General features: G+C 45.2%; 4 protein-coding genes across 8 annotated transcripts in view; 3 read left to right on the top strand and 1 right to left on the bottom strand.

Annotated features, from left to right (window-relative positions):
* Positions 1-17569: 17569 nt before the first annotated feature.
* Positions 17570-58490, top strand: Gna13 (G protein subunit alpha 13). The gene is made up of 4 exons (XM_038328049.1): positions 17570-18000; positions 20349-20575; positions 49550-49600; positions 53387-58490. Exons 1-4 carry the CDS (start codon positions 17718-17720, stop codon positions 53957-53959), a joined length of 1134 nt encoding a protein of 377 aa, XP_038183977.1. The 5' UTR covers positions 17570-17717; the 3' UTR covers positions 53960-58490.
* A 33431-nt stretch (positions 58491-91921) lies between these two features.
* On the top strand, positions 91922-102953 carry Amz2 (archaelysin family metallopeptidase 2). Of its 4 annotated transcripts, none has more exons than XM_038328898.1 (9): positions 91922-91987; positions 92365-92457; positions 92742-92824; positions 93477-93759; positions 94448-94621; positions 94706-94834; positions 98828-98991; positions 99953-100129; positions 102548-102953. In XM_038328898.1, exons 4-9 carry the CDS (start codon positions 93477-93479, stop codon positions 102698-102700), a joined length of 1080 nt encoding a protein of 359 aa, XP_038184826.1. In that variant the 5' UTR covers positions 91922-91987; positions 92365-92457; positions 92742-92824; the 3' UTR covers positions 102701-102953. The 4 variants fall into 4 exon arrangements, with proteins under 4 accessions (XP_038184826.1, XP_038184828.1, XP_041910962.1 ...); XM_038328900.1 differs by having other exon boundaries at positions 93460-93759; XM_042055028.1 differs by lacking the exon at positions 91922-91987 and having other exon boundaries at positions 92099-92457.
* A 3980-nt stretch (positions 102954-106933) lies between these two features.
* Arsg (arylsulfatase G) overlaps positions 106934-132503 on the top strand; it is a 141545-nt gene continuing 115975 nt past the window's right edge. The window contains exon 1 of the mRNA XM_038328704.1: positions 106934-107059. The gene's annotated coding sequence lies outside the window, so the exon portion shown is untranslated. The remainder of the gene's footprint in view (positions 107060-132503) is intronic.
* The window catches only part of Slc16a6 (solute carrier family 16 member 6), a 20210-nt gene continuing 7945 nt past the window's right edge, over positions 120239-132503 (bottom strand). The window contains exons 2-6 of one of the 2 annotated variants that reach the window (XM_038328703.1): positions 131123-131361; positions 127765-127908; positions 126453-126581; positions 122747-123559; positions 120239-121461 (exon numbers count right to left, since the gene is read on the bottom strand). In XM_038328703.1, coding sequence (XP_038184631.1) covers positions 121211-121461; positions 122747-123559; positions 126453-126581; positions 127765-127908; positions 131123-131354 — 1569 coding nt within the window. In that variant the 5' untranslated portion in view covers positions 131355-131361 and the 3' untranslated portion in view covers positions 120239-121210. Of the gene's footprint in view, positions 121462-122746; positions 123560-126452; positions 126582-127764; positions 127909-131122; positions 131902-132503 lie in introns of those variants that run through there. The other variant, XM_038328702.1, reaches the window with a different exon arrangement.

The following is a 132503-nucleotide window of genomic DNA, read 5'->3' as shown; positions in this document are numbered from 1 at the left end:
TACTAACTGGAAATTTGTAGAAATAATAAATTCAGCAGTGTCTTCATTGACTAGAGTATATGATTATAATTGTTCTATTTATTACGAGCTATTGTTAATGCCTAATTTATGAATCTAACCTTACAGTTATGGTGTCCATATTGGGAAATAAGCATTGTACAGCTGAGAATCAGAACTGGCTACAATTTCAGGCATCCTTGGAGCATCCTGGCACATGTCTCTCTGGATAAGGGAGGGTCACTGCACATAAAATGGAAATGATGGCAGTCTCCGCCCCTGTGTCATGGGACATGATACCTAACTGTGTGCTGGGAACTGAACTCAAGTCTTCTGCAAGTGTTGTATGCAGTCTTAACCACTGGGCCATCTCTCCAGCTGGAGAATGTATGTTGCTTCGTTTGGTTTTCTTTTGAGAGAGGGTCTCATGCCCCTATCTCCCAGGCTGGCTCTGTATAGCCGAGATGACCTTGTACTTCTGATCCTCTTGCCTCCCCTGTCCCAAGTGCTGAGATCATAGGCATGCGCCACCACACTCCAGTTTATGTGGTGCTGGGAATGGAACCCAGGGCTTCCTGCAAGTGAGGCAAGCCTGGTACCAACTGAACTACGCGTCTAGTCCTCAAACTGGATCTCTATCATATTCTAGACTTCTCAGAAAGTGGTTTTAACATAACAATAAACATCACTTTACATAGTTCTAGCAGCTCCAGAATTTGGAAGCAATTCAGCTTCATGGTTCCACCCAGGATCTCTTATGGGGTTACAGACGCTGTTACCTGCTTAGGAATTGTCTGCAGTGGTTCTCAACCTTCCTGATGCTGCAACCCTTTCATTCAGTTCCTCATGTTGTGGTGACCCCCAATTATAAAATTATTTTGTTGCTACTCATAACTGTAATTTTGTTACTATTGTGAATTGCAATGTAAATATCTGATATTCAAGATATTTAATATGCGACCCCAAATGGATCACATCCCACAGGTTGGGACTAGAGTCTGTTTCTGAGGCAGGTCACTCATGTGGCCTAGCTGTGGGACAATGATCTTGTACCCTGGAAAGATTTATCAGTTGTGTTGCTTTAATAAAATGCTGATTGGCCGGTAGCCAGGCAGGAAGTATTTGGTGGGGCGACAAGAACAGGAGAATTCTGGGAAGAGGAAAGGCTGAGTCTGCAGTCGTCACAGAGGAAGCAAGATGAGAACGCCTCACTGATAAGAGGTACCAAACCACTTGGCTAACACAGGCAAGAATTATGGGTTAAGATGCAGAAATCAGTTAACAAGAAGCCTGAGCTAATAGGCCAACCAGTTCGTAATTAATGTAGACCTCTGTGTGTTTCTTTGGGACTGAACAGCTGCGGGATTGGGTGGGACAGAAACTTCTGCCAACATGGCCTCTATATCAGTGTTGGCTGTAAGCAAGAGGCCTCAACTCTTCACCACATGGTCTCCTTCAGAGGGCCACTTGGGTATCCTCACAATACGGCGGCCATATTCTCCACTGCCAGGTGACCCTGTCATGTTTACCCAGGACAGTCCTGCCCGTTTGGGGAGGGGGCTATAGAAGGACAGGCTTTACCAGTTACTTTCCTTGTTGCTGACCAAATACCTGACAAGGAATAATTTAAGGACTTGGAGTGTATCATGGTAGAGCATGGGGTTCAGTTGCTAGTACTACATAAAAGGAGAGTGGTGGTGTGTAGCTGAAACCTCAACACTTACGGCGATTAGGCGTGTATGGTCTTCCTCGGGTACAGAGCAAGTCTGAGGACAGCCTGGGACACAGGAGATCCTGTCTCAACACGTAAAAGAAAAGGAGGAGGGGGGCGTAAGAGAAGGGGTTATTCTGGCTTGTCCTTTGAGGGTGTTCAGTCCTTCCTGGAGGAGAAGATGCAGGGGCAAGAATGTGAGAGACTCAGTGTTACATTGAGCCTGTAGTCAGGAAGCTGAGAACAGACAGGAAGCAGGGATACCAGGCTACAAAACCTCAAGGTCAGGCCCCCCAGTGACTGTCTTCCTCCAGTGAGGCTCCACCTCCTAAAGGTCCCAGATCTTCCCAAACAGTGCCACCAGCTGGGGCCCAAGCATTTGAATGGGGGACATTTCACATGCAAACTGCATCACAAAAGGGGTGGCCAGGCTGGAATGCTAGCCTGTGTCAGATGGCAGGGGGAGCAAAGAAAGAGAGCTGAGGAGCACCAGGATCCCTTTCAGCTCCAGCTTAGTGATATCCTTTGCCTTGCCTTTCCCCCACATTCTTTCCTTCTATCCGATGTGAGGACCGGGACTGTCATCATGGGAAGGGCATGCGGAAAGGCAGGGAAGAGTGAAATGTTTACACAGGCAAGCAGAACCTTCATGAGGTTGGGGGATGAGCGAGTTCGAGTTAAATGCTCGTTGAGTTTGGATTGCCAGAATCCACTCCATGCTGAACAGGGTAGCATGCCTACAGCCCCTATACTCCTAAGGCAAGATGTGGGGCAGAGACAGAAGAATCCATGGAGGCTGAAAGGCCGGTTAGCCTGGTGTTCACTGCAATGAACAAAAGACCTTATCTCAAACATGGAAGAAGGTTAGGTAAGGACAGACACCTGGAATGGTCCTCTGACCTCCACGTGCTCACCACAGCGTTCGTGCCTGCACTCTTACCCATTAATACAAACACACACACATGCACACACACGTGCACATGCACACATGTGCACACATGCACGCACATGCACACACACTTGCACACGCATGCATGCACGCACACACACATACACACACGCACACACACACACACACACGATTTTTATTTTAAAACAACTACGTGAGGGATTGAGAAGAGCTCAGCAGACACTGAGAAGGGAAAAATGTTTATAAACATGGGTGGAAGAGGCAGAGGGACCATTTAAAGAGTCAAGCAAACACATTTAAGCCAGCCGGAGTAAGACAGTGAACATCAGGGCATAGGGTTTGGCTAAAACATGTTCAAAGTTCCTGCAGACTTGTTTGATGTGGGGATTTGAGGAGTGTGAAGAAAAAAAAATTCCCCTCCAAGGGAAATTTCAGGAGCTTGTCCCGGTAGGGTCAAGGCAATACCAGGAAACGGACTTTAATAGCTTCCTTATATCAGGGTAGGAAACTGAAGTTGATAAGGAGTTGGAATAGAGTCTCCCAGTTGAAGGAGCTTCCCCAGAAGGAAACTTTGGAGAGGGAGATAGTCTGTGTTTACACAGCATGCCTTCGAGGTCTGCAGTTTACACAAGCTGTATCCTAGGGTCAGGCCGAAGATAGAACCGCCTGACCTAGAAAAGCCTAAGTCTGGGCACCGTGCCCAGCCAGCACTGGGAGGGACCTTCTGCCCAGCCCCGCCCAGCCCAGGGGCTCAGCGTGGGGGTGGGGATTCCCTGTGCACTGTAGACCCTAAACTGGATGCATTCAGGACCTAAGCAAAGCCGTGACAATTCAAGGCTTCTTATTCAGGCTGGGGATGGAGTAGCTCAGTGGTAGCATCATGCTTGCACAGCACACTAGAAGTCCTAGGTTCAAGGCCCAGCACCACTAAGAAAGTAAACAGGGAGGGAAGACTCTTCTAGGTCATTCCTGTTAGCAACAGGGAAAGTAACCACAAGCCCCTGGTGTCTGACACCTGTCTACCATCCAATAATAAAATTAACGAAGATTAGCGTAGTTTCCCTAACTGCTCCCAGTGGTATGTTTGGAGCATTCCCAAAAGGACCATCCATGGTCTGGAGGTCGGTGGGTTTGTTTAGAGAGATGAGTGAGGAGTTTCATGATTTGAACCCACACCACCCCTTGAAGCTGACCTTGGACAGCTGCACTGTAGGGCTGGGAGCCTCTGCGCTCATGCAGGACATGAGAAGACATATCAGACGCTTGGACAGTGCCTAGCACACAGCAAGAGATCAGGAAAACAGGACCCACCAGAGCTGGCATGACGGCATATGCCTGTAATGCCACATTCGGGAGTCTGAGAAGAAGAATCGTTCACAACCCGACTGGGCTCGATAGTGAGTCCCAGGCCAGTGTGGGCTATATAAACAGTCATAGCCTATCTCCGAAATCAAGCCAGGCTTCCTGGCTTCAGATGCCATGTGACCAGCTGCCTCCTACTCCTGCCTTTACACCTTCCCCTCCACGATGGACTCTATCCTTGAACTGAAAACTGACATGAAATTTTAATGGAGTTCTAAATTAAGAAAATACCATGAGAAATGACCTCATGATAGAGAAAACTCAACAGCTTTGAAAGAGACACACTTTTCAAGTAGTTTATTACATGACCCACAGTGGACTCCCTGGGAGACTGGGGGTCAGGGGTAGGGAGAGTTGGCTGTTGCAGAAGGTGACCACAAAAGGAATAAAACATATGTGAAATAAACTACCACAAGGAAGACTGAGCAGCTGCAATAACAAGAGAATTAATGTCTTAGGGACAGAATTAGAACAAAACAATCTAAAAGGAATCCGAACATTTTTTCATGAAATAAAAAAAAAAAGATTTTTAGAAGTTTGCCAATGGGTCATGCGGTGGTGGCACACACTTTAATCCCAGCACTCGGGAGGCAGAAGCAAGCAGATCTCTGTGAATTTGAGGCCAGCCTGGTCTACAGAGTGAGTTCCAGGACAGCCAGGACTGTTTCACAGTCTCAAAAAAACAAAACAAGAGAACAAAACAAAAATTTGTTAATGGATTTTAAAAGGGGTGCTGGAGAGATGCTTAATGGGTAAGAGCCCTTGCTATGCAAGCATAAGGACCTGAGACTGAATCCCCAGCGCTCAATAAAAAGGAAAGTGACTACATGTGCCTATACCCCCAGCGCTGTAGGGGATGAAGACAGGAGAATCGTGGGCTCTTATTTTGCATACACAGAGAAAGAGAGATTTAAAAACTTTTGAAATAAAGAAAAATGAAACCCCAAAAGACAAACAAAAAGGGGGGCCTCATGGACTAAAACAATCAGTCCATTATCATTCCATGCCTTCACCCACTGCGGCTCCACAGCCCAGGAGACTTAGACCCACCTCCTAGAAGGTTCAGATTTTCTAACTCTCACTGCCGAGGCAGTTGTCCCTGCTGCCACTATGGCATGGGACACTGAGCACAGTAACGGCAGGTTGGTCTGTCTACCATGCACACTTTAAACTCCTCATACTCTCCTCCCCACTGGTACAACATCTCACTCAGGGCAGGCACGCCTCACACTTCTGGACATTGGCACCTTGGAGTTTGCACTTAGGTGGGGTAGCAGGAAGCACAGTCTGTGGGTTGGTCCCCCCGACTGTGCCAGCAGCCCCAGCTGCTTGCCTCTGATTTGGACCACACGTATAGGAAGATGGGATTGCAGGAACTCAGGGCAGAAGCGGGAACAGGGAGGTTAGGGGAACCCCGGAAGGGTTCCTTCCCTTTCATTGTAACAAAACTTGAACTCATCTGAGGAGCGAAGCTTCTCCCGGGGAGGAAGGGAAGAGGGTCAGCTAGGCAGGAAGCAGGGGGCTTTCCGCTGCCCTGGCTTCTGAGAACAAAGGGCCCTTACTTCTGTTCCAGGCTGGACCCAGCACTCCAAGTTCCAAGGACTAAGGAGTGTCTCTCACAATCTCAGATGCAGGGTAAAGTCCAGGGTCACCCTTGTGATTCAGAGGGTGGGGCTGGAGCAAGAAATTGCACCTTTGTTTTAAATTAAAAAAAAAAAAAAAAAAAAAAAAAAAAAAAAAAAAAACAACCCAGACTCCAGTGAAGGCTGTAGTTCAGCAGCTGTCTGTACTAGGGTTAAATATTCAGTCAAGCCATCTCCCGGGCAAAGTCCCCCAAACCATGCCCACCCCTTTCCTCACCCACCCTAAAAAGTCAAGCTGGCTTCTAAGTGCTGTTGACACTGACTTGGTAAAGACCTCAAAGGGTTCTGGTCTCTCATCCACAGCGAGGCACCGGATCAGCACCCCCTGCACCTCTGACTGGCGTCTCCCTGTTCTCCACCATCTCTTGGCACCGACCATATGATTTCACCTGGTGTACGTGTGATTCTTGTAACAAAGCAATAACAAAGAAGGATCTTGAGGTCATGCTTCGGGATCCAAACTTGTCCCACCGGAACAAACTCAGACCTCTCCAGCCTCAGTTACTCGGTTTTGAGCAAACCGCTCTGCTTGGCACACGCTGGTTCTCAGGCTCTTGCACCTGCCTAAAATGCCCTGCCTTCTATCCAGTCACTTTGCAGCACCTGTTGTCCACTTTCTAATCACTGGCCTGGGAAATGGCCACCAGCTGCACGCAGCTAGTGACGTGAAATGGGACTGAGAGTAACTGAGCTTTCAATCTTATTTAACGTGACAACATTGTAACATAAAGATGCTACCCGCAGCCGGGCGGTGGTGGCGCACGCCTTTAATCCCAGCACTCGGGAGGCAGAGGCAGGCGGATCTCTGTGAGTTCGAGACCAGCCTGGTCTACAAGAGCTAGTTCCAGGATAGGCTTCAAAGCTACAGAGAAACCCTGTCTCGAAAAACAAAAAAACAAAACATAACAAAAAAAAGATGCTACCCGCAGTTAGTAGAAAACATTTAAATACATTTGTTTGAAACTTGGTTTCTGGGATCCAATTTGCCAACTATAAGTTTTACAGTGTCTAAACAAGGCATGATGCTGCTGTAGCTCAACCGTCCAATCCCATCACAAAATGCATGTATGTACTTTTTCATTACCTGAGTACCCACAATGTGGCCATCCTAAACGGGTATAGCATATAGCAAGAGTGGGACCCTGGGTTTGACAAATGAGTCTGAGCCAAACGCTATGCCCCACCCTAAATCATTTCCTGGGACTCAATATTCCTGGTGTCAGGTCACAGAGAAACCGAGGACTATGCTCACCTGTGGCTCCTCCCAGCACTTCTCACCCCGCCCCCTACCCTAAACATCTCCAGCCCAGCTTCTCACTCCTATGAAAACCTGCCATTTTGGTCATGCTTTCCTTGATCCTCCGCTCTTGGCTCCTGGTCCCCGTTTTTGCCCCTCTCTCTTCTCTTCCTCCCCTACCCCTTGTCTCATGCCCCAGTTCAGTCTGGACTCAGATGTTCTCTGGACTCAGGCTGTTCTCTCCCTGTATCTACAATAAAATCCTTCTTCTCAACCATACCCGGAAGCAGTCATGTCCTCTTTTTCACTGCCCTGGTGCTCCCCAAACCCACCTAATACCCTCAGAAGGGCTAGCAAAGGGCAGACTGTGGCCAATGACATAGCCAAATTGGATACTTGCTCACCTACTGAGACTTAATCATACGCCAGAACCTCAGAAGCCAGGCACCTTGTTCTTCCTGGGGTAGGATGGAAACCAAAGCGGGGAGAACTTTGTTTATTTTCCAATGCTAATAGCCATACTAGTGGAATGGCCAAGGCAGGTTTGATGATACACTCCTATAATCCCAGGTGGTTGGGGGCAGAAGGAGTTGTTAAGGCAAGAGGATTCTTAGCCAGTTGAAAACCCTGTCTCATAAACAAAACCAGCTGGGCGATGGTGGTGTGCGTCTTTAATCCCAGCACTCAGAGGCAAGCAGATCTCTGTGAATTCCAGGACAGCCTGGTCTACAGTGAGTTCCAGGACAGCCAAGACTGTTACACAGAGAAACTCGGAAAAAAACAAAAAACAAAAAACAAGGGCTGGAGGGATTGCTCAGTGGTTAGGGGAGCTTGCTGCTCTTGCAGAGGACCTGGGTTCAGTTCCCCGCATCCTCATCAGGAGGCTCACAATTACCTACATGTGAGATAGCTTGAGTCAGTATGACCCGAGCTAGAGTCATCTAAAAGGAGGGACCCTCGATTGAGAAAATGCCCCCGTAAGATCCTGCCATAGGGCGTTTTCTTAATTAGTGGTTGAAGGAGGAGGGTCCAGCCCATTGTGGGTGGTACCGTCTCTGCACTAGTGGTCCTGGGTTCTATAAGAAAGCAAGCTGAGCAAGCCATGAAAAGCAAGCCAGTAAGCAGCACCCACCCATGACCTCTGCATCAGCTCCTGCCTCCATTTAAGTTCCTGTCCTGACTTCCTTCGATGATGAATAGCGATATGGAAGTGTGAGCCAAATGAACCTTATCCTCCCCAGCTAGCCTTTTGGTCATGGTGTTTCATCACAGCAATAGAAACTGCACTAAGATAACTTGGAACTCCAGCTCCAGGGTATCCTATGCTCTCTGATCTCTATAGGTATTTACAGGCTTGTGGGCACATAAAGTCAGGCTTTTAAAACAATATATTTAAATATATATTATAACAACACATATAACATATGCTACATATATTAAAGCAAACAATATGTATATATATTAAATATATTATAACATCATATATAACATATACTATGTATATTAAAGCAACACACACACAAATGGCTGGAATTGCTGAAAAGGGAAAAAGATTAACCAAGAGAGTAATTTACTACAGAAATGTCTCCCTAAGGACATGTTGCTACTCTCCCAGAAGACTCACTAGGCTCTGGCAGGATAGCTTTGCAGAAACACCACATGGATCCTAGTTATTAACAAAGTTCCCCATTTATTGGGATTTCATCATTCTCTATAGGCATGGAGGAGCAAATCTTTCTGGAAACAGGTCTAAGTTGAAGGCACATGGTTTTAGCCTTGCCTTTGGAATTTGCTGTGTTTCCCCTGGCAAATTTATCCTGACATCTGTCTGTCCCAAGAGGGGTTAAATGGCATCCCCACTCCCAGTCCCTTAACTGTTCAAACAAATGAGTCAGGAGTCCCCATGACCCATTCATTTCTTAGAAAGAAAACCAGGACAGTATCTTTTTTTTTTAATTCCTTTTTAACTTTAAGTACTTTGTTCTTTTTATCCCCACCTCTTGACCTGTCCCTTCCCTGGAGATCAAGCCCAGGCTCTGCCACATGCCGGGCAAGTGCTCTACCACTGAGTACATCCCCAGTACCTCCCCCCTTCATTCCACAGGTCGCTCAGCAGAGGAGGACAAGTTTTATGGGTGTTACGCCCTGCCTCTGGCTGTGCCCCTGAGAAGAAGCAAAGCTACCTCTTCTTGAAGTGTGTTTAACTCTTGGATTTTTATCCTGAGCAGAGACCCAGGGTGATCAGATAACTGAAGGTTAGTTAAAAAATAATTTATATTATGCTCCTGCTTCTTCCATAAATTGTTTCTTTGGCTTGCTGCCCGGGGTGACCTTGGGAAGGGCAGGACTAACCAGAGTCTCTCCAGGCTCACGTGGGAAGGGCACTCAGCCCCTAGTTGAGGATCAGCTCGTGAATGACTGTGATGGAGGGACTGGGCTGAGATCCACTTCCAGAGCCTGGGAACTCGGAAGCTGCTGAAGTCTAGTCTGGCCTCTGGGAGAGGGGCATCTTTCCAGCCAGCGGCACCTTTCATTCCAGGCAAGAGAGGCCTCCAGTTGACCTTGACTCCTCAGGTCCACTCTAGTGGTTTCCTGTGCTGTCCCTACAAATGGGCCAAGGTGAAGAAGCCCATCAGGACCTTCCACACCAAGCTGCTGATACCAAGACCCCAGACTTCTTTATTCAATCAGGCCCTGTCTGCTTCCCTGAATATGAGTCTGCTAGAGTTGGCACCCAACGCACTCCACTCTAGGCTGAGGGCAGTGTAGTGCTGGCTGCTGAACTCGTGAATGTAGGATGAAGAAACGTGTGTCCTTATTACCCATGACCTTGATGACGATGCCAGTTTATCAGTCGGACAGTACCAACAGACCCAAGTGTCTGCCCTGCCATCTTGTGAACTGCTACAGAAGTTTTGTGAGGTTACTGACCAGGCAGAATGGATGGGAACACTCCCTCCCTACCTACTTCTTCCCTCTCTTCCTTTCTTTGGAGACAGAGTTTCACTAGCTAAGTAAACCAGGCTGGCCTCAAACTTTCGGTGACCCTCCTTCTTCATAGACGTGTGCTACCATGCTGGCAAAAGTCCAAGCCCTTAATGTACCTTCCAAAAACTCCACTTACTTCTGTTCTGGTTGATGAGACAATTCCTTAGGCTTCTGGTGGATATTTGGGAGGACAACCTTCATTGCCTGTTTTTCATTTGCTTGTTTTTTTTTTTTTTCTTGTACCAGGCCCTTGCAACCAGAAATGGATCCTACTGGGAACTCATCAGCAGCTGTGGGTAAACCTGAGCATGGGAAAGAGGAAATAAACAACAACCTTGTTTAAAACACCCATAGGAAGGAGGCTTAGGAAGGATCCAAGAACATTCTTGTTCTTTTAATTTTTTTTTTATTACATGTATGTCTTTTGTGTTCCTATGTGGGCGTGCCTGTGGGTCACAGTGTAACTATGAAGGCCAAAGGACAACTTGGTGAGAATTAGTTCTCACCTTCCACTGTGTGGTTCCTGAGACCAAACTCAGCTCATCCGGTTTGGTGGTAGGCGTCTTTACCCACTGAGCCGTCTCTCTGTCCCCCACGAAGAACAGTCTGGCAGTGACAATACTGCCAAGTTTTCTAAGGCTTTCAAAACCATTGCCTTGCTTCTCTTCTGATAGTCCAAAATCACACCTCCCACTTACAGAACAGATGCTGAGCACGCATGTTTATTATTTAATCTTCACCACTCTTTACATGTGATGACTCCTGTTTTACAGAGAAGAAGGGAACCATCAACGAAGTTCTTACCAAGTTCCCCCACTGTAGTCCGAGCCTTCTCTGAATTAGAAGATGAATAGCCAGTGATCTACTACTATGAGTCACACTGGTTCAGATAGCAGCAGTGGCTGAGCTCTCTACCTAAAGGAGCTCCTACATCAACTCAAGCAGTCACAAGCACAAAATTCCTGGTCACATCTTGAGCCACTTCCCCTGGCTTCTGCTGCCTCCTGTCCTCTCCCTGTTGGATCCTGGCAGGGCCGCGGAAGGCTGACACTGCAGCAGAGGAACCTGGCTTGACGGCATCTCTCCTAAGCTTTCTAACACCACCATTCTGACTCAGCAGCTGCTGCCTTCCCCTGAATCCTTCCTTCCTCACTGTTTCCCTGAGCAGCTGACGCCGGAGTCTGAAGGGTGAGCTGATGAGATTATTTGCTCCAGGAGCCTTGTTACAGGCAAACAAAAGCCACGTGAACCATTTCTCGGCACCCCTGGATGAGCCTTTATGGCTGTGTGACAAACAGCCAGCTGACGTATTCCTTCTCGGCATTTTTCAGTGAGGCAAAGGCCAGATTAGCAAGCTGTGACATGTGACAATACCTGAAAACTGAGCCTGCCAGCCAGCCACAGGAGAGTGGCTGCCAGAAGTGGCAGGTCCCAGCCTGCTAACCCAGGGTTCCATGGGAAAGCTGCTGCCACCCAATGGGGAGCAGATTCAAAGTTCCCTCGGGAAGCAGAACTGATGTTTAAATGATTTTTGTTTCTGTCCAGAAAACAAGAACCTCTCATCTTTCAAAGTGACAGGAGAAGGAGATATGAAGGCATATACCTATAATCCTAGTGCACACTCAGGTGGCAGAGGTGGAAGAATTTATTGCAAGTATGGGCTCCAGAGTGAGACCCTACTTCAAGATGGGGAAAGTGGGAGACGGTTGGGGAGATGGCTCAGTGAGCAGGAGTGTTTGCTCTGCAAGAATGAGTTTAAGTCTATAGCACCCATGTCAAAAAAGCTGGGCATCACTGAGTTGCCGATAACCCTCAGGGGACAATGAGAGTGGCTGTCTGGGTCTCAGTCTAGATGAAATGGGGAACTTCTGCTTCAGTGGGAACTTGTCTTGACATCCTTCTCTGGCCTCTGTTTGCTTATCCAGGGGTGTGTGTGCCTACACCCCTCCATACGCACACAAAGTGGTGAGGGAACATAAATGAGACAGAGTGAGTGGCGTGTTTGGGGGACTCGTATCAGAGGTGTGTGCGGGGCTGTGTGTCATGTTGTATGAACCTGTTGCCTGTACATGGCTGTGTCTATGGACCCTGATGCAGGCCTTTGAATAGTACCAGCCCCTAATGGAGGATGAGCTGAGGTTTTAGCTGGTCATCAGCAGCTTGTGGATTTTTTTTTTTTTGGAGGCTGAGAAAAATACACCCAAGCATTAAAGTCATGTTTTCCATTATTAACAACAACAAACAAAATCACCCACCATTCAATTCCACATGTCTAGTTTCATATGAGTCTTTCCACATGAGAGGCTTATTCTGGGAAGGGCCACATCAAATTACATTACCGAAACAGAAACATTGCCTTTTTAGATCTAGCTCACGCTGAGTGAATAACATATGGGGTTTACATCCCAGGTAAATATTGCCATAAGCTCTGCTTCTCTTCCTCCCCCCCCCCCACCTCCACCCCCACCAGCCACCTGGAACATTTTACAACCAGAGCCTGAGCTCAAAGTAGGGAACGTTTTAGTAGAATCAGTCTAACAGCTGGAGAACTTCAAGATGGCAGCCAGCCTGGAAGGGGCTGGAAAAACAGTCAGACCGACCCACAAACAAAACTAGAGAACACCACAGTGCCTCAAAGCTAAACACAGTTGACTTCTTGTCTTTAGGTTTGAGCTTCACACAGCCAGGGATTCCAAGCGTTAGGGTTGTGTGGTTGTACCGGAGAGCACTGTGATAAGACTCAAAATAGGACCTACACATAGGGGCTCATATCTGTGGCCCCAGCTTTTGGGGGTAAAGAGTTCAAGACCAGAGGCCGGGGAGATGGCTCAGTGTGGGGGGGGGAAGCCCTCGCTGTACAAGCATGAGGACCAGAGTTTGAGTCCCCAGCACCCACGTTAAAACGTAGGGGTTTACTGGCTGCTAGCCTAGCTCCAGGCTCAGTGAGAGACCCTGTCTCAAGGGATCAAGGGAATAAGATGGAGAGCCATGGAACAAAAGAGCCAAAGCCCTCCTCTGGCCTTTACATACGCAAGCACAGCTGTGCACACCTGTGTGCATGCAATACAGACAATGGAAGAAATTAAAAATCATCCTCGGCTACATACAGGGTTCAAGACCAGCCTGTGCTACATCACATGAAACCCTGTCTCAGGATACATATATAAGGAGGTGGAGATGGTGCAGTAGTTAAGAGCCCCTCTTTCTCTTAGAGAGGACCCAGGTTCAGTTCCCAGCACCCACATGGTGGTTCACGAGCACATATGACTAACTCCAGTTCCAGAGGATCCAATGACCTTTCTGACTTCCTCAGGCACCAGGCATGCACGTACAGCACGAACACACACGCAGGCAAAGCACTCATACATATGCAAAAGTTTATTTTAATCAATTAGTCAAAACAATAAGAACAACAACAACCAAAAAAAAAAACCTCAAGATCAGCTTGTGCTGCAAAGAGACCCTGTCTCACGCCCTCCCTTCCCCCTCCAATCAAAATAGGTTGCTTCCAGTTCTGGCAGGCTCTGCCATTGGCTGCAGAAGTTTGAGGGAGTCCTTTAAGTTTTTCCTCCTGGCAGCTCGGCGCAGTGGCCAAAGAGCGTGAGGCTGGGCCCGGGTGTTCCTAGTCAGGCCTTTGTGGGGAGTGAATGAGATAAAGTAGGTCAGAGTGCTTGCAGGCATTTTAAACACTGCACACTGCAAGGCTTGTGTTATTGGGCCGGTGGGGGGTGGGGGGAAGCACAATTAGGAATTCCCTATTCCTCTCCCTTCCTGGAAGGGAGAAGGATACAGAAGAGAATTCACGCCTGCTTTATCTGCAAGGAAAGATTATAATCCATCTATTTTAGACGGAGGGTGAAATGGTAGAGCCAAGAAAGTTGAGTGCTGGATGTGTCATTGTCCCCATTAGAAAATTAACTCAAGGTCTAACTACCCAGTGATGTGACTGATTTTTAAATAAACACTTCTAAATGGGTGTTGCCCCACTTTGACTAGTAAGTAGTCACCTTGGCAAGCAACGCATTTATTTAAATTATATTTCCCATCATTCAAATGAAAGACCTTTCTTTTTTTTTTTTAACTGCTCTTTGGAACTGGTCCTGGAGCCTCTGGCACATTCTTTTGAGTATGTCTGAGGGTGACACATTTTTTTGTCCTTTGAGGATAATCCTGATTTTTGTAAACAGGCCAAAGTTATTTGGCACAAAGACTGGTAAATAAGCTAAGTAATACGGGTTTTTAAAAAATTAAAAATAAACCAGGACTACAAAATAGGAGTCTTTCAGCTCCCAGAGAAAGATTACGTGTCGATTCGAGGAAGACAGCAGGTAGGGAAGGGCTCCTTCATCTTGCCTCTAAACTTTGACCTTCCAGAAAGAACACCCCAAATGCTCAAGTGTTCCTATCACCACAACCCAGCTTGGGGGGCAGGGCTGGCCTAAACCATAAACCACTCTTTTTGCATATGGATTAACTGGCTAGCCACGATAGCAACCTTTCCAGCAAATTAACATTTGGACCTGTTAGAGACAGCATCCTGCGGGTTCAGTTCACAGAGGGAGACTCGGCCCTCCCTTAGAAGCTAGGCTATTTTATTTTTCTCTGAGGAAAACATAACTGAAAATACCACCAATGCCATGTCAGCGTAAGTGGAGGCAGCCGCTTCTGCTGTCAATCTCTTAAACTGTATTAAACACAATGGCACCTCCACTCATGACAGGTTGCACCCCGGAGCATTTTCATCCACTAGAGGTTACACAATGGCCCTTCCATTCATTAATGTTACACACGATGGCACTTTCATAACTTCAGTGTCAAATGATGCCAAATAACATTTACGTAAAGTGGCTCTTTCTTAGTTTGCTTTTTCTTCTCCTTCTGTAGTTAGCAAGACTCGCCTAACATATAGAACGGCCTTCACGTCTGCAGTTCAGCCCTGGGTTCATCCACGGTGTCCTGTCACTAACAGAATTGTCTGGTTTCCAAACACTTTCATCACCCTCAAAGGAAACAATCTACTAAGCACTCCCTCCCTTTCTTCCCTGCCTTGCAACCCCGGGCAGCTACTGCTATGCTGTTTCTGGAGGTTTGCCTCGTCTGGACCTTTCACAGACACCAGGCGATACAGTATGGGCCTCCCATGCTAAGGTTAATGTTTTCAAAGTCATTCTTGTAACATATGTCAGTGTCGTTGTATCCCCCTTACCCCCCCACACCGTGTGTGCATGAGCACGTATGTGTGTGTGTGTGTGTGTGTGTGTGTACTTCCTCGAGGCAGGTTCTCTCACCTGGCCCCAGAGCGTGCTGATTTGACACATCTAGTAGCCAGCGTGCTCTGGAATCCTGTCTCTGGCTTCCAAGCCACCATGCCCACCTGGCATTTTCATGGGCTCTGGGGGATTGGAACTAGAGGCCTCGTGATTGGACAACGGGCACTTTAAATCCCGGGCCACCTCCCAGGCCCTCTATCAATACTGTCACCCTGCTTATCACTGCACAGTCTATTGCTTGACTGGATCCCATGTTGTTTGTCCATTCATTCACCAAGGGGCATTTGGGTCATTTAAATTTCATTCATTAATTTTGTTGTTATTCTTAACAGTGCTGCTATGAACATGGCTGCCCAAATTTTTGCCTGAGCAGCGTTCATGCATACCTAGGATACACACATACCTAGGATACATACCTAGGCGTGGAACTACTGGGTCACGTGGCAATTCTATGTTTAACTTTTGAAGAACCACTAAACGGACTCACTTTCATGTTTATGATTTACAAAGTATCTTGATCACCAGTTACAAGCGGTAGCCAAACCCCAAGCTGGGCTTTAAGGGTTTCTTTTCAGAAAACGCTGGTTAGAGCAGCCAGGCTCAACACAAGCCAAATTTGTTCCAAGGCGTAGGTTCCACTTGGGACTTTGAATAGCTTTTCTGCTGTACTTACTACATGTCCCAACAAGAACTGGCCGGGCCGGAATCCCTTCCTGCCTCCTAGGCATCCTTGCTTTTCCATTATGTGGTGCACACACCTCAGGAGAATGAAGATGGTTAATCTAGCAGACGCATTTCCCTTCTCGGTTTTTGCAAAAGACTTCATATTAGAAGCTGGAGGCTTCACACTACCTGCCTGTCCCTGGGTGGAAGCTACTTCCCACCCCCCCCCCCCCTTGGCTCTAGAACAGGGCATCCCCAATGGTGGTGAAGGCTTTATAGCCATCATTCATTAATGACAGGCTTTTGTCTCACATCGTGGATGGTAGACGTGAGCTCAGGCCCCTTTGCAGAGGCTCAACTCCGTAGGTTCAGGGCCACTCTCTAGTTTGGGTGGGTGTAGCCGGAGATAAGTCCACTCCAGGTATTGTTTACTGCAGCCAGTGTTCTGAGTCATGAGCTTCTCCGTCACCAACCCAAATGACAGTAACTGATTGACTTTGTGATGGTTTTTAAATTTAAACTTGCGCTCAGGCCTCTCACTGTGCTGACCTCTTACCCCTGGCTCCCTAACACACAGGAAGTTCTCCAGCTGCACGAGGCCAAAACCAGGAGCAAAAAACATCGAGACAAAACCAGACAGGCACCCACCGCCTTTCCCCTTTGAAACTGACAGAGAAAGAAGAAGCTGGCTTCCAAGGGCCTTGCTAAACAGTCTCTCAGGCAACGCAGCTGTCATTTGTCACGTGTGTCTTCAGGAGTCTTTTCAGGTGTCTTGGCCCGATCTGCTGTTACGACAGAAAAAGAGCGTCTCTTGCCAGTCATATCCTCTGTAATCGGGCAGGAAACCTAAAATGTGCCTGCTGCAGTCCGAGGCCGCTTGCTTATCTGCTTCCTTGGGAAGAACGTGCATCACAGTGTCCGGTTTAGGGGGATTTTTCAACATGACCTCACCCTTTCCACCCATCCACTGACCTCAGCCAGCATAACCCAAGTCATAAATGCAGCTCTAGTGGGATCGGCATTAGTGAGCCAGCCACCAACGAACTTCCTAACGCATCTGTCACATGAACATTAGCCCCATCTCTCCTCAGACCAGGACAGGAATCAATAGCGCCCTGAATCACTAGAGAGGGGTGTTGATCAGTAAGACATCTGACATCTAGTTAGCCTTCTAGACTCGGGATGGTAGAATGACAAGGGAGTCACTACCAATTAAATGCGTCAGCTTGGATTAAAGTGCTTGCCTGAAATCCCAGCAGTGGAGAGGGAGGCTGAAGCAGGAGGATTGCCACAAGTTTAAGCCAGTCTTTGCTCTAGGATGAGATCCTGTCTCAAGAGTTTAAAAAAAGGGGTGGGGTGGGGCAAAATATAAGAAGCACTGAGGAACCTTCCAGGCTTGAGCTGGTCGGTGCGGCAATGTCCCAGCCAATGGTCTCAGAACGGGGCGCCTAGAGGTGACAGCACCGGCTTTACTCGCCTCGAGGGGCGCGGGAAGCGACTGCACTAAAGGGAAACAGAAACTCGGGATCCGCAGGCGCGCGCCCAACCCGGCCCACGTGACCCCGGGCTCCACTGCTCTCCGCGCGCGCCCCCGGCCGCAGCCTCCTCCGCCAGCGCGTGACGCGCGCCGGCCTCCCCAGCGCTGCGTGCCCGGCGTGCGCGTGCCCGGCCGGCAGCGGGCGCGCGCACGCCCGGGAGGGCCGCCGCCCCTCCCTGGGCCCGCCTTCCCACCCTCCCACCTTCCCACCCTCCTACCCACCCCCGGCCGGCGCGGCCCGCCCTGGCGAGTCAGTCCTCGGGTTCCCTCCCTCCCCGGGCGCGCTCGGGCCGCCGCTGCGCTCCCCGCCCTCCAGCCGCCTTGCCGGAGCCACCCGCTGCCGGAGGAGGAGGTGGAGGAGCCGCAGGGGCCCGCCGAGGCGGCGGCGGCGGCGGCAAGATGGCGGACTTCCTGCCGTCGCGCTCCGTGCTGTCCGTGTGCTTCCCGGGCTGCGTGTTGACGAACGGCGAGGCCGAGCAGCAGCGCAAGTCCAAGGAGATCGACAAATGCCTGTCGCGGGAGAAGACCTACGTGAAGCGGCTGGTGAAGATCCTGCTACTGGGTGCGGGCGAGAGCGGCAAGTCCACCTTCCTGAAGCAGATGCGGATCATCCACGGCCAGGACTTCGACCAGCGCGCGCGCGAGGAGTTCCGCCCCACCATCTACAGCAACGTGATCAAAGGTGCGGGGACGCGGCGGGGCTCGGGGACCCGGGGACGCCTGGGGAGCGGGGCCGGGCACCGCCCTCACCCGCCAGTCGCGAGTCTGTGGAGACTGGACCGGACCAGATCGGTCGGGCGAGCGAGCGGGTGGGCGCGCCTCGGGCACCGTCCTGTGCGCCGCTGTGCCCTGGTTTTTCCTATCCGGGACGCCCCGCTGTCCCCCCCCCCGTGCTACCCCAGTGTGGGTCACGGTCGGCCCCGCACCCCGCCGCTGGCCTCGCCCCCTCCGAGAGGGAAGTGCGGCGAGCAGGGTGACTCCGGGTAGTAGGGCGACTTGTGTCCTCCCTGCACACCGGACTCCCTGCACACCATCCATCAGCAGTCCCAGGTCCTACACTCCCATTCTCCCTCACCCTCACCTTCCGTCCCTGGTAGGTGACCCTAGTAAACCGGTCGGATACCCTTCCAGCTCTAGGCTTCCTAGGCCACCTCTTGAGTTAAGCAAGTTCTGGAACGGTCGCGGTGAGGAAACTTTTTTTTTTTTTTTTTTTTGCCCTGAGACTCTTGTCAAGGGCATAGAGTGACAGCCTCTGGGGCCTTTTGGGGCAAGAGTATGAAACTCAAGGGTGTCGCGTTTACTGAACTGGCATCAGGAAAGCCTATTTAACAAAAAAAAAAAAAAATTATCAGCGCGAGTGGTTTTATTCCCCCCCCCCCCCAGTGCTACAGGATGTTTGTAATCACAGTTCAACATGTTGCACACTTTCTTTTTTTCTATCTTTTTTTTTTGCTTAATAACTTGGGACAGGAGGAAAAAACGGCATCATTTCTAATACTTAAATGAATGTGTGTTTAACTGCAAAGACTCTGGCTTAAAAGTCGTAGGAGACCATACAGGAGGTAGTGAATATGGGTAGTGTTGAATCATGGACTTTACAAATTCTATTTGACAGTATTTTAAAATTAAGATATTGTTCCTCTTTGAAAAACACACAAAGTCTTTTTTATCATTTAACGAAGCCATGGAGTTGGCTTTTATTTTGTCATTTAAAATGTCACCTTTCGTATATTTTCTTTAGTGTCAAGTATCTTCTACATAAAAGACATCGGCAAAGTTGAGGTACAGTGCCTGATGTTTTCTGTGATTAAGGAGTCACCCTGTTTTATCTGGGACTTGGAAACAAACTTTAAGATTGTAGATCTTTTCAGGTTGTTATGTGGCTGCTTTTTTTTAAGTGGGTTTTTGTTGTTCAGGAAGTACATAAAGCAAGCCCCTTCATGTCCTAACTCCTTCAGGATTTCAATTGGGGAAAAAACTAGAGAGGGGGGCATTGTAGGGCAATGAGGGGAGAAGGCTGGACCAAGAGCTCACAGTCCATGGCTCTTAGCCATGTATCTCTGCAGTTAAACTGTAAAGGATGGTTGGGTTGTATTTAGTCTGCCTTAATGTTTAGCACAAAACTAATTAAGGTCTCTTCTAAGGCTGTAAACTGTACCTTGCTAGTCCATAATTGAAGGTACCTTTGTATCCTGCTGCAGTTGAACTTAAAGAATTATGTTAATGAATGGACTCAGGTATTCACTGTGAGTAAGGTAAACACCTGGTTTTTGATAGACACTGGGCCTAAGAACTACTTTGAGCATTATTGTGTGATCAAGTTTAAGTCTAGCTAGGCGTCTTATTTTCTTGAGTTGGTTTTGGTCAGAAAACTGAAAGCAAAACAGTTTGGGTTTTTTTTTCTTCAGTATCCAAAGAAACGACTTCCTAATAGACTAAGATAGAAGTAACAGTTTAGTGATAGTATTGAGTTCGAACTGACCTGAGTAAGTGGAAACCCCTGTTTGTGTATCATCCTGCGATTGCTTTTCCTAGTAGACTGCTGTAAAGCCAGCAGATGGCTGTACTGATTTGAGGCATGGTCTTGGGAGGCTCTAAGTGTGTCATAGAGGATGGTGTGGGTAGGAGCTGCAGGACCCTGTCTGCACAGCGAATGGTTCTTCGCCTGTGCCAGGCTGTCTTGAGCCTGGATTTGGAGCTAGGCCGCATTATTTACTTTTCCGTCTCTGATTTTGACCGTCTTCTGCTCCAGAAGTGGTTTTATGATTGCAGTGTATTAAAATCCTTTCGAAAGAGTGATTTTTGTTAGTGATATTACTTTCCAAGGCTTCTAATTTTAAGACAGCGAACAAACTTTTTTAAACCTCTGAGAAGATAAAGGTTCTGTTTCTGGACTCCATTTTGGAAATGGGGTTCTGTAATAGCTAAAAAAAATTTAAGGAACCAATACTGAATAATGCAGGGAGTCAAAGATCCTGATGGTATCTTAATGACTCTTCCTCATTTGTCTTTTTCTCTTTTTAAACAAAGGTATGAGGGTGTTGGTAGATGCCCGAGAGAAGCTTCATATTCCCTGGGGAGATAACAAAAACCAGCTCCATGGCGACAAGTTGATGGCATTCGATACCCGTGCCCCCTTGGCTGCCCAGGGGATGGTGGAAACTCGAGTTTTCCTGCAGTACCTTCCAGCTATAAAAGCCCTGTGGGAAGACAGCGGCATACAGAATGCCTACGACCGGCGTCGGGAGTTCCAGCTGGTAAGACATGCACTTCCTAAAATGTATCTGTTTACTTCTGTATATTTGTGTGTGTGTGTGTGTGTGTGTGTGTGTGTGTGTGTTTTTATTTATGTGGGGGAGGGCATCTGCATGCCATAGTACACATGTACATGTCAGAGGACAACCTGTGGGAGTTAGTTCTCATCTAGCATGTAGGTTATGGGCATAAAACTTAGGTCCTCGGGCTTGGTGACAGATGCCTCTACCTGCTGAGCCACCCTAGCTCTGAAGCGTACTTTTATTAAATGACTTTTAGTAATGTCTGGTTTAGCACCTCTTACAGACTTCCACAGTGTAATCTATTAGGTAAACGATGTAGCCTCAAATGTTGGTTTGCTGTGTGTGCTTTTTACTAAGCAAGATTAAAAGCTATGGTCCACTCTATAGATTTAATGAAGCTATTATACTGGCTAGGACGTAAATTCATAATGACTTTCTGATGACCTTTCTTTTTAGAATAAGCCCTGTGAGTGAGTCTAGTTGTTCATATGTGCCATTTAGCCTCTAAGGTTCTTATTTTATAACAGAGATGAGTTTGATATAAAGAGATGAGAACCTTTTTTCCTCTTTGCTTTGTAGACCGGGCTGGCCTTAAACTTATAGTGACTCTCATTTCTCTGGCTCCTAAGTGCTAGGATTACGGGCATGAGTCCCCATGCCCAGCTGAGAGACTAAACTTTTAACAGTAAATACGCTATAAACTATTTTATAAGAAACGTGGTACTATTTCTGTGCTCTTGTTTCACACGGGAAATAATTTCCATTTGCTTTTCCTCCTTTATCTTAAAACAGATTATAAAATACTTCATAGATGCAAGCATTTTGAACTGGGAGGTGATAAGAAGAGAAAGGGCCGAGTGATCCAGTTCTAAGCTGATCTTGTTATGAAGACAATAAAATCATGAGCTTTCACTCAAAAAAAAATACTTCATAGCTTTTATGCACTATTGAAGGGTAGGAAAGAAGGATCTAAGTCAGTGTTAAAGATACAGCATGTTTAGGGGTGGCTCATGCCTATGTTCTTAGCTCTTTGTAAACGAGAAGCAGAAGAATCATAAGCTCCAGGCCAGCCTGGGTGACACAGCAAGGTCCTGACTTCAAAAACACAAAACCAAGAATTGAGACAAAATTTTTAACCAAATGTTTTATAATTTAATTGTGAGCACTTTGATCACATTTGGTTCTGTTTGCCAAATTCCATCGGCAGTAGCAATGTAGCCAGTGCACAGTTTAGAGATAGTTCAGATCTGAAGTGCTTTCCTGTAATATAATTAAAGTGACAGTTAAAAGTAAAACTGCCTAGGAAATTGTTTGAGCATGTATGTCGCTGACGTTCAAGTGACTCCCAAGGGTGTGGCTAGGCAAGGATGCACAGCACCAGTCTTCCTTTGTGCAGTCCAGGCTGGTCTAGAAAAGTTACAAGAAATGTTTATGATACCTTTTTTACCCATGTCTTACATCCTTAGTGTAGCATACGCTATATGCTGACTAGGGCAGTTCATTCCTGTATACATCATTTCTAATTCATGTATTGAGCATCTGGCAGCATTATACATCAAAAAGGATGAATTCATCAAGTCACCAGATTTCTGGTTATTTTTGACCTTTGGTCCCTGTTGTCATTGTATTTTCTGTAGACTTGCTTGCTCTCCACATATTCTTTCTCATTGCTCCCTTCTACCACCCTCCTGTTTAAGGGCAGCTTATTATCCTTCTTGGTTTATTTTCTCAATAGACACACTTTCCACTGTTTTCTCAGATGTTTATCTTCCCAAGGCCAGGGAAGAATCAGCCAGCTCCACAGTAAGCAGTCAGTACACCCTGAATGAATAAACGAGCAACAGTGTGTCTGTCCTTTCCCTCTGGATTGTCCGAGGCCTATCTAATGGAAGGAAGTTGGGATGTCACAGTTTCGAGTCTATGCTCTCACATCTTATTATCATATCAGGGTCTATGTCATTGTTGAGAAAGGCACATGTGTATGTTTTATTTATTGAAGAGCAAACAGAACCACTCAGAATGAAGACCTCTGTATTCTTGACTTGACACAGCTAATGTTTCAGTAGAAGAATGCTATCAACGACAGGGAAAGGCGGGTTCCAAAAATACTTTTCTTTCTGATAAAGAGTAGAGGCACAAGAAATGAGACTAAAGTGAGATCTGCTGGTAAGCTGCAGCAAGGATTTCTCCACCTGAGTGTATTTCAGCACTGTCAGTAGTATCTGGCCCGTGGTAGGGACTTGATTATTGTATTTTTTTTAATGGGCTGTGGTGTCTGGCACTAAGAAAGCATGCTGCTAATTTAAACTTTCCCCAGAGGCACCATCAGCGCCTTACCCCATCCTGCCGACCCCTGGGTGCTATCTTTTGTCGTCTGTAACTTCTGATGTACTCGCCCCCTTCTTTCTTCCTGCGCTGTCCGTTATTCCTCTCAGACTCCAGAAGTTATCTTGTTGAAACTCAGAGGGCTCTGATAGTTTCCTCTGCTGTTAGAACATGCCTCTTGTGGGTAAAGGCTCCAGCTAGCTTAACTGTGATTTCAACAATATAATTGATAGGCAGCAGGACATACCCTATAACCTCTTAATTCCCATGTGTCCTGATTTTCCACTTCCCTAGCTCTCTTTATATTGTTCTTCTGCCAGGATTTTTCTGGGTCATGTGTGTTCATTAGCTGTTCCTTCATTTGGAGCAATGGTATAATCAGATTTTAAAATATTTTTAATTGAAACTTTTTAGTTTTTATTATTATTATTATTATTATTATTATTATTATTATTATATGTGTGTTTTTCCTGCATATATGCTTAGTGCCTATGGCAGTCAGAAGAGGATATTTGACTTCCTAGAACCAGAGTTATGGATGATAGTGAGCCTCCATACTTGAACTGTGACTCCCCTCCTCAACAAATAATTAAATAAACTAAGATCTTTTAAAGGTTTTTAATTTTAGCCATTGGTTGATTGTATTAAACTTCTTACTACAAATTGAAATGAGAAAAATTACTGACATTTTTAGAGATCCTTTCGTATCTTACATTTTGCTTAAACTGAGTGAGTACCTCTTAGTTTTTAGACAAGGAAGATGGTAGCAATGCTGCAGCAGACCGCTCATTTATTAGTTGTAATTTTGGGTGCTAATAGGATTTTTTTTTTTTTTTCAAAATTCTCACGTCAAGCACTTCCTTTTCTGGTTAGTTTCCATTGTGGGTAAATTAAATAGCTTATGTGGAAAAGAAACATCCCAGAACAATCACATTGTTGTCCAGATGTCAGGTGCTAACACATCGAGGGTAGTGTGTTGGAAGAAGTGGTCTCTTAGCTACTTACACTGAACCTTGGCTGTCAATTCATGGTTGCCTATCGCTCTGCTTGTGGCATATCTTGTCCTTTGAAACACTTCTAAGATGACAGTGGCTAGGGCACTTGGTAATGTGGGTGACAGCCTAGGTGAGCTGGCTGGGTGGAGGACTGGCTGGGTATGATACGGCTGGCAACATAGTCAGACTGACAGAATGCCTGGAGTCACCACCCTGGTCTCTTAGTTCAGCTTGCAGTTACAGTTAAGCAGTGGAAGCAGCACTGGCCACAGAGGACAGGACCGGGTGTGTGACAGTGGGAGGAGTAGGGGACAGCTTCCTAGTTTCTGTAAACAGTTTAGCTTTGTCAGCATTAGTACAGTTTCCTGTAATGGCCAGTCTGCCCTTGCCGCTCTTGAAATCAAAACTGTTCTTGTTAATCATTCATTGTCCCTTCAGTGGGCTTGAGTTTTCTTGCTCAGATGGTACAGTTTGTCATTTCTCTAAGCTGATGCGGTTATTGATGGAGACAGATTGTCCTGCAGTCTATGTAGCAAAGTATTTTGCTACATATGAGTGGTCTGTAAAAAGGAGCTGAATGTCACTTAGTCAACTAAGTAAAGCTTAGAAACTTCTTTTTTGGTTGGTAAAATATTTTTGCTTGCACTGCAGCACTTATTGAAACAGAATACCATCTGAGTCTTTTTGTTTATTGTTTATTCTTTAACACAAATTTGGATTTGCTTTAAACGGTGATTGAGGCCAGGCTGAAGCAGGAGGATCTGGATTTGGAAACCAGTTTAGGCTGTATAGAGAGTTCAAGGGTTCTATTGGAGACAGGGCTAGGGATGGGGGGGGGGGAGAACCAGAGACCCAGGGTATGCCTGGGCCCTTGACACTTCAAAGGGTTGTACTGTGCCTTCACTATCACTCTGACAGAAAACAAAGTCACTGCTAAGTAGCTGGTGCTGCTGCTAATGTGTTTATTAAATGGGAAAGTAATGGAGCAACGAAGTAGTCTCACTATGACTAGTTTAGTTATAATTGGGCTTTAGTTTCAGAATTGTGCTTCGTGGTGGACCTAATCCAGGACAAAAGTTTATGAGCTCACTTTAAAGAAAACACAGTTCAGCCGGGCGGCGGTGGTGCATGCCTTTAATCCCAGCACTCGGGAGGCAAAGGCAGGCGGATCTCTGAGTTTGAGGCCAGCCTGGTCTACAAGAGCTAGTTCCAGGACAGGCTCTAGAAACTACAGGGAAACCCTGTCTCGAAAAACAAAAACAAAAAAAAAGAAAACACAGTTCAGGCACTTCCTGGGTGGACTGTTCCCGTTCTTCTTTACAAATAGGCTGCAGCTTAAACAAGCTGTGGTGGCTATTATTTTTCTAGAGAGTTAATTGTTTAGTACCTTAATGTTTGGGACAATCGGTTGGTAGTTTTCAAATCACTGTTGCATAATTATCCCCTGATTCCTCAATAGCAGACAGTGATGAGATACTTGCCATTGTTCTCAGCTCATAGATGGAAGAAGTCTGAGGCCTGGGCACAGAGTCCTTGATCCTTTGGTTCCCAGACCTAGTAATTGATAGTAGACTGCGAAGTGGGAGTCCTGTCTGCTCATCCCTGCTCCATCACTCCTTGCCCTGCCACTGAACCCTTCTGAAGACTCAAGCATTATGTCCCTGGAACAGTTAGTTGTCTTTCCTCTCATTTCCAGCCTTTTTTGGATTCCCTTTGCCCCAAATGACCAGCATGCTTCTGTTGAGTTCTAGTGCATTGCTTTGAGTATGTGGAAGGTTTGTTTATGTTTGGCATTGCAGTGATATCCACATGTCCTTTTTTACACTCTGAGTGTTCATAATGTTCCTATTTATTCCCTTGTCTTTGTTAACTAACTTAGAGTTAGGACAGATGTACTTTTACCTGACATTGATAGTAAGCTTGCCTACTTGGAGTGGTTCATTGACTGTATAAATGATCTTGGGGCAGTTTGAGGTTTCCCTTCCTTAAAGCTCACTGTGGTAAGAATCCTCATCCAAGGTGGTGTCTTTTCTGGAGATGCCACTGAAGACTGCCTGACTCGTGTCTGTTTCCTGGATTTGCTTTTGCTTTGGGGAGGAGAATATCAGGGCAGGCTCTTATTGACATGCTTCTCATGTAGAGATGTCATGTGACCATATTGTGTGTGTATGAGCATCCCAGATTGCTGCTTGTCACAGATCTGTGTTTTGGTCAGAAATGACCTAATTTTAAAAATTGTATTTCTGGATTTATAGTCACTTTCATTTCCTCGCTTGAACATACTTCATTCTTAGTTCTAGCCTCATGATACCGCTTATCTCTGTCTGTATTATAGGCCTGCATTTTTTACAAGATGCTTTTCAAAAGAATTTACAGCCACAGGAGCAAAGCTGTATTAGAGTGGGTTAAGAGAGATCAAGGAAATAGTTTTGAGGACTGGACCTTAGTAGACTTGGCTAAAGTTGGTGATATATCGTAGTGATGGTAGTTAATCTTTCACATTTAATTGGTCTTCATTTGGAAAACTGCATCCAAGTTTTTGTTTATTTATTTGGGGTACCCTGTGATCCTCTTGCCCAAACTCCTGAGTGCAGAGAATACAGGCTTATTGCACCATGCCCAATTTAAGATTTTTAAACCAGTGCAGTGGATGAACTTTCTCATCCTTATTGTTTCTATAATGGGCATAGATCCCTTGGGCAGAATTTTTCTGTTGTTTTATTTTTCTTTGTGGTCCAAGCACTCCGGCCCATGTACTTCGTTATGCTTTTCTTTCCCATACTCGTTAAAAAGTTAACCACTTTCAAAGAATGAAACCTTTTTACATAGGCTTGAATGTGATCCCTTACTTTTTGAGGTGGCTTCTGACTGGTGGGCTAAACGTAGAGCAAGATAGCTTGTCAACAAGAATCTTCCCTGACTGTCAGTCTAGGTGTGAGCTAGGGCAAGTTCCTCAGCCTCTCAATTGGTTTCATGACTATAGAATACAGATGACTATGGGATGTATTATCTGTTGTGAGGATTACATGGGGGATGAGCCTTGTAAGATGATAGCATGATGCCTTGGTGAATATAAATGGCAATATTAGTAATATTAGCCATTAATATTCCTAATATGCCATGTGCACATAAATAGCTGTCAAAAGAAGTACTGTAAGCTTTGATTGGTCTTACTATTCTGAACTGGATTGCTAACATAAATCTGAATAAAGTAGAATGTATGACTTACATTCTTGGTACATCATGTTATTTATTTTCACGAGGACCACATATCCATCCAAAGGAAGTGAGGTGCTCTTTGGCACATTGGTTCTTGCTGCCTTTTAATAGAACTTTGCTTGGTTTTCAGATAAAATATTTATGTGTGGGTTTATATATAAATTGTATATACTGTGTCCATGTAGGTGCCCACAGACATCAGAAGAGGTCATTGGATCCCCTGAAACTCAAGTTATAGGCAGTTCTGAACTGTCATTGGGTGCATATTTGTAAATGGTTTTAAAAATAAATTCTTTAATCCTAAAGAACCAAATGTAATTCAGGTCTAATATCCCTTGTCTGAAATTGTTGAGATCAGACACGTTTGTGGTTTTAGATTTTCCCTCTTTTTATTTGCATACATATAGTAAGGGTGAAAGCCAAGCCTACATGTGAAACATCACCTGTACTTCCTACACACTTTGCCTGCATAGCTGAAGGTAACTATATAGTTTTTTAGAAGTGTGCCTGTGTTTTGACTGGAACTTGTCATATGATGCCAGGCATGGAAATTTCCACTTCTGGCATCATGTCACTGCTTTAAAAGTTTGTATTTTGGAGGGTTTCAGATTTTAGGTAATCAGCCATTAATGAAAATAAAAATGACTTTCTTAGCATTGTATAGACTTTTGATGGAACGGAGTCACCATGATCTCATTTTCACAATGGAATTTCTAGCCAGAGTTAAGTAGTTTGGAAACCATGTTCCTGAGAGCTTTAGCTGTGTAGGGAGAAGGGCTCAAATCCCTGTTCCTGCTGGGAGTGTGCTGACAGGTGCCAGTGCCCTGCTTGCCATCCCACTGAATGCTTTCTCTCTCATCCCTTCCCCTTTGTCTCTGTCCCCTCTCTATGACTGTCCACACAGAGTTTACCCTTTCCTGCTCTGTCATTTCCTCTGCTTGGCAGAGGTCCCATGAGTTCCCAGGTTACAGTAGAGGGTAATTAACCTTCATTTCCAAGGTTAAAAAATATTCCTACATTCTTATTTTTTTAATACTCTGTTAAAAATGGTTTTAAGTGTTATGGATTTTTGTGAAATAAACTTAGCATTTTATACAAAAATAATTATAAAAAACCCAATTAGTTTAATTGAGAATTTCTACTTTGTCTTGATAAAGAAAAACAGATTTCACATTTGTTCTCCCTAAAGAAAAAGAAAATAGCTATTGATGATGGTATTTAAAGACAGTATTGATAGCTGGGTGGTGGTGGTGGTGCACACCTTTAATCCCAGCACTCAGGAGGCAGAGCCAAGCAGATCTCTTGAGTTCGAGGCCAGCCTGGTCTACAGAGCTAGTTCCAGGATAGCCAGGTCTATGCAGACAATCTGTGTCTCAAAACAAAACAGTATTAATAAACAAAACTTCCTTATTAATAAAGTATCCTGTCTTTACATCCTCAAAGGTTTTGGGTTCTTTGAACCAGAAAAATTATATTTATTAAGACCATTTTTTTTGAGACAGGGTTTCTCTGTAGCTTTGGGGCCTGCCCTGGAACTAGCTCTTGTAGACCAGGTTGGCCTCGAACTCACAGAGATCTGCCTGCCTCTACCTCCTGAGTGCTGGGATTAAAGAGGTGCAGCACCACCACCTGACTAGAACATTTCTTTTTTAAGAAGAAAAAGAGTCAAAATGAATAAATAAGAGTATGGGACTTTCGTTTTTAAACACCCTGGGGTACTATTTTCTAATCTTTGAGTAACTTTTAAAAATGTGAGTGTTTTGCCTGCATGTATGTTTGTGCCCATTTACATGCAGTGTACACGAAGGCCAAAATAGGGTGTCAGATCTCCTGGGATAGGAGCTCTGGATGGTTATTAATCGCCATGTGGGTGCTGGAGATTGAACCTGAGAGAGCTGCCAGTGCTTTTAATTGCGGAGCCATCTTTCCAGCCCCAAGTAACTAAAATTTTTCTTCGGAATTTCTTCTATCTTCCTGCTGTTTGTTTTCAGGCAGGGGCTAGTATAACTCAGTCTGACCGTGAACTGTGTAGCCAGGGATGTTCTTGAACTAATCCTCCTGACTCCGCATCTCAAGTGATGGGAATATAGATATGTACCACCACACCTGCTATTTATCTTCTCATTCATATGGAGGGTTTGCCTGCATGTATGTCTTTGTAGCACATGCTTGCCTGATGCCCTTGGAGGCCAGAAAAGGTTATAGGAATGGAGTTACAGATGGTTGTGAGCCAATTTGTGTTCCTGGGAATCAAACCCGGGTCTTCAGGAAGAGCAGCCAATGCTCCTGATTGCTGAACCATCTCTCCAACCCTTTTCTATCTCTATCTGTCTGTTGTCTGTCTGTCTGTCTATCTATCTATCTATCTATCTATCTATCTATCTATCTATCGTCTGTCTGCCTGCCAGCCTGCCTCTGTCTGTCTGTCTGTCTGTCTGTCTGTCTGTCTGTCTGTCTATCATCTGTTATGGTGCTAGGGCTTGAGCCTAAGCATTGAGCACAGTGGACAAAGTGCTCTACCCCCGAACTACATGCTCAGTGTCTGTCTGTCTTTTGGAGAGAGGCTCTCACTGGCTCGCCTGGCCTAGAACTTGTAAATCTCCTTTCTCAGCTACTGTGCCTGACTCCCAAGTGCTTTTTATTCTACTTTGAGACAGAATCTCACTACATTTCTTTTTGAGACAGGGTCTGACTCGACTGGAGCTCACTGGGTAGCCCAGGTTGGCCTCTGTCCTCCTACCTCAGTCTCCCCAGTGTTGGATTCCAGGTGCAAGTCATCCCTCACTGGTGCTTAGATTGTTTCTAAGTTCAAACAGCCTTGACCTTAGAATCCTTCTGCTTCAGTCTCCAGGAATTGGGACTGTAGGTGTGCTCTCCCAACTTAAAAATGTTTTTGTGTGTTAAGTAGGGTAGAAATTACAGGGAGAATTTGTCACCTGTTATTGTGTGATTTTTGCTTAGCCTTCAGCCTGAAGGGTGTGTAGTTTGTTATCCATTCGCTGTTGAGAAAGAGAGTTGTGGCTGTTACTAGTAAAGAGCAGCTGCCCACGGTTCCCACGTCGATGGGGCGGCTTGCTTGTGATTGCCCAGCTAACTGCTGCAGCAGACCTGACAAGTGAGGCAGTGGGCATTCATCATGATGCTTTCCAGTTCCATGTTTATTCCAAATAATTAAATACTGTATGTTCGCAAAGGTACAAAGTATTAACTGCCCTAATCAAAAATGTTGAACAATGGGCTGGAGATATCATACATTTGCCTGGTATGAGTAAGATCCTGAGTTCAAAGCCACATACTTAAATCTAAGATGAATGATGGGATTTAGCCAATTCAGTTAGAAATCTTGCTACACAAATGATTGGCTACTTTTAACTATTGCTAATTTGCCATGTTTGCAAGTAAAACTTACTTCCTTCAGCTTTAACCTTAATATATGATCTCTTAATATGATTTAAAAGTTTTATTTCATAGCAATTAAATTTTTATAGGAATGTGTTTATGTCTGATGTTTTTATGCAGTATGTATGTGTGCGCACATGTTCGCTCAGGTATTAAGGTATGGAGTTATTACTTTAATTTGTCTAGTTTCATTATAGCCTGATTTCTTTCCTCTCCTCAAATGTGGAGCATAAAAAGCAAATGTAAAAAAGATGATGAGGGTAGGAAAGCCCTGGGTAACAGAAAAGCAGGCTGTAGGGCTCCTAACAGTTCTGTGAGCACACCTGGCAGGCTCACAGTCACATGCCGTTGCACAGTCATTGATGGGGCAGGTACCAGTCACACACCATTGCACACCCGTTGATGAGGCAGGTATCTTTTTGCAGGCTATTTGTGAGGGGACCAAGTAAAAATAATCTCTTTGTTGGTCACAGATGTTAATTGGAGTTAACTATGGCAAATAGGCAAACATATGTATTTATACATACGATCAGTACCCCAAATGAAACCATTAGGAAGGAAGAAGACACCAAGAATTTGGTTCAAAGAGGTGCTTTCTTTTTTCTTTTCTTTTTTAAAAATATTTATTTATTTATTATGTATACAATATTCTGTCTGTGTGTATGCCTGCAGGCCAGAAGAGGGTACCAGACCTCATTACAGATGGTTGTGAGCCACCATGTGGTTGCTGGGAATTGAACTCAGGACCTTTGGAAGAACAGGCAATGCTCTTAACCTCTGAGCCATCTCTCCAGCCCTCCCCCCTTTTTTTTTGAGACAGGGTTTCTCTGTAGCTTTAGAGCCTGCCTGTCCTGGAACTAGTAGACCAGGCTGACCTCAGACTCACAGAGATCCACCTGCCTCTGCCTCCTGAGTGCTGGAATTAAAGGTGTGTGCCACCACTGCTGGTTCAAGGAGGTGACATTTATTTAAGATTTCATGGATGAGAGGCGTGTCAGCCAGGCATGGGGGAAGCTGGAAGAGTTCCTCAGGCAGAAGGAGGAGTCCATGTGTGAAGCTGGAAAACCTAGTTGCTCATCAGAAAACTTGTTCACCGTTGTGGAGGGCAGAGCATGCAGGGGGCCTGAGCAGATGCAAGAAGGTGGTGGCTGCTGGTTACTGTCCAGCTGTAGTCCGAACTTGGGGGTTTCTGAATACAGTGGGAAGCCTCTAGAGGACTTTGGCAAGACAGGGAGGCTGTTGTGTGGAGAGCCCTGCTGGAGCAGTCTGCCTGGGAGAGCTACAGGAGGAGCAGAGCCTCTAGGTGGGTGAGACACTTCGGAGTTTGACACACAAGTCTGGAGTCCAGGGTAGAGTTTGGGACTGGAGAAGTTTGTGAACTTTTTGTTTGCATTGTGCGTGATTTATCAGAATATAAGGTGAACAAGCAGAGGGCTACCTGTAAGAGAGTCTTAAGGATCTTGGCGTCTTTTGAGAATGTTCAGAGGCAGAAGTCATATGAAAAGGAGAAGTGTCCTGAAGTGTAGTAGCACAGCACTTGGGAGGTCGAGGCAGGAGGATTGCCTGTTTGAAGTCACCTAGTTCATAGTAAGACTAAACAAACTAAACACATTTTTTTAAAGAGAAGAAATGCTGTAGGGATTGGGAAGTGTTTTGCAACAGAACAGCGGGGAGCTGGTAGCAGGAAGGCTCTGGCTGGCAGGTGACATGGGGAGGGGAGGGGAGGGAAGGCCAGACTGGACGCGCCTGGGGAGGGAAGGGAGGTGAGGAAGTGGAGAAGACTCGCTGGAAGCCAGGCTGACTGTTCTCGTTTCCCTTTTGCAGCACTTTCAGCCACCTGGTTTAGCAAGTTGTGGTTTTTCAGACCTTTTTAAAGTTCAGGCACATTGTGCTTGTATTAACCAATATCTTTGATTGCACTCAAAGAGAGTTAAAAATGAGTTAATAGGCCAGATAAGGGCTCTGGGTATAGCTTAGTTGGTAGAGAACTTACTGAGTATGTCCAAAGCCTAGGCTTTGATTCCCAGCACCACATAAACTGGGCAAGGTAGTCCCGTACCCATAATCCTGCCATTTACACATGAGAGAACATGATCTCAAAGTAATTATTATGCTAAGTAAATACAGAAGAGTTTCTCATTTTTTTACAGCTGTTCCTTCATGTCCTCAGGGCTGGTAACCGCCTCAGATAGGAAAATCTTAATGTGCAGTCTCTGGTATAAAATGGTGTAATATTTGCATATAACCTAAGTACAACCTGCCATGTGCTTTAAATTGCCTCTGGCATAATAATGCCACATACAGTATAATGCTGTGGAAGCAGCTATTGTGCGTTATTTTAGGAATAATGACAAGAAGAAAAGAGTGTGTGCTCAGTGCACATGGAATTCTTGCTTTGCCATGTAGTCTAGGCTGGCCTCTTAATTTGCAGTCCTGTGTACCACCATGTGTGGCTCCAAATGGAAACCTTTTTCCTGGCATTTTAGACTTAGGTTGGTTGGATCTGTGGATATGGAACCTGTGAATGAAACGTGAACTGGAGTGTTTTACATGTGATCCTTCCCATGTAGAGAAGTGAGGGCAGAAATGTGATTAGTGTGTACCTGATGCCCTCCAGTTCTTCATCAAGCATGCTTTGAGTATTTGCTGTAGGTAGTGTGTTACGGGCCCAGAGGAGACCCTAGGAGCTCAGGTGGATTGCTCGTTTGCTGTACTGGAGTTCTCAACTAGTGAAGAGGAAGGAGTACAAGTTAGCAGGATTTGTGCTGTTATTCACTGCTCTGTTTGTAGCTGGGTTTAGCTTAGAAAGGACCTCAGAGAAAGCAGTTTTGTTCATGATTCAAACCCAAGGCTGTGGGGCTCCATAGCCCATTTGTGATTGGTACTCAGTTCCATGCTTTTCTGCTTCTCATGCTAACAGAATTAGCCAGATCGTGATTTAGAGACAGGAACTGATGTGATCAGATACATTTTGAGTTAATTTGCACATTCGGCAGTATTTGAAATATTTTCAATCGCCTTGCTTTGCTGTCTGATAGTATTCAGGGATGAGACAAATAGACTAGGTGGAACTTCACTGTTGCCAAGAAAGCTTAGGAATATGGAGCTCACCTAGGAGTGAAGCCATCTGGGTTTTACTGTCACCTGCTTCTCATTTATTAGTTAATGTTAATTATTCTGCAGTGTTCAAGTTTGGGGTTTTGTAGCATATCCTTGATGAGCCAAACTTCCCATAGGGTCTGTGGGGTATCAGGAAGCCTCTGGCTACAGTCCCCGTGGAGACCACAGAAGATTGAACCAGGGGAGGGTATGTTGGAAAGTTGCATGTTTCCCCTTTTCTCCCCTTTCTTCCTGCTTGCTTGCCCGTGGTGGATGGCATTGATTTTTGGAAAATGGCAAAAAGAAAAAAAATGTAGTACCAAAGACTTCTATTTGTGGCAAAGCATTTTTTTTCCTGTGTGTATATACGTATGTGTGTGCACGTGTTAGAGAGCATTTACACAAGCATGTGTTTGTCAGAAAGAGGTCTGTGAGCATTTGTGTGGGGGAGCACTTGTCTGGAGGTCAGAGGAGAACTTGTGAGCTGATTCTGCCCTGCTGTGTGGGTGTGGGCTATGCTATGGTCAGCAGGCTTTGCACACAATAGTGCCTTTACCCACTGTCCTTTGCTTCTGTATTGCTGTGATAGGACCCTTGGGGGACGAAAATGCAGGGTATAGTCTATCCCTGAGGGAAGGAACCTGGAGACCGGAGCAGAATGAAGCGGGCCATGGTTTGCTCAGTTTGGTCTCCTATACTGCCCAGGACACATTTGTCTACAGGTTATCTGGTGACAGTAATTCCTCAGTAAGGGGCCTCTTCCCAGATGATTCTAGCTTGTGCCAAGTCGACAAAACAGAACACTAACCAACACACGCACTGAGCTGTCTGTTCTTTATATGGTTTTCAGATTGTGTATGATTGGCTCTTTTCAAAAGTTTAACATTGAAGCATTTTTCAAGGCTCAGAACTAACCTTTATTGTATTAAATGTATTATGTGAAAACTGGAGAGTAGGAAAGTTGTTCACTTCTTGGAGAAGATGACTTAAATTTTATTCTAAGGTTTATTATTTTTTTCCTTGTGTGTGTCTGAATGTACACATGATGCATCGTGTGCACAGGTACCCAGGGAGGCCAGAACAGGGTGTGAGACCCCTGAAAATGTCACAGGCAGTGGTGGCATTCTAAGCTATTCATGCTCTCCTGGGGTTAAAAAAAAAATCACACAGGGATGCTCTATACCATCTGAGACATCTTTGTTGACATTTGGTTTTCTTCCGCTGGTATTTGAATACATACTGGGTACTGAGATAAACTCTTTGGTACTCTGTCCAGCTTCATATCCTGCCCTTTATGGTTGCAGCATTAGCATCTCCTGGAGGAGATTCTTTAGATATGGTGTGAACTTTTTACTTCAGTGGGAGATTCTTAGGAAGCCAAAGTAGTGATTCTAAACAGTACCATATAGGATAAATCTTACCATACTGCTATCCTGTTGGTCAGAGCTATCTCACGTCTGCAGTGTGAATGTCCTTCCCATGTAAACTGGGGTTTTTCTTTCATGAGATACTGGCAGAATTGAGCACCTTTGTAGGACACACATTTATAAACGCAAGTAGGGATGGTTGGATCTCTGTTCTTCCAGAGTAAATAAAGCATTTTAATAAAGTAAGGTATTTTCTTTTTATGACTTCTGTAGCAGGGGAATTACTTTTAAAACATAAGTTACATTATTAAGATTACTAGCTGCATCTGAGCAGTGGTGGTGCACACCTTTAATCCCAGCACTGGGGAGGCAGAGGCAGGCAGACCTCTGTGAGTTCAAGGACAGCCTGGTGGTCTACAAGATCTAGTTCCAGGACAGGCATCAAAGCTACAGAGAAACCTTGTCTTGAAAAACAAAACAAAACAAAACAAATAATAAAAAAAAGATTACTATCCACAAATGATTTTGGTGGTAAATCTAAAACACTTGACATAAAGCACTTACTGACTGAGAGTCGTGGCAAGTTAACAGCCTGCATAATAAAGTTGATGGCGTGGCTCTTTCCACGGTGTCTCTCACACACTGCTTTTCACTACAGTCTGCGGTAGAAGAAGTAGACTAAACTTGGGTTTAAGTAAGTCATAGATAGTATTCTTTAGGAAAGTTTTACTTTGTTATAAACTATCTTAGATTGGTTTAGGAAGATTTATTTTGAAAAGCAATTCGAATACTGAGAGTTAATATTAAACTGACTAATTTTGACTCTTAGAATTGTTAAATGTGATATGCAAAATGCTAGAAAGAAAGGGTAGTTGGTTTTGGTATACTGACAGAGCAAAGGGGAAAATGCAGTTTCTTTTGCTATCAGTAAATATTGTTGTGTTCCTGTGAACCAAACAAACTGATGGGAGGTGCTTTACATACACTTACAGAGGTGATGGTAGTGGACTGTATGTATAACATCAAATATTTTTCCCCAGAGAAAAGCAAGATGAAAATTTTTAAAAAAACTTCAAAGATATGGATCAGTAAAAGAAGTTCCTTGAAACCAGGCAAGAGGAGCTGTTAGAAGGGCAGAAATGAAACAGACCGGGATTAACAGGCATGCTGTCCTCCCTCCAGTCTCTTGAGTTAGGATCTTGCTCTGTAGCCCAGGCTATACTCGTTCTGTAGCCCAGGCTATACTCGTTCTGTAGCCCAGGCTATACTCGCTCTGTAGCCCAGGCTATACTCGTTCTGTAGCCCAGGCTATACTCATTCTGTAGCCCAGCCTAGCCTTCATCCTAGAACCCTCCTGCCTCAACTCCCAGGCTTCTAAGAAGCTGCAATTACAGGCTTATGCCAGTAGGCCCTGCAAAGTGAATAATGATTGATTAATGATTGATTAATTGATTGATTACAGACCTATACTACCATACCCCACAAAGTGAATATTGATGAATGGATAGATTTTTCTTTTGAATTTTGATATTTTTTAATGATTTTGACAGAAGAGTTTATTAGATGATGGCAGGAACAACTGAAAGAGGCTCAGAAAATAAAAAAATGTTACCCTTTAAAATCTTTTTAACGCTTTTCAAAGAAAACTTTTTCTCATTTAAAAGCATACCTAATTGCCTTTCTTTTAAGTTTTTCACGTTTTATGAGATTAAGCAATGATGGTTTGTCTGAGTAGATGTTTTATTCCCCCAGTGCTGGGGATCAGGTTTGCTGACTAAATACTGAAGCACAGAGCTAATTTTCAGTGTACAAACAAACAATCAGATTTTAGTTTGCCTTCTGACTATCCTCATGAAGATAATCTGGTACAGTGAAGACACACAATACATGCTACCTACAGTTCTTCAGGAATTTGACATCTGTCCAGTGTCCTTGTGTGTGTATTTAGAATGTCTGCTTGTGGCAAGAACCTTCCACATTCCATATGATCTGTGGCTCCCCCTAATCTCTGCAGATGGAGACCTGAGCTAGGTCCTACCCTGCCTGGCTATTGGTTAGAAGACAATTATTCAGAAACCTAAATATCTGTACAAGTTTCACCATCATCCAGTCCCTTTAGTCCTGTGGAGGCCAGTGAACCGACGCAGTGGGTAAAGGAAGTGCTTGCTGCCGAGTCTGATAGCTTAGCTTTAGTCCCAGTACCCATGTTGTAGAAAGAGTTGTTCTCTGACCTCCACACATGTGCCACAGCTTGTGTATGTGCACACGCATGCACGCACACACATGAATAAATGTGATTTTAAAATTCTACTTGTATATTCTCTTTTGTAGTCCTCATCACTTTTCTTGTGTGCCCCTTTTTGTTTGGCAGTAACATTTAATGATTGCCCTCACACTGAAGATCTTTGAGTTTTGTCTTTATATCATCTTGATACTGTAACTTCCCGTAGTGTTTTTCATGAAATCAAAACATACTAAAAATAAATAAATAAATAAATGGACTTTTGCTTTGGAAGAACTTAGCCATATACACTTAAGTTCATCTCTTGTTTTTCTGTTTTCTGTGCTTAATCTTTATAAGCAGATAAAACTTAGTAATCATTACTCTAAAAACCATCATTCCATATATTACAGTCTCGGTGACTGGCATTTGTGGAAAAACAAGATAGAAACAGGATGTCAGAAAGGGGAAGTTGCAATACAAAGCATCCAGCAGATGTTCATCTAGCTGTTACTATGTACAAGATAATAGCCCCATTCTGGAATACAGAGAGCAAAAGTTTAAGTCTAGGTGTTTCCATAGGAGACCATTTATCAAAGGAAGGTGCTCTGAGATGCACAAACTCTCGGTGCAAACAACAGAAGGGTATGATTCCTGAGGGTGGGCAGGGCAGCTGGGAGAAACCATAGTCAGTGGAAAGAAAGAGTAAAATGAGTGTATCTTAAATTCATGTTTCTTCAAGAACTGATTCTTACTGGGGAAAAACCAAGAATTTGAATCTTGCCTCTAAAATAGTTTTCTTTCAATCTCTGCTTCTTAAGTTAGTCTTGGATAAACCATACATAGCTTCTGTCCTTCAGATTTTTCAGTTCTATAAAACGGGCAGGTCTAGCTGCTCTGCAGACTCTTCAGCTTGGATTCTTTCCGTCTCTCCCAAGAAGAGTAAGGTCCTTGGGTAGAGACTGGAAGGGTTTGTGTCTGACACTGGTGTAGGTACAGAAGGAAGGAAGGGACACAGCTCTTGCAGAAGCACAGGTTGAACCTCAAGCTTTTCTTTTTCCTGGGTTGGCCTGATAGTCGTGTAGTCCAGGCTGTCCTTGAACTCATGGCATCTTTCCTGTCTCAGCCTCAAGTGCTGGGATTTATAGGCATTTGCCACCAAGCCTAGCTTTGGAGCTCATTTTTAAAATAGAAACAGGAGATAGTATAATCCCTTGGGATTAGCTAAGTGTTCAAACTAGTAATTCTGGCTTACTAAGTCAGTATTTATCACTGAGAACGATGTCTTCCTCTTGTTCTAGGCGATTCCTAATACATAGGGATTTGGTTAGGTTTGGGTTTTTTGTTGTTGACAAGGTCTTGCCAGCTGGCTTTAAACTCACAGACCCTCCTGTTTTAGGTTTGGAGCTTACAGGTGTGGCTCACCACAGTTGCCTGGTAGATTTTAACCAAGCAACATAAGTAGATTGGATCTTTGATCCTGCTCTATTCCCAGAGTTTTCTCCAAAATCATTCCCTTACCAATCCCAGTCAGATGAGCTTCTCGATAGTAAACCTGTGTCTAGCCCTGTCCTCTAGCCCTCCATTTATTTTTCATTCATTCTTTCTTTCATTTTAGACCAGGCTGTCCCTAAACTCAAATGGAGCCTTGATTTTTGTGTGAGTGTGCGTACATGTGTGACTTAATTGAATTATGAAGAATATGCAGTGTTGCTTAAAACCTACTCTTGTAATAAAATGAAAGAAAATTAAATTTCTAACCTAGTTTCTTAGTGGCTTTTCATTTTTAATCACGCTTTATTATTATTTAATTTTATGTGTGTGTGTATTTTGCTGCATGTATGCCTGAATATCACATGAGTGCCTAGTGTACTTGGAGACTAAAGGCTTCACATCCCTTGAACTAGGTTACAGATGGTTGTTGGCTGCCGCATGGATGCTGGGAATTGAACCTGGCTCTTCTGGAACATAGTAAGCCCTTTTTATCAGGCTTTCAAAGATTTATTTTTTTATAGTTTTTAATTTAATTAAATTTAATGAATGTGTACACGCATGTGACTTGTGCAAGTGCCTACGGAGACTAGAAGCATTGGGTCTTCAGGAGATGGAGTTACAGGCATTTGTAAGTTGCCTGATATAGATGCTAGGAACTAAACTTAGGTCCTCTGGAAGTACAGCAAGTGCTTTTAACCCCCGAGCCATCTCTCTAACCCTTGCCAGGCTTTTTAAAAGTTCATTTTGTATAATCACAAAAGATGAAGTTATTTTTAAAATGTATGTTGAGATAGGAAGTGATGTCAAGGAGACTGCATCAGAATCTCTTCTCTTGCAGCTTCTAAGATTTTGGCATGACAAGTTTTTAGTAGACCTGAGAACCTGTGTTATTTTAATAAGCACGTCAAACAGTTCTGGTCTGTACTAGTAAGAAGAACCATTTACCTAAGCTGGGTGTGGTTGCGCGAACTATGTAGTCTTTAGGCTGAAGCAGAAGGATCACTTAAGCTCAGACGTTTGTGCTTCTGGGCAACACAGCATGCTTCACCTCAAAACAAAGTAGGTGTTTGACATGCTACCACACACCTTTAATCCCAGCACTTCAGAGGCAGAGGCAAGCAGGTCTCTGAGTTTGAAGCCAGCCTGGTTTACATAGTGAGTTCTAGGACCGTTAGGTTTACATACTTACACACCATGTCTCAAAATAAGCAAAATAAATTTCTAGAACACATTTACTAAAGGGCCAAATAATGTAGTTGAAACTTCTCATGCCAAGATATAAGATGAAAAGCATTGCTCTACTAGTCATACCTAAGTATTATAAGAAAATACAAGTTTCTACAAACTTCCGTAGCAATACAATTCAAAATGCAATAAAATTATGTATAGCTTTTTGTAAGAGTGGCTTTACTGACCAGATGACTCAAGTTATTTTTGCCTATTCAGGCTCAATGCTTACTGTTACCTTCAAAATCCATTGTAAATATTTACCCATTAATGATGATGTGTAATAATATTTTACACATCTGATCCTTGAAAATGTCTTTGGTTAGGGATGTAGCTCAGTGATCAAGTATTTACCTAGCATGTGTGAGGACCTACTCTCCATCCTCAGAGCAGCAAAGTGCAGATAGGCATTGCCACACGAGCATGCAATCTCATTGAGTGCAGTTAATTCTTAAAAAAAAAATTTGTAGGGGGAGGAGGAGCGGAGGGAGGGGGGAGGAGGAGGGAAGGAGATGGAAATTTTTAAATATAAAAAAAATAAAAAATAAACCATGAGAAAAAAAAATTTGTAGGTTTTTCCCACTGTGCTTCCTAGCGTACTGTCATTGCACGCTAACCTCTTCTGCTAAAAGGCTGGGAGAAGCTGTAGTTTGCGGTTAAGTGGATTTTGTGCCTGTATTAGGATCTGAAGGATGCTTCAGGAATTGAAGTTGGAGTTTGGAACTGGACGTGCGTTGTAAATTTATGTGGAAATGGGGATTCACTTCCTTTTTACCACAGCGAGTGTATAAAAACAGTTTGACGTTGCTAGAGATTCAGTCATAATGCCAGTTGTTGAGATGGATTTACCAGAATATAAGCATCTCCAAAATAGACTGTTTTGCCTTATAATTTTAGGTTGAACTCCTTCAAGAATAGAATCTACTCTTCCCAAAGCTAATTTCAAAAACCAGTGTTCAGCAGCAGTGGTTAAGGGTAGTGTTTGTCTAGAAGAAGAAAGTCCATTTCATCCCCATGCTCAGAAAATTTAGTAAAATGTCTCCACTCTTGGACCACTGAACTTGTAGTTTGGTTGTGAGCCTCGCCTTTAGTGGCTGAGCCATCTCTCAGCCCATGGCACTGAACTGCCAAGGGCACATCAGAATACTCATTTCACCTTCCCTTCATCTTTTCTCTGTTGACACTGGGTTGCATTTTGTTCATTTTGGCCTCAAACTTGCTATCAAGCAGAGGATGATCTCTTGAACTTTGATTCTCCTATCTCCTTTCAAGTGCTGAGGTTACCTTGGTGCTGAGGGTCAGACCCAGGGTTTCATGCATGCTAGGCAAAGTGTTCTACCAACTGAGCTATGTTTCCAGAATACTGACTGTATTTCTGACAAAATTCCTGGATGTAGTGATGGCCAAGTTTGCAAGAATAAATTAAATTCCTCATTGGCACTGTTTGACTTAATGTGTTTCCCACAAGGTACCTGTTCACGGGGAATTCGGTACCTAACTGTTTCATGGCTTTGTGTGTTTATCCCTCCACTCCCTTCCCTGCTCCACTCATAACTTTCCCACCATCAGAGTCCAATGCATTTGCACTGATGTGGTGTTGTCTCAGTTCTTCGGCTACTTAAAACTTAACACAACTGACTAAACACTATTGATGAAAAATTCAGCAAGAATGGAGGAAAGTTCTAGAAATCATTAGTCTGTTTGTTATTATTGCTAATTTTGTTTTGAAACAGGGTCCTGCTCTGTACCCCTGTCTGGCCTGGAACTTGATATGTAGACCAGATTGGCCTCGAACTCACAGAGATCCACCTAGTGTTTAGGTTATTCCTACTGTGCTCAACCTTAATGTTCTCACTGAAAGGCTAAATCTATCATCTTTGGACATGCTTGTTTGGCTGCTGCAATCAAACATGACTTAATCAGCTCTCCAGCAGTAAATGACACTCCTTGCTTGGATAACAGTGAACCACATGGAAACTTTGGAAATAGGTGGAGATGTTTAGTCTGTAAGTGCTGACCCACACTGTATTCTTATAGTTAACTACAGTGGCATTACATAGTAAACACGGTGCTTAACCATCTAGCGTAATCACTATGCAAGTACTGATGTTGTGGTGTATATTAAAAGCCTGGCATTCCAAATTCACTTTTGTCTTTTTATTGTGCATATGAACTTGTCAGTGTAGCGGGGGTAGGGGGAGTGGAGTACCGTGGCAGTACTGGTGTTGTTTGAAGCATCCTCATCTTAAAACTTGCTCACCATCACCCTCAATGCCCTGTGCAGTGGTGCAAAAAGAGGAGAGTGCATGGACTTCTTCTGTTGCCCTCCTCTGCTGCAGGGTGGGGAAGCAGAGATGCTGGACGTATAAATGAGTATGGCTATGCACCAATATAGTTTTATTTTTAGACTCTAAAATTTGATTTCACACCATTTCACATGTTAAAAATACTCTTCATGTTTTTCCCAATCATTGAGAAATGAGCCATAAAACAAGCAGTGGGCTGGATTTGGCCTGAGGAGTACTGTCGTTTGTGGGTAGACAGCTGATCTTCAGTCTGGATAAATAAAAATGATCCAGTGGTTCTCTATCGTGGTTGAAGTTACAGATTCTTTCCAGTATCATTCTACAGACAGTTTTTGTTAAAGGCATTGCTACATATTCCCAGATTGCATTCTAGAGTAAAATATTTGTGTCTGCATCATGTTGTGGCAGTACACACAGAGCTGGAAGAGGGCATTGGATTCCCTGAAGCTAGAATTATAGATGTGAGCCACTAACTTGGGTTCTGGCATCTGAACTTGGGTCCCTGGAAGAGCAACAAGTGCTCTGAACCACTGAACCCTCGCTAAGGCTTTTAAACCTCTACTCCTTAACTATCTCAAATAAAGTTGTCTTTTCCCTATTGGCATAAAGCTGTCAGTAGTTTTGATATGTTTTTTCTCAAAGAATAGGTGATTTCTTCTTGTATATTCTTGGACTACCCAGCTGAAAAGTGATATTCTTCAGAAAGGAACACACAGTCTTTGGCTATTTTAGGTTGTAGAAGGGCACTTGGAATTAGCATCTTTCACCGGGGCAGTAGGTGTCAAGTGTACTGGGTCTCTCAGTCTATTTGCTTTTAGAAATTACTTTCTAGCTTAGGTTCTCAGCTTTTGGATTAAGTTCTGGCCCATGTCTTTACAAACAAAGTACGATTATAACAAATGATTCTTGGGGATTGGGGACAATGTAGCTATCTGTTTCCAGCTTAGCTACAACTTGAAGGTTTGTAGAGTCTCTCCAGGTTTGAGACTCCAAAATGTAACTAAAGCTCACTGATGTACATTGACTTTGCCCACAGGATGTTTGAGGCTAGAATCAGGTCTGCAGGCTACAGTGCCGTTGTTTACATGTTTATATGGATCCTAAAGATCCATAGCCAAAAAGTTATCTCACTGCTTTGCAGAGGAAAAAGAATTAGAAGTGACACTGTGAGGTTTAAGTCTGAACCAGGAAATGGATTTTTATGTGAAATTTGATTTTAAATTTCTTTCGGTAGTAGAGACTGGACCAAGAAAAGTTAACTCAACTTCAGGTTAAGATCAACAAGTCTTAACTTTATAGTGTTCCTTATGTACCCCCATGAAGTCCTCTATTGTATTTGTAGAGAGAGCTGCATGACTTGGATAATGAGACAACAGAAGCGAAATTCAGGTTAATAACATGACCTATACTGAAAAGAGAATCCAACTTTGTTTTGAGACTGGTCTCATTCTTTCTGTGACTAGCCTGGTACTCTGCGCGTAGATCAGGCTGGTCTTGAACTTATAGATATCTCCCTGTTTCTGTTTCTTTGTTTATTACTCCTTTTTGTTTGTTTGTTTGTTTGTTGTTTCATTTTGTTTTTCGAGACAGGGTTTCTTCTTGTAGCCCTGGCTGTCCTGGGACTTGATCTGTAGACCAAGCTAGCCTTGAACTCACAGAGATCCTCCAGCTTTTGCCTCCCAAGTACTGGGATTAAAGGTGTGTGCCACCATGGTCCAACATGAGAATCTAACTTTAAGTCAGTGTACTTTGTACAGTGAAGAATTGATTATTGAGCCACTGAATTCTGTCCACTATTGGGGAAATAGGGACCTAGGAAAGTTTGGAAACTTGGCCAAATCACTTACTCAGGGTTAAAGAAAGAACTCCAGTTCCCTTCTTTTTCTTGACACCAGCACTAGTAAACTACTTCTAGTTTACTTGACATGACTACTGAAATTGTTAAGGAAAAGTTAGTTAGGGAGCCTTCTCCCAGCCCTTCCTTCTTGAAGGTGAAGTTGTCAGATGCCAGGCAGCCAGCATTGGACACAAACAACAGGGACCATCAGAAGCCTGGGCCCCCAGAACAGAAACCCTGCTGTGTGCTCATGGCTTTCAGGGGTACACTGTAGATTATAAACAGTTTGTGCTTTTTAGTTTTGTTTGTTTGCTTGTTTATTTGCTTTTGAGATTGTAAGAAGAGCTTTCTCCATGGTTTTACTCCTTCAATACGTTTAAAAGCTACTGGTTTTTAGAACTCAGGAGGTGTCAACAGGAGTATCTTGAGTTCAAGGTCAGCATAGGCATGGCCTTGTTAAGAAAGAGTCGGGGGGAGACCAGATTGCCCCACCTCTCCAGCCCCAACATAACTTTTTTGATTGGAGACCGTTTTAGCCAAGATGTGTTTTCCATGGGAATAACATAGAATGCATTATGTCCTTGAGTAGATACGGCTGAGATGGGAAAGAAGGCAAGACGGGAATAGTTGAAGTCCATCATACGCTTAAATGTGGGGAGTATAAATTATTTTAATTTCAAAGTCCCGAATGCACAAAGGACTCTCATTTAGTGTCTGTAGAAGCCAATATTTGATAGCAATTGATGACTTTTTACTTTTTCCTTTGTTCTGAGACAGGGTGTCACTATATGTCCTCGACTGACCTGTTTGTCGGTATTACATGCCTTTTCTGTGATCATTACCACTTACTTGGTTTTCATGAAATTTTGAATTTCTAATAGAATTACGAACTAATCTGAGCCCACAAGATTTCAGATGAATCCCTTCAGTCAGGTATGGGAAGCATTCTGTTGAAGTCCGAGCACTGAGAGACAGGCACAACGGTGGTGGAAAGTGTGTAGTAGCTTTGGTTTTAGGATGTGCCTTACTGGGGCTAGACAGATGTCTCCTAGGTTAAGAGTCCTGGTGCTCCTGCAGAGGACACCCATGTGGTCAGTTTCCCGCACTCACATGATAGCTTACAATTATGTAGAATTCCAGTTCCAGGGCATCTGACATGTCTGGTTTCTGTGGGTACCGCAGGCACATGGTGCACTAGCATACATGCAGACAAACACTGTAGTAAATCTTTTTTAAGATTTATTTTTAATTATGTATGTGTGTGTGTGTATGTGCAACAAGTGCAGGTGCCCACAGAGGCTAGAAGAGGGTGTTCAGTCCCCTGAAGCTAGAGTCACATGTGATTGTGAGTACAGGTAAGTGGCTGTTGACTGCTGGGAACCAAATATAGGGCCTCGAGAAGAGCAGTATGCACTCTAAACTGTTTAAAGTATTTGTAGTTCTAAAATTGCCATGATTTCTTCTTCTTTCCTCCACCCTCCTCCTTTTTTTCTCCTTTTTCCTCCTATTCTCTCTTCTTGCTCTGGGTCTTACTGGATATCCCAAGCTTACTTGGAATTTACCCTGTAAGGAAAACTGGCCGTGAGCTCATGGCAATCCCCCAGCTTCAGCCTTTCTAGATTATAGGCTATATTTACCTACAATGCTGCAGTTACCTTTACCCATATTTTAAAGAGTTAATACACAGCTGAGCTAAGTCTCACAGCTCTTTGAATCAACATGTGCTGCTATAGAATTAAGATCTTTCTAATAATAGCAAGGTAAGTCCAAGTACATACAAACAATGGGGACAGGTTTGTATAGTTTAGCCATGTATGATAAAGGACTAAAGACCTGACATAAACACGGGTTGGACTTCGCCACAATGTGAGTATTGTGCCACATTTGCAAGAACAAAAGTTAAAGAACGCCTTGCAGGTCAGACTTTATGATCTACTACTTCAGTTTAGCATTTACTAGCACAAGTATTTCATACGTGGCGGTGATCTCAAATAATTATATTTGATAACACAATATTTTAGGTTTAAGTATACCTAGATTCATTACATTTCTTTCCTAATTTGGTGTGGAAAAATAATGTTCCAAATTTTATTGTTGGAATTGGCACTGAATCAATAACATTTTATTTATTTATTCCTTTTGGAGTGGTGTTTGAGACAGGGTCTCAGGTATTCCGGGTTTGCATCAAACTGGCTCTAAAGCTGTTGCTATTGTGAACTCCTGATCTCTGGTGTGGGCTATCACTCCCAGCTAAAATATTCTTTGGTGTGCATCTTTTGTTCATGCTGAGTAAGTTCTTAGGGCAGACCAAAGGCCATTAGAGATTTTATGGGGCATAGTGTTCCTGATTTTCTAAGAGTTTTGTGTGTGTTTGTATTGCCGCTGGGATGTGTACTGTTTTCTGTAAACCTCGAACAATAGGGTGGTGTAAGTATTTACTTGTAAGGGAAGGAAGGATGCTGCTTTAGATAGTACTCATGTACTCGTGATGAGGGCATTCTGACTTTCATATTTCTTACCTTTGTAAGATTACTAGTCCTAATGCTTTTTATGTAGTTGAATTTTTACTGTTTACTTGTACATGGGTTTCTTTTCTTTTATTGTTGTTCTTTGAGGCAAGGCTCACATAATCCAGACAGACCTTGAACTGGTCCTCAGGCTGCACCTCCATTTCCCAAGTGCCAGGATCCCAGGCTATGCCACCACCAGTTGGCTTCTTTTATCTTTGTCTAGATTTTCTATTGAAGGATGAACTCAGTGTTTCACCTGTATGAGAAGGAGGAACCAGGAGAGCTTAGCAGTTAAAAATGTTTAACTCTGTCCAGAGGATCACTGTGGTTATAATTGGAAAGGTACCGAACGCTGTGTACTCAAAGTTGGTATTGAAACTTCCACACAGTAGCTCATTCCTTTAATGTCAGCACCTAGGAGGCCATGAAGTCCTGCTGTAAGTTCAAAGCCAGTTCTGGTTATTCACTGGAACTCTGCCTCAAAAGAAAGAAAGAGGGAGGGGGCGAGTATTAAAAATATTTGTTAAAAAGTGAGAAACCCTGCCTCAAGAAGAAGAGGGAGGGAGGGAGGGAAGGAAGGAAGGAAAACTATTTGTTCAAAAGATAGTACTTAGAAGTACTACTATCTGCCACGAGGCATGGTGGCACATGCCTTTAATCTCAGCATTCCGGAGGTAGAGGCAGGTGGATCTCTATGAGTTTGAGACCATCTTGGTCTACAGAACAGCCAAGGCTACAGAGAGAAACCCTATCTTGAAAAAAAACTAAAAGAAAAGAAAAGAAAAGAGCTAGTAGTCAGGGCTAGAGAGATGATGGCTCAGCAGTTCAGTGTTCTCGCTGCACAGTCCTGAGGACCAGTATGCAGCAGCACCCATGCTGGGCAGACAGGAGGATCTCCGGAGCTTGCTGGCTTCCAGCCTAGCTTAGAAAAGGCAAGCCTCGGGTTCAGGGAGAGACCCTACTCAAAAAGGACTAGACAGAGTGATAGAGGACACCAGCACCCTCTTCTGACTTGTGTGCAGGTGTGCACAGGCATAAACACCTGTACACACATGTGCAGATACAATCACGTTTAGTGCATGCATGTATATATACGTGTATGTGTTCATGTGTTGTGTGTGTGTGCCTATGTACATGTGTATTGTATATTACGTGTGTGGGTGTGCTTAGGTCCTACAGGTCAGGAGCCAGTGGCACAATCCTCCTTCTTTACTCTGAAGTAAGTGCCAATTATAGCAACTTCATTTTACCCTTACCAGCTCCTTGAATACAAGCAGCTATGTGTTCCCATTTAGAAATAGAGAGGAGAAACAGAAATGACAGTTACAAATGACACATCTGTATTTATGCTCAGTTCCCCATTTGTGTTCAGTTCAGCTGTAGAACTCTCTTTAAAACTGAAAGGTACCTTCTGGAGGATTGTGTCTTAAAGCAGATAATTCAAGCACTTCAACTGCTCCACCTTCCGTGATGCTTAGTTGTTTCACTGTGTGTTTTGGGGAGTGGAGGGGTTCTGAATTTACAAACAACACAGGTTGCTTGAGGGAATGGATGCTACCCAGTTTGAAAAGGGAAACCTTGGGGCTGAGGAGATGGCTCAACACTGGCTGCTCTTCCAGTGGACCCCCTTCTGGCAGCTCACAACCATCTGTGCCTCAGGTAAAGAGCAGCAGATGAGTATGGGAGCCTCAGTCCATACTGCTGTGTTCTTCAGCAGCCTGTTTTTGTGGCCAGAAGTGTGTGTGGGTGTGACACACAGCCCCAAACCACAGCCGGTTTCCCTGGATGAAGATTGCCCTAGATTGAACAGTAAAATGGTTACTTACATTCGGTCTTCACCTCGAGTGTCTTTGTGATGACTGTATTGAAACAGAAACTGGACGAGTGTCTCAGAAACTGAAGGGTGACTAGGCTTATTTTGAGCTGTTCCAGCCATCATTTTTCAGGCCAGGCTGCTTTTGCCTAAAGGAATGGCTGGCATTTGGACACTTGGCCACCCTGCTATCTCAAGGAAAGTAACTGAGGATTTTGTTGCTAGAAGTATAAAGCTTGAGCTTCCAGCTAGTGTTCGAATATAGGAAACCCCAAATCTGCCCGACAGTGGGAGTGTGACAGCCTTCCACAGACTTGTGATAAGATGGGCATACTTGTTGGCAAATATGGTTTTTAAATACTGTATAATAAAACGTACCAGTGTTTGAAAGCTTTGTATAACTTAGTGATCTGCTGTGTTCCCATTGTCCAGTGTCAGGTGCTACCAACCTGTGGCCAGATGACAACCCATTCAGAGTGCAGGGCCGACAGAGCCTTCAGTGTAGGGGACCTGAGAAGGAAACACTTTTCTAGGCCCACAGGGACCCAGCCTTCAGGAAACTAGGCCTACCAAATTTGGTGTCATAACAAAAATCTCTACAGTGACCTGGAAACTTTTGCAGTGACAAATTTTTGTAATGCAGACATTGTTTTCCTTTATTTCGGTCAAGCTAACCTATTGTCACAGGTCAAGTACAGGAGCAAATGTCTTGCTGTCATCCATTAAGCCATAACAAATGTAGGTGCCTGTTTTGGCTGTTTGTGTATTTGTTCAGTGTAGTACTGAGGACCGACCCAGGGCCTTGTGCAAGCCACACAAGCACGATTCAGTTATACCTTCAGCCCTAGAAGTGCTTTAAAGTTAGTATTTGTCAAAGTAGTTTCTTTGTTTCCTGTTTGCTTTCTTCTTTTTTCTTTTTTTCCTTTTCTTTTTTCTTTTCTTTTTCTTTTTTTTTTTTTTTTTTGAGACAAAAGTCTCCCTATATATCCTGACCTGGCCTTACATGTGGTAGTCCTGCTTCAGCTTTCCTGAATGTGACTGAGCAAAGTATGTTTGGACCAAGTGTAGGGCCCCAGAGCACAGCATAAACTGTAGCATCTAAGCCCTTGTAACTTTGTTTTTGTTTTCTTCTTGTTTTCAGGGTGAGTCTGTGAAGTATTTCCTGGATAACTTGGATAAACTTGGAGCACCAGTAAGTTTCAGAACAGTGGTTCTGGTCATTGGTATTTGGAGCAGTTATCAGGGTAGCTTTTTCTTTTAATTTGGGGGCAGCTTGTTAGGAAAGTTAGAGAAAATGCTAAGCAGCCTGCCTTTTCCTTTTCTTCTGGTGGCAGTGGGCAGATTCATCCTCTTTAAGAAGCTTCGTAGCTACAAACACTGACAGTTTTCCTCATTGTTTCAACATGAAAGAAATTTGTGTTTGAAAATGAGATTGCACATCGTCTGTTATTTTCCAATATTGTTGGGGTTTCTGTATCAGAAATAGAGCAGGACTCCTTTGTATTGGAGTCAGGGAAATAGGGCTCTTTCCTCAAGGTCTGCTGAAGAAACTGAGGGAAGAGAGTCACCCTTGGAAGGAGCTTGTTATCTTCCCAGTGTTTACTCCAGAGTCTGACTCAGCTGGGCTGAGGCCTGCTCGTGGCTTTCCTGTACCCATGGCAGGCAGGAGCTCCACTGTCTGCTCTTTCCTTGGCGAATACCCAAGAGTCGTTGGAAGTAAGGTTTTCACTGCTTAGAGCTGTTGCCCGAGAGGTAATTTGTTAGTCACAGAATCTAGTGCAGCTGCCTTTGCCTCCTCTTAGATTTCTGTTGTGAGAGCTTCTGGGCGCTGAGGCCTCAGTATTAGCGTGCTGATGAAAAACCCAGAACTAGTCTGCTGCGGGTAGGAGAGTCGCCTGCCATGTACTTGGGGCACCAGGACCTGTACTTTTTTCCCCAGCAGGTTCATTTTCACATTTCCCTTATGTTTTTCCTATTGAATTTGCCTGCTGGGTGTGATGTGATGGCACACATCTGTAATTCAGGGGGCTGAGACAGAAGATCATAAGTTTAAGGCCAACCTGTTTTAAAAAACAAAACTAAGTTTTAATTGTATTTGTTTGCCTTTAAAGGAGTATTTTTTTTACTTGCTTTCCCACATAGATATAAGAATCTCCCAGGACTTGGGTTCTTTCTAACTTACTTTGTGCACACAATGCCTGTAAGTGGAGGGAAGCGCTAGGGATAATGTGTAGGTGGGGGTACTGATGCACATGTGCACACGCCAGTAGAGGTGCCTGCGTTTGGGATTGTACGTCTTCTGGTTGTTTGAGACAAGGGCTCTCCCTGGTACCCTCCTGTCCCTACCTCTCCAGCTCTGGGGTATAAGTGGGGCTCTGCTAACACCCACCATTTTGATGTGGGTGCTGGGGATCCAAACTCAGGACCTCAGGCCTATGCTGCATGCATACACTTCACTGAATGAGTTTACCTCCTATGCCCTAAACATTTTCTAAAATGTATTTATTTTTATTTTTTGTGTATAAGTGGTTGTCTGTATGTGTATATGTGTACCACTATTTTTACCTGGTGCCCCAGGAGCCCAGACAAAGATGGTGGTTTTCTTGGAACTGGAGTTACCTCTGCCATGTGGATCCCGGGAACTAAACCCATGTCCTCTTCAAGACCAGCTCTCATTACATAGCCCTGGAACCTGTTTTATAGACCAGGCTAGCCTTGAACTCACTGAGATCTGCCTGTGTCTGCCTTCCACTGGAATTAAAGGCATGCACTGTCATGCCTGGCTAATGATGTTCTTTTAAAGAGTGCTTTCTTACAGTTTAAACAGAGCTAATTTGATCTGCTTTTCTGTTTTCAGTTAGGTTTTTCTCTAAGCACACCATTCATATACATCTTTTCGTTGTTGCTGGGATGGTAATTTGAGGCAAGGTCTCTTGTAGCTCAGGCTAGAACTGAACTTACTGTGTAGTCAAAGTCAAGGACCTTGAACTCCTCCTGAGCTTCACCTCAGTGCTAGCACAGCAGGCTTCGCTTCAGCAGCTGTCCTCCTTTTCCTGTCTGTATTAATTAGCCCTTGTTTCTTTGTTGCATGTATCACAGTTGATAGTTACTTTGTCTTTTACCCATTCTTCCATGAGGACCCGACTTCCATCTTGATAGTCAGAGTTAAGTCCCTGGTGCCTAGTGACAGTGCCTGGCTCAAAGTACACAATCAACAAATAGCTTGTAAATAAGTAGTCTAGCCAGTCCCAGCCATTTATAGTAGATGCTTAAACTGCTGAACTGAGAAGAGTTCTGAAGCCCAGAGAGCGCAGAGGAGAGCTGTGTAGTCAGCGGATTATTGGGAAGGGGAGGAGAGTGAAGCTGGCCGTGCTGTGTTTCTCACCCATTCTGTGAACTTAGGACAAGTCACAGAATCCCATTTGCTTCTCTCCTGTTAAAGCTACAGAGACCCTACTATGTGTTGAGCCCTGGGAAAGACATAAAATGCAGACAGCTTTGTAAAGTCAGTTTTCCATCCTACCTTGACTTTTAAAATATTTTAACCATGAAGCTAAGTATTAAAACTGCTCCTCTTTGAGTTTTGCCAAAGAGCCATGGGACTTGTGGAAAAGTACTAGCCTGAGAAAGAAGAACCAGTCAGGGCATGTAAGGAAGTGTGCCACTGGGGTGCAGTTACTCTCTCCTGCAGCTAGCGGCTGCCTTTGTTCAAGAGCTTGTTTCCGTGCTCACAAGGTCTGGAAAGCCCAACATGGTGGTAGGATCTGCAGTCTTAGAACTTGTAAACTAAGGCAGAAGAGTTGTCAACAAATTCCAGGTCAGCCAGGACAGCATAGCAATACTCTGTCTTAAACATGAGAGCGTGCACACACGCCTGTGCAGGCACATACTCACACACTCACATGTGCATAAATGTATGATCCTACCACTGAGGAGGCAGAGGCAGGAGGATCATCACAAATACATGCCAGCCTAGTCATCGTAGCAGTAGCCACCTGCAGAGACAGCGGTGCTCCTCCGGGACAAGTGTGCCCAGTGTGAATGTCCTGGTCCTCAGCAGAGGGCTTTCTTCATCAGTGACTGTCAGCGGAGATGCCCAGACCCAAATAATAACACAGAAACTATTTTAATTACAACACTGTTTGGCCAATAGCTAAGTCATATTTCTAGCTAACTCTTATATTTTAAATTAACCCATTCCTATTATTTTGTATTTTACCACCAGGCTCATGGTTTACCAGTAAGGTTCCAAGGCATCTGTTTCCTTCGGCAGCTGCATGGCCTCTCCTTGACTCTGCCCACTCTCTCTATGTCTTTTCTACCCTAGTTATAGTCTTCCCTGCTATAGACTGAAGCAGCTTCTTTAGTAACCAGTGGTAATAAAACATTCATGGCATACAGAGGGGAATCCCACATCAAGTGAGTAAGAGCTGCTTGAACCGTTGCCTGGAAACAGACTAGCCTATGGTCCAGAATGCACACTGTTAGTCACTTGTGCTAGGTTAAAGGTTTTTCACATGTATGACAGCATGGGGCTTATTCACCGTCATGAAGAAGGTGTGTACAATGAAGAAGCTTTGTGACAAATTAGAGCGTAGGTCAGAACCAAGCATGGAAAGTGAGCCTCATGAATTACATTCTCAGATCCTCCTGTTTTTAGAGGGGCAAGGAACAGCATGGAGATGCGTGGGCAATGAAATTATTCTGGCCTGACCTAGGAGTGGGTACTAGTGGCAGTGCAGGAGGGTGAAATCAGCTGGGAGTTTCACTTACATGTGAGATGTGCGCCAGTGGTGGGTGGAGCCTCACACCTGTAATTCTAGCACCTGGGAGGCTGAGACAGGAGGATTGAAGGATCTCAAGCTAGAGGCCAGCTTGGGCTACTAGTGAGACCTTGTCTTTTTTTTTTAATTATTTAATTTACATATCCATTATTGCTACTTGTGAACTCCTAAGTATAAACCCTTTTCTCTTCCAGGATTACATTCCATCACAGCAAGATATTCTGCTTGCCAGGAGACCCACCAAAGGCATCCATGAGTATGACTTTGAAATTAAAAATGTTCCTTTCAAAATGGTTGATGTAGGCGGCCAGAGATCAGAACGGAAACGTTGGTTTGAATGCTTTGACAGTGTGACATCAATACTGTTCCTTGTGTCTTCAAGTGAATTTGACCAGGTGCTTATGGAGGATCGCCTGACCAATCGCCTTACAGAATCTCTGAACATCTTTGAAACAATTGTCAATAACCGGGTTTTCAGCAATGTCTCTATAATTCTCTTCCTAAACAAGACAGACTTGCTTGAAGAGAAAGTACAAGTTGTGAGCATCAAAGACTACTTCCTAGACTTTGAAGGGGACCCACACTGCTTAAGAGACGTCCAAAAGTTTCTGGTGGAATGCTTCCGGGGCAAACGCCGGGACCAGCAGCAGAGGCCACTGTACCACCACTTCACCACCGCCATCAACACGGAGAACATCCGCCTCGTGTTCCGCGACGTGAAGGACACAATCCTCCACGACAACCTCAAGCAGCTCATGCTCCAGTGATGACAAGACTTGCTAGTTTAATACCTTGTTGTGGTTTTGATTGTTTTCTGTTTGTCTTGTTTTTGTTTTTTAAATAGCAGTTTACAACAGCGATTAGAAAAGTCTCAGTTCTGTGTCTAACTTCTTAGAGACCTTGTCCTTCTGCAGCCTTCAGTGTGGGACTGAAAGCTGCTCAGTTAACAACACATTGCCAATATCTGCTGGAATCCAGGCTTTGATCGCTTTCACCACGGCTTCCATTCAAGTCCAGTTGTAACTTTCCGGTCAGCCTCACACTGGGTGTATTTCAGGTTTGAATTCCTCTGCTTGCAAGCTGAGTTTTCCTGCAGTGCCAAGAGTAGGCAGCATCCTTAACTCTTTGTAGGGACGAGACTAGGAATGCTCAGCTCTAAGATGAGACCCGAGAAAGAGTGCCTTACACAGCATGAAGGGGTTGGTAGAGGAAGTTGAGTCTCGGGCTCAGCAGCCTAGGTTTTCTCAGTATCTGTAGCTTCTGAAGGTAATGTCTTAGTGTTTAAGTTTACAGTTTGGAATTACCTGATGCTGGTGTGCTCACAAATGGTACATGGACTATGTTGATCTAAAATAACCAGTGGCGTGCAGTTTGCCTTTTCCATATTTAAGTAGCAGTAACTTAATATGCTGTGTTAGGAACATTTTTGCCATAAACAGCACCTAGAAGGGGCATGCACCATATCTGCTCCAGAGTGCCATGTGTGACTTTCTGGTCTGTCTCGGTTGGTTCCGTGCCTTGCTGGAGGAAAACTCTGTTGGCTCTTCTTTCTTTTGCCCTCCAGTCTCAATCTCAGCAGCTCTAACTCTGGTGTTTTGGGGGTTCTTTGTCACCAAGAGCTTGGTGGGCAGTATTTTCCTGTGAAACATGCAAGAAGTCATCCTTTGAGTATCCCGTCCATGCTTAGTGTCCCTGTGGACACAGTTTGTATGTGTCAGTGCTGCTGTTGTGTACGAGATGACAACCTTAATGAGGTACATTTGAATGTCTTAAGAATGCATCTAAGGATAAGTAATTATTTTGGTCCATACTTAGGAGGTTTGCCTTTCACGTACACACACATGCGCACACATAAACACAAACACTGCTAAGTTAAACCATGCCCATAAAGTAGCTTTGTGATTAGAGATACCCATAGTGACTGGCGTACGAAAACATTTGTCATGTTCCAGCTGGCCTGTGGAGTTTTCCTAGCCTGAGCACACCCCTGCTTTCCCTGGAGAATGCGTGAGGACTGTGGTGCCTATCATGTTACTGTGTGACTCTTGTCAGGCAAGAAATTGGGCCCTGAAAAATTGGTCAACTTGGTGGCTCGCAGGCAGTGGTGTTCCTTAGTCTTGATGGCAGGTGTGAGAACTGGGCCTCTTAGTGTCCTAACGGGGGATGTGTTCTCGATAGACCTGACTTGTCTTGGATTTGAACTCTTGCTGTCTTTTTATTTATAAATTCCAGTGTTTTCTTGCCTCTGGTAATACATGAGCTTAAGACATGTAGTCCAATATCACAGTGCAGGTGTTGGTAGCATAATTTAAGTATATTTGAAATGTTCTACATCTAGTCCTTTTTGCCAAAAAGAATGTATCGTTTAAGTGTATGGGGTTAGCATAACTCCAGTGCTGATGGACATTTGAACACGTGTACAGTAACACTTGGTTTGTTTTGTGTTAATTTAGCAAACATTGCTGTGCATTGGCCACAACTAACTGCAGTGAAGGTAGAAGTCAGTCCCTCCAGAAAGCAGTTATAGCCAGTTACACTTAACTCTGGTGAGAACAGAAACTGTCCTGTCAGAGCAGATCACTGACTTTCTCCATTGTGACTATTGCCAAGAAATGACAAGAGCGCCCGGCTAGACACAGCATCCTACTGGGCATCTGCACCTTCCTTCTGAAGCATGCAGACGCTCAGAACCAAATGCAGTCTAGGTACATTCTGAAGCAGTGGATTGCTTACTTGCAGTTTATACTGGGTTGTTTAGAATTCAAAGAACTGTCAGGCTCAGCCAAAAAGTTCTGGTCCATTTTGAAAGGAATCTTACAGCTGAAAGTCAGGTCCTTTTGTGAATTGAATTGTGTGAAGAGGAAGGCAAAATTTAGCCAACAGAATTGAGAAGGTGCTCCACCCTCCTTGCGCTGACTCTTGACTCCCCTGGTCCCTAAAGTGTGACTTGGAGTCGAAGCTCCGTGGGGCATTGGACTCTGCATGTCTTGGGCGAGTGGATTGACCCATGCCTAACTACCCCTTCCTGCAACGCACGATCACACAAGTGTCTTGGTTGACTTTGAATTTTTTTTTACATTTTACAGAGTTGCCTTATAAATGAAAAACACCACAGATTTAACCTTAATTGTTTCTAATGGGGAAAGGGCTTCTTATCATCTTCAAGGTGCGTTTCTGCCACTTAAATATTCTTAATGTTCTGAAATGCTGCTTTCTGCCAAATGCTGTCTGTATTAAATTGATGCCTCCATTTCAGTTTTTCTATCTGGAAAGGGTTTTGATAGCCAGAGGGCAGCTGCAGCCAAACAAGCCAGGGCATCCTGAAGAGGAGCACGTTTTCTCTCACACTGCCATGGTGGGCACTTGACACCCAGCCGGTCCTTGTGACACTCTCCAGGGAAATGCCTGCTCAGTTGGTGGCAGCTGTTGATTTAAAGTGAGAGAAAGTAGGACCACATTGGTGCCAGAAGTGACAAGTGTTGTCAGATGCAGCACAGCCTGTGCCCTCTAAATGAACCAACCACCTTCCAGTGTAAACCCAGATGCTGGGCTTCTGTTCTGACGGATGTCAGCGTTGGTGCTCACATCCTGTTAGGCCTCGTTTATATGAAGAATAAAATCTCCAAGTTATGTGGTTATATCCTGAAACTCAAGCTATTTGGAAATCCCTCAAATTGGTGCTTTCATTATTTAATGATACATTTAGGCAAAACCCAAACAAACCATTTGAAACGTGACTCTGGATTGCAGTTTGTAGCGATGTTCTATTTCCCATTCAAGGAGACCAAGTGTCAGTGTTAATCTGAATTTCCTGTATGAACTCATGCACCCTACCTGTAAAGCCCAGTCAAACCTTTGTAACAAATTCCCAAATAAACCTAGAGAAAGCCGCTCTGCTACCTTTTCATTTCTTTTAGTTTTATTAAAAGATGGAGAGTACAGTCTCGCAGGTCCTCTCATTTGGAAATAGGCCTTTGTTGTATCTTCCTGTGGTTTCAGCACGTTGCATTCCACGAGCCCAGCGAGCCAGTGCCGTGCTGCTCGGGAGAAAGCTCTTTCTCCTTTCTTTTCTTCCTTTAACGCTGGGATGGCTTTTCAGTCTAGAAAGCATGGGGCACATGATGCCCATTTGCTTATGGTACGACGTTAGGACTTAGTTTACACTAAAGATTGAATTCTGTGTTCAAACATGATGATGGCTTTCCAGATACCATCAGCTGGATGCCGCTAGCCTCACCTGGCAGGCGCTTGCCCGATTCATCTAAGCGGTGTGTGTCCACTATCATTCTTCGCCCGCCTGAATGTAGATGAGCATTGACTTGACCTGTTCATCCCTATATATAGCATTCAGGTCTAACCATCCAGTTTTAAGTGCCAGGGATGGCACAGAACACTGTTTTCCATTTGTTTGTCTATTTGTGTGTTTTTGAGACGGGGTCCCCCTGTCTACTCTTCATCTTGAATTTGAGATCTCCTGACTCAGCCAAAAGCAGAGGCTACCGCTTGCCTTTTCAAGCACATGTGCCTGTATCTTGTGGGCTGTCAAGTGACTTTTGTGACCTTTGCTGTGTTACGGTGATGAAACTCCAGATGGATCGAAGCCGACCTGAATGCAGGAAGCATAAACTTCCAGTCTGTGACAATCACTGATCTTAAGAAACCACCTTTTTGCTATGTGATTCTGATTTTATTCACAGATCCAGCACTGCTAAAAAGAGTGGCGATTTTGGCCCTAACCGTGCCTGTTTGATGGTAGCAGGAGTTGACGGACGGGGAGGAAGGAGCAATGTGTTCTGGTTGAGCGCATACGGTAATGAAGCAGACTGCACTGTGTAACCTCTCTTTACCTCTTTCTTACTTGAAAGCAGAATCGCAAAATATTCTAGATGGCTTTTCTCTATTACATGTGAGCTTGTGGGGCACAAGAAGCCTTATCCGAAGCACTCAGTGCAACCGTCGCAGATACTGCTCCTAACGAGACATGGTTTATTTTACCCTGAATAAAAGTATTTGTGGCTTAGATTTTTTTTTTCTGTACATCTTTTTATAACTTTCCAGGAACTAGGCACATTATCTGATACTGTTGTAAATTTCTTTTGGCCAGTGCTTTGGTTCCAGAGTAGCAGTAAATTATTTCTACAGGAGGTCTGAGAGTGGAAGGAATGGTTTCTTTTTATAAAATGAGTTGCTATTCATTTAGGCTTTTTACTTTTGTACATATTTTTGCAAAATTTGTTTCCTTACTATTAATATTTGCTTTGTAAAAATTACTGACATTTAATAAACCTTTATAAACGATTTGATAGCATGATGTTTTAACTCTGACACTCGAGTGAGCTTCACATGTGAAAGCAGAAGTTAGCACACCCTGCTGCTGAAGGCGCGGAGGTCTACCTTCCGTCTCTCCAGCTCTTCCTATGCGGAAACATGTGCTGGCTAAAGGTGGGAGACACAGCCTTCACGGAGTCCTCGGGCCTCTACTGTCGTGAAGCAGAAAGGGACACACCTGCACCCCGCTTCTCTCGGAGGCGCTGGGTCTCTGAAGGCTTCTCCGCCCCAGTCTTACCCAGTTACAGCGGGATTACTCCTAAACCTGCTGTCATCACATCGGCATTTAAAAAGCAACCACGCCACCACTCGTTTTTCTCCCTCCAGTCAACCTTATTTTCAGATACAGAGTGGAGGAGTGTGGTCGGGCGGTGGAGGCGTGGGTAGTAAGGCTTCCCAGCATCTCACGTGTCACTGCTTCCCCAGTGAACACCGGGCATTCTTTGGTATGTTTGTCACTACTAACGAACCAATAATGAACTGAGCTTGGAGTTTACAACTGCTAATCCCGGCTCTAGGAGGGCTGTGCCAGGAGGACTGACCAAAGTGCCTGGTCAGGCTGACTGCAGTCTGGTCTAGAACGAGACTGACACAAAGAGCCGGTACAAAAAGGATGGCTGTATATGAAAGCCTCCCGTGATACCTCAGTTTCCCCTTGAAGTCCTTTTCTGGAGGCCATGCGGGACCCTGCATTGCATTTGCCCTCTCTTCTCAGCTGTTGCTTGTCCCTTGTTCTCCAGACTTTCTTGTTCATGCCAACACTGGCAGTTTTGAGAAACGCTAGCCAGGGATTTTGTGGAATGTTCTACTGGGATTGGCCTGACGCTGGCCCAATACTTTCTCATTAGACTGTAGTATGGGGTTTAGAACCACCAAGTATCCTTTTTTATGTTGTATATTCCCATAAATCTATTTATAAAAATAGATGGTCAGCCCAGAGGCCTTAGTAGACGATAAGAGACAGCCATTCTCTGGCTGGAGAGATGACTCAGTGCCTGCTTCATAAGCATGAGAGCTTTAGCTTGACCCTCAAAACTCGCATGAAAAGCCAGGCATGGTAGTTCACACCTGTAACATCAGGGCTGGAGATGGATCCGTGAAGCTCGTTGGCCAGCCAACCTGGCTGGGTCCATAAGCTCCAGGATTGGTGAGAAACACTGTCGCTAAAAGTTAGAGAGTGATAAAGACCATGGTGTCAGCCTCTGGCCTACACATGCACACAATCACACACAATATGTGCTTGCATGCATCCATGTACACACAAGTACATGCACAGACCACATACAACAATTGCCTGTGCTTCCTGATGGCCTAAGGTAACTCCTCCAAAAGGGTCAGTTGACCAGGGGGTTTACCCCACAGGTGGAGAGCCACTGCCTTCCTATTTTATAAGGAGCAAGTTAGAAGTCGTTAACTTTTTAAAAATCTTTTCTTGAGGGAGTCTCCTTATGTAACCCAAGCTGGTCTTGAACTTTCAATCCTCCTGTCTGAGCATCAAGTGTTGGGATTACAGCTATGGCTGACCACCACTGTGTATGCCCTTTACTTGCATCTGTATGTTTGTGACTTATGCGTTCAGTTGTATGTATGTATGTATGTATGTATGTATGTATGTATGTATGCATGTACAAGACCCAGTGTTACCATGGGGTGTAGTAGTTACAGCTCTCCCCCTTATCACTGAGGCAGAGTCTCTCCACTGACCCCAGAGCTCACCAAGCTAGCTGGCTTGCTCCCAGTTCACTTCCCACCAGGCCCACCTGGTATTTACATGGGCTCTGGGGATCCCAGCACCAGTTCTCACACCTGGATGCCAAGTGCTCCATCCACAAGAGTCTGCCCCCTCCCACTGTATCCCCCCCTCCCAGCCTGAATCTTGCTAAGTGGCCTTAACTCATGTCTGGCTTCTCCCTAAATGAACTTGGGTTTCTCCCACAGCTGGACCTGCCCAGCAGCTGTAAGGAAATGCCCAGTAGCGATGCTGGCTCCTCAGCCAGTTGGCTCCAGTCTCTGGCAAATAAAAATTCTTTTCTAGGGCCTTGCTTTCACATAATATTTAACTCTGGATCCTGAAAAAAAAAATGATATAAAATTTGGACTTTATGTAAATGTTGGAAAACATATTTCAGAGACAAGTTTTTAAAGGCTTTCTGCAAGGTTTAAGAGCTTCGGAAAATGAAACTAATTTGAACATTGGAATTCCCCTCAAAACAAAAAAAGAAAGAAAGAGAAAGAAAAAGGCTTTGGTGGGGAGAAGGCTCAGTGGAAGAAGTGCTTGTAGCTCACCTGTGAGGTCCTGAGTCCCGATTCCCAGCACCTGGCAGGTATGTGCACATCTGTCACCCAGCATGGGAGGAGACAGGCTGCCAGCTCACCTCACCAGAACAGCAAGCTTGAGGTTCAGTGATCCTGTCCCCCCAAATTTGATAAAGACATAGGAGATGCTCAATGTGTACGGTGGCCTATACACACATACACATGAGCTCATACACGTGCATGGGTTCCCACACACACACATGCATAGGCACACCCCTCCCCACATGCATGAGTTCACACACATACATGAGCTCTCATACATACACACACATATACACAGACATGTATGGGTTCCCATACACACACATGCATAGGCACATCCCTCCCCACATGCATGAGTTCACCCCACACACACGCATGAGCTCGCTCTCTTACACATATACACACACACATATGAGCTTACACACACACACACACACACAGAGACATGCATGGGTTCCCATACACACACACATAGCAAAAACTAAAACTTTTCTTGTTGAAACAAAAGAATTCACTGCTAGGAAAAGAAACAGCTAAGCCCCAAACTCCTGTCTGGGAAGTGCTTTGGCACAATCAGGGTTAATTGGCATGATGACCTGAGTCCATTGTGGGTTATTGGAAGAGAAAGAAGGCCTGTTGGTTCTGTGGAAATACAAGAAACCCAAGGTTTACATGTTAAACCAGAGGCTTGTGTGAGTGCCTTGGGAGATTGAGCAGGTCCTCCAAAACTGGGCGACCTCAGGCAATGTCCTAAAATACATGCCATGGTCTTTCCTCAGAAAGAAGTGGGGCCCTTGAATCCAGTGCTCTAGATTTTGCAAGAGTTTTTTTTTTTAATATTCAAAGAAGAAAAGGGGGGGCTCAAACAAGTTTTCAATATAAACTAGCTGTTCAGCTCAGTCTGTGTGTTCCTCACAAGTGCGTTGAGAAAAGTTGTCTCTAGAATTCACACTTCCATTAAGGGAAGATCTTTCTTTTCCCCACCCAGATGCATGACAGAACACGGAAGCAGTAGCATCCTCTTTAAGGTAATAAGAAGCCAGGCAGTGGTGGTACGCGCCTTTGACCCCAGCACTCGGGAGGCAGAAGCAGGTGGGAAGCTAGGGCTGTCCTACAGAGAAACCCTGTCTCGGAAAAAAAAAAAAAAAAAAAAATCAAAAAACTTGGTAGTATGGGGCTGGGCATTTTGGCACAGGCCTTTAATCCTGGCACTCAGGAAGCAGAAGCAGATGGATTTCTGTGAGTTTGAGGCCAGCCTGCCTACATAATGAGTTCCAGGTTGGCAAAGGCTACTTAGAGATACCTGTCTCCAAAAAGAAGAGAGGAAAATGTAATGGGAGCTGCTAGTTTAATTGCTAGAGTGATTGCCTTACATCCACGAAGCCCTGGGATCCGTCCACAGCAAGGCCTGAGCCCAGAGTGGTTGTGCCTATAATCCCAGTACTCGGGAGGTGGAGACGTGAAGAGCAGTTGTTGGAGGATATCCTAAGCTACAAACCGACTTCAAGGCCAGCCTGGGCTAGATGAGACCTTGCCTAAAACAAAACAAAATACTTGGTAATTGAGGGCAAGGCATGCCACTCAGTGATGAAGGCCCTAGCTCTATGAAGAAGGGTGATTTTCTTTGGGGGGATTATCTACTTACAGCTTTTAACAGACTTGTTTTTCTGTCCCTGTCATGTGAAGAAAAGTCAAGTGGGAAAGATGAAGCTGAAGGTCAAATACTGCTGACTAGGAAAGGGACTGGCTGGGTTAGTTTACTTTCCTATTGCTTTACGGGAAACCCCCAGCGTTAAGGTCCATGGATTTAACTAGTGGGCTTGTTTTCAATTTTGTTTTGTTTTTGTTTGTTTTTGGTTTGGTTTGGTTTTTTCTAGACAAGGTTTCTCCGTGTAACAGTCCTGTCTGTCCTGGAACTCGCTTTGTTGACCAGGCTGTCCTCGAACTCACTGAGGCCAGCCTGGTGCAAATATTAATCCAAGTGCTGGGATTAAAGGCGTGTGCCACCACCACCCGGCTCCAGTGGGCTTGTTTTGACATCAGAGTAAGTTTATCAAAAGTGAGATATCCTGGGAATGGAGAGAGCACAGTGTTTAAGGGCTCTGGCTGCTTTTCTAGAGGTTCTGGGTTTGGTCCCCAGCTCCCACATGGTGGCTCACAGCCATCTGTCACTCCAGTTCCAGGACATCTGACATCCTCTTCTGCCTTCCACTGGCACCAGGCATACATGCAGGCAAAACACCCATGCAAATAAAGATTAAAATTAGCTGCATTTGCGGGGAAAGTGTGTGAGATAGGATCTCACTACATAGCCCAGACTGGCCTGGAATTCAAAATCCTCCTGCCTCAGCCTCTGAGATGCTAGAATAATAGGTACAAGCCACCATAGCTTTCAGGTTCAGCCTCACAGTATTCTTGTATTCTTCCATTTAGAATTCTGAGGTTTTATTGTCTTTATTTTCATGTCTCAGTTTGGTTTCACTTTTTTAAACCTATATTATAGGAAAATTTGTGCTTTCTGGACCATTATTGGGACTGGGGTTCCAGTCCCAGCACCCACATAGCAGGCTAGGCATGCCACATACCCATGCTTGTAACCCACATCCAAGGGAGGCAGAGACAGTGTTGCTGGGACTTGGTGGCTTTCAGGCTACTCCAGGAAACACGAGCCATGGGTAGAAAGAGAGACCCTGCCTGAAAAGGAGAAAAATCAGTGGAGGGCAACACAGGAGGTCACCTGAAGCCCGCCTGTGTCTCTGGTGTTTGCGGCGGTGGGAACACCTGTACAAATACATAGACACACATTTGCACAGACACATCAATAAAATACGTTTTGAAAAAAAAGAGAGAAAATTGAAGAGATGAGGATAATAAGCCCACCGTTGTGGGAGCAAAAAAAGTCCCTGGCTACAGTCCACGCCTACCACTCAGCTTCAAGATGTTGGGCATGGTGATAGGCACCTATAATCCCTGTACCTGGGAGGCTCAAGTAGGAGAGTTGCTGTGAGCTGAAGGCTAGCCTGGGCTACCTAGTGGGTTCAAGCCTTGTCAGAATTACACAGCAAAACCCTGTTTCAGAAAACCCAACCAAGCAGACAAAACAACAAAAACTCACGAGTTCGTGGTCAGTCTTGTTAACATCCTCTCTGAATCTCGCCCTACTTCTAGTCTGGATATCGTGAAGCAAATCCTAGACTTTGTATCATGTTAATCATCAGAGACACTTTTCATTATCTGTCTTTAAAAGACAGGCTACTTTTCTTAGCTTGAAAAAAAAAAAGTTTGGAAAGAAAATTTCAAAGTGTGGTGTTTTCAGTTTCTAACCATCTCATAAGTAGTTGTGAAGGTAGACTACTCCCAGAACCTTCATGTCAGACAACGATGCCAGGAATCAGAAGGGAAACGACTGGCACAGGTCAGCTAGCAGTCGAGCTTTGGCTGCCTAGCCCCGGTGGCTGAAGATAGCACCTACTTTATGCGTCTTGATCCATGAGTAGACGGAGTGGTTCTTTGGTCTGGGCAAGCCAGGCTGCCCTGTGATCTCTGGTCACTTGAGAGCTTGGCTGGAAGTCAGATGACCAAAGTTGGTGTCATGGGACTGGTGCTTGAGACCTGGGTTTGCGTCTCTGGCAGGCTACATTTATTTTGATCATGTTTGCATGTGTGTGTGTTTGTATGTATGTGCACTCGTTTATGTTGACTTGAGGGTTCCAGACACAGCAGACCTGAGGCCTGATGTTCGGACACCGTGAAGGCCTCAGCCTGTACTATATGTTTTAAAAAGTCCAGTTGGAGATGCGGAGATGACTTAATGAGTAAAACCCCACAGCTCCTACATAAATGTGAGCCTTACATTCAGGGGACAGAGTCTGGGGATCCCTGGGAAAAGTTGGCTGAATGAATCTGTGAACTCTGGTTCAAGTGAGAGACTTCTGCCTTTGAGACAGAGTTTTACATAGCTTGGGTTGGCCTTGAGCTCATTAAGTGTCCAAGGATGACTTGGAACTCTGTTGGATTAGGCAACAGTTGCTTCTGTCTGCTGAGTATTCTCATCAGCCCTGAGATTTTGGGGGTGGGAGTGGGGAGGAGATTCCGGCTGTCCTGGAACTCACTCTGTAGACCAGATTGACCTCAAACTCACAGAGATCCACCTATCTCTGCTTCCCTGGGTGCTGGGATGAAAGGCGTGTGCCACCATGCTGAGATGTTTTATTTTTAAAAATATTTATTTTACTTTCAGCTATATGTGTACGTGTGTGTCTGTCTGAATGTATGGCCCTTGTGTGGGGGTGCCTGTGGAAGCCAGAGGCATCGTAACCCCCTGGAGCTGGAGTCACAGGTGGTTGTGAATTTCCTGACCTTGGTGCTAAGAGACAAACTCCCTAACTGCTGAGCCAGCTCTCCAGCCGGGATTTATTTATTTTTATTTTATGTGTATGAATGTTTTGTGTGTATGTGTATGTATGCGCTTTATGTGTGTGCCCGATGCCGTCTGAGGTCAGAAGAGAGTATCCGAGCTTCTGGGATTAGAATGGCATATGGTTATAAGATGCCACGTGAATGTTGGAAACTGAACCTGGGTCCTCTGCAAGGTCTTGTACTGTGGCCTCGGTAAGTGATCTTCGTCACTGAGCCATCCCTCAAGCCCATCTGCCATCTGAGATTCTCAACAGAAATAACTCTTAGCCTGTGATGGGTCTATCACTTTGTACTTGTCAGTTAAGTCCGAAGGCAACGTTAGGGTCCAGCGTTATTTTCACAACCTTATAGTGCCTGAGAAGCATGCGCCTTAAAAGGCAAATCAGCTCCCTGGCTCAGATGCCAGAGGGCTGCTGTGCTTTGAGCCAAGGAAACAATTTCTCTATTAGGGCCACAGGCGGGCGGGATGTCCAGTAACATTCTCTGGCAGTGTCGGACTTATATTTAAAGATGTCCTCGTGATTGTTTACAAAGCTCAGCTCAAGATTACCAGTGAACTGGGTGTCAGGAAGGACACTTGGCCTCCAAAACCCAGGCTTCATTTCCTGAAAGTTGAGCCTTGCTATTAGCACAGTCCTCAAGCAACCGAGATCTGTGCAGTAATGAATCCACAGATGCTGAGATTTCAGCCAGGAGTGCTAGCTCTTGCGTTTAATCCCAGCACTCAGGAGGCAGAAGCAGGTAGATCTCTGTGAGTCTGAGGTTAGCCTGGTCTACAGAGTGTATTCCAAGCCAGGCAAGGATATGCAGTGAGACCCTGTCTTAAAAAAAAAAAAAAAAAGAAAGAAAAAAAAAGAAAAAAAAAGAATTTGAACTTTCAGATGGATGACATACCCATAATCTCAGCATTCAGGAAGCAAAAGCAGGAGAATTGCCACGAGTTTAAGACTGGTCTGAGCCACATACTGGGTTCCAGGTCAGCCTGAATTATATAGTACCAACATCCTGTTTCAAAACAAAACAAAACAGAGGCAGGTGAGAAGGCTCAATGGGTGAAAGGACCTGCTGTGAGGAAGGATGACCTAAGTTTGATCCCTGGACCAAATGGTAGAGAGAGCTGACCCCCACAGATTGTCCTGTGGCCTCTACCTGTCTACTGTGGTACATGTATACACACACACACACACACACACACACACACACACGAGGGAATAAATAACTACAATAAAAATAAAAACAAAACCAAACAGGGACCTTCAAGGTCAAGATGACTCAGTAGGTAAAGGTCTTTGTTGCACAAGCCCGAGTCCAGTCCCTAAATCCGTGTGGTAGAAGGATGTTAACAGAGGTTTCTGTCCCATCCAGTTCTACAGCCGTTCAGTCCCAAACAGACACACAGAAGCCCACATTAATTATAAATTGGTTGGCCTATTAGCACTGGCTTTCTTATTAACTAGCTCTTACACCTTAACCCATAGCTCTTGTCTGTGTTAGCCATGTGGCTTGGTACCTTTTACCAGTGAGGCATTCTCATCTTGTGTCCTCTGCGTCTGGGTGATGACTTCAGACTGAGCCTTTCCTCTTCCTAGAATTCTCCTATTCCGTACACCCCACCTATACTTCCTGCCTAGCTACTGGCCAATCAGCATTTTATTAAATCAGTACAAGTGACCAATCTTTACAGGGTACAAGAGCATTGTCCCACAGCAGAAGGAGAGAACCAGCTCCCGGAAATTGTCCTTTCATTGCATTGTACAAGTGGAGACACATGGATGTCTGTGCACACATACACACATAAAATAAGCAAATAAAAAAATGGATAAAAAAAATTTTTAAAGAGCGAACAGAATTTGAACTTTCAGTCAGGTGGTGGTGGCCCATGCCTTTAATCCCAGCACTAGGGAGGCAGAGGTAGGCAGAGCTCCGTAAGTTCGAGGTTAGCCTGGTCTACATAACAAATTATCATCCAGGGCTACACAGTGAGACTCTGTCTCCAAAACAAACAACCGTGGGGGTGGGGAATAATTTGAGGGTTCTATGGGATTCTATTGACGTGGAAAGCGCATCCCGATGTGGGTGGAGCCACCCCTGGGCTGGTAGTTCTAGGTGGGATGCTCATTGTCACTCACCATCACCATCAAGGCTGTGCAAATCCCTCCAACAGGAGCCACGTCACCCCTGCTAGGATGACGATAACCAAAAGCATGGGTGGGTGGGAGCATCGACAAGAATGGAAAGAGCACACAGCCCGAATACTCCGCCGCGGAGTCTGTGAAATGGCATGACTCTCTGGAAAACAGTTTGGTAGAGCCTCAAAATATTTCCGTTGCTGGCTAATGTTTATGCCAATTTGACACTGCCTAGGGTCATCTGGGAAGAGCGAAGCTCAACTGAGAAAATGCCTCCATCAGACTGATCAGTCTGTGATATAGTTTCTTCATTGACTGATATGGGAGAGCCCAGTCCAATGTGGATGGTGCCGCCCCTATGTTGGTGGTCCCAGGTTCTATAAGAAAGCAGGCTGAGCAAGCCATGAGGAGCAAGCTACTAATCAGTACTCTTCCGTGGCCTCTGCATCAGTTCCTGCCTCCAGGTTTCTGCCAAGAGTTCCTGCCCTGACTTCCCTTAGTGACAGAGTGTGAGCTGGAGTCTTCACAAACAAACCCCTTCCTCCCCAAGTGGCTTTCGGTCATGGAGTTTTATCACAGCAATAGAAACCCTAACCAAGACAATGAACCTATATGGTGACCATTTTAACCCCAGATGTAGACCCGAGAGAAATGAAAAATTTACATGAAAATGTGTGCGTGAATGTTCATAACAAAATCATCTATGATCATCACAAAGTACCAGGAACCAATCGTTTATGGATAGTTAAATAAAACATGGTGTATCCATACAATGGGCTGCATTCAGGATGCAAAGAGATGAAGGAGTTAAAGAGGCTGCGGCTTGGGCGAGATGCAAAAACGCTACGCAAAGCGAAAGAAGCCAGTTACAAAATGATTCGGTCTTCTAATCAGACCATCACGTCTTAGTATTAGTAGGAAATGTCCAGAATATGCAAATATATAGGCGGCAGTGGAAACAGGATGAACAGCAGTGGAGGCAGCTCTGGGGCAGGCAGAGTCATATTGTCTTGTCATCACGGTTGTGCAACCCTGTAACTATGCTACAAGCTCCTGAGTGGGTTTTATAGTGTGAATAATATCTCAGTAAGATGACTTAAAAAAAAAAAGAATTTGAAAATTAGGCTAACCTCCGTGGTAGAGTGTTTGCTTAGCATGTACAAGGTCTTGGGTCCAGTCTGTTTCCCAGCGCTGAACTAGGATGTGGAGGAGGAGGGAAGGTAAAAGAGGAGAAAGGGAGAGAGAAAGAAAAGGAAGAGGGGGAGGGAAATGGGGAAAGGAAGAAGGAAGAGAAGGAGAGGAGAGGGAAGCAGAGTAAAGGAGAGGGGAAGAAACGCAAAAAAGGAGGAGAAGGAAGGAAGAGAGGAGAAAGAAAGGAGGGGCATGGTGTGGGGGAGAGGGAGGTATAACTCTTTTCCAGTCAACTTCTAGATCAGGGTTTCCACCCTCAAAGGGCAGAGACTGTTCATCATCTCAACCAAAGCTCAGAATCTAATAGCTTGCTGACTATGTATAGGAGTTCAAAAGTCGGTAGCATGTAACAGAGTTTACTAAGTGTTTGCTGTGTCATTTATGTGATGGACGCCATGAGTAATAAAATGGTCTTTGTGTCAGGCATGGTGGCACATGGCTTTAATTCCAGTAGAGGCAGAAGCAGACAGACCTCTGTGAGTTCGAGGTCAGCCGGTCCGGGCTACATAGTGAAGCCCTGTCTCAAACAAGCAAACAAAACAACCAAAAAGATCAGCTTATGGAATGGAATTTAAGGTGCTCATAGTCAGGCTAGAGAAAAAGGGCAGACATCTAAATCATTAGAGTGAGATGCGTGGAAATTCCTAAGAGACATTTGAAAGGAACAGAAAGCCTTTGCTTCTGCCTAGGTGGATCCAGGGACACCGGATGGAGGAGAAAGCATTGATACCAGGCTTTCAGGATGCTTTTAAAGGTACCTGGTCATGCCAGATGGGGTGGATCATGCCGCTAAAGCCCCGGGGTAAGAAGGTTGCCACAAATTCAAAGCCCAGCTGGGCTACAGAGCGAAATCCTGTCTCAGAACCCACAACAGCATCAAACAACCACAACAAAGTTGCTAGGCTGTGAGGAACCTCACAGGATGCATGCCCGTTAGGCGGACCAGCGCATCAAGGAGGAAGCTGAGAGCTTACCATGTGTGGAGCTCCACCTGGGCAGACGCCTTTGTTTTAGCAACCTTCTGTAAGGCGCCAAGAACACAGAGGATGGCCCCAGCCTCCCCCAGGGAAGTACACTGGGTACCCACAAAAGAAAAATACAGCCAACTGAGACAAGAGAAGAGAGCGCTATAGATAGGAGGGGCGTTCTATGGAGAGAGGACAGCATGTGTGAGCGGACTGAGGCACCGTGGAGCCTATGAGAGAGAGAGAAGTCAGAGCAACTCTAACTGGTTTTTGGAAAACAGGAAGGTGTGGTATTTCTCTCACCGCTGTGACAGTTTCTGACAAAAGCCACTTAAGGGAGGAAGGGTCGGTTTAAGAAGGGATACAGTCTTTTGTGGTAGGGAAGACACGGGGGCAGGAATATGAGGTGAGTGGCTACATTGTGTCCACATAATGTAACGTGGAGGGGAAAGGAAGCCCATTTGGGTCACCAACCCTCAAGGCCCCTCCCCAGTGACTCACTTCTCCCAGTGAGGATCCACCCCCACCTCCTCCACAGGTTTTCAGCCTTCCCAAAGAGTGCCACCAGGGGGGCACCGGGGTTTCAAATATGAGAATTTATGGTGGTCATTTCACATTCAAGCCAGAAGAGAAAGTTATGAAAATGTGGTAATATGGGGAGCTGGGAAGTGAGCAAGGGGCATTCATTTAGTTTGATCTCTGAGAGTACCCCAAATCTAAGCAGTCCAAAGTCTCTTCTGAGTCTAGGGCAATCCCTTCGTTGTGAGCCCTTCCCATGTAAGTTAGCACAATAAACATTCCATTCCATATAGGAGGAATGGGATATCAGAGATTAGACTCGAAGCCGGGGCAATAGCTCAGTGATTAAAAACACTTGCTGCTCTTCTAGAGGACCTGAGTTTGGTTCCCAGCACCCATGTCGTGGAGTCTATCACAGCAATAGAAACACTAAGACACCAAAGCAAGACCAAATCCAGCAGGGAAAAATACCATACCCTATAGTTCCATGTCCAGCATCCTGGGCTCTTGGGGGCATCCTCTGGTCCTCAGTGGGCGTGGCTGTCCATTCACCCTAAGTCTAGTTTCATTGTCTTAAGCACAGGGCAGCCTCTGGCTTGGGCTGGCTCCACTCCATGGCTGCTGCTTTCCTCAGCAAATACCCCCATGGTCCTGGATCTCCAACGCTGTGGGATCTCTGTCGCATTGTAGGCCTTACCTCCATCGCTTCACACCGTGGCCTCTCAAGGCTCCCTTAGAGTAAATCCAGTGCTGCCACACATTACCAGGCTTCTGGGGCTTTCCAGAATCTGATACAAGCCCCATATCCCTATAACTCTTGCGTCTTCATGCCTGTAAATTCAGTACCAAGTGGATGGTGGTGCTGCTGGTTTAAGACATATGGCCTGCCCCCATTGACCACAGCTGCAATGATCTCTAAGTGTCTGGTTAAAGACTGAGAAAATGTTTCTCTAGGAGATTATTTTTTTTAGAACAGGGATTTTTTTTAAAAAAAAAAAAAAAAAACCATTTTCTTTCAAATGAATTTCTATGCCCTGGAGGCATGAATAGGTGGGGGGGGGGTCTTGTCCCCAAGGCTCTATTCTTACTGCTTGAGTGTAGAGTGTTTTTTATTGTCTTTAATAATTACTTTTGCTTTGTCCATAGTGCTGCTTTGTTCACAGACTTCAAACTAGCCTACATTCCTTTCCTGGCCCAAACTGCACCAAAAAAAAAAAAAAAAAAAAAACTTTCTACTCTGTCTTACTGTAAATCTGGCTAAGGGCAGTGATCAGTAACCATATGGTAGCCTGGTAGCCTGAGTTCTATGCTGTCTTGAATTCCCTTTGCCAAGCAACTTAGCCCATTTTTGGGGATTCACTCTCACTCAGCCTTCAGGATGCAGGCTTAATACCAGCAAATAACACATGACCCCTAGTCCAGTTCCTGAGAGGCTACTTGCATGGGTGTGTGTGCTTTCCCATGCAGGCGCATATTATGGAGGCTAGAAGTGGGTGGGATATTGTCTAAGTTGCATCTTCGCTGTTTTGTTTTGTTTTTATAGATCAGATCGCTCACAGACCTTTGCAGTTTGGGCTAGACCAGCTAGCGAGAGAGTCCCAAACTCCACTTGTCTCTGCCCCCAAGCACTGTGTTTACAGATGTGTGTGTTTATGTCTGACTTTGACATGGCTTCAGGAGAGCCAACCTCAGATCCATGTGTTTGAGCTTCTCCTCACCTCCCACGGTCTGCGTTTCCATCAGCATCCTGGTCTTCAAAACCTCCAAGAGAATGGCCTGCTGAGCTGTTTCTAGCACTCCAGGGCTTCTCTAGCCACATCCTCAAACTTCTGTATTCCTTCCCCAAGCCATCTCCAATGGCCTACAAAACACAGGGTCAATTTGTTACAGCAGTAGCCACACTGCTCAGTAACAGTTTTTTTAGGGTGTGTGTGTGTGTGTGTGTGTGTGTGTGTGTGTGTGTGTTTGTGTTTAAAGTTACCATGTAGCCTTGACTGACTTGGAACTCGTGGCACAGATCAGGCTGGCCTCAAACTCATAAAGACGTGCCTGCTTCTGTCTCCCAAATGCTGGGATTGAAGGTGCATGCCATTCTGCCCTGCCTCAGCAGCAATTGTCAAAGTTAGCGATTTTGTCATCTCTGTGACAAGAGAAACTTCAGCCCATGAATATGATAGTGGCACAAATGTCATGGGGGTAACCAACCGCTTTTCCAAAACATTGGATTCGAGTCCCCACTCCACAGGAGAAAACGCATATGTGCACATGTCTGGTACTGCAAATCTGGCCAAGAATCCCTGGTCAGAAAGATCACAAGTCCCAGGAGTAAACCTGCTACTATTATTTTGCCAAATATACAGAGCATCAAAATGCTTTTTATCATTTATTTATTTATTTGTTTGTTTGTTTGTTTGTTTGAGACAGGGTTTCTCTGTGTAACCCTGGCTGTCCTGGAACTTGCTCTGTAGACCAGGCTGACCTCAAACTCATAGAGATCCACCTGACTTTGCCTCCCAAGTGCTGGGATTAAAGGCGTGCACCACCACCGCCCGGCTCAAGTTGCTTTTTATATCCTATCTCTCCACTCACAAATTAATAAAGTTCTCTAAACTCACAGAAGATGATTCACCATACAGTAGACAGTGGCTAACACGGGAACTCAGAACTGTTCAAAATGTAGAGAGAATCCATGTCTCTGGAGTGCACAGCCACAAATGAGACAGCTCTATCACACCCGCTACTCCAAGGCTCATAGACAATCCAACAAAGATTCTAAGTCAGAGACTGGGGAGAACCAGCATGAAGCAGCATCTTCTGGATAAGACAGAACTGCTGTACCCATGAACACATAGCCGGCGTGACTGTCTGCACCAAATCTGCACGAGATCAAGCCAGTCAATATTCCAGTGTCCAGGTGGAATGGAAAGGACTTATGAATTCCCACCGCTGGCTGAGGAACAATTGATAGCTGATGGCTTCCGGGCGAGAGAGAGAGTCCATTTTCTTTGAGAGTGTGCTCCAGTGGATGACCCCCAACCCAGAAGTATATGAACAACACAAATTGGAGTTAACAAAATACAAGGTTTTTTAAAAAAGAAGAAATAGGTACAGGGAGAAAAGGTGATGTGGGATTTCCCTCTGTATGCTGTGATTACCATTAATGAATAAAGGAACTGTCTTGGGCCTGCTCAGGGGTCAGAGGTAGGCAGAGGAAGCTAGGCTGAACACTGGGAGAAAGGAGGTGGAGTCAGAGAAAAGCGACGGAGCCGCTGCTAGAGACAGATGTGTGAAACTTTGCTGGTAGGCCACGATCTCTTGGTGATGCACAGATTAATGGAGATGGGTTAAATTAATATGTAAGAGTTAGCCAATAAGAAGCTAGAGCTAATGGGCCAAGCAGAGATTTAAATAATACAGTTTTGGGGTGATTATTTCAGAGCTAAGCAGACGGGAACCAACAAGTGGCCTCCTTACAACAGAAAGGTTTGTTTGAGCTCACCATTCAGGGGCGTACACTCCATCCTGGTGGGGAAGCATGGTGGGTGGTGCAGCTCCTGTTCTGCCAACACAAGGCAGTTTGCTCACATCTCAGTGGGCCAGGAAGTAGAGAAAACAGAATGTCGGGTGTCCCAGCCAGTCATTTTTATTGTTGTTATTTTGAGAAAGAACTTTCCTAATATATCTCATGCTAAATTATTAAATTTCTTAATAATTCACCATGTAGCCCAGACTGGCCTCAAACTTCAGATCCTCTTGACTCGGCCTTTTGAGTGCTAGGATTGCAGACATTGCGTTGTCCTGTCTCTCAAAGTCTCTCTCAACACCAGCTTTTCCACGTGCCGAGTTTCTCCGTGCTCCCCCTGATAGGATACCTGTACAGTCTTCACATAACTATCCAGGCTTATTTTCCCTATCTCAAGCCTTGACCTAATCTCTCCCTCCCTCCTTCCCCCCTCCTCTCTCTCTCTCTCCCTCTCTCTCTCCCTCTCTCTCTCTCTCTCTCTCTCTCTCTCTCTCTCTCTCTCTCTCTCTCATCATATGGGATTAATATCCACAGGTTCTGGGGATTAGGATATAGACATTTGGTGGGTGACTGATCTTTTCTACCCCATCACATCCCATCACATTCCGCTTTAAAGAGAATGCCCTATTGACAGTGCTTCTTGACATTATTGCATGTTTGCTGTGGAGACATATCCTCATGTCTCCAAATTTCCCTAATATCAAACACGTCACCTTCCCCCCATTTGGCTCAGCAAATCTCCACTTCCTTTTTTTTTTTTTTTTTTTTTTCCAGACAGACACATCATTTTCTCCATAGCCCCCCTCGGGGCTATCTTTGACCTTACAAGCTCCTTCCTTTCCCTGACACCACCCACCCACGCACCCACCCTTCTCGTGAGTCACCAAATCTCAGTCCCACAGTCCCAGAGCGGAAGGGAAACTTCTCATTTCCCTCCTCACTTCCTAGGGATGAGGCTAAGCCCTAGAGAGGCAGAGATGTGCGCTGGCTGCTCGGGGCAAGGCAGAACAACAGACGAGGTCCATGCCACCCACTCCTACCACGCTGGCCATGCAGGTGCCAGCGGATGATGCTCCCTCCATTGCTAGTGCCAGCTCTGCTGCCCCTTCATAAACTCGCCTTGAGCTCTTCTCGGGAAACTACAGAAGCCACCTGGCTGACGGTCCAGGCTTCCCCCGACCCACTCTCCTTCAACTCTCTGGGAAACGACTTCAGTATCTCTCACTGACGGAAACGCAGGACCACCTGTTCGGTGAACCTCTCTTGAGCGTCTGTGCTGTGCTAATTGTTGGGAGATGAGCCAGATGCAGGCCTAGCCTTCAGCCACAACCTGCTGCAACCTTCTGCTGAGGCCTGGCATTCATGCGTCTCCCCTGCTTTTCCTGCCACCCACACAAACCCTCTGCAGCCCCACAAGGCCTGTGTCCACCACAACTAAATGTCTCCACCTTTAGGGTGCTGTGCTTGGTAGTCAGAATGCCCTTTCTAAGCCCTAGAACTCTGTGCAGTCTGTCCATGCCTGGGAGGCCTGTCCTGGCCTCCTCTCTAGGCCCTGAATAGAACCCCTCCTTGTGTGGTCCCCACTCCTCTGCAGCAGAGTGATGTCCTGTTTTCTGTCTTGGGCTGACTGGAGGAAGCTTTAGCAAATGCCTTTGATACTTTTGGTGTGTGTGTCTGTATCTGTGTGTGTGTGTGTGTTTCTGTGTGAGTGTCTATATATGTGTGTCTATATCTGTGTGTCTCTCTCTGTGTTTCTGTATCTGTGCGTCTGTACCTGTGCGTTTGTGTGTGTATGTGTATGTAAACCTCCACTCCCCTCTCCTTCCTTCTACACTAATTTTTTGTCTTTGCTACTTCCCCTATTTTCTGATTTTCGTTCCAACCAACAAAGCCTTCTAAAGAAATACATGTACTTATCTTTAATATTTGTATTAGTTACTTAGTTACCTGAGAATTTCGTACACTACCCCCTTCCCTATTCACCCAACTTTTTTCTTTTTTGTTTGTTTGTTTGTTTTTTTGTTTTTTCAAGACAGGGCTTCTCTGTAGCTTTGGAACTTGTTAACCTGTCCTGGAACTAGCTCTTGTAGACTGGGCTGGCCTCGAACTCACAGAGATCAGTCTGCCTCTGCCTCCCGAGTGCTGGGATTAAAGGTATGCACCACCACTGCCCCACTCTTCTTTATTTAATCCATTAAAACCAGTTTGTGCTGCCCATATCTTCTTGGCTGTGTAACCTTCCACCAGAACTCAGTCACCTTCCTGGGGGGCACACAAGGCAGGCCTTGTGTTTTGCCAGACTTTGTTGCTGAAGTGGCCAGGCCCTGGTCCACACAGGGGACATGTTTGCTACTTTTGTGGGGTATACTTCTTGTACATGGGATTATCTTGCTTACTACCTTAGTTAGCTTTTAAAAATGTTTTCATTGTTTTATTTTTATTTTATTTTGTATGTCTGTGTGAAGGTTGTTGGATCGCTTGAAACTGAAGTCACAGGGCAGTTATGAGCTGCCATGTGGGTGCTGAGAATTGAACCCAGGTCCCCTAAAAGAGCAGCCAGTACTCTTACTGCTGATCCATCTTTCCAGCCCCGTATTATTTTTAATCATGTGAGTATTGTGGGTGAATGTGTGTGTGCTTGTGTGCGTGTGTGTGTTTGTAGGCCAAAGGCATCAGAGTCCCTGAATTACAAATGGCTGAGAGCTACCTGACAGGGGTGCTTGGAAACCATGTGGGTCCTCTGGAAGAACAACAGGTGTTCTTAACTGCGGAGCCATCTCTCTAGACCCCTGTCCTCCTTAGCTTTAATTGTCAGCTTCACAGTCTAGAGTCAGCTGACAGGAAAGCCCCAGCTGAGTAATTGCCTAGATCAGATTGGCCCGTGGGTACATCTGTGAGAGGCTGTCTTGATTGTTAATGGACACATGAGGGCCGAGCCTGCTGTAGGCAACACCAAACACCGTCTCTAGGCAAGTGGTCCTGAGCTAGCTGAGGCTGAGGAAGCGGGGTGAGCCTTCAAGTTCCTGCCGTGACTTCCCTCAGTGATGGGCTCTGTGACCTGAAAGTGTAAACCAAATAAATCCTTCCCTCCCTCTCATTGCTTCTGGCCAGAGTGTTGTATCGTAACAACAGAAAGAGAAGTAGAGCTTGTCAGAACTGTGTGTAGGTTATGTAGCATCCAGAAGGTCATCTACTACGTCTGAGAAAGGGAAGGAGGCTCGTCAGAACTGTGTGTAAGTTATGTAGCATCCAGAAGGTCATCACCATGTCTGAGAATCTGGAAAAAGGAAATAAGACTTCCTTGGTTGTCATGTTTAGCAAGTAAAAGCACAGGACACTGGACCAAGAAGTAGCCCAGCAGTGCAGCGTTGCCCTAGAGTGCACAGTGCCCTGGGTTCCTTCGCTAGTACCATCAAAACATGAAAAACACGGAAAGTTTATTCCCTTAGAATTTCAGTTGAACAAAAGTACTTTTTTTTAGTGCAAGTATATCCTGTGAAATATTTGGAACATGTTTGTACCAAGAAATCATTAATTATTCATGTGGAATTCAAATGAAGTAGAGAACCTGTATTGTATCGGGAAACCCTTAGAAAACCCAACTTTAAAATTATTAGCACACAGGGGTCAGAACAAGGAAGTGGAAGTCACCTTAAGTCAAAACAAGCCCTTCAGCAAGGTTGCATTATAATCATAGCATAAGAAAAGTACATTTACAAAAACACTTCTAATTTTCTCTTGTGTCATAAGAATGTGCCAACTGGGGTTGGTCAGCAGCAGAACCGGAAGGTCAAAGAGACAAACTGACCCTGGAATAACGGATTTCAGGGCTGGCTCAGCGTGGACCAGAGTCTCACTGTCTTTGGGTTGCTATCACAGACTTCCTTTGATTGTGCACCTCATAAGCTTTTGTACTGCAGAGGCTGGGAGTCCAAGTCTGGAGTGCCAGCATAGTTATAGTCTGGTGAAGACCCTCTTTCCGATGCCAGATAGCCAACTTTTCGCTATGTTCTTACACAGCGGGTGTCTTAGTTTGGATTTCTATTGCCGTGAAGAGACACACGTCAACTTTACTTATTTGTTTGTTTGTTTTTCAGACAGGGTTTCTCTGTGTAACAGTCCTGGTTGTCCTGGAACCCACTTTGTAGACCAGGCTGGCCTTGAACTCATTGAGATCTGCCTTCCTCTGCCTCCCAAGTGCTAGGATTAAAGGCGTGCACCACCAATGCCTGACAACCATGGCAAACAAATCTTATAAGGGAAAACTTTTAATTGGGCCTGGCTTACAGTTTCAGAGGTTTAGTCCATTATCCTTCTGATGGGAAATATGGTGGCATTCAGGCAGACATGGTGCTGGAGAAGGAGCTGAGAAGCTGGAGAAGGAGTTCTGCCTTGTGGTCTGTAGGCAGGAGAAAGAGACTGTGTGCCACCCTGGACATAGCTTGAGCCCTGAAGACCTTAAGCCCTGCCTCCCCAGTGACATACTGCCTCTAACAAGGCCACACCTGTTAGGAATATTTCCTAACACGAGCTCCCTGCCAACGCAAAAATCCCAATCAAGCCAAATCAAAACAAGCCAAATTAAGAAATATCCAGGTTTAATGGGAGTTCTGCGCTCTTGGGTGGCTCCCGAGGGGGAACCGGGAAGCAGTAGAAACGCAACCCCCGGGAGGAAGAAAGGGAGACCATGTGTTCCTCTTTCGGGAGATCACTTAAATACCCTGGAGAGTGGTCCTGATCCATCCCCAGGGAGGGGTCAGGACCTGGCCTGCTGGGATTTGTAGTCCAGACCAGGCCTGGGGGCTGGGATAGATGCAGGGGCTGGGGCCTATGCTCCCAACTTGACAACACCTACTCCAACAAGGCCACACCTCCTAGTAGTGCCACTCCCTATGGGTCCAGTATTCAAACAACCACAGTGAGGAAAAAGAGAAAGAAAGAAACCAATTTTGAATGTGGAGGGCTATAAGGGTTGTCCAGCAAATCTAGTTTGTGTTTACACAGAACGCTTGCCGTAATTTGCCTTCCCATGCCTCCTGGAAGCAAAGGGAAAAAAAATCTATGAGCATATGTATTCAGTCCTGGTATGTGTATGTATCTATAAACATATGTGTTCAGTCCTGGTATGTGTATATGGTAGGCGCCCAGGAGGCTCAATGGCATTGGGGTCTCTCTCGTTCACACCATTTTCTCTGTGAGCTTAGGTAATTATAATGAGCCTAGCCTATGCTTGCTGTGCTGAGTCACTGATGGTGACACTCAAAGTCAGTTTTATTCCAACTAATATACTTAGTCCCAGCACTCAGGAAGCAGAAGCAGGAAGAGCTCCATGAGTTCAAGCCCAGCCTGGTCTAGGTGGTGAGTTCCATACTCTTGGAACTTCATAGTGAAGCCCTGTCTTAAAAGAAAAAGAAGCCAGACAGTGGTGGTGCACACCTTTAATCCCAGCACTTGGGAGGCAGAGGCAGGCAGATCTCAGTGAGTTCGAGGCCAGCCCGGTCTACAGAGCAAGTTTCAAGACAGTCAGGACTGTTACACAGAGAAACCCTGTCTCAAAAGACAAAAACAAAAAAGGAAAAAAAAAAGATCACTTTGCATTTTTGCATCTCTATTCCAACAAATGGCATTGCCCACTTCTTTGGGAGTAGAAGTGAACAGTACAATTTTACGCAGTGCTTCTTGGGGGCTTCCTCTACCTAAGGCAATGCCTGTGGGGGCAGCCTGCCCCAGCTCGAGATAAAGACACAGACCTAGGTTTCATAAGCCTTTTCTCCCAGTCACACAGCCAGGAGGGGACACAGGTGAGACTCTGTGCCTACCCGAGGCCTGCCTTAGCTCTCTCACCACCAAGGCAAACTAGAAAAGCTTGAAATGTCAACAAATCCTTTGACAGTAAATAAGCTTGAGGCACTCCAGATAAGAAATCCAAATATCGAGAAGGAAGAACTTGACGTCATCACCCCCTTCCCACCCAGATCCTTGCATAGAAACCTAATTAGGGCCAAAGCCAATTCACAGCCAGGGCTGCTCAGGTGAAACAGAACGTTCTCGCGTTTGCCTTTTGTTAGCTATCTGAACTACCATTTAAAATATTTCCCCCTGGAATCAGAGGTGTGTGTTAGAGTCCCGACATCGCAGAAGGAGCCAGGAGCCGCAGGGGAAGCAGGAGGGGAGTGATTTTTGCCACCTGCCGTCAGAGCAGCGGGGGCTCTGCAGGCTGTAACTGAAAACTCCCTGGGCACTTCATTCAAATGTGATTGTCTCAGCTCCCGCCCGGGGAATAGCCCAGGCCTGAGGGCTAACCACCCAGTGACTCACACCCAGTGACAGGCCGTTCAGTCAAAGAGTACTTCTGTAATTAGACTTTGTGACCGATGTGTCCAGCCACGAGGCTATGTCATGAGGCCTCGTGGCTACTGTTAGCTTCCTGGCTAAAGAGGCCCTCCCTGCTGACCGTCAGGGCACCTGGCTTCTGCCATGATGTTGTTACTACCGTAGCTGGACCTTCGGCTAATCCACAGCCATGATATGCTGTTCTCAGGGCTTCTTACTATCCTCATTTGGGAACAAGGACACCAAGTGAGCCACCAAGGACCCCGAGTTCACTCTCGCCAACTTTGTGTTCTCTCCACGGGCGGTGCTGAGGCCTGAGCTCAGGAACATAGGAAAATTGGCTGGTTTACTCCTCACAGCGCCCCCACCCAACAAAGCCACGGGGAGCCTGCACCTTACTCCCTCTGGGCCCCTGTAGGTACCTGGTTGGTTGGTTGGCTGGCTGGGGAGGACGGTGACCCAGAAAATCCAAAGGCATGGTGTCAAATGGCAAAGCAAATGTGCCAGCAAAGATCCAAGCAGGACTGTGACTTCATGCGTTGGGCACCTGCTGTTCCCCCAGTTGCTGCTGCCCTGGGTCAGTGCCCGTCCACAATTCAACCCCAAACATTACTCTTTTCTCACCAACATAATAAGAAAAGAGGCAGCTAAAAATCCAATTAGGTCAAATCAATCGAAATCAAAATGCTCATCGCTTTATTAAGTATGACGCTCTAGGGTGGCCCAGGGCATGGCGGGGAGAGAGGAAAGCAGGGAGCCCATGCCGACCCAAAAACCACGTGTTTCTCCTCTGAGAGCACACTTAAATACCCTGTGGGAGTGACCTGACCCAGGGGTCAGGACCTGGCATGCTGGGATTTGGAGTCCAGACCAAAGCAACTCCCAGGTCAGGGAGGCTGGGATGGATGCCAGGGGCTGGGGGCTATGCTCCCAACTTAACAATTATTGCTTAAAATACAAGAGACAACCAGTGTTTTATATGTAATTTATGTTGCAAATTAATGTTTTTATTTATAAATTTAATCTAATTACGTAATTTCTTTTCTTTCTCTCTCTCTTTCTCTCTCTCTTTCTTTCTTTCTTTCTTTCTTTCTTTCTTTCTTTCTTTCTTTCTTTCTTTCTTTCTTTCTTTCTTTCTTTCTTCTCTTTTCTTTTTTCTTTTTGTTTTTCAAGCCAAGGTTTCTACATGTAGCCCCGGCTGTTTTGGAACTTGCTTTGTAGACCGGGCTGGCCTTGAACTCAGAGATCTGCTTGTCTCTGCCTCCCAAGTGCTAGGATTAAAAGCGTGTGCCACCACTGCCTGGTGTAGCTCCTTTTTATTCGTGGGGCTGAAGATCAAACCCATCAAGGTCGTAACTGGGTCATGGCAGTGGGACCCTCATGAATAGGACCAGAGCCACCATAAGGACCCGGGACCCCAGAGGGGATGGAGCGATGCTTGGAGGTTAAAAGCCTGTGATACAGGAGACTCAAGTTCGGTTCCCAGCTGCCCGGATTGCCTGTGACTCTGGCTCCAGGGGATGCAACACCTCTAGATGCCTCCATGGGCATCTGTACACACATATACATATCTCCCCATATACAAAGTTAAAATTAGGGATTTTAAATTTTTTAGCTTACAATAAATAAATAAAAGACCCCAGAGAGCTAGGCATTACCTATAAACCAGAAAGTAGAGCCTGATCAGACACCAGATACCAAATACCAACACTTGCCTGGCAAACCCTCTAGAACTGAGCTACATTCTCAGACCCAAAATATGTATATCTACATAAAAAAAAATAAAATAGGGGAAAATTGGATCATGTATGTGTTTTGTAGCCCTTATTTACATTCACTATATAATTATTATACTTCATATCAGTAAGAACAGATAAGTATAATTTTTTAATTTTTATTTTGTTATTTATGTGCGTTGGTGTTTTGCCTGCTTGGATATCTGTATGAGGGTATTGGGTATCCCAGAACTGGAGTTACAGACAATTGTGAACTGCCCTGTGGGTGCTGGGAATTGAATCTGGATTCTCTGGGAGAACAGCCAATACTCTTAACCGCTAAGCCATCTCTCAGCCCCCTATATACTTTTTTAAAAAAGTGAATAGGGCCGGGCGGTGGTGGCGCACGCCTTTAATCCCAGCACTTGGGAGGCAGAGGCAGGCGGATCTCTGTGAGTTCGAGACCAGCCTGGTCTACAAGAGCTAGTTCCAGGACAGGCTCTAAAGCTGCAGAGAAACCCTGTCTCGAAAAACCAAAAAAAAAAAAAAAAAAAAAAAAGTGAATAGGTTTTTAAAAAATATGAAACTAATGAATGCTAACTGCAGAAGAAATATAAAATAATAATAAAATATAAATGAAATGCATAGAAATGCCAGCTTTTAGATACTTTAGCAAACATGTATCTATATCCATGCTTTTACATACATAGTATCAAAGTTATATATTGTTCTGAAATTAAAAAATTCTTTCCAAGCCAGACGTGATGGCACATACCTGTAATCCCTTCATTCAGGGAGGCTGAAGTCAAAAGGGTCCTAAATTTATGCCAGCCAGGCTAGATAGCAAGATGCTGTCTCAAAAAGGCAAATCGGAACAAAGCAAAACTTAGAGACGTTGGGGGCAGTCTTCTGTGTGACTGCAGTGTGGAATTAGTCTTTCTCACGTCTGCAGAACCTTTTGTGACATTAGGACCTGATTGAATTTCTTTGCCACGTGATCATTGTCTAGTCCTCAGAACCATAAACAGGGCTGCAGGGAACATCCTTAATCTCCAGAGCATTGTTCTCTCTGAGGTAAGAAGTAAACTGAAGGAAAAAAAAAAAAAGAAAAAAGAAAACAAAACACCTAGAATGTGTGACTGGTAAAGTCCCATAATGTCCCGATTTTGTTAAAAAAAAAAAAAAAAAAAAAAAAAAAAAAAAGGAAAATTTTTGTGGGCAGACATACCAGGAGCGATTTTGATTGTTCTTTAACTTGTGTCTGTCCTCTTCTAGAATGCCTTACTGTCTTCCTTCAGGTTGTTGGCTAAAGTAGAGTTTCCTACATTGCACAAGAAATGTGCTTTTCAACCGTGCTAATGTCACGTCTGGTGACACACCTTCTGGTTTCCTCTCTATCACATTTGTTTCCATTCCCTGACCCAGGGTGTTCAGAACCTGCAGCCAGTGTCTGATGTACGTAGCAAAAGAGAGACAACCCCCCCCGCCCCCTGGCCCCCCCCCCCCGCCCCCGCGCGCGCCCCAGATATTTGATGGGGGTGTTGAAGATTGTCCAGAGGGTGAGTTTGAGGCAAGGCGTGTGGCTCGTGGCATTAAGGCAGCCTCTTCAGATCGTAAGGCATGCAAGGCGGACCCTGGTACCACATCCCTGGGGCTAGGAGGTTTTCAGCTTGTGAGGGAGGTGGTTTGATGTGTCCTGGGAGGAAGAGGAGAAGGTTTGCCTTCTGCTTCCAGGCAGGTGCTACCGTCTGGACTGGCTCTCCACTGATCTGGCCAAAAGGAAGCTAACTGCTGCTGGGCAACAGGTTTCCCCCGCCCCCAAGAGTCCAAAAGGACATGGAGGACGTGTTGTGCCGGGTTTCCATAGAGGTCACGGAGAGAGTGGGTGGCTACTTGGTGCTCGCTGAGGGCTTAGACACTTCCTCTTTCATCTGTGCGTCTCGGTCAAGCCAACACCTTGCCATCCCACCTTAGAGATAGCCATAAAGGGGAACCCAAACAAAACACTGAACGTTCAGTGGAGCAGTATAGTCGGGGACACTGTGCTGTCATCTGAGCCACAGCTGGGAAAGTCACTGGGGGAACCGTTGGCATCTTCCTGCCGTCATAGGGGAAACTGCGCTGACGCTTGCTGCGCCCGCCCATCCATACAACAAACCACTAACTTTTCCTTTCCTTCTGTTTGCTTTGTTTCGGGAGACAGGTTCTTGTTACACAGCCTAGGCTGGCCTTGAACTTGTTGTGTGTAGCTCACGCTAACCTCGAGCTCCTCCTGCCTCAGTCTAGGAGGTGACACTCTGAAAGTAACAACTAATGGCTGCCTTCACTCAATTTGGGTTGCTGTATTCATAAACAGTATATACGTTTATTTTTCCAAATTTATATATAGATCACAGACACGTATGTGTATGTGGGTGTGTCTACGCGTGTACATCGGATGGCAACAGGATTTAGAATCTGTCAGAGGCACAGAAAACAAGGCATCAAAGGATGCCAGGAGGCCACAGCACACAGGGCTGCCTGACTGCTTAGCAATCTGAGCTTGCCTGCTGATAAGCATCTATTTTGCTCCAGTAAACAAAAGCTGCAGCAGAACCATAACACTTGTTCCGGGAAATGGTAACTGCAGTCACGTCATAAATAATAAAGGGGAGAAAAAAATCCTCTTTTAACTTAATGGACTAAAAGATATCTTGCTTTTCATTTTTGCTAATGGCCCTTCTCCCTGGGCACTCCCAGGACTGGCCCATTATGGAAGAATCTGACTTTGGTTTGCAAGTAGGGCACGGTCCCAGACATTAGCTGTAAGCTAGCTGCTTGGGACAAAAACCGTGTTGTGCTGGGTTCTGTAGTTCCTCTGCAGGAGGCTGTGTGGCCCCTGTGGGCTTGAGTTCTAGGCTTCAGAGGGCAGGTTCCCGGCAGAGAAGGGAGGAGACAGGTCAACTCCAGTTCCTTTACGCACGACCTTCCCTTTGAGCATAAGGAAAACACAGATTAAGATGAATGTTTTATCAATTATCGTCTATGATCTTGCCTCCTGGTAGGGTCCTATTTCCTGTATTGCAACACCCTCCCCTTATCTGCTGTCCTCTCCTCTAGGCTGCTGCCCTGCTTGGGTCCTCTGTAACCCTAAATTACCCACCTGTTCCTGCTTCCTGACCAAGCAAACTTTCGTTTCCTCAGGGCAGTGGAAGTTGGCTACTGTCCTGAGAAAAAGGAAAACAGCAAGCATGAATTCATAGCAGGGAGTGGATGGCTGAGAACCCCTTCATCCTCATAGTGCAGTCTCAGGCTTAAATAGGTTAGCTAGCTGGGTGTGGCATGTCTGGAGCGCCGGTATGAAGGAGGCATAGGCAGGAGAACTGCCTTGAGTTCAAGGCCCACCTGGGTTTTATAGTAAGTTCCCCGTCAGTCTGAGCTTCAGAATAGCAGCCCGACTCAAAGAATAACAAAAAATAAAAATAAAAAAAAATAAAAATCACAAACTATGTTGGTTGTGAGACTTGAAAGTTGTGTGGCAGAACGGGATGAAAAGTAGGGAGGTAGTGGGTGCTGGAGAGACTGCTCAGCAGTTCAGAGTGCCTACTGTTCTCACAAACAACCTAAGTTTGGTTCCCAGCACCTACATCAATCAGTTAACAACTACCTTTAAGTCCAGCTCCATGGGATTGGACGCCCTCTTGTGGCCTCCACAGGCACCTGCATGCACGTGCATGTATCTACTTACAGAGACACATAGACCTACCCACATACACATAACCAAACCAAAACAAAACAATGCAGGGATTTCAGACTCAGATTTCTGGGCCAGTGAGACAGCTCAGAAAGTAAAGGTGCTTTCTGTGCGTGTCTGAAGACCCGAGTTTGATGCCTGGCACCCACCACGGAAGGAGAGAATCACTTCCTTTGACCTCCATCCATGTACCATTGCACGAGCACACACCCATGTACAGCAATACTACTTTTCAAACATTTTTTTTTTTAAAGATTCAGATAGAGGGCTGGAGAGATGGCTCAGAGGTTAAGAGCACTCACTGGCTGCTCTTCTAGAGGTCCTGAGTTCAATTCCCAGCAACCACCTGGTGGCTCACAACCATCTGTAGTGAGATCTGGTGCCCTCTTCTGGCCTGCAGGCATACATGCAGGCTCATGAGACTGATCTAGGCATGCGTGTGACAATTATGTAGCTTGGCCTGTTTGCGGGGCTCCTGGTAGTGGGATCAGGACGTGACTCTGGCGCTTGAACTCGCTTTTGGGAACCCATTCCCCATTCTGGGTTTGCCTCACCCAGTCTCGATGCAACTTGGTCCTGCCTCAATTTATGTGTCATGCTTTGTTGGTACCCATGGGAGGCCTGCCCCTTTCTGAATGGAGATGGAGCAGTAGATGGCGGGGGGGGGGGCTACATGGGAAGTGAGGAAAGGGAAGAGGAGGAGAGGAGGGATGGAAACTGTGGTTGATATGCAGAAATAAATGAAAACATAAAAAGTGAACAAAAAAATTAAAAAAAAAGATTCAGATGGGTAACCCACACCTGTAAATCTAACACTTGGGAGGCAGACACAATCATTTTGAGGCCAACCTGAGCAACACAGTGAGTTCCAGGCCAGCCTGGACTATGAAAAGAGACCTGACCAATAACAACTCATGAAAAAAAAAAAAATAAGGGCACTGAGATATCTCAGTGGTTAAGGCAGTCGATATTAAGGCTTAGAAGGGCATTGAGATAGCCCAGTGGTTAAGGCACTCGATACCAGGGCGTAGGAGCTGAGTTTGACCCTAGAGTCTGTCTGATGGAAAGAGAGAACCAACTCTCAAGTTTGTCTTCTGACATCCGTATGTGTGTTGTAGCACGCATACACACACACACAGATACACAAGGACACAAACACACACATGCATACACTAAACAAGTAAATATTTTTAAAATTTAAAAAAAAAATCAGCCTTTGTCCATGTTTGTGGAGCTCTCAGGTGGAGAACAACATGCTGTGTTTTTATAACACAGTCGCTTGGGAAATGACTCTTTCCTGAGAAACCCAGGATGGCCACAGGCAAGATATTCCCACATTCACACTCTGGGGCATCCCCTGATGAGCTGGCCCTCTGCAAGCTTGCGTCTGAGAACCAGGGCATGGTACGCAATCTTTCTCGTGGAGGCCTGCACCAGCCTTTTGTACCTCCAAATGACACCTTAATGGGTTGACAAGCCTCTTCACACGCCTGTAAGAAGTTATAACAGAAAAGGAAAAGGCACAGGAGCAACATGGCACAACAAAATTTGAAAGGCAACGTGGCTCATATTCAAAGAGAGATAAGACATTTAATCTGTGAAATGAGACAGATTTCCTTGTGTGTTGGAGCACAATAACAACAAAATACCATGGGATGGATGTTCCTCATAGTTCTGGAAGCTGGGGGACTAGAGACCAACATGCTGGTATGTGTGGGCTGTCAGCTCTGTTTTCTGCTCCCTAGGTACTGTGCAGCTGTCTGGAGTGTCTCTTATAGTGTCCGGAATCCTGTTCATGAGGGCTCTGCTTAGTTGCCTCCCATAATGGCCATCTCTGACTTCTGACCAAACACCTGCCTGACAAGTGGAAACTTAAGGAAAACTTATTTTGTCTAATAGTTTCAGGGGACACAATCCATAATATGGTGGAGGAGGCATGGCAGCTTAAGCCAGAGGCAACTGTCACACTGTGTCCACAGTCAGGAAGCACAGAGCTATGAATGCTGGTGTTTGACTTGCTTTATTTGGGACCCCTGATCATGTCATGACGCCACCCACAGTTAAGCCGGGATTTTCTACCTTACTTAACCCAGTTAAGAATCTTCCTCCCAGACATGCCCAGAGGTTTGTTCCAATGGTGATTCTAAAGCCTATCAAACTGATAATCAAGATCAGCTATCAACTTGGCAGAACTTCACCTGAATCTACCTCCTTCAGGGCTGGGTTTAAAAGTGTGCACCACCACACCGGCAAAATGCAACCTTTTAATAGCCACAGTGCTATGTCATGCAAATTTCTAGCCCTTGCATTAAATTGCTAAATGAGTTATATAGGTATAATACCTTGAACAAGAGTAGAAATGTATATAAATATGTTCTAACAAAATTAATCTCAAATTTGTACCAATATACAAAATTTGTATACAATATACAAAAATACAATCAAATGTATAACATTTGCATTATATATCTGTAGAGAACAGCAGAAACAAACATTTGGGAAGATTTATGAAATTTTACTCTGTTGGGCATGTGATATACCAATAGGCCAATTTATTCTTTTTCTTGAGACTTTTTTTTCTGGATGATTTGTCCATTTTATTTAGATGTCTCATTTTTCCAGGAGTCTTCAGATTTCTTAGCTGGATACGTTTATTCTCCTGAAAAGACAGAAACAAAACCCTTCCCCAACCCTAATTTTGGGGAGATTATCTTTTGGCAAGTTAAATCTGATGAAATGAAAAGCATTTGTTAGATTTATAGGTTAGTTTATATAAAGCAGCCATGGCGCTTAAAGAACTGTCATCTCTTCTAATTAAGTGGCATCTCTTGTTCAAATCAAATCTTTATCAGTTTTGATGGTATCCATAGCTTTTCTTCTCCTGTGGAAACAAAAGCTAAACCCCTTCTCCAACATAATACATGTCCTGGTTTCCATTCTGAGGTCAACACATATTTAAAGTATAGTGGCTGATTTAATTCCATAGTTTTTTCTGCTACCTAATGTCTCTCTAAAGCTGTAGTTCCTTTCTCATTAGCATTTAGAAAATTCAAAGTTAATAAAACATTATGCAATCTATTTCTGAGAGTATGTAGCATCCATTTCTGTTTATTTAACATACCATTTAGAGTTTGATTTGATCTTTCTATAACTGCCTGTCCTGTAGGATTTTGTGGTACACATGTGCTATGTTTTATATTATAATAAGCAAAAAACTGTTTCATTTCTTAGAGGCATATGCTGAGGCATTGTCTGTCTTTATTTGTGCAGGTATACCCATGACGGTCATAACTTCTAACAAATGTGTGATTACTGAATCAGCCTTTTCCAAACTCAGAGCAGTTACCCATTGAAAACCTGAATAGGTGTCAATGTTGTGGTGTACATATTTTAGTTTTCCAAATTCTACAAAATGAAACACATCAACCTGCCACAGTTCATTCCTCTGAGTACCCCTTGGGTTACTTTGTGCAGATAGTGGTGTTTGGTTGTATAAAGAACAAGTAGGATATTTCTTTATTATTTCCTTGGTTTGTTGCCATGTGATGGAAACACACATTTTAAACCTTTGCTATTGACATGATTTTTTAAATGAAATTCTGAGGCCTTCAGCACATTTCTAGTCAATAATTAATTGATTACCTTGTGCTACAGGACCTGGCAGCAGACCCATATGATATGGGATCATATATATATATATATATATATATATATATATATATATGACGATTCTTGTTCCTGATTGTATCTTGTAACTGAGCAAATAATAAAGTCAATTCCGTATCATCTGATATAAATTCAGCAAGTTCAATATGTAAAACAACTCTTCCGGGCTGGAGAGATGGCTCAGCAGTTAAGAGCATTGCCTGCTCATCCAAAGGTTCTGAGTTCAATTCCCAGCAACCACATGGCGACTCACAACCATCTGTAATGAGGTCTGGTGTCCTCTTCTGGCCTGCAGGGATACATACAGACAGAATGTTGTATACATAATAAATAAATAAATTTATATAAAAAAACAACTCTTTCGCATATTGTAAATAGGTAACTATGTTGAGAAGTTCTTTAAAATCCCTTAGTTATGTTATGAACATATAATTCTGACTTTAGACAGAATCATAAGGGCTCTGATCCACTTTACTTAAATTTTCTGTCTTTCCTGATTCATTTGCATCAGTATAGAATGTAGGGGCTCCAGTTGTTGGTGTGTCCCATACAATGCGAGCTACCCAGTTTGGCAATAGCCCAAGAAGGGGGTTCAGGAAGAACCCTCAGGGAGAGAAAAAAAAGAAAAGCCTAACTGGTAGGTCACTGTTTCTGGTCACGTGTAACTCCGGCCTAAGACGGTGACTGTAAAGCCGTATGCAAATGGCTTTTTCATGAATTCATACCCCAGACACTGGACACCAAATGTAGCATGAATAATAAAAACCCAGAGAAAGATATTGGGGTTCAACCTGAAGATCAGAAAAGCAAAGCAGTCAGCCACTGACTCTTACCTCTGCCTCAGACTGAACTGGGTGATCCTGCCTCTGGGAATCCTAAAACTGAGACTGAGACCTGGCTCCTCCCATCTTCTATTCCTCTCCAGTGCTGGGATTAAAGGTGTGCACCACCACCATCTGGCCTGTATGGCTGACTAGTGTAGCTGCTGGGATTGAAGGTGTGTGCAACCACCGCCTGGCCTGTGTGGCTGACTAGTGGGACTGCTTTGCGCTGATCTTCAGGCAAGCTTTATTTATTAAAACACAAATAATATACCACTCTAGAAGCAGGGAGATTGTTGTGAATCTGTGGCCAGCCTCGATGACATAGTAAGTCCCAGACCAGATGTGGTGTTAGCCTGAGTAAGGAAGAATTTCCTCAGGTGATGTCAACCATACAGTATACTATGTATCCTCTGGCTATAAGGGACCATGAATAATTTCTGAACTCTTGTTGGCAGGACTATGTGTCTGCAATGATATGGATTTGTTATTCTGAAATTACTCTCAGTGTGTATTGTACCACAAAGCAGTTAAATTCAGAAGCAAGTTACAAATAATGGGAGACAGGCTTTTCGTTACTAAGGAAGGGCGTAGTGCCTATGGGGAAAAAAAAAGGAAAGTCAGCAGGAACACCATGGTCCTCAGAGAGCTTGGTAGGAATTCCGGGTGTGGGTGTCTTGTAACTAAACTTGCTTGTTTAGAAATACCCCCTGGTGTGTTTAGAAGTAAAGGGGCATCGTGTCTACAGAGGCTTTGAAAAATTATTCAGGAGGAAAAAAATCTGGCCATTGGGGAGGGATCCGGTGGGAGAGGGAAGAGGCTCAGAGAGGATTATGGGCAAATATAAACAAAGTACATTAAAAGTATGAAATTTTGAAAGAATATTTTAATGTTACAGGAGTTAAAGCAAGATACAATGGAAACGGTCATAATTGGGGGCTCTAGAGGCTAATATGACATAAGGATATAATAAAGCTGGTATTCTTGACAGTCTTCTGTGAGGCTAAATTTCATTTTTAAAACAAGTCCTTATTTAGCCCAGGCTGGCCTGGTACTTGCTATATAGACCACACTGGCCTCCAACATAAAGATCCTCCCGCCTTTGCTAACAGGTGTTTACCACCACACCGCGCCTCAAATTATTTAAAAAAAAAGTTTTGGGTGGGCCTGATGATTCATAACCGTTACTCCAGTGTTTAGAAGTGGGAGACACGAGCCTGTGGTCGTCACCTGCTACATAGTGAGCTCAAGGCCTGTGTGGTTAGCATGACATCCACCCAAAATAAACCGCTTTGACAACTTGGTAAGGGCAGTTTGGTTGAGTAAGGACAGCGCGTATTAACCTTGTTATAATAGCTGCGACAAGGATAATTAGAGCAGAATGCACAAGGCGGCAACGAGAGCGCAAAGCTTGAGGGGTGGGAAGAGGAGGGGTACAGAGATGGGTGTGTGAGGTCCTTAACTTCCAAGGATGAGATGTTGACAGGGTAGTGGCATCTCCTGCTCTGACCGGCGGTGCCTGAAGCGCTCAGAGATGCATGAAGGGGGCGGGGGATCAGGAGATCCTGGGCCCTGGGGCTTCCCCCCCCCAAGGCTCCTGGGGGATCCGAGCTCGAAGCTCTCAGTTCCCCTGCTTCCTGACAGCAGGTGAGGCCACGACAGTCGCGCAAACCAACCGAGGGAAAGTCCAGCGGGTAGAATGTGTCAAGCCGCGGACACGGCTGACTTATTTAGACCCGGTGGTTAAATTACTCAGGCTCAGCCCACGGGTCGCTGAGCAAGCCCAACAGGTGGCCCTGTGACCCTGCACGGCCCGCGGGGAGCGGGTCGCGGTGCCCCCACGAGGGCAAGAAGGGAAACGGCGACGGCTGGGGGTTGTCTGGCACGACCGCGCCCTCTAGCGTCAGTTCACACTGCGAGCGCTAGAAACGGGCGGGGCCTTCAGGAGGTGGGGCGGGGCCTTCAGGGAGTGGGGCGTGACCAGCGTTTAGAGGCGGAGCCTCAGAAATGAAGAGTACGGTTAGGGGCGGGGCGATGGCCGAGGGGCGTGAAGGCGCGGGGCCTTGTGGGCGGTGCCGGCGTGGTGCGCCGGCGCGAGACGCATGCGCACAAGGACCGCCGTGGGAGCGGGAGGGCGGCCCCAGGGCCCGTCCGGGTGAGGGTGTTACGATGGAACCGACTGGGCCGGGCAGGGAAGGGGGGGGGAAGGTCTTGATCTCTGGGGAGGGGCGATGTGGGAGGGACGGTTGCGGCGGAAGCAGAGGGGACCTCGGGGGCGGGATGTCTCCTGGGAACGACGCCGGCCTTTCCGGTTGCTTCCGGGGAGAAGAGGCGAACCCTGAGTTCCGGGGAGGCCCCCACAGCTCACCCAAGCGGTGACGGGGTGGTATCTGCAACCGGCTAGCATGTCTGACGAGACCCAGTTTGCGTGGGGTGTGGGGGGGCGTCCTCGGCCCCCAGCCCACTGCCGTGACTAAAATGCCCCCCTGCACATGGAGGCCTCCCGACCTTCCTCTCTGCCCTTTTCGTTAGGGTGAAGGCGCCCTCCACACCCCTTTGCCAGACATGGCTGTCCTTAGAAAAACTTAAGTGGGAAAAAGCAACTGGAAAGTCTCCTTTGGAAAGGTAGGTAGATTACAGGGGGCCACGTTTGTTTTATATTTCATCCTGTAAAACTAAAATTTCATCCCAAATGTGTAGTGAGGGTGAGCTCCATTCACAACTTTGACTATAGAGGCCTTTTTAGTCTCGAGTTAGGGCTCCTCTTGCGCTCCAGAATTCATGTGAGCACAGCGTTAGCTAACATTTCAAAATCATTTGTCAATAAACTGGAAAAGCCCTTAGGTGATTAGAAAACACAGAACTGAACGGAAATCTTTCATCTGGTTTTTCTTTTCTAACTCGAAAAGCCTCATGGAGAACATCTGCTTGACCATAGGAGGGATGGAAGTGCCACCTAAGGACTTGCTATGAACGGAAAAGGCCCATCAATGTGAGTCTCGCATCTCTTCGTAATCTTAGTTATGAAACATCCCCGGTGTTTCATAACTGACCTTAAGGGACTGACTGAGATGTATCTGCCAACATGCAGTTAAATTACAGAACTGGGCACTTAACATTACTTCCCTTTTTATTATCAAATATCCTTGAGTAACATTGGTAGGGATGGGTTTGTCATGTGTCCCGAGTGAGTCAACTCAGAAAATTGTGATTATTGTCAAATGACAGAGGTCATCGCTAGTTTTGTTTGTTGTGGTCGTTAGTTACTGTTTTTGAGACCGTTCAGGCTGTTCTTCAACTTGCAGTCTCCTGCCTTCGTCTCCTGAACCCTGGGTTTGCAGGTGTTCCCACTATGCCCAACCTATCAATAGCTCTTACAGTGGAGCAGCAAGTTGTGTAAGAGATGGAAGGATGGGTTGAATAGTTTTCCTTTTAATTCCTTAGAGACTCTTCCCCAGTGAACCGATTTGATGTGGGAACACTACTCTTAAGTGTGATACTTGAAGACATTAGCAATAGGTCACTTACTCTGGAGAGAAGCTAGAGGTGTATAGGGAGGACCGCGCTGGGTATGGATGGATGAATTTTATATCTGTCTTCTCATTTTCTTTTCATTCTTAACTTTAGTCCCTCTTTTCTGGCAGATGCAGGTACTCAGGCACTCTGAGCACACCCTGAAGACAGCTCTCATCTCTGAGAACCCAGAGCTTGTGTCACAGTATGAGAAGTTCAGCGCGGGGGAGCGACGTTTAATGAATGAAGCCTTCCAGCTGTCCAGCAGCCTCTTTGGACCAATCTCTCTGCATTCCCGCTCAGACTGGATCACCTCCCACCCTGAAGCGCCCCAGGATTTTGAACAGTTTTTCACTGATCGCTACAGAAACAAACCCTGTCCGGAGAAACACATCATCTACATACAGCCCATCGGTATGTCCTGGGGATGGTGGCGGCTGCTGCCCAAATGCAAGTGAGCAGGGTATTTTTTGGGGGGAGGGGGGTTGTTTCTTTTTTTTTTGCTGTTTGTTTGTTTGTTTGGGTTTTGTTTTGAGACAGGGTTTCTCTGTGCAGCCCTGGACGTCCTAGAACTTGTTCTATACATCAAACTGGTCTTGAGCTCACAGAGATCTGCCTGCCTTTGCCTCCTGAGTGCTGTAATTAAAGGCGTGCACCACCACTACACAGCTGCAAGCAATTTTTTATGGCTTCTGTTTTTTCTTTCTTTTTTTTGTGCTGGGAGTTGAACTCAGGTCTCTCTGTTAGGCATTATGTCATATGTAATAATTTAAAATATTATTGTGTGTGGTGTGGGAGGGACGCAGATGTGCCATAGGACAGCTTTTGTAGAGTTTGGCCTCTGTCCCAGTGAGGCTGTCAGGTGTGCAGCGAGCACCTTCCCCTGCTGAGCCATCTTCATGGCCCTGTGTGTGGCCCTTTTGATACTTGTCCCAGTGGCTGAACAGTGAGATTCTCTTCATTTGACTTCATGTTGCCGTCAATTAAAAAGTATGGAGGTTTTAGAGCGGCTTCTGTTTCTGTTCCAGTTTATAGAATAAGGTGAAGAATGTTTCCATCGCTTTTAAAGTGTCCTCATTTTCTCCCTTCCCCCGTACCGTAGGCTCTCTAGGCAACACCACAGTTATCAGTGAAGAATATATTAGGTGGCTCACGGGCTACTGCGAAGCTTTTTTTTATGGTTTGACCGTAAAATTCTTAGACCCAGTGTCCGTTTCTGCGACGAAGTGTGCCTTTAGAGTGAATGAGCACACAGAGAACTTACAAATCCATGCAGGTAAGTTAAGCACCTTTGCAGTTGGAATGTAGCAGAAGGGATGCGTGTGTCATATATATTATACATGCCTTTCTTTTTAAATAGGGCATATCCTGGCATTCTTGAAAAAGAAGAAACCCAAAGATGCCTTCTGCATCGTGGGGATAACAATGATCGATCTGTATCCCCGGGACTCGTGGAATTTTGTCTTTGGACAGGCCTCTTTGACAGATGGTATTCCTTTTTTGATACTGTTTTGATACTATTCAGCTTGAGGATGTTTGGAGAAATTCAGAGGGTGGGAAGAAGAAACCTGACCAGTAGTGTTTTCAATATTTAGAGCCGTGTCTTCAGTGGAGTGCCATGCACGCCCTAGGGCAAAGTGCTCTGAAAGACTGGTGATGGTGGGGGGGTCCTCTCCAGGAGGCCACATCCTCCCCACCTGACTGTGGTATAATAATGCTTTCCTCACAGAGCCATTGGGAGAGCATTTGTGTTACAGTTCCTACCCTAAATAGTGCTTGAGATGCCTGGTACCTACCCCAGGTGTTCAGCTCAACATCTGGGGAGTTTAAGTTATGTGTTAGCAAGATAAACACCTTAAGGAAATTAGAGCTATCATTAACATTTGTGAAACTCTTGCTAATTCTTTCCGTGGTGGTGGTGGGGCGGGTGATGGCACACTAGCACAGTATATGGCTTCAAACCCAGGCCTGGCTCCAGGCCAGGACTCTACCACTGAATTACATGCATCCTGTCTTAGTTAGGGTTTCCATTGCTGTGAAGAGGTAGCAACTCCTATAAAGGAAAACATTTAATTGGGGTGGCTTACTTACAGTTAAGAGGTTTAATCCGTTATCATGGCAGGAAACAGGGCAGCATGTAGGCAGACAAGGTGCTGGAGAAGGAGCTGACAGTTCTTGACTCACAGGCAACAGGGAAGTGGTGAGACACTGGGCGTGGCTTGAGCATGTATATGAAACCTCAAAGCCCGCCCTCACAGTGACACACTTTCTCCAACAAAGCCACACCTTATAATAGTGCCATTCCCTGTGAAGTTATGGGGGCCAATTGCATTCAAACTAGCAGACATTCCCTAGCCCTTGCTAGTTGATTTTGCTCTAATGGAATAGCCATAAACAAAGTACATATTTTCTTCTTCAGCCTGCATGTGGTTGCAGCACAGTGGTAGAGTGCATGTCTGGAAAACCAGCTTTGGGCTATGTGTGGGAACATAGCATAACATATAATTGGAGCATTTGGGAGGTGGGGGCAAGTGGATCAGGAGTTCAAGGATAGCCTCAGCTACCTAGTGAGTTTAAGGTCTGCCTGGGCTACAGATACCTTGTCCAAAACAACCCAACCAAGCATAATCAGCAGCAAGAAACCAAAGTTCTTGCTAGGTGTGGAGCTCATGCCTGTGATTTCAGCACTGGGGAGGCAGAGGCAGGAAGACCACAAGTTTACAGCCGGCCCAAGCTGTACAACAATCAGTCCCTGACAGAGAAAAAAAATGCAGCGAAGGAAAGAGAACCAACCTAAACCTCGACCTGGGATAATAAACTTCAGCTCGTTAGAAACTGCCTGGCAACATTAGAAGGGTCTGACAGTGAGTCTGCTTATTCTTCTTTCTCTTTCGTTCTTCTCATTTTTCTACTTTGTTCTCTTTCCCCCTAATTTTTGCTATTTTCTGTCTAACTTCAAATACACTCACATGTGTATGTACGTGCAGTGTGCACCCCAGGATCTAAGGTGGGCTGGAAGAGGAAAGGCTAGTAAACTAAGGGGAGTGGGCATTAGTGACCTAGGGAGGGGCAGTGGGAACCAAGGGCAGGAGAGAGCTGATGGTCTGTCGGGATGTATGCCAGGCTCAGGTCCAGGGGCTTCCCCAGCGATGTTTGTGTTAGAGGTGGGGCCAGGCTAGAGCTTCTCTCATTACTTCATCCTCAGTGCTCCATCTCTCGAGGTCCTTCATCATACCCCTGGATCCTCCCAGCATGCCCTTTTGGATTACTGTACTGCTCTGTGTTTTTATCAGATGTCTCCTTTTGTTAGCATTATCGAAATAAAAACATTAAAAGCAAATGCAAAGCAATTTATTCATTGACCTAGATACCACTAGTTAATTTATTATATGCATTTGAGAGGATTGGGTGAGGAAACATTGCCCAAGCTTTCTATGTTAATTATTTTGTGGGGAAGGTTAAGTTTTAAAAATATTAAATGACATAAAACAAGACATGTCAGGGTAGTGGTTGATTTGATATGAAATGAGTATGCTTACCACAAGGGGCCTGGTTTTCTCCAAGATTAAATACTATTTTTAAAGAGGAACATTTAAAACGTATGGCTGAAGGGATCACATGAAATAGGCTCACACTTGTTGGAGCAGAGCGAGCCTGGTGATACATGATGAGATTTGCTTTTCCTGTTAGAATACTCTTTCCCTAAATTTCAGGGGTCAGTCTGCAGATCCTGAGGGTGAGGTGAGGAGCACCCTTTTGAATCAAGTTGAACTGGACAAAACCACAAGTTTATTTACTTACAAATAAAGATTTCATGAGCTCGGTGGTAGGGGACTTGCTTGGTGTGACCCTAGCCCTGGCTTTGCTCCCTAGCAAAACCATACAAAACCAAACCATCCATAAGGTGGGAGCACTGCTTCGTGTGCTAGGTTCTGAATCCTAACAACACATACAAATTCATTAATAGTAAGCTGCCGTATGGGTGCTGGGAATTGAACCCTGGGTCCTCTGGAAGAACAGTCAGTGCTCTTAGCTGCTGAGCCATTTCTCCAGCCCCAAATTCATTAATAGTAACGATTGAAAGAGACATAATTAAAAGTTCCGCATGGGTGAGCACAGTTGTAGGTCAGTCCCTGAACTGAATTAGGTGTCAAGGTGTCAGACTACTCTCCAGACCTGCAGAGATGGCATCTATGCCTTTGCTATCACCCCCAGGAAGTCAGTCGTGAGACTGTTTATTCTGGTCACTTGTTACCAGCCTCTTGATAAAGTTGCCCTGTGCTTTAAAAAGGAGATAGGGCACATGAAGAGGCTCTGCTCTCTGGAGACAGTCTCCAGACAGGACAGTGGGTGCTACCTTAGGAAAAGCCAGAAACTTGACTGGTGTGTGAGGCAGAAGTCTGCCCTTGAGCTTCTAATAGCCAAAAATCCTGGCTGCTTAAGTCACCGTTTATCACGCTCTTCTGGAGTCCTTTCCTGAGGGAAGACTGGTAGGAGGAACTCAGTGAAGCTTCCACTTTCTCTCAGATTCAGCTGTCTTCGATGTTTCTAGGTTTCTTATGTTTTATTAGCATATCAATTATGCATAATAGTGGGATTCACTGATGTATTCACATATGTATACAATACACTTAGCTCATTTTCACCTTCCCTTCCCATTCCTCCCACTTTTGTTTGATTCCTTCTGAAATAGTTCCCCTTCTCGTTCTCTCTCTCTCTCTCTCTCTCTCTCTCCTCTCTCCTCTCCTCTCTCCTCTCTCTCTCTCTCTGTGTGTGTGCGTGTGTGTGTGTGTGTGTGTCTAGGTATGAAGTATGGTTACTTAGGGGAGCATGTGTGAGAGGTTACTAAAGAGCACAGGCATGTTAGCTGTGGCTACACCAGTGGAAAAAAAAGTCACTTCCCTCCTCTAGTAGGTCCTCAGGGAGGGTCCTGGACCTGGTGCATCCTTCTCCCTACATTGAATTTTTTAGGGCAGGGGAAATTGGTTGGTAGGTAAAGTGGTACTGGTGACTAAGCCCTATGGGTATGGTCTTCTCAGTACTGTGAAGGATAAGATCTGAGGATGGGGTTCGCATGTACTCTCTTTGGGACGGTGAGGGCACTGGCAGAGCTAAGGCTTGGAGTTCCCTTCGGCCCGTTGGGAAAGAGGTTATGGTGCTGTGGCAGAGCTGGTTACCCAGTGGGGTCCTCAGAGCAGCTGGTGACACAAGCCAGACTCCACTTTCTGTCTTGTAATAATTGTGCATGGATTTGATTTAATAAAAGATAAAACAGTCTAAAGGATTCCTGCTTTAAAAGGTCTTGATAGGGAAGTCTGGGACAAAAGTTGTTTGTGTTGTGTTGGCAAATCTTTTAAGTATTTCCAGTGGTTTGACATTAATCCAGATGTGCACTTACTGGTCAGATGTCTGAACAGCTGACCTTTGTCTTTCCTCCATGTATCTTACCCAGTGATAGGATAAGCTTGTCTTCTCTTTGCAGGTGTGGGGATATTCAGCTTCGCCAGGTACGGCAGGGATTTCTACAGCACACGGTATGAAGGGAAAGTGAAGCGGCCCCAGCGAACGTCCTCCAGCGACTATTCCATTTTTGATGACTATTACAATCCTGAGATCACTAGTATTTTGCTGTGGCGATCCTGTAAGGTAAGTTGTTTGGAAATTTTTTTGTTGTTTAGATAGAAATTTTGCTTTTCCGGGATTGTTTGTAGGTTTCTCCTCGTAGGAATACGTGTTCAGAGTATGTTTGAAGGGCCCACAGCCAGTCTGCTCATCAGCATTGTGTGGGTGCTCATCAGCATGCAAGTCAAGTCTGTCTCTGGAGTGAGGGAGCCCCAGTGAACTGCTAGGACCCTACTGGTCTAAAGCAAACTTAACTATCCTCCTGCCTCAGCCTTGCAAGTACAAGGATGACAAGCATACACCACATTTTCACAAATATGAAGTCTGTACCGCCATCTAGTGGGAAGAGCCCATTTGTGAGGGTTCCCACACATGGAATAAGCCAACATATTTGGTGTCCCAAATGGGAAATCCTGGTGCAGGGAAGTAATGAAATGAGCACTGCTAAGTGTAGAAGTCTGAGCAGATTGAAGCTTTGGTGATGATGACTCTACTGGCGGGTTTTGTGTGTCAGTTTGACCCAAGCTAGAGTCATTATAGAGGAAGGAGCCTCAGCTGAGGAAATGTCTCCTTGAGATCCCGCTGTAAGACATTTTCTCAATTAGTGATCAGTGGGTGAGAGCCCAGCCCATTGTGGGTGGTGCCATCCCTGGGCTGCTGGTCCTGGGCTCTATAAGAACGCATGCTGAGCAAGCCAGTAAGCAGTACCCCTCCATGGCCTGTGCATCAGCTTCTGCTTCTGGGATCCTGCCCTGTTTGAGTTTCTATCCTGACTTCTTCAGTGATGAACAACAATGCTGAAGTGTAAGCCAAGTAAACCCTTTCCTCTCCAACTTGCTTTTTGATCATGGTGTTTTGTCACGGTAATAGAAACTCTGACTAAGACAGTGGCAATGGTGTTAATCCTGTAAATCTGTTTCTTGGAAAAAGTGTTGTGTAATTGCTAATGGTGGTGCCATAAAGCAGTGACATAAATGTTTTGCAGACTTTAACCCATGAGATCGGACACATATTTGGATTGCGACACTGCCAGTGGCTTGCGTGCTTGATGCAAGGCTCCAACCACTTAGAAGAATCTGACCGGCGTCCTCTAAATCTTTGCCCTATATGCTTACGCAAGCTGCAGTGTGCTATTGGCTTCAGTATTGTAGAGAGATACAAAGTAAGTAGGGAGGGGTGCAGAGGTAAAGGAAGTGGTGTGTTCTGGTAGGTCTTTGAGAGCTATGGTTTATCAGAGGAAATTAGGTAAAGGTAAGCAGGAAACTGTGTTTTTTTTTTTTTTTTTTTTTTTTAAAGTAGAGGGCAGGCAAGATGGCTCAGTGGTGGATCCTTTGCTGCTTTGCCAACGAAAGCATAACAGCCAGAGTCTGGGTCCCTAGAGCCCACCTAAGTGCCCACCTGTAATCCCAGTACATGGGCCATGGAGACAGACTCTGGAGGCAAACTAATTAGCAGACTAGTAGACAGCAAGCTTTGGATTCATCACGAGAGGTCCTGCTTCAGTGTATAAGGGGAGGAAAAGCGCCTGAGGTCGACCCTGGGCCACACACTGAACACATACACTATGTGAAGCCATGAGAGAAGGTACACATTTCAAACCTGGAGTTTAGGAAGAGAGCACAGCTTCCCCAGCAATGGTGCTTCCCCCCAACCCCCGCGATATGGAGACAGGAGTCAGTCCGGAGCCTTGGTGCAAGGAGAACACTGACTTGTGCACATGTCCTCTGGCCTCTCCATTCATGCCATGGTACATATCCCTCCCTCTCAACACTATAAGTAAGTTCCATTGCGGTGGCTCATACTTGTACCCACTGTCCTTACAGAGGACCTGAGTTTGGTTCCCAACATCCATATGGTAGCTTACAATTAATTACATATAACTCCAGTTCTAAGGGATCCAACATCCTCGGAGGGCACCAGGCATACATGCAGTGCACATGTATATATAGACAAAACACTCATAAAGAAACTTTAATTTGACAATGACTGTCGTATTTATTTTTAGATATATTTATGTATGTGTGCCCTCTGAGACCAGAGGGGCTTGTCTAATTCCTTAAGAGTCAGAACCACCTGATGTGGGTGCTGGGATCCAAACTCAGGTCCACTGGAAGAACAGTAAAGACGCTTTTCTTTCTCTCTCTCTCTCTCCCTCTCCCTCTCTCCCTCTCTCCCTCCCTCCCTCCCTCCCTCCCTCCCTCCCTCCCTCCCTCCCTCCCTCCCTCCCTCTCTCCCTCCCTCCCTCTCTCCCTCTCTCCCTCTCTCCCTCTCTCCCTCTCCCTTTCCCTCCCTCTCTCTCTCTCTTTTTCCAAGACAGAGTTTTTGTAACAGTCCTAGCTGTCCTCGAACTCACTTGGTAGACTAGGGTGGCCTTGAACTCAGAGAGATCTGCCTGTCTCTGTCTCCCAGGTGCTTGTATTAAAGGTGTGTATCACCACTGCCCAGCTTAGTAAATGCTCTTAACCATCTCTCCATTTCTTATGTCTGATGATGACTATTTTATGCTTAACATTCAGTGAGAAATGGTAAAAGGAATTTATCTGTTACTTGTCCATTAGATCAAAAGGGATTGATTCTATAGAGCAAAAGGCATGCTGATTTGTGTGGTAGAGTTTACTTTTATATTTTTGGTTGTGAGCCTAGCCTTTAATGATGAGCCATCTCTCCAGCCCGATTTTACTTTTATAAGTATAGAACTGTGTAACTATAATTTTCAAAATATGTGACAGACACACGAGTCTGTTAAAAAAAGAGTGGATGTCTTTAAGAATAGAGATGACTTGCTGGGCGGTGGTGATGCAGCCTTTAATCCCAGCACGTGGGAGGCAGAGGCAGGCGGATTAATGTGAGTTTGAGGCCAGCCTGGTCTACAAGAGCTAGTTCCAGGATAGGCTCCAAAGCTACAGAGAAACCCTGCCCTGAAAAATGAAAAAAAGAAGAGACGACTCCTGGTGTCCTTGTGCATACATCAGCACACATCCCGGCGGTTACCTGTGGTCTGCCTGCTCATGCAGGGACAGCATTTGACTGTCTCCATCCTGTGTCTTCACATACATGTCTGCTCTTGCCTTAGGGTATAGTTATGTTATATGCACATGTGCATTAAGCTAAAAGCACAGCACAATGCCTTATAGAATAAACAAATGGAGAAAAGAAATTAAAATTACCTTGACATCCTAAAATAGCATAAGAATTAGTATAGTTCTTTTTCCTCTGCATATTTTTTTGTCATTTTCAGGTTTTGTTTGTTTTTTTGAGGTGGGGTGGGGTTTCATAATGTGGTCCAGGCTGGTGTGGAGTTCACCATGTAACCCAAAGTGGCTATGAACTTGTAGCCATCCTCCTTTCTGAGTGTCGAGGTTATAGACGCAAGGAGCCATACCCAGCTCCTGTTCACTGTTCTCTATGGTTTTGGCCCATGCTGTTTCTCTCAGTGTTCACTCATGTCGTGTACTCCTAGCCCACTCCATCAGATTCAGACTGTTCATGGGGGCACACCACAGATTTAGACAGCCTAACTCTGGTACTCGCTGTTGTGCCTGAGACTGTTTTGTTGAGATGCAGTGTTTGTGTTTTCAAGGCACTGCTGAGATGGATTGACGATGAACCTTACGACGCATTAAGAGCAACTCCCAGAAATAGTTCTGACCGTATGATTTTGCTGAAACCTGTGGACGCCTTTAAGGACTGGAGAGAGTGGATAGTAAAGTGCATTGCTGTTCTGGAGAAATAAGGACTGGCACATAGGAGTAACTGAGATAAATACCAGCACCCGGGCATTTGTGGGTAGAGTACTTCATTGGGTTAAACCATCTCCTGGTTCTGTGCTGAGGCCAGGAACAGACTAGAAGCTTCTTTGAAGTCCCTGGACCAAAATAAGGTTCACTGAGAACAAGGAAAACCCTCTCTGCCCTTCTCTCCTGTGTCATTAGCTTCAAATTGGATTAGCTGAAGCTGGAAGGTAAATAAAGATTTTAAAAAATGACCATCCTGTATTCCTGTATTCATCCAAGGAATGAATGAACACTTTGCAGGTTTGCTTTTGCTTCAAAAAGAGTTACTGCCTCTTGTGGGGGTACAGCTGAGTTACCAGCAATGTGAACTTGCATGGGTTGGCATCCTTGCTGCCTGCAGCCTCCCCTCCTGACCCGTGGGTACCCTTCATTCTTTCCTGGCTATTTATGAGCTTGTCCCTGAAAGAAGCGACAGCTTATATCAGGTCTTCGCAGTGAGAGACCAGTGGTCCTTTCCCACAGCAGCTGCTGGCGGGGAGGGGTTTTAGCACCGTTCTCTGCTGTAACTGCTGTGTTGTGTCATAATGGTGCATCTGTCCGAGTAGGTTGCATTCATCTATAGCGTTAGGTGAGATTGAAGTTTGTTTTGCCCACTTCATTGCATTGTGACTTGTTTGAATAGGAAGAGAGTGAGTGGGTTACTTACCTGTCAGGATGCCAGCAATGCCTGTGGTGGCCTGTCAGCCTGTGACATCAGTCTGTTGCTGTGGTAGTGAGCAAGTGGACAACCTCAGGGTCAGCAAATCTGTACGATCAATGTATCTTGGGAAACAGGAAGCTACTGTCCCTTCATGCCAGTGAGATGGTAGCTTGGCCTACTTTATTGCCCGTTTGCAGTACTGGGTTTTGTTTCTTTTGTTGTTTTCCTATGAGACAGGGTCTCTCGCCCTGACTAGCCTGGAACTCAATATATAGACCAGGTTGGCTTTGAATTCATAGAAATCTCCTGCCTCTACTTCCCAAGTGTAGGAATTATTATTTTTTTTTTAATTTTTTTTAAATTTTTTATTATTATTATTATTATTTTTTTTTTGGTTTTTCGAGACAGGGTTTCTCTGCAGCTTTTTTAGAGCCTGGCCTGGAACTAGCTCTTGTAGACAAGGCTGGCCAAGTGTAGGAATTAAAAGGCATATGCCACCATACTTAGTAATACTGGGGTTTGACCCAGGGCCTTGTGCATGCTTAGTACTCTACAGTTGAGTGACAGCCCCAGGTCCCCCTTAAGACTTACATTCCTTCCTTTCTCATTGTCTTTTTTCTTCTTTTTAAATGGTTGGGAGGGGGAGGGCCAACCGCAGGTATCATTCCTCAGTGGTTAGGTCAAGCAGGCTGTCCAGTGAACATGGGGGATCCTCCTGCCTGTTTCTTCACCCCATCCTATGGGTGCTGGATCACCCTTGGGCCTGTTTACACAGCAAGCACTTTAGTGACTGAGCTATTTCCAGCTTTCTTTTCCCATTTGAAATCTAAATTCTTTCATTGTTGTAACTTAGACGGTGTAATTAAAATCATGCTTGCCAACCAAACCAGTGGTTTTCTTTTTAGATTTGCTTTCTTGGTTAAACGCCTTTTAAATCAGTTTTGAAAACGGCAGCTTGTCACTGGCATCGGTTGGAGACTGTTTATGATTATTCTAATATTGAAACGGAGCAGATGGTTTGACGCGTCTTGTTTATGAAGGTTAATTCTCCCTTGAATGGTTCCTCCTAATTATTCCCCATTCTATGTTTTTTTTTTTTTTCCTACCAGGTAAATGCAATTCTTCTGTGGGTCAACATTAATTATAAACCTAGAATGGAAAATTGGGGATTGCCGGGCGGTGGTGGCGCACGCCTTTAATCCCAGCACTCGGGAGGCAGAGGCAGGCGAATCTCTGTGAGTTCGAGACCAGCCTGGTCTACAAGAGCTAGTTCCAGGACAGGCTCCAAAGCCACAGAGAAACCCTGTCTCGAAAAAACAAAAAAAAAAAAAACAAAAAAACAAACAAAAAAAAATTGGGGATTATAATTATCTGGACAAGATAAAGAATCCTTTTGAGCCTACTCTGCCAAGGAGCCAGGAGTAGGAACTTCTGGAAGAAATTACTCACTGTTGCTGAAAATGAGACTGAACAACTAAAAATGACATAGCAAACATTTATTAAGCAGTCTTCATTTAAGTAATGTTATAACAAATTAGATTGTGTACACTTTGGGAGAATTTTTAGGATTAACTTTAAAAAATACAATTTAGGGACTGGTGAGCTGGCTCAAAAGGTGAGGTACCTGCCACCAAACCTGAGGACTTGAGGCTGATTCCTGGGATTTACACTCTCCCAAGTTGCCCTCTGACTTAATGCATGGAGAGACAAAGACACACACACACAGAGAGAGAGAGAGAGAGAGAGAGAGAGAGAGAGAGAGAGAGAGAGAGAGAGAGAGAGAGAGAGAGAGAGAGAGAGAGAGATTGAGGAATGTGTAATTTACTGTGCCTGCAACTCAGTAGGAGAGTTTTTTCCTCCAGAAAGCAGGAGAGACGGCTCGAGGCACGATGCACATTGCACTAGCCAGCACTTGGAGGTTTTGCTTTGTACATGCTAAGTGAACATGAGGTTAAAATACTGATGAAAATAATTTCCCAATGTCTAAATACTGCCTTAGAAATAAGTGACTTTGCTTAAGGAGATGCTCAACATCCTTAGTCATCAGAGAAATGCAAATCAAAACAACTCTGAGATTCCGTCTTACACCTGTAAGAATGGCCAAGATCAAAAACACTGATGACAACTTATGCTGGAGAGGTTGTGGGAAAAGGGAACACTCCTGCATTGCTGGTGGGAGTGCAAGCTGGTACAGCCCCTTTGAATGTCAGTGTGGCAATTTCTTAGAAAATTAGGAAACAGCCTTCCTCAAGATCCAGTAATACCACTTTTGGGTATATACCCAAAGGATGCTTAATCGTGCCACAAGGACATGTGCTCAGCTATGTTCATAGCAGCTTTGTTTGTCATAGCCAGAACCTGGAAACAATCTAAATGCCCCTCGACCCAAGAATGGATAAGGAAAATGTGGTACATTTACACAATGGTGTATTACACAATCCCAGAGAACATAGACAACAGTGAGGACCCTAAGAGAGAGTACATAGATCTAATCTACATGGGAAGTAGAAAAAGACAAGATCTCCTGAGTAAATTAGGAGCATGGGGACCTTGGGAGAAGGTTGAGGGGGATGGGAGAGTTAGGGAGGGGAGCAGAGAAAAATGTAGAGCTCAATATAAAAATAAATGAAATTTTTTAAAAAATAAATTGACTTTGAAAATGTTTTATGTTACATATCTTGTTCTTTGGCTTCAACAGTTAATACCCTCAAGGGATAGCGCTCTCTCTCTCTCTCTCTCTCTCTCTCTCTCTCTCTCTCTCTCTCTCTCTCTCTCTCTCTCTCTCCACACACACACATACCCCAAGTGATTGATCAAGTCTTGACATCTCAGACCACGAAAACTTAATAGAGACGGCCAAACAGGATCAATAGGCAAGGATTTTTATCTAGTTTTTATCTAGTTTGTACTTTTTCTCCATTATTCCTACTTGGTTCTGTGGGACAGGTATGTAGATTCTTAAATGGTTGGGGGGAGGGGGAGGGCCAACCGCAGGTATCATCCCTCAGTGGTTAGGTCAAGCAGGCTGTCCAGTGAACCTTGGGATTCACCTGCCTGTTTCTTCACCCCCATCCTATGGGTGCTGGATCACCCTTGGGCCTCTATCTACACAGCAAACACTTTAATGACTGAGCTGTTTCCATTTCTCTTTTCCCATTTGGAATCTAAATTCTTTCATTGTTGTAACTTAGACGGAAAAGCACGCTTGACAACCAAACCAGTGGTTTTCCTTAGACTCGCTTTCTTGGTTAAACGCCTTTTAAATCACTTTTAAAAGTTCAGGCTGTCCTATATCTGGTATCCTTCTGCCTCAGAGCCTCTCCAGGGCTGGCATCACAAGCGTGCCCCGGGCTTGCTTTTCGAAGCAAACACTTCCCTGACACAGGGCTAAATGACTCATCTCAAACCCGTGAAGGAACAGAGGGCCGGGGTTGTTGGTTGTTTCCTCTCCGAAGCCCCAGTGATAAAATCCAAGCAGGCAGCGGCGGGACGGCTATAGCCGCGGAGCGGGCCCTTCCCGGGCAGGAAGCGCGTCGTTGTCCCCAGCTGCGCCCGGGAGCCATCCCTCCCGCGGACAGCTTGTGGCGGGCGACACCTGTGACCGCCCCTGGGAGGAGAGTGGAGTGGCAGCGTGGCCTGCAGGGCGCCAGGAACCCAGGTAAACCACCGCAGCCTGACACACCCCAGGTCTGGATGCCAGGGCACCTGAATCGTGGGTGGAGTCAGCTCTCCTGTAGAGCACTTGCAAAACTCTTCTGCCTACAGCTCGAATATCCGGTTGGGGGGTGTAGTCCAGTGGTAGTCTTCTCCATACAAATTCATGGGTTCGTTCCCCCCAGCACCGCCAGCAACAGACAGACAAACAAACAACAGAATCCAACTCGTCTTATTCACCTTCTGGGTTTGTTTATCTGGAGCAGCTCCGTCCCATAGAGAACCACCACAAGTCACGCATGTAATTTTAACTTGTCTGGTAGATCCTCTGACCAATGGAGTGGAGTTCATCTCAGTAACACTCGTCCCAGTGCCACCAAAATGCCATCTTAATACGTAATCACTGTAAGGGCTGAGAGAGACTTTGTATTTTGTTTTTCTTCCAAGTCTTCAAAAACCTCATCTGACTTCTCCACTCCGGTTGGCTGCCCCGTGTGGCTGTGGACTGTGTTGGACAGCGCAACCCTGGACCCTTACTACCCCGGAGTCTAAGAGGGAGGATGTGCCCTTAAGACCCAGGCAGCGGTAGAGAAAGGCCGAGCTAGGGACTTTGCGGTGCAGGTCCAGGTGCTCCAGGTGAATGTGGCACAGACGGGCAGCTGCTTCACCTCCAGGGGGCGCTCTTGAGAGTTTTCCCTCCATCCCTCCCTCTTTGCCTCCTTTCCTTCCTGTCTGTGTGAGGCAGGGTCTCACTATGTATCCTGGACTGGCCTCAAACTCACCATGTAGCCCTAAGCTGTCCTCAAACTTAGGTCAGTCCTCCTGCCTTAGCCTCCCCAGAGCTGGGATCACAGGCATTCACTACCATTCCTGATTTGTAGATTTTGGTTTTTTTTAGGCCTTCCTCTCATTGCCTAGGGCCTGGCACTACCTTGGCGTATATTTCAGTTTGGGAAAGCCGAATTGTGAGTTTATAAATGTGGAGATTGTCTAGTCTTAGACTGTGGGTAGCAACCCCTCACGGGCTCCTAGAACTGGGTGTTGGGGGCACAAAATCAATCTGAAACTGCCAATTGTATAATTAGGGCTGGAGAGATGACCCAGTGGTTAGGACACTGACTGCTCTCGCAGAGGACCCGAGTTTGATTCCCAGCACCCACATGGTGACCTACAACCATCTGGAAACTCCAGTTCCCGAGCATCCAATGCCCTATTCTGTCTTCTGTGGGTGCTGCATGCACGTGTTACACAGAAACACGAGGCGATATACTCATACACGTCGAAATGTCTTTAAAAATCAAAGTGCCATGTCCAAACATGAATTCAAAATCAGCATGTAGTGAACCGAGGTGCTTCTGGCAGGGCATGTCTGTGTCACACTGCAAGTTCACACACAACACACACACACACACACACACTGCAGCACACGTAGCATCACGCCACACATCTCCAGTGAAAACCGCCCCAAACTCCCCAGCTGAGATCCCGGACAATCTTATGTAAAGAGTTGCGGTGTTTTGGTGTGTATACAAAGTCTTCTGCTCCAACAGAAGCGTGGTTTAATTGAGGAAAACATTGAATACTTTTTCTATAGTCATGCCTCAGCCTGTATCGTTAGTATAGTTTAGATTTTATTGTGTTAAATGTTAGTATAGCTTAGATTTTATTATCTTCAATGTTTCCATTTGAGTGGCTGACTTCAGTTTCGTTACAACAAAATCTGTACAATGAGTTTGTCTTGAGATTAGGACAGATTTTTCTAACAACTTCTCAGATTGCCCTAAATATACTTTAACCTCTCTCTTGGTACTTTTTTTTTTTTTTTAATGAGAGGGAACATTTTCAGCACCGAAGATTTAAATCAGTCAAATGCATGAGCTGTGGAAAGTGTTGAAGATGCTGTGGACACTCAGCCATGATTTAATCCCCCTCCCTGTTTGTGTGTGCGTGTGTGTGTGTCTGTGTGTGTTCTGGGGATTAAACCCATGCCTTTATGCATGCTAAGCGCTCTACCACAGGTCCACCCCCAGTCCAAAAGTTAATTATATATGTAGAAAGAAATAACTACCTCCATCTCATTAGTATTCAAGTTTGCTTTCATCTTTAAGAATTGTTTTTAAGTGAATTTATGATTTATTATCAGTAAATGCTTGATCTGCATACCTCTTTGGTTTGCCTACATACCTCGGGTCACAACAATTTCTCAAAGAAGAGGGGTCCCAAGTGGGACTGTTTAAGATGCCCTGGTGTAGTGCGTGTGGAGACAAGGCGGTAACAGCTGAGGGACCGTGTGACATTTAAACCAGGGGCAAAAGTTGGACCCGATCCAGGTGGTTCTAATGCCAAGGTGTGTGTTGCTTTCAGGTGTGACTGCATGCAAGTAAAATACAGTGAGAACCCAAGCCACCGTTTTGCAGATTGTTTATAAAGGGGTTTATGGGATATTATGCTGTCCTTCAACTTTTCTAATCCAGATGGGGTTACCTGGGGGGTTGGTAAAGAATCAAAGGAGTCAGTCTGTGGACTTGGACCTTCACGGAGGAAGAAGAGGTACAGGCCAGGAAAGCACTTGTTATCAATGGAGGTGTTTTAGTAGGGAAACTGGGCTGGTGAGATGCCTCACGGGGTGAAGGTGCTTGCAGCCAGGACTGATGTCCCAAGTTTGATCCCTGGATTATCCGCTGGCTTCCGTCTATTCACTCTATACACCCCCCATACACACACACACACACACACACACACACACACACACTACATGTAGTAATAATAATAATAAAGAAGAACCATCAAACACGTGAAGTGAATTAAGGACTATACATATCCCTCAGTAATAGAGTGTGCATGTCTAACATTTTTGAAGCCCGGGGGTTCATCCCCAGCACCACATAAAAGAGAAGAGAGAGAGAAACAGCTAAGTTTTATTTTTGTCTGTTTCGCTGCCCAGGTCTTTCTGTGTGATAGGAAAGTGTTCTAACCCCAAGCCACATACCCGATCAGTAACTGTGCGTTGCAAGATGGCTAGTGGGAAGGACTTGAAACGTCACCAACATTAAACGTAAGGAAATGTCTCGGACGGTAGATAGGCCAGTCACTTTGGTTTGCCCTCACTGCCCACTGTACACACTGTGCTCCGTAACTGTGTACAGGTTTCCTTGTGTCACTGTCTATGGGGCCCCAGGCGTGGGTGTACACACCTGTAGCCCCAGGGTTTGGGAAGCTATGGCGGAAGAATGGTGGCTATAAGGACAAGGTAACCATTACATAGAAAGTTCCGGACCAGTTTGGGCTGCATGGCTGTGGGATAGGGAAGCAGACTAAGTTAAAACAAAATGTGCATGGGAAATATATGAATCTCACATCCTTCCCTCTGCCTAGCTACTTAGCGTTCATGCCTTCTACCTGCTGTGTTCAGTCTCTGCTCATGGATCCATCAGTGTTTGATTTTTATAGCCAACATGCTATACAGTACTCGCTTGCTGGGTGCTTTGAGCCCCATCTTTGGGTCTTGGAAGGACAGTGGTTTCTGTGCAGGATGTTTTCGGCTTCCTGTGACTCACCAACGTGAAGCAGCACCAGACTCGTGGGCTCTCGTCGTATACAGATACCGGTTTTGAAAATGCATGTAATGAAGGGGTCTGTCAATCAGTTAAAAATAACAAAACTCATTCATTCACATGTTTAGTTTCTTAATAATATTTCAATACCAGGCACTATGTGCTAGGCCTTGTCAAACCCTTCAGAATATATATATATTCAGTGAAGAAAAAAATTTCCCCTAATTTTCTAGATAAAGAGACAGAATCAAGGTAAATCGGTGCTTCTGCAGCATAGACTCAGAGTAAAGGAAGAGAAGCAAATTCATTTGGAGTTGGGGGTTGAGATACATTCTCACGTATGTAGTCCAGGAAGACCTGAACTTGCTGTAGCCAAGGGTGACTTTGAACTCCTGGTCCTACATGTATGTGCCACCACAGCTGGGTTTATGCTGTGTTGGTGGTTGAGCCCTGGGCTTCCTGCATGCTAAGTGAGCCCTCTGTCAGTTGAACTGTGTTCCCCAGCCCCAAACATTCTTTTGGGTAGGACAGTTAGAATTGCCTCCATAGGGCTGGCATTTGGAATTAAGCAAATTAAAAGGATATGCCGTATGTTGATCAAACGGAAGGGTAAACAGACAACCTCAAGCTGAACAGTAAGAATTGGCAGGCGCTGGATTGATGCTCAGTGGATACTTGGCAGGCAGCTCCAGGACCAGAGAACCTGGCGCCCTCTTCTGGCCTCTTCAGGCACTGTAGCATAAAAGCAGGCTAAACACCCATATATGAAATAGAAATAAGGGGGCCGGGATCGATTAGAGGTCAGCATAGCTGAACCAAGGGGGAAAGCAACAACATCATGTGGTTCATCTAGGGTCTGTACTTGAAGAGCTGTGGTTGGCTTCAGAAGAATCGCCAAGGTTGCTATGTGGGAAGTTAAGGAGGTGTCATAGTGTAGCAGGCAAACAAGCTGGAAGATTACTGTGATCATATAGTTAACACGGTATTAGCTTGGATCAAAGAGAGATGCCGAGATGACAATGCAGTCAGATCCTGGATATATTTAGAAAGTAGAGCCAGGTGTCAGGGCACAAGCCCATAATCCCAGCACGTAAGAGACGGAGGCAGGAGGATCTGTCCAAGGTCACCCTTGCTACGTAATGAGTTTGAGGCTAACCTGATCTAATGGGCCCTGTCTCAATAATAGCCACCTCCCCCCCCCCCCGATAAAACCAACCAAAAGAAGAAACTAGCTCTGATGGAATGTGTAGAAATAGCAAAGGTCAGTGTGGTTTCGCAGAAGAGGGGCCAGAGCACACTGTGGTCCATACAAGACTAGAGTTCAGCCGCGAAGACAAGACTAAGGGCGGCGTGGAGGGGAGAGGGGGGCATCCTGTTTGATCCTAAGGAAGAAGGTTACTAAGGTCCTCAATGTGATTGTCTCCTTGAGTGACTGGGAAGGCAAGTCAGTGGCACAGATGCCTGGCCCAAGTTATATTCCCTCTCAATATCTTGGTGATGTGTTCAGGAACAGCAGGCTTGATGCCTGAGTCCCCCTCCAGGGAATCTGTAAGCACAGAAGTAAATCCAATTTAGTTTTTAAGTTTTAGTTTTTGCGTGAAAACTCAGACTGCTCATTCCAGGCCACTGTTGTTGTCTTGTGACTTTAGGAGTGTTGTAAAAATGAACACCAGGGGGCCCTAGTCTCTGGCCCACCTGGTGGATGTGAGGGACCTGGCTTACAGACTCGCCTGGAGACTAGGACTGCTTCTCTTTCCCTGGTGTCCTGTATACCTGTAGAGGTGCACCAGCCTGTAACGCGTCCGCATTGCCTTTTAAATGGCCTGATTTTAATGACTCTAAAACTTCAAAGCTATGGCTTCTTAACAGTGGATTGCTTATTAGCAGACTCCAAAATGTGGGGGCTTTGGAAAGATAAGGATCATGCCGGACAGGTAGTACAGGCCTGTAATCCTGACATAGGGAGGTGGAGGCAGGTGGACAGAAGTCACAAGGTTGTTCCTGGCTGCACAGTGAGTTCAAGGCCATCCCTGACAAGTCAGAGAAAGGGGAAGGAGGAGAGAAAACGAATTGTGATGGTTTCGATTTTTAGTTTATTCTGGACAGAATATGTGTAATAAATACCTCTAGGTAACTTGAATTTAGTCTATTGAAACTCAGACTTGGGGCACAGTTTCTACCCTGTACCAGATATCAGGAAATGCCCGGAAGCTATGCACTGCTGGAGAATAAAATTGGTGACTTTGTGGGCCGGGAATGTAGCTCAGTTGGTAGAGTGCCTGCCTAGCATGTACCAGGCCCTGGGTTTGATCCCCAAAACTCCATAAAATGGGGCACAGTGACTATGCCTATAATCCTGGCACTTCGGATGTGGAGGCAGGAGGATCAGACATTTTAGGTCCTCCCTACATAGTCAGTTGAAGGCTAGCCTGGGCTACATAAGACTATGCTTTAAAAAAGGAAAGGATAAATTGATAAGAGGTTTGAAAACAGTGTATGAAAACATTCATTTGCCTCTAGAGTGCATGTGACCTTAACAACTAGACAGGCTTGCAGCCTACATTCATACAGAAAACGTGGTAGATATACAAGGACAGAGAGTGATGGGCTGAAGAGCCATCATGGAAAATAAAAAAAAAATTAATGTATTGACAATTGTCTGATCTTTCCTGTCTTTGAAACCTATGGTCTGAAAATTGCTTTGATGAGGGGCTGGAGGGATGACTCAGTAGTTCAGAGCCCTGGCTATTCTCCTAGACAACCCAGGTTCAATTCTGAGCACCCACATGGGAGCTCACAGTGTCTGTGACTCCGGTTCCAGGGGATCTGACACACTAGTGTGACTTCTGTAGGCACTGCACACAAGTGGTGCACACACATGCACTCAGGCACCCCACTCATACACGTAAGATACAATGAAAAACTCTGATTTTAATGCTTGTGGGTGTTTTGCCTGCATGTATGTCTGCACACCTTGTCTGCACCTGTTGCCCTCTGAGGCTGGAAGAGGGCATTGGATCCCCTTGAACTGGAGTTACTGATGGTTGTGAGCCAACGTGTGGGTGCTGGGACTTGAACTTGGATCGTCTGGAAGAGCAGCCAGTGCTTTTAATTGCTAAGCCATCTCTCTAGTACCAGAATAATAGGCATTTAATAAAAACATGACTTTGATGATCCTGTGTGTGTTGAACGTCGGGGGGCGGGTTTCACGTTTGTAAAGGTGGGCTCTCTCGTACCCGAGTGTATGGGTGTCAGAGGTCATTTGTAAAGGTGGGCTCTCCTGTACCCGAGTGTGTGGGTGTCAGAGGCCATTTGTAAAGGTGGGCTCTCCCGTACCCGAGTGTATGGGTGTCAGAGGTCATTTGTAAAGGTGGGCTCTCCCGTACCCAAGTGTATGGGTGTCAGAGGTCATTTGTAAAGGTGGGCTCTCCTGTACCCGAGTGTGTGGGTGTCAGAGGCCATTTGTAAAGGTGGGCTCTCCCGTACCCGAGTGTATGGGTGTCAGAGGTCATTTGTAAAGGTGGGCTCTCCCGTACCCGAGTGTATGGGTGTCAGAGGTCATTTGTAAAGGTGGGCTCTCTTGTACCTGAGCTTGTGGGTGTCAGAGGTCATGACTGGGTGCCTTCCTCCACTGCTTTTCATCTCCTATTGAGGCACGGTCTCTCACTGAGCCAGCTTGCTCTTTCAGCTAGACTGGCTGACAGTTGAGCCCCCTTCCCTACCTTCAAAGCTAAAGCTACAGTTGGCTTCTGTGTATGAACTAGGGGTTCAGCTCAGGACCCCACGCGGTGCAGCAAGCACTTCACTTATGGAGCCCCCCCTTTTTTAAGACAAGTTTCTCTGTAACTTTGGAGCTTATTCTGGAACTCGCTCTGTCGATCAGGCTGGCCTTGAACTCCGTCTGCCTCTGCCTCCCAAGTGCTGACATGAAAGACGTGCGCCATCACTGCCCTACTCAGGTTCTTTAGTTTTTATTACTTCACTCTTCTTTCTTTCTTTTTTGGTCTTTTATCAGTCAGCTAAGCAGTGCGGACTGAGCTGGAACTTGTGGTGGTCTTGCCTCAGCCTCCTGAGTGCTGGTGTTACAGATCTGAGCCGCTACACCAGGAATGGCAATAGTTTCCCATTGCCAGAACTTGGTGTTCAGAGCTGTGCTGTGGGCCCACTGCAGTGCCCGACAGATGGAACAGGCTTATGAATGGTCTGCAGGCCAAACTGAGCCCACTACACCACTACATACTCAGTGTTTATTTTAATAGATTGTGAGTGAAAACTGTTTTAACATTTCCCAATAAATCAAATATGATTTGATGACATATGATTGTTTTTATAAAATTCAAATTTCCAAACCGTGATAAAAATGTTGTTGAAGGCCCCTTCATTTACAGACTATGACTGCTTCGGACCTACAGTGGCAACTGAATACTTTTGGCATAAATTGTGTAATAAGAAAGACCTCAAGAATTTACTCTCTGGATCTTCATGGCAAAAGCTTGCCAGCCCTTGACATTAGGCAGCTGTGCTGTTTGCCTAGAGAGTTAACATTCTGAGCAGGGTTCCGTTGGTGGAGTGCCTGCTAGCGTGCTCAAAAGGGGGACCCAGGGTTCAACCCCTAGCTCCACCTAAATCAGGCATAGTGGCTCACACCTGTTATCCTAGCACTTGGGAGGTGGAGGAAGGAGAATCTGAAGTTTAAGATCATTCTTGGCTGTATAGTAAGTTTAAGGTGAACCTGGGCTCCATGAGATCCTGTCTCAAAAACAAGCTAGGAAGCCAGAAAACGCATGGAGCAAAACTAGAGATTTGAAAAGTTCTTGGGACTTTCTGGAACTTTCCAATCGCTGTGGCAAAATAGCTGAGATAAATCTTCCCTTCAAGTGCATGCCCTCAATAGCCTGACTCTCTTCCAATAGGCCCCCACCTCCCAATAGGGTCATGGCCTGGGGTACATTTAACATCACACCATTTTAACATTTTTGGTTTTGTTTTTTATTTTTAAGAGGATCATAAGATGTAGCCCTGGCTAGCTAGACTGACCTTGAAGTTATTACCACCATCCTCCTGCCACTGACTTCCAAATGCTGGAATTACAGGCATGTACCACCATGCCCAATGCTTTTATTACATTTTAAAAACTACGTTTTATCTTGAGTGCATGGGCTGGAAGAACACATATGCCGTGGTTTCTGTGTGTAGGTGTCAGAGGACAGCACGTACAACTTGGTTCTCTCTTCTATTATGTAGGCTCCGGAGATCAGACTTGAGTTATTCATTAAGTTTAGCTGAGTAACCTTGCTGGTCCCCACGTGCACACACTGACAAGTGCACCCATTTAACACACACATGCAAAAGAAGATAGGAAGAAAGAAAGAAAAACAAATGAAATTGGCTGAGGAATGGGGGCATTTACCCCATATAAATAATGTACTTTGAATTCTTGCATGCAAGAGGCTGAGGCAGGAGGACTGCCATGAATTTGAGGTCAGGCAGGGCAAAGTTGAGACTCTGTCTCGTTAAAAGAAGAGGAGGAGGAGGGGCAGAAATAATATTAATCCGACTTTGAGGTTAAATTATGTTCCATTCTTTGATTGAGAATGTTTCTTTTCAGTGTGATTAGGCTATTTAATTTTCATCTGTCCTGTTGTCCATTATTTAAATCTTCCTTTTTTCTTTGAATTTCTAAGCACTTCAAAATAATTTATAGTAAAGAGTCAGTAGAAGGGGCTGGAGAGATGGCTCAGAGGTTAAGAGCACTGCCTGCTCTTCCAAAGGTCCTGAGTTCAATTCCCAGCAACCACATGGTGGCTCACAACCATCTGTAATGGGATCTGGTGCCCTCTTCTGGCCTGCAGGCATACATGAAGAATACTGTATACATAATAAATAAATAAATCGTTTTAAAAAAAAGAGTCAGTAGAAGATAAATGGTCAGGATCATCATTGTGGTGCACACCTGTTGGAGGAAGGCCCCTTGTTGGTTCCCAGCTGCTCAGCCCTAAAATAATCACACAGAAACCATATTATTTAAATCACGTTGGCCCATTAGCTCTAGCTTCTTATTGGCTAACTCTTATATCTTAATTTAACCCAATTCTAGTAATTTGTGTATCGCCACGTAGCTGTGGCTTACAGGGTAAATTTCTGAGTCTGTCTCCGGCAGCAGCTCCAATTACTTCAAGAGGAAGATGGGCATCGAAGAGGCTCCTTATGGAGTTGGTGAGCCATTTAGGCAAGAAACCGCTCTTGCCTGTACTGCTTGATGCTATGCTGTGTGAACTGGACATGCAGGACCTACAGAGAAATGACTGCTGAACTTGCCTAAAGGTGAGAAGGTCCTTCAGGGTTCCTGCTTTATGAAAGAGACTGTCAGACATTCTGCAGGACACAGAAGAAAGTGACTGACAAACTGCCAATATAGGCGGAACTGTTTTTAAAATTTCCTGTTTCATGGAAAAGTCTGCCAGACACTATGGGCCTTTAGGCTGAAGATGGATGCCCCAACAGTACAGAACTTTTGAGTGACTGTCTAGGCAGCAAGATGGCTCTGTCATTTCTAGAGTTTTGGAAGTTGCTGACAATGTACTTCCTGTTTACTTAGGTAATATCATATCCTTCTGGAGTCTTTGATGGAGTTGAAGAGTTTATAGTTATAGTTTTCCTTAGTTATGATAAAAGATATGTAGATATACATATTATAACTGTAATTATTGCTTGGTACCTGTTTCGTTATATGTAATTTTACTATGTTAAAACCTTCCTTTTTATTTAAAGAGAAAAGGGGAGGTGGACGTGGGATTTCCCTCTGTATGCTGTGATCACCATTAATGAATAAAGAAACTGCTTTGGACCTATAGCAGGGCAGAACTTAGCTAGGTGGGGAAAACTAAACTGAATGGGGGAAAGAAGAGCAGAGTCAGAGAGAAGCCAGGTAGCCCGACCGGAAACAGACGCTGAAATTTTATCCAGTAAGCCACAGCCATGTGGTGATACAAAGATTACTAGAAATGGGCTAAATTAAGATATAAGAGTTAGCCAATAATAAGTTAGAGCTAATGGGCCAAGCAATGTTTTAAATAATATAGTTTCTGTGTGATTATTTCGGATCTTAGCTGCCGGGCAGCCGGGAAACAAACAAGCAACCTCTTACACACACCTTTAATCCCAGCACTGCAGAGCCAGAGCCAGGTAGATCTGAGTTTGAGGCCAGTCTGGTCTACAGAGCAAGAGTTCCAGGACAGCCAGGGCTGTGTAGAGAGATCCCGTCTCAAAACACAAATTGGGGGAAAGAAAAGAAAAAGAAAAAAAAAAGTCAGCTGAGCATAGCATACATGGAGGCTGAGACAGGATTGAACGTGAAGAGTTGTGGTCAGCCTGTGAAACTGTCTAAGTGAACCAAGCGCTAGTGAGCTTTAGTGTTATGCAGAGAATATGTGTCGGTGGCGTGCTAAGGCACAAATGGACATCTGTGCACCACCACCCCACTAAGGCTCAGGGACTGTCTTGGAAGTGGAGGTGAAAAGATCGTTAAGAACCAGAAGTCAGGGAGAACCAGAGCAAAACCATTGTCTTCTGACACCATGGCCCGCTGTGTTTGTGAACGAACAGGGGCTATACCTGCCTACACAAGATCGAGCCAGACAACATTCCAGAACCGATGGGGAGGGGCTCATGAGCCCCACCTAAGCTAAGGAGCTATTGACAGCTTCTCGGTAAGGCAGAGTTCCATTTTCTTTAATGGGGTGGACTCTGGTAGGTCCGTCTTGCTTCAGACCCAAACTACACAAACTGGTCTGCATGGGTTATAAAACGAACAAACAAACCAAAAACCTGACAATACAAAGTAGGGGTGGGAGGGAGGTGGGGGTGAATTTGGGAGGAGTTAGGAAGAGGAATGAGGGTTGACCATGCTCAAAAATACACTGTATGGGGGCTGGAGAGGTGGCTCAGGACTTAAGAACATTGACTGTTCTTCCAAAGAATCCAGGTTCAGTTCCCAGCACCCACATGGCAGCTGTCTGTAACTCCAGTTCCAGGGGATCTGACACCCTCACACAGACATACATGCAGGCAACACACCCAATGAACATAAAATAAAAATAAATTTTAAAATATTCTGTATGAAATTCTTAAAGAATTAAGGAAATAATGTTTTAAAAAGTTTCTGGGCATTTTTCTCTGTGTCTTTACTACGGATGAAAGAAAGAAAAAAGGAAGATTGCATTACCCATGCCTTGAGAGTCCTATGTGTCCTGGAGTAGCTCAAAGACTTTGCAGTTTCTGAAATCATTAAAAAGCACTCAATACAGAAAAGCGATATCAGACTCTTTAAATAAAAAGCCATAAATTTATTGGAAATCTAGAAGTACCGGAATGTGACTCATACAGAACAGATCAGCGATCCTGTGTTTTTTTTTTTTCTTTTCCCTTCCCAACATTTACACCCCTGATTGCTGACATCCTGAAATTGGCATCCATTTTCTTGTCTCATGCAGTAAACAGAATAAACTTAGAGTAGATCCCTCAGAAATCAGTTATAAATATTAAATCGTATCGAACATTCGTAGTACAAAATAGGTCGTAAAGTGCTGAAGTCACGGAGGTCTGCGCAACTGCCCACAAGGCTGAAGCGCTTCTGGGGCGGCCCCCCCCCCCCCCCCCCCCCCCCCCCGCAGGACTTTGCTACATCCGCCTTGTTTAAGGTCACTCACCCTCCCCAGAGTTTTACAGATTGTCCTATTTCTATGGCTGATAAGATGCTGTATAAAAGGTAGCCAGTACGCCACTCTCATCTTAGTGCAGAGAAAGATTCAAGCTTGTGTGTACCTGCAACCCAACCGGGCTTGTTCTGTCTTCCCCCTGAGTTGTCTTGAACAGTAAAGATGAGGAAATAATTGAGCAGCAAGCACCGGCCACCCAGCTGGGGAGATGCCGTCAACCAGGCAAGGAGGCAGCCCCCTGTCATCCTCGCCCTGCGCCCTTGACAGAGAACTGCTAGAATGCAGAACACGATACACACATGTAGTGGAACTTGCCAACAGCAGTGACCGGGTACCTTGGTACCCATGGCAACGTAGGACAATCAAGTTCTATGGAAGATGTAAATTGCAACTTGGAACTCGTGATAGTCACGGAAACATTTCCCCGACTTCAGATGAAACCAAGAAATGCTTCAACAGTTAAAGATCGAACAACAACAACAACGAAAACCACTGGGAATGTTCTAACAATTCATTGAACTATAATTCTGATCAAAGAAGATCCTCAAGTATTCTTAGGTGATCATTTAAAAACGGAGGCGATTTGCCATCCGTTGGTCCCTCCCTCCCACCCACCCCCCGCCCTTAAATAGCACACATTGCCTTTCGCAGTGCTGAAGAATCATTACAACTTGGGCTGTCAGGAGATTAATGTCACGAGACAAGAAAAGCTCTCTGAAGCCTCTAAAGAGCTGCAGAAGGGAGGTTAAAAAAAAAAATCCTGTAAGCCAGGCGGTGGTGGCGCACGCCTTTAGTCCCAGCACTCGGGAGGCAGAGGCAGGCGGATCTCTGTGAGTTCGAGGCCAGCCTGGTCCACAAAGTGAGTTCCAGAAACCCTGTCTCGTAAAACCAAAAGGAAAAATAAAACCTTTTATTCATTTTGATTATTAGATTTTTTTTTATGTTTTAAAATTTTTGTGTGTATATATGTGTGTGGGTGCATGTATGTCACAGCATGTGTGTGGGGGTCAGAGGACGACTCGAAGTTGGTACTCTCTACCATGTGGATTGAATTCAGGTCATAAATCTTGGCTGCAAATACCTTCACCCACTGAGCCATCTCACCGGCCCTTCTTTTGATCATTCTACTCAACCTAGAATAACTTAATAATAAATATCGATTTAAATTAAAGACACTACAGTCACTTATTTCTTGAATTATGAAAAAACAATAGGAAACATGAATGCAATTTAACATTTCTATTGAAATACTTGTGGTAATGGCTGGTCATAAAGAGAAGTAGTAACCTTTGAAGTTCAAGTTGTTATGTGTTTTTTAATTTTTTGCATATTAATCAAATGCTTAGTTTTTAAGCGTTGCTTTCTTTCCATGCAGTATTTAGAAAACTCAGAAGCCATAGTTTGTCAATTTAAACTTTAGTAGAAGTTTTCAAATTGTTTAAAAAATAATTTATTTGTATTTCTGAAAATTAGCAATGTATTTAATGATTCAAGATTATTTGTTCTTTTTGGAATGGCCAATTCATTTCCATGACTTGGGCTGGATGTCACTTTATAAAATAGTAGTTTACACACATGAACACGTTTAACGCCAGCTTGCCAATTCACGGCATACTTTTGGTGTGGGGATGTGAACCAGCATCCTTGCACGTATCTGTGTATTGCTACTGAATAGGGCTGGATTCCTGTATGGAAGTGTTTGGTTGTTTTGGTTTTGGCTTAAAGAGCAAGCAAAGGGGACTTGGGAAAGGGAAAGATGTTGGTACAGCTGCTTACGTGTGCATTCCCTTTCTGGAGTTTGGAAAGTGGGGTCCAGTGGTCGGCGCCTGCCCCACGGGCTCTTTCTTTTCCCAGGCAACACAGAAGCTGTGACATGAAAATGTGTCACACTGGATCCATTTTCATATGAACCCTGTGCTCGCATTTCCCAAGATCCATTTCGAGAAAGTCTTCTGGAATGTCTTGTAACGCCTTCCTGTGATGACTGTCTGGCTGGCTGTCTCCTGAATGAGGATGCTGACACAGGCCCTTTTTACAAGGTCTCACCAGGGCGAGGCACACAGCAGCCGCGGACATGCCTGCTGCGCAGGAGTAGAAGGCCCTGCTGTAGATCTTGCTCTGGTCGACCAGTAGACCTAGAAGAAAGCGTTGGCACTGTTACTGACATCACTGCTATGCCTAGCCTCTCACCTGAGCTTCTATCCAATCCAAAAACTCCTTCTTCTCCTAGCGTGATCTACTTACTACCGTTGTCTTATTATTTTATTTATTTATTTATTGAGCAAGGTCTCACAAGTAGCCCAAACTGCCCTGAAATCCACTATGTTGGTCAGCCTGACCCCCGAGTCACAGCAGTGGTCATGCGGCGAACCAGTGACTTCAGTCAGAACCTGTGTCTGCAAACCCAAGCCTCGCACGTGTTTTCGGTCATGGTGCCTTGTCTAAGGAAATCCTGCAGGTTATAACCTTATTGCCATCTGACTTTTGGGTTAATGGGGCTACAGGACCACTGTGAGCCATTCTCACTTTTTTCCAGGCAAGGTCTCTGTCCAACCCGGAGGACCTGGAACTCACTATGTAGCCCAGCCTGGCCTCAAGCTTATGACTGTCTTGCCTCAGCCTCCCGAGTACTGGGATTATAGGTGTCCACCACCACGCTCAGCTTTTTCCCCTCTTAAGAAAGGTATTATTTAGGAGGCCAGAGAGATGGCTGAGAAGGTCAGAGTACTGGCTGCTCTTCCAGAGGACCTGGGTTCAATCCCCAGCATCCACAGGCTAGCTTGTGACTGTCTGTAACTTCAGTCCCAGGGCACAGAGTGCCCTCTTCTGCCTCCATAGGTACTGTATGCACACGGTACACATACATGTATTCAGGCAACACCAATATGCATAAAATAAAAATGACCACTGCCAGAGGCACGCGGATCTCTGTGAGTTCGAGGCCAGCCTGATTTACAGAGTGAGTTCCAGGACAACCTGAGATACACAGAGAAACCCTGTTTCAAAAAACCAAAAAAAAAAAGGACCACTGCCTTAAATTTTAAGGCTTTTTTAAAACCAAGAGGGTTAACTATTGTGAGCTCTAATCTTGGAAAACTAAAATTTAACTCACGTTTAAAAATGGAAGTAGGCTTTACAATTGGTCCCATGAAGCAAGTCAGCACAACTAGGAAGATTAAAGTAGACAGGCTTGCATTCTGTGTTCTTAAAGTACCTGGCAGGGGCCATCACGATGGCTCAGTGGGTAAAAGGTGCTCGCTGCCAAGTCTGACAACCTGAGCTCAATCCCCAGACCCATAAGGTAGAAGAGGACCAACTGCCCCCCAAGTCGTCCTCTGACTTCCACAAGGACACTACGGCACAGGCATACCCTGGCGCACACACACCCACAAGTAAATAAGGAAAAAGCAATTTCATTACCTGCCAAGGGTGGTCCTGCCAGCCCTGAAACGCTCTGGATGAAGACATAGACTCCAGCTGCAGAGGACATCTTCTCAATGCCAACGACATCATCCTCGGCCAACAGTGGGATGTGGGTCCCTCCTATGGTCCCAACCATGATGCCAAAAAACACGCTACACAACATGAGACCCCAGAATTCAGTGGCAAACGTGAAGGCGAAAAGAGACACAGTCAGTAAAATGACGCAGATGAGCTCAACGTAGATCTTCCGGATGGGCTCTCTGTCAAGGACAAACCCGGCCCCGATCCTTCCGAACACTTCAGCAATGGCCATCGTAGATAGCAGAAACGCGGCGCGGTCGCGGTCAATGCCTAGACTAATACCCAAAGGGATGATGTACAGGGAAGGGGCAAAGAAGCCCAGTGTGGCGAAGAGGCCAAACAGCGCGTAACAGATGAAGCTTTTCTCTTTCAAAATGGAAAAGTCTAACAGTGGGGCTTTCTTCTGGTTGTGCTTGGGGACAGCCACCAGGGTCTGCTGCTGTTCAGCCCTGGCTTCCTGCTCCGTGGGAGCTTGACTAGGCACGTTTTTTGGTGAGGTAGTTAGTTCCACTCCTGAGTCGATGGAGTCTATTGAGGTTCTCGTTTTCTCATTTTCAAGCATATATTGCACTTCCCTCCGGGGTTCGTGAGCGATTGTTTTCGGTGACCCTGGTCCTTTGATAATGATTGGTCTCAGCAAGGCGCCGCAGACCACGATGTTCAGCTGCAGCAGGCCCACGAAGAGGAGGCTGTATCGCCAGCCAATATGCTCCTTCAGAGCTGTGATGGCTTGAGGAGACAGAAGCAAAAGAAAGGAAAAGCCAAGGTCAATAATAGACTCCAGATCCAGCAAGCAATTCCCGGAAGAAATATGGATAAAAATTTAATAACAAATTTTGCTCAAAGGTAGGGTGAGTGCAGACATTCTAGACTATAGTTTGGGTGGGGGTGAGTGACAAGCATGTGCTTGCAATGTGGAGGTCAGAGGCCAATGCTGGGCTGCTGGCTGTCTTTCTTGATTGCTGTCTTTTTTTTTAATACAGTGATAGGGATTAAGTTTAAGGCTTTTCTACCATTGAGCTATAGTCCTCGCCTCTTTACTCTTGGAGACAGACTCTCTTATTGAATCTGGAATTCTGCAAGACCAGTTGATCCCAGGATCCCTCAGTCTCTATCTCCCCGTTGCTGGGAACACAGGCATGTGCCACCATACCCAGCTTTGTACACAGCTACCGGGGATCCAAACGTAGGGTCTTACACTTGCACTGCATGGAGACGTTGCCCCAGCTCTGTAGATTACCCTTTATTCTGAGTTCTGGTGCATTTTGTGAAAGTAAGAAAATGTGCACACTCATTATTATCATGTTATAAAAACTGTCAGCCTAGTTTTTAAAAGCTTTGGGATTTTAAGGTGGAGGCCTAAGAAGGAGGCTATGCCTGCAATCCACATTAAGGCTCAACAAACAATAGCCCTCAGGTCAAATCTCAGCCACTGTCTGTTTTTGTTAATAAAACTGGGCTGGAATTGAACCATGTTTGCACGTTCACATAGTGGATGCTCTGTGCTGAGGCAGCAGAATTGAGCAGTTCACACACACACACACACATACACACACACACACACACGGTCCCCAAAGCTGAACGCATCTCCAGGGCTGAGGATATTATATCTTAGTGGTAGGCACTCGCATGCAGGGGGCCCTGGGTGCTACCTCCCAGGTACCACAAAAATTAAGTAAGTATTTTTAAAAAAAAATTTTAGCTGACCTTTTGTAAACATGATTTATCTGACTCTGAACTGTATCACTAAGCATCCTGTGCTCTCTCTCCATCTTTGTAGCAATGAAGTAAGTAAAAAATAAAATAAGAGGCAGTTGCCAAGACCTCACCGTGAAGCTTGCCTGCTTTTCAAGTTCTAACTCAAAAGCATGACATTTCCTAGCTGGGCGGTGGTGGCACACGCCTTTAATCCCAGCACTCAAGAGGCAGAGGCAGGTGGGTCTCTGTGAGTTCAAGGCCAGTCTGGTGTACAGATCAAGTTCCACGACAGGCTCTAAAGCTACACAGAGAAACCCAGTTTCAAAAAGAAAGAGGAAAAAAAAGCGCTAACATTTCCTTTTGGCTGTCCCTTTTTTGGATACCAAACTCCTAAGCACGGCTGCCCTGACACCCTGGGCTTTCTCACTGTTTCCTGGGGGCTGTCTACCCTTTCTACAGATGCCTGCAGACCTTCACTGCGGACCCTAACTCAGAAGACAGACTTTCTCTCTTATCCTAGCATTGAAGGACACAGTGCTCCGGTTTCTCCCTGATCATGTCCTTAGCCACACGGTGCTCGCCTCTCTCGCTGTGAACCCAGGGTGGGGCGGAGGCTGCTGACCAGAAGCAGCTGAGAGGGAGATGGTCAAGAAGGACATGCATCTCCACCACCACAGGGAAACTGAGAAAACAAACAAACAACAAAACAAACAAAACCCCTTTTCTGTGTGTGAGACTGTCTGCCGGAATGTGTACCTCATGCATGCAGTGCCCTCGGAGGCTGGAAGAGGACACCAGATCCCACAGGTGGTTGTGAGCCACCACGTGGGTGTGTGGGTGCTGAGAATTGAACCTGCATCTTCTGTAAGAGCAGTGAGTACTGTTAACCACCAAGCCATCTATCTGTCCAGGTCCCCATGGAACTTTTCTTAAGTATGAACCAGATGCCAGGAGTAGTGCCCAGTATTACTGAATAATATGCTTTTCCGCCCTCGGGCGCTTGCAGGCCACTGATTTTGTCTCTTGTCATTGCTCTATTCTTTTAAGAAATAGAAACAACGGGAGAGAATGGCACCCAAATGCTCACCCTTCACCTAAGTTCAACAATTAACATGATTTCTCTGTCTGTGTATATATTTTAGATAGATAGATAGATAGATAGATAGATAGATAGATAGATATGTGTGAACAATACATATTTCAGGTGTGAATCACCTGAAAAGTTTCAGATATGATAATATTTCGCTCCTAATCACTCCTGTTTGCAATCTCACAGCCCACCCGATGCATTCAAGAAAGAGCATTGGGTCAGGATGCAGCAGCTCAGTGGTCGAACGCTCACCTAGCCTGCTAAAGTGGTCAACCGCTTGCCTGGCCCAGGGCCTTTGGCAGGGAAGGAAGGAGGAAAAGAAAGGAATCTGGGTGTGGAAGGTCATCTATCCACTATGTCACTTTTCTTGTATTTCCTGTATTAACATTAAGTTGGGGGAGATAAACCAGGGATAAAGTGTTGGCTGCAAGATTATTCGTGGGCACACAAGAAAACTGATTTTTGTCGGCATGATTTAAATCTACACTGAATGTAGCTCTCTTGGAAAGGGAATGATAATAATATAAACAGTCCAAATTACTAAATAACTTAGGGGTTATCTTTTCGTGTTTCAAGAAAGCCTTACCACTGATTATGTACCCGTTTATGTAAAACGCGGACTAAGATTAACACGGTGTGAATTCCTAAAATAGGGGAGGAGGAGGAGATCCTAACAGCGTGCTGAGGAGAGAGCGCAAGTGACATCTCCTTATGCAGAGTGAGAGTCACCCACGTGGTCGGAACATTTGTTCATACAGCAATAGCACCGGAGTGGCTTACCTGGTCCCTCGCTAATGAGGGACTCTCCACTGTCATCCACTGTCACTCACCTACCTGGTGCAAAAGCAAACACAGCAAAACACTCTCCTGTGGACGCCACGGCAGTGACCACGGAACGCCTTTTGTCAAAGTACTGTGACAGGATGGTGACCGTTGGGAGGAAGCTAAAGCAGTACCCCAAACCTGTGGGTGACAATCAAAAGGGCCAGTGAGGACCATACATGGTCTGAACCTGGAGGGCTGGCTAGCGTACAGGAGCTTTGTAGGAGAGTTCCGGGAGCCAACCCATTCATCCTGCAGAAAACAACGGCAAAGAAAACGGACTTCATCTCAGCCCTGAAGGGCGGCGGGTGTAGCTCAGTTGGCTGAGTACTTGCCTAGCATGCACAAAGCCCTGGGTTCAGTCCCCAGTACTCAGAGAAGTGGGCATAGTAATTAATGCACACCTGTAACCTCAGCACTCAGGAAGGTCAGGAGTTCAAGATCACCCTTGGCTACTGCACAGTCACTTGGAGACCAGCCTGGGATACCGGAGGTTGCCTCAAAAATAAAGATATACTGCAACAGTCATTTAGAGATACTAAGATATAAGAACTAAGAACTTGCTGGGAGGTGGTGGCGCAAGCCTTTAATCCCAGCACTTGGGAGGCAGAAGCAGGCGGATCTCTGTGAGTTTGAGGCCAGCCTGGTCTACAAGAGCTAGTTCCAGGATAGGCTCCAAAGCAAAAGAGAAACCCTGTCTCAGAAAAAAAAAAAAAAAAAAAACCAAAAAGCCAAAAAAACAAACAAACCTGAGAACTGTTCTCCAGAGCTCCCCAAATGTATACAATTTACAGTGGAATAAATTATTAATAGTAGTTTTTATGTAATATTTATATTTGAAATAAATGTCTTTTTCCTTTACTCTTTTGAGACATGTAGCTCAGGCTGGCCTCATGCTCTCCCTGTCTGTGCCTCACCCTCAAGTGCTGAGATTATCAGGATGTGTCATCCTGTCTGGCCAGCGCAGGCTTCTGATGTGTGCAGGGCTCCATACAAAGTTTAAAATGTGCAAACTAGGCGCGCGCACACACACACACACACACACACACACACACACATCACCCACTATCAATGCCTTCTTAGACACCGCCAAGACTAAGTCCAGTGTACTGTTTTCCCCTTACAAAGCTCTGGGTGCTTGGAACCTGAGAACATATTTTTACCTGGGACCCATACCACCTGGCTCAAAAATCACTGATCTCAGACATAATTTACTTGAAAGAAAAAAAAGGGAAAAGAAGAAATACAGTTTGGGTTCACTTTCCTCCCTTCCTCAAGGGAAGCATGCAGAGAGAACTTCCCAGGCACCGGGAGAGACACTCACCCGAGATGACCCCGATGGAGATGTACATGTGGTAGACCTTTTGGGAGAAGGAGGCACCAACCATTCCCGTGCTGATGAGCAGCCCTCCTGCCATCACCACCAGCCGATGTCCGAAGCGGTTACTCAGAACTGTGGAAAGGGGTGCTGTAGAGGGGGAAAGGGACAGAAAGTGACCTATGAACTTGGGTTTCTGTGCTGGCTTCGCTGCCATTCCTTCCTGCAAGCTGTGGACTTGAAGGGGTGATGTAAGAACCTAGTGTGTTTCCTGCAATGGCTATGGGTCAGGCCGGAGGTTATTTCAACATCTGCTCCAATTTAAAACACAAAGAGCCAGGCCCTGGTACAAGAATGCAATCTCAGCTACTTAAGAAGCTAAGACAGGAGGATTGCAAGTTCAAGGCCACCCTTGGTTAGGGGTGCAGCTCTCATGGGCAGAGCAGTTGCTAGCAGCAGCCAGGTCCTAGGTTCAATCCCCCAGTACCTTAACAACAAATTAACAAGAGGAAAACAAGGGGCTGGGGTGGAGCTCAGGGGTAGAGCGCTTGCCCAGCACAAGCAAAGCCTTAGATTAAAGCATTGATTTTTAGGTCAACTATCTTGGCTTGCCATGTGAAAGACAAACTTACATATGCATTTCTTTGGTTCTCCAGCATATACTGGCTTTCCTTGGGATCGCTTTAATTGTTTTTATTTTCTATCATCCCTGCTTCGGATTCTTTTAAAAGAATCCCATCTGTGATCGAAGTCTACTTAGTTTCATTTGGCTGATACAGGACGGAGATAAGGCCAATTCGCATACACGTTCACTTAAAAGACGATGGCAGAACACTGAGAAGTCTTCGTTTGCTTGACTTCTATACACTCTATCCCCTGGGACACTGAAATCTAGCAAATTCTTTCCTACTTACGTGCTATTTAATGCTGGCAGGAGGGACAGTAAGATATGTGAACCATGAGAGTTGCGTCAAAGAGGCACACACTAGACAGAAGGGATGGGAAGGGAAAGGAAGGAATTCTGCACTGTTAGGATTCAGAATGTAAACATACATTTTTTTAAACTCCTAAAATTGTATGTGTGTATGTATGTATGTGAGTGTATTGTCTGTGGGAGCACCGTGTGCTGTATGTTGTCTGTGGGAGCACCGTGTGCTGTATGTTGTCTGTGGGAGCACCGTGTGCTGTGTGTTGTCTGTGGGAGCACCGGTGGTGGCTGGAGGACAATTTTCGGGAGCTGTTTTCTCTGCTTCTACCACGTGGGTCTCAGAGATCAAACTCATATCACCTTGGCCACAGCACCTGCAAGCTTATGTTGGCAGATGCCGATACAACCACTTCTGCATAGTGAGATCCTCTCCCAGAAACAAACCGACAGGGGAGAGAGCATCCTTTTAGGAGGTTACATGGCTAAAATGAACTGCATTCAGAGAGTGGTTCTGACCTCAGCAGTAACCTCACAGGTGACGCTGCTGCACGGCAGTAGTGTTGAGTCAGGGAAGCGTTAAGGGCAGCCTGGCTGGCTTCCTGAGGCGACCTCAGCACGCTGTCCTCTCAGAAAAGCCTTGGTGTTGGCTCTTACAGACGGATGAGCATCAGATGTCAGCATGCACACTCAAATCAGGCCCATCCAAGCAACGCCGAGTGTGTAAAAGTAGCACTAGCCCTCACCCCGATCTTGCTTCATGCTGCTGGGTTTGGGAGGATTATGCCGTGACGGATCAGGTTTTGGGGAGTCAGGTGATGGGACTCCGTGTCCCCAGGACAGAAGTTGTAATTTTACAAGTGGGGGTATAGCTTAGTGGTGGAATGCTTGCCTAGCGTGCATGAGGTTTAATTTCTAGTACCACACACACACACAAAAAAAAAAACCCCAAAATTATAATCTTATGGGGAATGTTTCTGGGACTCCCTCCAAATCCACGGGTGTTCAGGTTTCTTATGCCGACATAGTATTTGCACATAACCTCCGTGTGCTTACCTCTCCAGATCCTTACAATCCAATACAAGGTAACGGCAGGTAAACACCTGTCACAGCATGCGTAGGGTGGACTAATGAAACATAATGAAACAGGGAAGGCTTCTGGTTGTGTTAACCGTGGCAGACCCTAGTACTGGTCAACAGCCGTGTAACATTTTCATCCTGGCTGGCTGAGTCTGTGAGTGAAAACCCTAAGACAGAGGGCTGATGGCCGACCCCTTGCCCATCCCATCTCTTCTTCCTGTGTCCACCATGAAATGTTTCTACTCTGTTTCCTCAGGAAGTCACTATGAGCCTAGAGCCTTAGTATGCTAGATGAGGTTTTTTTTTTTTTTAAGATATATTTATTTATGTCTGAGTGCTCTATCTGCATTTACAACTTTAGCCAGAAGAGGGCATCCAATTCCATTATAGATAGTTGTGAGCCTCCATGTAGTTGCTGGGAATTGAACTCAGGACCCCTGGAAGAGCAGCCAGTTCTCTTAACCTCTGAGCCACCTCTCCAGCCCCAAATGAGTTTCTTTTTAAAAAATATAGAGGGGCTGGAGAAGTGGCTTATCAATTAAGAGTACTGACTGCCCTTCCACAGGATTCAGGTTCAATTCCCAGCACCGACACGGTGAATCAAAACTGTCCGTAACTCCAGTTCCAGGGAATCCTGTTCTAGACTCCTTTTGGCCAAGGTACGCCCATGGTACTCAGATATACATGCAGGCAAAACACCCTTAATCATTAAAAAGAATGAGACGCTTCATGGCTCTGCACGTTAGTCTTGCTCAGGAGCCACGCTAATCTGTATGGCTCCATCTTCAGTGCATGGGCTGATGAAGCTAGTGCCTAGGGACTTTTAGATGTTGCTTCCTTAGCCAGTAACTACGTCCTTGGAGGACTGGGGTTTACCACTGTCTTCAAAGTGCTCTATCGACTACTAGCACCATACACATTATGGATATCTCACTTCTTTTTGTATGGTGCTGGGAATTGAACCTAGGGTCTTACATTGTCCCAATGAACTACCTCCCAAGCTGCAGACTATACATGTCTAATGTGTGCATTAGACTAAAGACATTACATTTGGCAACTATGGCCTTTTCTTCAATGTCTCCTAATTCTTGCTGGTCCCCAACCCTCTGAAAACTGCATTCCTTAATTGAGACTGGACAGTCCAACAGGACGTATGAGAGACTGCATCACAGATACACTGACTGTTGTCAGGTAGGCGGGCAGATTAAAAGGGCCAGGTGCGAAGGCTAAGCTTGTGCTGACAGATGTATTAGCTGACCTCGAACTCACAGAGATCCGCCTGCCTCTGCCTCCTGAGTGCTGGGATTAAAGGCGTGCGCCACCACCGCCCGGCCCAAACACACATATCCATGTACTCACCTGTAAATGTTAACACAAACACACATATCGATATTATCCATGAGATCTTGCTGTTGGATTCATCGAAACTGTCCATTAAGTCATTAAAGAAGACACCAAATGACTTGATGATGCCATAGGTAAAGACTTCAATGAAGAAAAAAGCAATAGCGATTGCCCAGCCCCATCCTCCATCAGGCACTTGGGTATACACGTTGGCTCTGGAACAAAGCTTTGAATTCTTTTGGGTCATTCTTGATCTGAAATTAAAACACGAGAGAAAGAATTCAGACCAGCCCGGAGGGTTGATCATTCTCTCTTCTCTTCATCTTTGTCTCTTTTGTGAGGCAGAGTCTCACGCAGACCAAGCTGGCCTTGAATTTGAACTCACTACGCAAGGATGACCGCTTCCGATCGTCTTGCCTCCACCTTCCAAGTGCTGGGATTAAAGGTCCACCCACCACACCCTTCTGATTCTAATCTTCTTTAGTATACATCACTGGTAAGAACTGTGTACTAAATACTTCAATCATGCAGGCTTAGTATAGTCTTATGCAATTTTATATCTATCTTTGAATTATACATGGGGCCCAGAAAGAATTTGAAAATAAGGCCTGTCATAATTAAAAGGGAGAAACAATAAACAGAGACAAGGAGCCAGAGATTATTTGAAGGTCCTTTGAAAGACACAGAATGCTCACCAGACCAAGCATCGGTGCTGGTATCCAAGAATATAAATTGGATGAAGAAAATGAACTGGAGCTGGGCATGGTGGCACACACCCAGCACTCAGGAGGCAGAGGCAGGTGGATCTCTTTAGTTTGAGACCAGCCTGGTTTACAGATGGAGAGCCAGGGCTACACACACACACAAAAACCCTGCTTTAAAAAAAAAAAACAAAAAAACAAAATAAAACAAAAAAAAAAAATAAGAAAGGAGAAAGAGGAAGCAAACACTGAGGGGATTGGCCACACTTTCCACGAGACAAGCCCTTGTGACTTCCTATACATTTCTCCTTAGTAGCACTGACCATTCAAGTCACCCAGCCAACCCTTCTAGCTCCCAATTCCCCCTCAGCAAACAGCATCCAGATTACTGTTCGTTGTCCCACGTAGAGGTATCTTCCCGGACAGAAGGCAACTCTCTGTCCGTGAAAGCCTAAGCATTTTCTGAATTTAGATTCTGTTCCTCAAAGTCAATCACCAGGAGCCAATTAATTTTAGAACGCATGACAAGCACTTAACATCGGCTAAATGAGGCATTCCAGACCTGTGAGCCCCTTAGCATGTCAACTTCAGTTACTTCTGATCTCGTTATGACTTTCTCTTCAAACAACAGAGTATGCAGTCCTGTGTCTTAACACAGCTAAAAACACTAATTTAACGCTGGAGGGAGGACAGGT

The sequence above is a fragment of the Arvicola amphibius genome, chromosome 4, assembly GCF_903992535.2.
Source record: "Arvicola amphibius chromosome 4, mArvAmp1.2, whole genome shotgun sequence".
Classification (NCBI taxonomy): Eukaryota; Metazoa; Chordata; class Mammalia; order Rodentia; family Cricetidae; genus Arvicola; species Arvicola amphibius.
This window is presented reverse-complemented; position numbering and strand designations above follow the sequence as displayed.

Excerpts from the sequence above, each read along its gene's own strand:
- Gna13 (XM_038328049.1), top strand. The coding sequence starts at position 17,718 with ATGGCGGACTTCCTGCCGTCGCGCTCCGTGCTGTCCGTGTGCTTCCCG. Across the intron at positions 18,001-20,348 it reads CTACAGCAACGTGATCAAAG|GTATGAGGGTGTTGGTAGAT; the intron begins GTGCGGGGACGC and ends TTTTAAACAAAG. Across the intron at positions 49,601-53,386 it reads TGGATAAACTTGGAGCACCA|GATTACATTCCATCACAGCA; the intron begins GTAAGTTTCAGA and ends TTTCTCTTCCAG.
- Amz2 (XM_038328898.1), top strand. The coding sequence starts at position 93,477 with ATGCAGGTACTCAGGCACTCTGAGCACACCCTGAAGACAGCTCTCATC. Across the intron at positions 94,622-94,705 it reads GAACTTACAAATCCATGCAG|GGCATATCCTGGCATTCTTG; the intron begins GTAAGTTAAGCA and ends CTTTTTAAATAG. Across the intron at positions 98,992-99,952 it reads TGCTGTGGCGATCCTGTAAG|ACTTTAACCCATGAGATCGG; the intron begins GTAAGTTGTTTG and ends AATGTTTTGCAG.